The sequence below is a fragment of the Aythya fuligula genome, chromosome 11 (assembly GCF_009819795.1).
Source record: "Aythya fuligula isolate bAytFul2 chromosome 11, bAytFul2.pri, whole genome shotgun sequence".
Taxonomy (NCBI): Eukaryota; Metazoa; Chordata; class Aves; order Anseriformes; family Anatidae; genus Aythya; species Aythya fuligula.
The window spans coordinates 12,625,876-12,747,771 of NC_045569.1; the positions used below are offsets into that span (position 1 = coordinate 12,625,876).

At 37.7% G+C, this 121,896-nt stretch overlaps 1 long non-coding RNA gene across 3 annotated transcripts; it reads left to right on the plus strand.

Annotated features, from left to right (window-relative positions):
• Nucleotides 1-59,775: 59,775 nt before the first annotated feature.
• On the plus strand, nucleotides 59,776-121,520 carry LOC116493704. Of its 3 annotated transcripts, none has more exons than XR_004253782.1 (9): nucleotides 59,776-60,027; nucleotides 84,298-84,374; nucleotides 89,525-89,697; nucleotides 105,455-105,558; nucleotides 106,223-106,309; nucleotides 115,212-115,375; nucleotides 116,765-116,964; nucleotides 117,319-117,573; nucleotides 120,085-121,520. It is a non-coding gene; the product is annotated as an uncharacterized LOC116493704 (long non-coding RNA). The 3 variants fall into 3 exon arrangements; XR_004253781.1 differs by lacking the exon at nucleotides 59,776-60,027 and adding an exon at nucleotides 84,078-84,206; XR_004253783.1 differs by lacking the exon at nucleotides 59,776-60,027 and adding an exon at nucleotides 84,078-84,206 and having other exon boundaries at nucleotides 105,458-105,558.
• Nucleotides 121,521-121,896: the final 376 nt, after the last annotated feature.

The following is a 121,896-nucleotide window of genomic DNA, read 5'->3' on the forward strand; positions in this document are numbered from 1 at the left end:
AATGTTCTCTGTACGTGGTTTGGGTCTATTGTCACAAAAAAAAACAAACAACAAAATAAAAAACAGACAAAGAGAAAAGGGGAGGGTAGGGCAGAGGGAGCCCTAAACCCCCACTTTATGTACTTTTGTGTCTTGAAGTCTGTTTATGCTCCACATTTTTTTTTGTTTGTTTGTTTTGAGGAAAACCTGCAGAATAGCATAACTGACTCATGTTCATCTTGGAGATCCCCTGCAAGGATTCTGAATTTTAATCCATCTTCCAAAGTTTTGGCATTCTTGCTCCACTTTGTGATATTTGCATTTAATAGTGCATTCTTCCATCAGCAAATAATTAGTGATGATTTTGAGGGGAATGGCATCTAGATGGTGCTTCGTGCAACCTTTTGGCATAATCTCTCCTCTTTGACAATGTGTGGGTCACTAAGTTGCAGCCATAATTTTGCTTCTGTTATACAGGTGTTTGAAAGAGTAAACTTCCCTGGTTTGCATAGGAGGACATGATGGCAGCATTAGATGCCTTAAGTCAGAGATTTTTATTTTGTTTTAGAAAGAAATTAGACTGGTTTTGATGTAATTTGCTTTGGACAAATCCATGTTGGCTGCTCATAATCTCCTTGTTGTATTCCAGGTGGTTACAAATGGTTTATTTGTTCCAGACTTTTTCCAGGAAACTGCAGTTAAGCTGCCTAACCTATAATTTTCTTCTCCTCAATTTATATATTTTTTGATACTACGCATTAACTTTTTATTTCTCTGCTTTTCAGTGGCCTTGCCTGTCTCCTACAAGTTCTCAGAGATAACTGCTAATCATTTTTCCATGCAATTGTTTAGGTAAAAAAGGGATGTGGGATATCCGTAGTACATCAGAAAAACAAATAATAAATCTGACTCTAAATTAATTTATTGGAAGGAAAAAAGCCCCCCAAACCCTGACAATTGTCTGTATGCGTGGGCCTAGGCATTTTGCAATTCTTAATTTAGCAATCCTGGAAGTGGAGTGCAGTAGTGTAAGAAGTAGGGGAGAGAGCACAGTCTTCCCGGTGAATAAATTGCCTTCTTCCTTTGTCTCCTGCAGACCATCTTGTTGTCTTTAATAGCTTGCCTCGTATTTCAGTAGTTGCCATGGCAGCTAATAATTTATTATTGAGCTAAGTAATAATTGCTTTATAATTATAAATCCAAGCAACTTGCTGGCACATCTATCTGAAAACTTATGCACTAATTCTTTTCATATCGATCTTCCTCCCCACTTGATCTTTTTGCATTGGTGAATTATGTTTTATCTCACCTGTTAACACCAAGGAAAATCAAACTAAAGCTTTTGTGTTTAAATTTTTTTTTTTTTTTTTTTTTTTTTTTTTTTTTTAATTCAGGTGCTAGAAAGCCTCTCTGACCAGCACAGAACTAGGTTACCTCTTTGGATGCCTTGATATAAATCAAGCAAAAAAGAAAGTTGGTTTAAGCCATTCCTATGTGCTTCTACTGAAATATTTTCTCTGCTTTGTCTTAAAAATGTATATATTTTGATAATATTAATAATTGCGTTTTGATTTTTTATATGTATAAAATTAAACATTAATGTTAAAGATGCACATGGGCAAGAATTTTCATGCATTAAGGTGGAAATTTCCAATGGGAACCATCCTTTGCTTGGATACTGGCAAAAATTGGACATTGATTTGGTTGCTGATAGCTTGTCTTATTGCATCCTTAAGTTGCTTGCTAGTCTGTATGATCTGTTGCATCTTGTTTGTAGCTTAGGTTTGAGCTATTTAGCAAAAGTATCTCAACAGGTTGAGATAATTATGAGTACAGTAGGGAACCGATGTGGCTGAAAATGGAATTATACAGTATGTGTAAATGACATAAATACTCTTTTTTCAGCAGAATAATATTTTCAGATAAACTAAGTTGTAGATAAATGCATGTTTTTCTATTTGGGAGCTGCATTTCTCATGACAAAACTGAGAGCCATTTTTATTTAGTAGCATTTCTAAGCAGCCTGTGCAAAGTTTTAGTGGTATCGCAACAAATCCAAGTCTTGTTACATCATGCAGTCCTCACAAGCTAGATGACTTTAATCCTCACAAAGTCCCTGTCTTGCAGCATTACTAGGTAAACAGGCACAACATACATTTCATGATGAATGCATCTGCCTTGGATGTGGTACAGACCACAGCAAATGCCCAATGTGCAAAATGCATGTGAACTGCTCTCCTACGGACACTGTGATACTATACACACGCTTGATCCCTGTGTTCACTTATTTGAAGATTAATCTTGATTTAGGAGACATTGTACTTTGCTTGGCAGTGTGTCAGTTCTATGGAGGCACTGTAATAGGCTGAAGTATTTAGTGAAAGAGGAAGCAAAAGCAGTTTAGTCAACAGTTCAGTAGTTATAAATCTAGACGTAGAGCAAAAACAGTGAATATAGGCTTCAGCTTTTTCTAAATGGATGTTTCTTTCATACCTGCAGTAAGACAGAGGACAAGGATTGTGTACTGCATTTCTAGTTTAAGATCTTCACAGTATTTTCACTGAAGGCATTTGTGACGGTTCTGCAGCTAAATAACATTAAACCTCGGTGAGTAATTTTCACTGCTGCATGGTAGAGGATGTAAGCAAATATTTCCAGGTAGGTGATAGCATGGAGATATCCTTCAAGAAGGAGGCTTTGAATTTCAAAAGGTATATGAAAGCTGTATCACTTGCTGTGTACTTGTTTTGTAAGACAAACTGTTTTCAGATGCATTTTCATCCTGATTTATTTTTATCTTCATTGATAACCAAAGAACCCTTGAGCATTAGGCATTTACTTGCTTTTGCATCTAATAAGCAGGCCCAAGTATCAAAGGTACCATTGGGCAGTAAGTGTACTGTTAAGCAGTACTACTATATTAGCATCATGGTTTATGTTTAGTCCACAGTTTACAGAAAGCTTTGCAAACCTCACTGGATTCTTTTCTTCAGTTTTACTGAAAATATCTAAGCTACCTTAAAGTCAAGTTATATATGGAGGATGCTACCAAGGCCACTCTTCCCTACAAGGTCTGCCTACCTAAACCTGGCACTTGGGAACAGTGTAACACATATGTGGTTTATGTGTGGATGCTGCTCAGCTGTGTTGCTGGGACTTTGTCCTCTCGGTGAAGCTCTGCTCAGCCTTGGCACTGCATGCCTGCAGTTGTGCCGATTCCAGGTCCAGCCCAGGCTTCTGGTGATGGCCAGCCTGGGGAGCCTTTGTGAATACAGGCATGTCTGGGAGCCCATACCATAGCCTCAGCAGTGAACATGCACCTTTCACAGCACCATGCTGTTTAGTTTTTGCTGTAGTTTCCAGTAACCAGTTGATTATAATATATACATGTACGTATACATATGGCATTAAAAGCCTTAAAGGTCTCATGCTGAAAAAGTGTAGTCACGCTGAACTGACAGATGAAGTAGTTCAGCCAAATAACAGCCTGCAAACTTGCTTTCCAGGTTAATTTGGACCACTTAAATGCACAGAATGTTGCTTTTTTGTTTGTTTGTTTGTTTTTGAGGTTGAGATGAGGGATTGGGAAGAACTTTAAGTGCCCAAATGATGTTTAAAACCCAGCAATTATTTAGAATTGCTCAGACTTGCCCATGAACTAAAATATGTACCTTAAAAACAAGAAGGCAAATACATCTGGGTGGTAAGTAATGATCAAACCCCTGTCTATTTACTGTTAATGCATGTGGTCCTATCTTCTGGGGGTCAAAGAAATCAGCTCTGGTAGTGAAAAACTGCTGCTACCTAGGGAGAAGTCGTGACTGACCACTACAGGGTCCTTTCCACGTGGTTGGGTGCAGCAGCTATGAGCTGTTCTGCCCATGGCCAACCTCAGTGCTGAGTCCGAGGGATTCTGGGGGGCAGCATCCATGTCAGGGTGAGCTCAAGGACAAAGTCCAGCAGGATTTTGAGCTGTGAGTGTGTGGACTTCCTGATACCACAACGGTGATTTTTATTTTTATTTTATTTTTATTTTTAAAGCTGCTTTGTGATTGTTGCAGTTCTGTTACAGAATTGATCCAGAGCTCTACTCTGTCTTTGACCCTGTTCTTTGTTGCAAGTGACTGGGGAATACTGTCAGGCAGGCCCATTGCTCCCTTCCTGTGTCTGTAGCTGTTTATACTGGTCACTGCTTTCTGTTTCAGTATGTTGATGTTTCATTTACCACTAGCGCTTGCCTTCTTCCACTGCTTTTTTTCTCTACTGACTATAAGGGATCGTTTACTCATGTTATGTTTTAATTTTGCTGTTAACGTGCTTGATTGGAAAAATGTTCTTGTAACAGTTATAAAAAAGTGTGTGCAAGACAGCACAAATGACATGTAAGCTTATGCTGTGAGGTTTGGTTAATTGAAGATAAACAAATTTATTATCTTGCAATTAGTGTGGCTTGTATATGTAAATGGCTTCCTAGCAAGTTCAACAACTTGATTCAACATGCTGCTTTTGACTTGGCACCAGGTTTCATTTTAACTTAAAAGCTTCTTGGAAGGGTTTTCCTTTTGGTTCTCTTGGCTCCTTGATATATAGACAAGATACCGTATCACGCTCTTTCAAATTCTTCTACAGAAAACTTGGTGATGGTGGGGAATTATAAGCTTTCTGGAAAATGCACTTTTTAGTTGTATATTTTTGCAACATCCTTCACAGTTGATCAGTGATACAGGGGCTGTTAGACACTTCAGCAATACAAATATGAATGTGAGCAAGCACAATACAGACGTAAAATGTTTTTCTTTTCTAATTTCAGAGTATAATCCAGCTCTATGAGATGATTCCTAATTGATAGGAGTGATTAGCTTTCTTTTATTGTTATTGTTTTCATAAGAGAAGAGGCATACAGAATAGGAGAAATTAGTAGTTTGGGATCATGGGAAGGAGTGCTGTTGAAATGTGAAACTGTTGTTGGAGCTAGGCAGACTCATTCTGCCATAATTACCCCATTGACCCACAGATGAACTTTACTTTTCAAAGAAACAATTTTGGAATGTTTCCTGGGGAACATTTTGCTGTTGATGTGTGAGCGTACAGTGCAAGATGCTAAAGATATATCAAAACTTGTGGCTACGTATTAGCATAATGATGAATGCAGCTGCCTAGCACTGCTCTACAGTCAGTTTATAGCTCATCATAACTTTTGTAGGATTGCTTTGTGTCCTTGTGAACAACTGTCCATGGAGCTGTGTGATGCTCAAAGATGCCATTATTTCTACATGTTCAAAGTGCATTGTTTTGAGTGAGTATGGAAAGCTTGGGGCCTGATGCTAGATAGTGCTAGACAGGGGGACTTGGCACCTTGTGAACAGGACCAGAAGTATTTAAAAAAAAAAAAAAGAAAAAAAAAAAGCATAGAGGGTTTGTCTTAATTCAATCACATAGCTTCTCCTTCTCCCATTTAAAGGTATGGATCTGGTTGCCTTTCCTTGTGCTTGGTCAGAAACCAGCAGACACATCTATTCTGTATTAGCCAGCTTCTTTTCTTCCACCTGTGTGCAGTGCAAGGAGCTGTGAACCAGGCTTTGATCACTCGAGATATCTGTAGACTAAGAAATGTGTTATAGCAAGGAGCTAAACATGCTGGAGAATGAACTTTCTGATTAGAGTAAAATCTAATTCTTTTAATGAAATAGCTGTTTCTGAAGAGCAGGTTTGCTGTGGTTACTCAGATTTCCATTTATGTTATCAATGAAGTCTTTCGAAACAAATCCCTGGTAAAAGAATAATCCTGACAATTCAAGGATGAGTTGTAGCTGATTAATAAGTTAAATCATAATATAATGTAAAATGGTCTAACACACTGAAAGTTAATTGAATAGACAAAATTCTTAACATACTGATGACCCAATTCTGGAATTGATCCATAAGCCTTTGCCTTTGTAACAATAACGAGTTTTTTTTTTAATTCTTTGACATGGTTTTAATAAGGTAGCTGTGGAAATTCTTAATGCTTATAATGGCATTTTTTCACTGAACTAATTTGTGGAACTCATAAATATGAATATCACTATTAGATTATATTGTGTGGAAGTGAAAAAAGCAAAAGTGTTTCTGAATTATCAAAAGTTCACCTTGAAAACACTTCTGAGCTTTTCATTTATTAATTGTATTTTCCTCAGAGGTAAAAAGTCTGTTTCCACAGACAAATAGTCCCCTTATTCTTCAGAAGATGCAGCTCTCAGGTACCTTTCATTCCAAATCCTTGCCTGCATAATTAAAACACAAACTCGAGACCTTTTTCTCAGCATTTCCATCGTCTATTTCTCATTATGCTTCTTGATGAGATTTTTAGGCTTCACAGAACACCGTCTAGGCAGCTAATCCGATGCAGTGCTAAGATCACAGCACTTCTTGTGTAATTCTTATTAGGTTAATCAAGAAACTTACTGAAGCAGGAGGTTTTTTAAGGCCTGCCAAGTCTGAAACCATAGATCAAAGTTCATAGCCCTCTGACCCTTTTGCCCTAACTTGCCTCAGCAAAGTCTACATGAATGGCCTTATTGTGGTTATGGCAATGTCCGAGAGTCTGTACATTTGCAATTGTTTAGGCTTAAGAGAGGCATTGTGTTGTGAGTGATGAAATGCATTTTCTTCTCTTTCCAAAGTGTAGAGGTTTCCACCTCCATTGCCTATACAAGTGCACCGGTGATCACAATAGCGCTTAGGTGATCCTTGTTCCTGTCGGACTGAGCACCCAGCTTTATGACAGGGTGTAATTAAATGCCTCAGAAGGCAATGTTAGGAAAACAGCGGTGAGGAACAGGGGAAAAGCTTAATTTCCATATGGTCAGCCAAGCAAGAACAAGACCAGCATTGTGATCTGGAGTAGACAGTTTAAGCATTATTAAAGAGATGTCTATTCTTTACGTTGTCTCTTGAATGGCCCTGCACTTCTTTGATTGCACTTCTTCGTGCTCAAAACCTCTTCCTAAACCAAATGCTTTTTGCATGGTGTGACTTCTTTGGTCATTACTATTAATATAGTAGCAAGGATTATTTATAATAACACTGATCTTAAGAATGGAAGTGAAATAGTTTAATTAAATGAAGTTTGACCCAGAAAAGATTAGGGAATTTTACTAAGGTTCCCCTAATAACATTTTGATTTATGTCCTTTTTCAGGATGAAGTTACAAAAGCAAGATCCAAGTAGTGTTGGTTCTCTTAGGGAGCATGGGTAGAAATGCTAACTGTGCTTCCAAAGGGGATCTGAAGTTCTTTGGGCACATTAGATTGTATTCAGTTTTCTTAAACTTCCTGAGTTAACTTCTCTAAAAGATAACCAGTGGCTCTCTGGAGCTAGCAATTAGCAAAAAAGTTTTCGCTCTTGTATATTCTGTGTTATGAGAGTGAGAGCTACTTAAGTACTCAAATGTAAAACTGACATCTTGATTTTAGATGTGCATGTTATCACACAGCTGCTGTGATGTTGGGGTGATCTCGTGTCGCATCTGACAATGTTGGCCCCACAGCCTGTGGGAATTTGGGTGTTTTGGGCATGAGCTGTGGCTTTAAGAAATTCATCTAAACAGGGTCTGTGTTCTCTCGTGGTCAAAAGAGCATAGGGAAAAGTATGCAACTTCCACAGTGTAGAAATTAAGGGATCAGGGGGCCGACATGGGTATTTTTTTTCTTGATATGATTGATTAAATTTCAAGTAAATGTTTAAGAACAACATAACACTGTTTCTGGAGGAGCTAGCTTGAAAGTCAATACTTGTATAACAATAAAATCTGGCATTTCTGAGCACACCCGTATGTATGTAGCAAAGCATAGGAACGTGGTACCAGACACTGCAGGAGTTTATTAAGAGAAAGCAAGAGATGTTCAGATCACAAATTTACTAATTAAAGAGGAGTGTCGATTGATTAAAGCAGGATGTTCATTTACAAAACAAAGCAAACAAAGTGGTTCTGGCAATTACGGCCCTCCCTCTTATTGCAGGAAAACATTTGAAAGTTTGACAGGCAGTTGTTTACTTAGTGTGTGCATTCAGTTCTCCTCTGATCTTCAAATCTATAGAAAATCGCTATCACCTGCAGGAAGTTCTCAAGATAAATACCCAATGGCACATCTTGTGCAGTCAGGCTGCTGCCTTTCAAACAGGAACAGTGAAAGGCAGAAGCAATAAAAAGGATGTCTTTGAGGGGTCTAAATTTTTTCTGCTCAACCCCATCTTGATTACAGCTTAATATTAAAATGCATCCTTTTGCCTGCTGCAGCCAAGCCGCTTTCAACTCTGTGTAAAACAGAAGTGTCGGTTTTGTTCGATGCTTAGATACTGAACATTCAGATGCATTAGGATTAGAGGAGGCAAAGTTTATTTTGGTAGATTGATACCAACAGCAGTATGACAGATATGATACAACCACACACTGCATCACCTTGGGAAGGAGCGTATGGGCAGAAGAGAATATTTTCATCACCATAAGCAAACTAATATGCAGTATTACCTTATTTATGGCTTGAAAAAGTGACAGAGACAGTTAAATCTTTGTGTCAGTCAAGTCCTGATTTAAAGTTCCAGCTGTCAGTGTTCAAGAATTCAAGAACTCAATTATATTATGACCTTTCACCTTTTTCCACTTTATGGCCCAGGCTCCTCTTTTTCTTTTTCTATTTTTTTTTTTCTCTTTTCCCCTTGTGCTCTTTTCTTAAAATAAAAGCAGGGGTTGAAAAATCTTTTCCCACAACTGTTTTTTTTTTTTTTTTTTTCTCTTACATAATTATCGTTTTCACAGTTGTAATTCTATGGCATTTCTTCCTGGCGTATTCTCACTCACAGAGCTAAATGGGATTTACCAATTCACTTCTGGAAACGAAATGGCCTAATGTTCCTCTGTGGTTATCTACCCTTTCAGCTGGTGGGATATATGCTCTGCCTTCTGCCTGCTTAGTGCCCTGTAGATAAATTTGTACAGAATTTCTTTAGCTGTCAGGGTGATGGATGGGCGGTACAGTGGAGCCTGCTCAGCCAGAGCAAGTGGCTCCCTTTGCCATCCATCACTCTTCTGCTGTCAGCCCCCTGATTGGGACTTCAGAGCAGGTCCAGATTTCGTCTAGGTCACAGTGCCACAGAAAAACAATTAGTTTGTCAAGGATATACATATTTTAGCATGAGGATATTTGACATCTGAAATGCTGCTGTGTCCAGTATTCAATAAATCAGATTTTTGTTCTAAGTAGGGACTGTGTGCAGAGGAGAGAGAGGAGTGTGTCACACTGGGCATTGCTGTAGCTATGATTGTGGATGGGGGAGGTGGGAAGGGGGGAAAAGTGTGTAGCAAGTTAGAAAAAAAAAGAAAATGGAAAAGAAGCGTTTGATACCTGAGCACTTGAAGCAGATGTACATTTTAACAGGGATGTTAAAAAACAGCTCTGGCCTTTTTAAGGATTTAGGTTTTCTTTCCTACAAGTAATTTTTAGTAACTCTGGTTGTCTTTGGGTTTTAGATCATTCTCTGGCTTGATTTGTTGGCTCCTTTGACTCACCAACTATTTGCAAAATAGAGAGAAAAGTACCAAAATAAATTGAAGTATTTCTTCCCATTTGTGTTATATTTCACTAAGATGGGTTTTTCTCTGTCGTTACATTTCATGCGTTTAGCTGGTAATTTAAGTTGCTGCTCATAAACACCAGTCAGGATTTTTAATTCAGGGTTGTCCTTAGCTCTTGCTTATGAACTTAATGGGACACCACCACCCCCCCCCCCCCCCCCCCCCCCCCAATTTAAAGCTGTTGGAGAGAAGAAATGGGATACCTAGATGGACAATTCATTTACTTTGCAGTGAAATGGGGTTAACTGTGTGTTGATTATCATCCAGTGGTTTTACTGTTCTGTGAGGGGTTCCTCCACCATTCATGTACCTCCTCAGCTTCTGGTGGGGCCAGCCCACCACCACAGGCATGCTACCAGTGGCTAAATGTGTCTTCCCTTCGGAGGGTGCTGACTCTCATGGCCTGCTGGAGAATACCTGAAGCATGAAGTCATGCTGAGAAGGAGAACTACTTTGGTTATGAAGAAGGCTATAAGGTGTTATAAACCTGCTTTCCGGGCATGAATTGCTTCAATGAAGGATGGAAAACCCCAGGTTTGAGGTTGTCAAAGTGGTAACATATGTACACTACTACTCTTGAGCATGCCGTGGGGTAAGAGAACAGATTACACGTGCTTTGTAACGCTATGCAGGCTAACAGCAGTCAACCACGTGGTGACTTGAGCAGGGTTTCCATACTGGCTGTGTGCACCCATTGAGCCTGATGCAGCACTAGCATCCTGAATCTGTATGCAAGTCTTCGTTGTTGGGTCCCAGCAGCTCTCTTTTGGGAACAGACATGGCAACAGTGACTACTTTCAATCTGAACAATCTACTTTGTTTGTATGTATAAACCAATTAGCTATAAAGTGTGCTGTGGTACTAGAGTACCAATGATATTTTCTGAAAGTAAATTGGTTGTATTTAGCATTTCAATGCCTGAAGAAGGTGTTGCAGCATTTTGCAAATTAAATGGCTTTGCAAATAACTATAATGTTCTGTGCTTAAGTGGAGAAGATGCTTAAAATCATAGTCTTCTTTCTTTGAAACTTGTGTGGCATGCTTCAAGCCTCTGGAGACAGAATAGCTGTGTTGTGGATGTGCTGAGCAAGCGCAGCAGTAAGTCAGCTCCTTGTTTGCTTATATTCCCGTTATCTGTTACCATCCGCTCTGTGTCAGTCTGAGCAACTATGGTTACAGGACTGTTTTCTTAGAAGACTGCTACATATTTATATTTGAGCAGGGAAGATTTCTGCTTGGAGCTGTTACCAGTGGATCAGCAGGGAAAATAAATCTTCACTAAATTTGCATTTTTACATTTTCAAGTGATCAATTACATTTATCAAGTTTCTGGATAAACACAGATTATCTCTTCAGCTCAGTAAAATTAAAATGTTTCTTCTCCATATGCAGAGCAGAAGCTCTTGCTGTATGGATGCTGTGCAGACAGCCTCCTTGATGGCTGTGAGACAGATGATATAATTAAGTCTATGTTGACATATTTAGAGGGAATTACGCCCTCTCCACACATCTGTATTTTAAGGATGTGGACTTTTCAGCATGTTTGCACAGTGGAACAAATCAGGAATAGCCACTGTAGCTGAAAGCAATGGAGACTTTAACTCTAGTACTAGTATTTCTTTCCCAGTCCTCTTCCAAACTTTTTTTTAGACAACTGTTTGTTGTATTATTGTATTCAAACCTGTCCTTCCTTTTTGGGAAGAATTTAAACTTAATCCTGGTTTATTGAGATAGAAAATAAGTCTAGAAAATTAATAAATAAAAATTATCATAGTGGGGAATAGTTATTGGCTTCTTGTTTCTGAGAGTTAACAGAAGTTCATGGAAGCAATATGCCCACAGAATGATTCTGAACATGGTATAAGTGGAGTGTTTTCATCCTAACTTCTCTTTCTCTCAAATAAATAGAGAACCGGGGCTTTGGCAGATGGATAGCCAAGAGTACAGGAGTACTGTAACTGCCACAGGAGCTGCAAGACAAGCACCAGGCTGAGGGGTCACAACAGAGATGGTAAATATCTAAATGCATTTTGAAATGAGTGCCTCTGATTTTTAAAGCCTTTTAACATCTTATACAGTATTTGGACAGAATAATGATTCTTGTGCTTCACTCATCTTGAAAAATATCAAGTGACAGTTCAGCTGGCTGCTATTTTATGCTGCTATGTCTGCTTATTTGCATCGCAGGTGGCTGCAAATTCAGTTTTTTGGGGAAACTAAGGGTAATATTTTTGAATACCTGTAAGATCATCATTTGTGGCTCTAAAGTACCATTGCAGGTAGTGTGATGTGTGTTCATGTGGGCATCAAGGAATTGTCCATCTAGTTTCGGTGGTCACAAAGCTCCATATAAATATAGTGACTGAGGTCTGATGTGGCCAAAGGAAGGAGAATGAATAGTTTTAAGCAGTAAATGACAGACTATTGAAGAAGGAACAAAATGGTAAGTTTGTTTAGGAGATAAGTATTCAATACAGTGAGGGCAAAGTATGCATAATATAGTATCTTGGGGTTTGACTAGTTACCTGTAACAAGACCCTGAGACTGTGCAGTTGGAATCATTGGGTGTTCAGTATGTGGAACTGAATTTTCCATCTGAATATCACTTTGGTGTTTTAAAGCTGGAAGAGACCACTACAGCCACCCCTTTGTTTTATCAAAGAGTACTTGTATATTCAATCCAAAATCCATTTAATTTTATTTTCTGTACCTGTTGTTCTTTGTAAGTCCTTGGGTGAAGCCCTGTAGTTATCAGTGCATTGTCATTTGAGGTGAGATACCTAAATAATGCAACTGATGTGTCCTATGAGTACTGACATTTAGTGACTCCCACAGTTCCACAAGAGCTGCTTTTTCTCCAGGGCTCTGGTATGAACATGACCTTCTATAATGCTAAATATTAAAACAACTGTTTTAAGCTTCATGTTTTAGTTCTAAAAGCAAAGGAACAAAGTCACAGTGGAAGCCAGCTGGCAGACTTGCATAGCAATGTGCAAATCTTTCCCCTTTAGAAATACCAGAATTTAGATTTGCACTTAAATCACAAGTCAATATGAATTTGAACTATCCAAGAACTCATTTATGCACATCACAAAGCCAGCCCACAAATTGGTACAGTACTTTTCACTTGGCAGTCATTCCTCCAGAGATATCCAGGACAGAAATAGCAAGGGTAGTGCAGGCCAGATATATGCTGGCAGAGCTGCTGATGGTAGAAAACTTGCTCAGCACCTGCCTGGTTGTGCCGTGCCTGGCTGCCATCACCTCCGTTAGACTTCTGCATTTACAATGACTGCGATTGTCTGTCTTATTTAAGAGTAATGGTGTATGTTTTTTTTATTGTTTAACCTGAGCTAAAATTTTAAATGCTATTGAAGCGCACAAGAAGATTGGAGAGCACAGCAGGGCTGAGCAGAATCAGTGTTCAGAAAATTGTCACTTCTTGGGACTCAGGCTTGCAATTGGCTGTGTCTAGGCAAGCACTTGTTCTTCTTCCCTGCTGTGCAAAGCTCTGTCAGGGCTGACAGTTCTCCACGTGGGTGTGGAGATCTCTGGCTTTAACAACTCATTTTACCTTAGTATTTAGAAACTGAAATTGGTGTAATTGTTAATCAGCCTATTTACTTCTGTTTGCTGGAGTTAATGTCTGATGGTAATCCCAATGACTTTCAAGTGAACTGTGTAACATCAGGAATAAATGTGGATCATTAATTTAAAAAAAAAAAAAAAAAAAAAAAAAGAATTGAAAGAATTGGAGCTTAGGTCAGGATGATCTTAAATCCTCTCAAGGCCACGTAGTCAGCACTGGAAGACAGATCTGCGTAGCCTCATGAAAGAAATCTTCAACCCAAGTTGTTTTTGAGAGACCCTGAAGAAAGAGGTTCCCTGCACAACATGAAAACACCATGGCAGTCTTACTTCATATGAAATATAAAACTGTGCTTATGGTGCCTGCAAAGTCAGTGGCACTGCAAAGAATGCAGAAAAGAAAAACAGGTTTTACCTGGGGATTTTTGCTAAACGTTAACCTATCACTGAATCCTGCCTGGATAATTCATGAGATGGCTAAGAGTCTCCTCTTATACGCATGCTGTCTCCAGCACCCTGGCGTGCTTTACCTTCTGGAGAACGAGAAAAGCTGGCAGGGATTCCTCTTGCTGGCACTGACAGCAACATGTTCGCTGGCAGAAGTATAAAGCTCCACTCTGCAGAATTGCTTTTAACGAGTGTAGGATATCTTGGAAGTGCAGAAGACTGCAGCCAGCATTGATTGCTGTCCCAGCTAAATTCCTTCTATGCGCTGTGCGTGGGACCTGCTGTATCCAAGTTGCAACCCTTTAATTCTTAGTTTGTTTTGTATCTCTGCAAAACTACCCTTGCAAAGTCTGACCAAAATGATGAAAAATTCTTTATCTTACTTTTGCTGTGTAGTTTTTAAACAGTTTGTGTTAAAAAAAAAAAAAAAAAAAAAAAAAAAAAGTGAAGCCTGATCTATTTCAGAGAAATAATAATATCAATATTTTTTTTTAATGTCTTCCTTTGAAACTTTCCTGAAATATTTGATAAACATTTAAAATTATTAAGAACCTGGGAAAGAAATGACAGGCACTAACTAAAGCAGTAACTATCCTGAGAACCCCTCTTTCCTCATGGGGATGCCAAAATTGTGGTGTACTCAGTGCAGAACCCTTGTTGTGGCAAAAAATAGCAGCTTGTGTGGACCTAACTGTGCTGTTCCCTGGGAGCGAACCACAGGTTCCCTCAGAAGGGCTTTGCTTTCGATGGGATCGCTTTGATCCAATTCTGTTAATCTGTGTTAGTCTGTCTGCTCTAATTAGCCCAAGCTTTTAATGGCAGTGATAAGTGGAGTTAGTGCTCATTATCTTAGTTGGGAATGACTGCAGTAGTAGCCCATTCCAGCAAGACTGGAAGATTTTAATTATAATTCCTTCATGAAAGGCCATCATTTATAAAAGACAATGCCTCACAGCTGGAAGACACCCCTGCTGGACACCTCCCACCTACTCTGGGTGCATCCTGCCCTACAGCCTCTGGCTGGTTTGCAGTTCCTGAGGTTGAAATGTGGGAAAGATGGGTACTTCAGTTTCTCCTTCTTGCTTGCAGGTCACAGGCTGGCTGTTCATTTTCCTGAAAATGGGACCTCATTGCCCAAATTTTCTTTTCTGGATCATGAACTGTCTTTTGATATGCAGCTAGCTGTCTTCTTAGCTTTGCCTCTGGTCTGCTCTGCCTGTCCTCAGTGGCTGAGTGGAGAGCCTACCTTTACAATTTAAAGTTCACTTTTAGTAAGCTGCTCCTGCACCAGCAAAAGTCAATGAAAACTGCTCGATCATTTCACAGGGAGTGGATCATGGCCTTGCTCTATAGATGATGTTTGGTAGAAATACCTTCTGAATTATGGACTACAAATCTTGTAATTTTTATTCATGTGGTCTTTGTGGATGAACTGCTAGATTAAGGGCTTCTGTTTGCTTTATCCTCATTTATATAATTATTTGTTTTCTGAACGAGAAGATATTTCAGTAGAAGTGTTTGGAGGGAACATTGTATTAAATATCTGGCTTTTTGTCAGAGAAATATTTTTCAAAAGCAGCAACAATGTCTTATGAGACTTTCACATAGCTGTAGTGTGATAGGATGGTGATTGTTATAGTAAATCTTCAAAGAATCTCTATCTCTGATTCATGTAGATGGATATCTTACTGAAACACTCTTCTAGCATGTGAAAGCAGATGAATAATTCTTGCTTTGTTTCCTTAGTTATAAAGGGAAATGATTTCTCTTAACAGTAAATGATTGCAAGAATCTTATTCATGCCATGGTTTGAGAAAGTATGTGGAAAATATGGCCATGGCAGAATTGCAGTTTGGCCTTAATCCCAAGTTCACACGGGTACAGGGTTCACCTGAAAGACTCTATAGTACAAGAATTGTAAACAAAAAAAGAGAGCTAAGGAAATGAATGTAGCATATATAGGACTTGCAGACCTGGATGCTACCCAGCAAAATAGACATGCATTGGGTGGAGAGAGACCAGAGGTGAGCAAGAAGGATGGTGAAAGAAAACACAAGCTATGAAGGCAAACTGAAAGAATTTGGTTTGTTTAGTCTAGAGGTTAAGCAAAGAAAACAGAGAAGATGTAGGCAAAAAGCTGCTGTTTGAAGGAAGAGAACGATCTGTTTTTCATGTCCGCTGGGGACAGAACAAGAATTGATGAGCTTAAATTAAAGCAAAAAGAGATTAGAAGTTAGATATGAGGGGAAACTTTGCAGTTGTAAGGATAATTAGTCACTGGAATAGATTGCTTAGGGCTGCTACGGAATCACTTCAGCTCTGTAAGAACAGGCTTAGCAAACACCTGCCATAGGCAGCGATGCCGGTGCCTGGGAGCAGCAGGGTAAATGAGGGATGGTTGGGGCACCTTCCTGTCCTTCATCTCCCAGTTTCTTTGATGTGCTGGTTGTATTTTTCATTCTCACACTGCTGCTTTTTGGCACCCCATCCACCTGAAAAATCTTGGGTAAAATGGAAGATGTTTCTTTGCCTACTTCCATCGATTGTCAGGAAAACAAATATAGTGTAAAAGTGTAAACATTTGTGACTAAAGAAGAGTTAGCCTGTAGCTGATTTTGCTCGGGAGCCCAGCTCTAGGGCTACCACAACTCCTGCAACATCTGCTTCACTGTGGGGTAGCAGGAAACAGCTTGTATTACGCTTTATCAGCAAAAAGTCAGATCCAAAAGTGACAGGGCAAGCTCAAAAGGAAAAACAGCTGTTGATGAGACTGGTGACTGTGCTGTGGGCCTCAGCAAAATAAAACTTGGTGGGAAGGAAAAGCAAAGTATCCCTTCATTCAGCTTGAAGAAAAATTTCCATGGTCACAGATTAGCAAATGGATTTATTCAGCAGTTTGCACAACCTGTTATTCACACTGTTGCATTGCACATTACTGACAGCTGTCTCAGTGACCCTGGCAGTGCCTTCCCCAAGGTCCCAGCAAACGGGCTGCTTTTAATGTAACAGCCGGGGTGGTTCGACTGAGGAAACAAAGTGGGGATTGCAGTTGCATAGGTCATTTCTGTTGGATAAAAGAAAATGGTGGATACGTTCAGTTCTGTAATTGTACAGGATTCATTAGAGCACTAGGCTACAAGAAAGGAAAAGAGGGAGAGAGGACTGAGGTATAATTCAGGAGTGCATAACATCAAAATTGCCAGCACTTAAATATTGAGTGGTCTGTAGTACTGAGAAGACATAAGCTATCACCTTCTTAGATTATTTTCTTTCAAATTTAGGTCTAACCATCGACTTTGAAACAGAATTTAGCCATAAAATCAAGTAAAAGCTTTATTGTACTAAATAAAGTCAGGGTAAAGCATCCTAGTTCCTTATTTGTCTTTTCAGAAAGCACTTTAAAAACTGGTTGTTATTTAGAAAGAAAAGCTGGAATTCTTGCTACAAGCTAGGCATTTATTGTCAGTGGTATCTACAAGGGGCATTAGAAAGAGAGAGTGTCGTAATGTCCACTCCTTTAAATTCCTTCTTTCATCTTTGGTTCAAACCTTTTATTTAATAATGAAATATTGTTTGGATAGAAAGACATAATTAAAAGCAGAGGTGTTAAACTGTTCAAAGTGTGTGTCTGTGTGTATATCCATCCATATAGTTACAAACCTGTATTGCATAAATGCAAAAAAATACCCCAAATTTGGTGAGGTGTCTGTATGTGTGTAGCTGTTAATGAGCTAAGAGAGCTGAAAACCAAACAGGATGTGCCTCATTTCCCTTGATGAGCTTTTCTGAGCAGGATCCTGGAATTTGCCTTCAGGTGAAATGTCAGGGATTGCACTTTCCTTTGGGAGAGCCAATTCTAATTAAGCAGCATACAGTCAAAATCATCTCTTTGTTCTGCCTTTATTGAGAAGCACTTGAATACCAATTTTGTCAGCACACTAATGCTGAGATCCTCACAGTTGCAGGCTACCTGAATGTATCTGAGTACTGTGGTGTTACAGTGGAGTGTAGAAGCAAGTATAAAAGTGATGGTGCCTACAAAACCTGCTAAGTGGAAGGAGCAATAGCTGATCCTTGTTATACCAGCTTTGTTTTCAATTTAGACACGGTGCAAGTAATGAAAACTTGTTAATTAAATAGTGTTTTGTTGGATTTATTTAACCTGGTGACATAAATGGCACACTTAAAACAATGAAAGCTATTCTAGCAAAACACTATAGGATATGGAAAACCTACCCAAACAATACGGAGAGACCATAGTTTATGCAGGAGAGGAAATTAGAGGAAATTATTTTAATTAAATGGGAGTTGTATCTGTTTAACCTGAATTTTATACTGCTTTTTTTTCCTAAGCATTCCAGATGATGGTATTTCACAGTGTGGTACAGAAAAACCTTTGTATGATTTTGTATGTTGGTATATGGACTCAAGATAGGGTAAAGATATAAAAACAGATTTCCTATGCACGTTTGTGCTTCTGGAGTACAAGAACATTCAATGTGTGGTTTTTAAGCACATTAGAAAAGCACAATCAAATGTGGGTGTACATCTGGCTTTAAATTTTTTAATTTCCTTTCAGTTTTCATCCATTTTGGTTGAGATGAGCTTTTATTAGTAAAGGGACTGATTTACTACCCATAGCTGTGTGTTAGTTGTGTAATAAGCCTGATCTGCTCAGAGCACATCTCAAGATAAGCCTGTGAGATATTGGACAGTGACACCTTCTTTTTCAAAAACATTGTAGGCGCTGGGCAAATCCCATGGAAGAGGCATTAAAGTGAGATTTTCTGATTCATGGGTTACATTCTGTCCTGTCTTCAGTGGTATGCTTAAGGCAATGATTCACTGTATTAATGTTCAAAAAAAAAAAAAAAAAAAAAGTAAATCTGAACAATCTGAACCACGTTGGCTTATGCTGAACTTGGCCATGTTATTTCTCAGAGATGTTTTGAAACTTCCTGGGGGTTGGTACTTGAGTGGATTTACATTCCTTCAGTTTTTGGAGCAGGTTACAACTCAAATAATTCTCTAGATTCTAACATGTAAATTATTCAGACTTGTCAAATTTCACCCATTTTTATTTACTCAAAGTTGCCAAATTCTGTGTAGTCTGTATAAGATTTTCAGCTGACTTCACTAACTTGCAGATGAGCCTTTGCACATGTAGTGAAATCCTTAACCTTGTGAGAATTGTACATTCTGTGTTTTTGTACTTTCCTAAGAAGAGTTCTTCTGAGCTGCTTTGATTTGAGACTTGTATTTTACTAATGGACATTTTGCTTTTACACTATGTGGAATCAATTGGATGTGATTATAAATGAGTGTGATTATGACAGTGAAAAAAGATTATTAGAAGCATCTATTAGTATTTAGTTGTCCAGCTTTTGGTATATATTAAAAGACTGTGATTTCAAAGGGAATTGAGATCTGTTTCTGAAAATGGGATTTATCTAGAACCTCACATATTCATCATTATTACTAAAAGTTCTCCACTAAGAAATAACACGTTGTTCAATTTAAATGTGAAAATGGGGTGACTGCTTTTGGCACTAATTACTCAAGAAATTTTGTTCTTGACCTTAAGAAATTTTCCTTGAGAAATCCTGTAATCACAGCTGGTGAGGAAAGTTGGGTGTATTTAACAATTAGGAAGTGGCCATCAGATAGCATAAAACTGAAGGTCACTATCTTGAAATGTTAAATATGTCAACCCTCTGCCAGGCCTGCAGACTTCCTGATCTTCCGTATTATGGCTGTTACTGTATTTAGCAATCCAGATGTCTTCTTTGCGCAGGTTGTGGTGGGTTGTGATGCAAAAAGTGCAGGAGCTGTGTTCCCCAGGGATCATTGTGCAAGTTGCAAGGCCTCTTTAAAATACTCCCAGAAATGACATACCACGTGCAGCTGAGGCAGAGCAAGATGCTAATTTGGTGAGCGTGCCTCCTTTTGGCTTGAGCAAAATGGCTTCTTGCCATGTATGTGCTTCAGCCTCTGTTTACTTTTATTTTTCTATTGTCAGACATATAGTAATGCCAATGAAGAACCGTAAAGCCACTTGGATTGGTATTGGCTACTGTGATGCTAGCATAGTTAGGCATCACAACTGTTCTGCTGGCAAGGAACATTTTTCTTTCTTCATTTTATTTCCTATTAAGCTTCACTCCCTTTGAGAAACAACCTGAGGTATCACTGCAGGAATCAAACAAGCGTACATACAGGAGAGATGTTAACGGTCTGGCTCAGGCATATGCCACTTACATTAGTGAAGAGCTTCCTGGTGGTTTTTGTAATGTTTGTTTTCCAATACATTTTCTTTTTGAACATACCTGAGCATAGCAAACACTTCCTAATCTGTTTTGGTTCTCCCAGAATACTATTTCTGTACCTTACTGTAACTCAGCATTCTTGACATATTGTGGTGTGAACACTTAAGGTTGCTTTTTTAGTTTAGTAACTCAGCTTCTGATGCATGGATGTTGTTATAAGTGAGGCTGTGAGAGTTAATTAAGCTTCATGGTGGAATGCTTTATTGATTCAACAGATTATTCACTCTGGAAAACTGAAAACATTTGTATGCATGATGTAGTACCATAAGGAAGTTTGGTAAACATTTTGAACGGATATCTTTTAACCTGGAAGATTTATAGGCTCTTCATGAGCCTTTAAGTTACATTAGGGGAAAAACAAAAACAACACACACAGAGGATGAAAAATAAAAAATAAAAATGACACCATGACTGATGGGATTAAAGAACTTCAAGGTATTTTTTGGCTTTATTCCACATTTGTGGGATATGACTAATATAGTTAAAATAAATGTAGGGGAGTTAATAGTGATTGCCACTTGGCTAAAATCAGGGCTTGCTCAGGTTTAAGGTAATATTGATTGCTAGAGGAAAACACATGTGCATTGTCAGCTTCATTCCTGAGATAATCAGGAGTTAGTCTGAATTCAAATGAATTAGAAAGTTGGTTTTGTTGGTTAGAGAGGAAAGAACCTGATGGAGGTTTGTCTGTCTTGTACGGCAAACAAAACTCGAGGCAAGAGTGAGTGTTGGTAAAACAGAAGGTCCTGGGTGGGACCTGTCTGAGGTGTAAGTGTTGATTCAGTGCAAACAAGATAAAACTAAACTTGTCCCAGAAGTCTTCAATGTTGGAGCTTATTTACTGTGTTACTGTTTTGCTTTACTTATTTTCTATGTTGCTGCAGCTGGCTGTCAGCACAATGTGAGTGGATCAAGAGATCTATTCCTCATGCCATAGATGTCTGGGCATACAGCTCCAGTTCTCACCAGTGCTGGGAAAGCGGCGAGTTTGTTTAGGTGGTACAGGAGCAACAGCAAAACTCCTTAAATAATTGTTTAGATAATATTACTCATTTGAGATTGTATTCACTACTACTAATTAAATTGTTGGCCTAACAAGCAAAGAGGTAAATTCTGGCACCATACTAAACCACAATAATTATTAATGTAATTAAGCTTAGTTATCTGGGTAGATTAGCAGAATGGGGCATTTAGTACGGCATAAGCATGTAGCTTAAGCTGTGTTGTGTAATGGGGCATAACTTAGGAAAAATCCTTCATTTTTTCCCTTGAGCAAAACAGCAGTAAGAGGATGCCTCAAAGGTACACTTTGCAGAGTTAGAACAGAATTGCTGATTGATAACAGAGGAAATTTAATATTCTTATTCTTTGAATAACTTTGTAGTAAAGCCAAGCTCTTAGAAACAGTTGATTATAGTTTCAGTAAAAATATTTAGATGACAGCTGTAAGCCTTCATTTCTACACATATGTTATAGAGCTCTTTTGTTGTTTCAGTATGTGTAAAGGAAGAAGTCAAGACGAACAAGTAAGAACACATCTGACATCCTTAAAGTTATTAGCAGCAAAAGCACTGAAAAGACAAGGCAGGTCATTTGCTCCCACCCCCCGAGTTTAACTAAACATGGTGTGAATTATTGATGGATGGGGTTTGCGCCTCAGTCAGCATTTCCCTGCCAGGCTGCACATGCCACGTAGCGTGAAGGGATCTGTGGGGTAGGTAGTAGTTGGGACACGCTGAAGAGAAGGGAAAAATCTCTTCTTGCCTACCTATTAACAAAATCTCATTATCAGCCAAGGTTTGAAATCTGTTTAGACTATTGGTTCTGTGTGAGAATATTGAGGCTTTTTCTTCCCTCTCTAAAGGTGATGGATTTATGAGAATTTCCCATTCTTGGTATTGAAGTCCTTAATAGTTTGCTGCCGTGTTGTGTGGCCAACACGTTGCTACAAACCCTATTGAATCAGCTAGCTGAAGTGAGCTAGGCATTGTCAGCATCCTGGTTGTGCTTTATTGATCCTGGAATCAGACTTCTTCTGTATCGCTTCTCAGGTAGCTTCTCCACTGATGCATGTTGGTACTTGCTGTGCTACTGATGGGGTTGGCTGCAGTCAGAAACAGCTGGCGAGGATTACCTTCCTCTAGGCTGTCATGCTGGCTTTTACAACTGATTTTTTGGCAGGGTAAGGAGCTGAGCTGCATTCTGCAGCCGTGGAAGATGCTGACATGGCTAATTCCTGTCCTTTTGTGGCTTTGCAAACTCGCTGCCAAATGGCTGCAGTTCTGAAGAGCTGCACTGTATGCAGAGGAAATGATTCTTTTCAAGCCTATGGGTTGCTGGAAATTTTAAAGAGAATCCTTTTCCAGGGATCACAGACTTTTATTGAGCAGTGTTTGAAGACAGGTTCTGTTTTGGACTTATGGTTTCATGTATTTATTTTCATGAGAAATGTTAGTAACAGATGTTCCTTTGGGAAAAGAGACCTGTCCCTTGACAGTATTTTTTTTTTTTTTTAATTTCTTGATCTCATGTGTTTATAATCAAGGCATTTTCTGCCCCACCAAAAATACTGTTTTGGCAGTGCTCTTGTATTGTGCACTTTATTAACAGTGAAGCAATCATGCACTGTAAACAGTTTCAAGCAAGCTGAAAAGCAGGACAATGCCATCCACATGTGCTGTATAATGAAAAATCCTGAAGCAGGAATTGGAGGAACTTCCTATGGAAGTGACAGTGCATTCTCAACAAGTCCCTTCACGTCAAGTATTCCATATGCGGACTGAGAGGTGATGTTTACATGCACTCAGCTGCTGATTTATTCATAATACTTTGAGCCATTTGTCCTTGTCTTAATATACACTGTAGTTTTCTGGTATTTTTATAAAGAATGTAAGAAAAATCTGATACCTAGAAAAGTATGTTTTGACTGCGTTCACTCCGTTTAACTGTTCCTTTTGTTTTCTTCCTGAAAATTATTTTTGCTTAAATATTTTGATGTGGGAAGGTCTTGACAGGGCTGTTTACTTTGACAACAAATTCAAGTGTCATATAATAGACTTATTTATGGCAGTGGATTTGAAATGTGTAGCTGTGAATGTCAAGAATGGAGAAGAAGGTTCTTGTCATGCTCTGAAGGATTTCCTAACATCCCAAGTACCTGAGAGTCCACCCAGACTAGCTGGGAATTTGAATACTTAGTACTGCAATGCACTGTTGGAAAGGATTAATCGTGGAATGGTTCAAGAGTAATATTTAATCATGCCTTTCATTCTACCTGTGTGAATAGGAAAACAAATCTCAGTGCAGATCTTGCTTAGGCTATGCCAAGTTTTGACTGGTTAGCCTTGTAGGCAAAACAGAGCTGACAATATCTGTGTATTAACGCATGGAGAACAAATGCTTGTGAGGAAACCTCTATGTGGAAACTTCTAGCAGTGTGCAAGCCTGTTTTGTGTGGTGAGATAAAAAAGAAAACAAGCACTAGAAGAGATCTCTGTCATGATCTGCTGTAGCTGGTCTTGATCCAAGCTCTCAGTTGACCTTTATCTAATAACATGTCAGGAAAAGAGCTGTAACACTTTTCTTTTGAAGTGTTTGGTAAAACTTTCCACCAAACTAGCCTAATGGGAAGATACTCCACTCCAAGTGGAGTGTTTATTTTATGCCCCTGTAAAAAGGTCTGTCTGCTTGTTCCCAAGCTACACCAGAACCCCTTGGTTTGGAAAACAAAGTTGGTGTCCTGTCCCAATTGCACAAGTAGCTTCACCCTTGCAGGGGGAATGTGGTGGCAGCAGATTCCAGGAAAAAAAAAAAAAGCATCCAGGCACTTTCCCTAAATTATCATTTACCTCCTAGACTCTTACCATCAAATTCTGAAAGGTATTCAATTTGACTTGGAATCCAAATCAGACCTTAAAATTAAACAAGCACCCAGACACCAACTGCAGAGCTAGTAGTAAACTTAGCGCCCCAAAAGTGAGAGGCAGGGAGCTGCTGAAATGCAAGGTCATGTCCAAAGCAGGATACAGGCTCTGGGAGCTCATCTGAGCTGTGGTGGTGTCTGTGTGTGTGTGCACACGTGAGACATTTGTGCCTGAGGCTGCTGGGTGATGCCTCCAGCAAGGGGAGCCCGAGGAAGGAAGGAAGAGAGGAGGGAGCGGGAATGTGGATGGAACAGCAAACCACAAAAACATCTCTTTGATCTCTGGGGGGAAGAAAGGAGCACTTAGAGTGAAAGGCTGAGAGTCAGGAAAGCTGCACCACTGAAGTAATTGTAAGATAAATCTGGACCCTCAAAAAGCACCCATATTAGTCAAGGTGGTTCATAGTATAATAGCTGCATTACAGAGTTAGTTAACATACTATGATCGATTTCACATTTTTCTGTGAACTTCCAAACTGCCCTCACGTAATACTTCACCTTCCTACTGTTTTATTAGTTAGCCAATGCAATGTATTCAGAGAAATTTCAACAAAACGGTTGCACAACTAAAGTTGATTGGGTGTTTTTGTGGTCTTGGATAACATAGCTCATGATGCATCATAACCTGTTTTTTTTTCAAAGAAGCTTTGATATTCTTTGATCATTTCTAGCCATTTTTCAGAAGAGGTCCCTCACCCATTTTTTTGGATTCTTTGTGGTTACAGTGTGTGAGCTGAGCCGTGCATAACAGCACATATGGTGCGTTGGGACTGCCATAATTCCAGGGCCATGCCAACATGTGGTACATAGAAAGGGAATGAGAGATGAGCATATTGTTTATTGCCAAAGAAAGTAAGTCTGAGTTCCTTCCTGAAAGCTGTAGTTCCTGATGTGTAGGCACTTCTTGAGAGCTCAAAAAGGTGAGATAAAGCAGTGGGTCTTACAGGGAAGGGAGTGCAGCATACATCCTCTGGGGGCATCAGAAAGCCCAGGAAAGCTCTGAGCTTTGCGTTCCTTCATGCCCTCCTCCCTTTCTCGTCTCTCATTTCTCCACTTCTGCAAATGTTCTCCTTTCTGGCAGCCATATGAAGAGTGTGACTTTTATTTTAACTGCTGGGCTTCAGTCTGAGATTGAGATCTGTTGTGTGCGTGCAATGGCAAGAAACTGGCAGGGAGGCTGCCTCCTCCTTCCCATTCCTCTCCCCTGTCCTTGGCAGGCCGAGAAGTGTGTGAGGGATGTAGGCTGGCAGCTGCTTGGCTGTGCTTCCTCCTATGAAGCCTTCAGACCCGAGCACTGTGTCTGTGTGTGAAAGAAAGTGAGGGGAAAAGGAGTCCTTGGGATAATACTCCAAAGAGGTTGTACCTGGAGTGAAAGGGCAGGAGGGAATGTGGGTGAGCAGGAGGGCAGACAGCTGGGACTGGGGGACAGGCTGGCCATGCTGAGGTAGCACAAAGATGAGGTCCCAGTTCCTGGGAGCCCTCTCAGGGCATTGCAGGCACTTGCATGCACACGGGGTGCCTTGGAAGTCCTGCACGTGTCTGTGTAACAGCTAGTGGATGGGTAGACTTGTATCTGGACTCTCCAAGTGCTGTGGATGTGAGTGGAACGGCAGTGCATACAGTGATGCAAATCGTAAGCCTTGTCTGAGATCCTGCTTGCAGACTTGCTTGCTGTTATTTGACTGGCAGTACAAGATTTTCTGGCTTTTGAGGTTATTAAAGTATACTTGTATTTCCAAAGAGAGAAAAAAAAACAGCAGTCGCTGTAGATCAGCTTTTCAGTTGATTTTTTTTTTTTTTTTATATTCACTTAAGAAAAGGTTGACTTAAATAATGGTATAAACAGAATCCATATGAAAGTTCTCGTTCTTCCTTCTTTTGTTTTCTGTATGTTGTATTGCTGTGACAGCATCAAGGAGATTACCCTTTGCAGGAGTGCAAGACACCAAATCCTTCACAGTTCTGTGCAAAATATTGCCCTGTAGCATTTCAGCACAACAATGCAGCTTGTTGCCATTAAACTGGTTTTCGTTCCATGTTGCTATCTAAATGTGCCTCCTTCTTCCTGGAAAATTAAATGGTTTAAACCCTAATGGGAGGGTGTGCAGACTGTAATGTTCCTTCATGTGTTCTCAGATGGGCTTGTCTGATTTTTCTCCTTACGCTGCAGGAAGAAGTTGATACTTACAGGCTTTTTACCTTTTAGAAGAGTATAGAATTGGGGGATGGATATTTTTTATTCACTTTTTAGAGGCAGAAAAATCAAATCATCATTGTAACAATTTTTCACTTTTTGATTACCATAACCACAAAGTGCCTAAGTGTAAGTTGTCCTAATGTAATGACTAAAAGGATGTTGGAACTCTTGAACGCAAAGATTTTTTGCATGGATGCAGAGATTTGCACCACACCAAGCTATTTGCTAGAGTTGCATCTGTTGCTTGGTTCTGCCCTACTATTTTGTTCTAGAGTTGAAATTCTAACCATGCTGACATGGGGGCAGGCATGAGAGTGCACTGTGTTCCCTAACAGAGCCATCCTCCTGCAAAGCCTCAGACCTTTTCTCATCTGAAAGGACTGGCCTACACCTTTCTCATTGTTTAAATAACAACAAACTGATTGCTTTAGGGAAGCCATAGCAGCTCTCAGTGTAACTTCTTTGAGCCTCTTTGTACCTAGGATTTTTGTGGCCATTGTGCCAAGAAGCCCTGTCTTTTTACAGCCAAAGATAAACTTGTTTCTTAGATTTATTTTGGTATAAAAGTGGATTTGCATAAATGTGATTTGTTTTTCTGGTGCTAGCAAGCCTGTCAACTTCAAATGGAAATCTTGTTGGTTCTACTGGTGCCCATTCTTGGCAGTACAAATGTATATATGAAGAGATGATGCAAAAAAAAAAAAAGGGGGGGGGGGGTGGAGGGCAGAACTTATTAGATTACATCCAACTCTGTAACTGCTAGGTGTTTTTTTAAAGCTTTCTGGAAAAAAAAAAAAAAAAAAAAAAAAAAAGCTTATTAGAAAAAAAGCTACCACACTGAGGAGAAGAATCAGGGCTATTTCAAGCATATTATTTCACTGTTTCTTGCCAGTGGGAGACTCAGGGAGGGGGCTGGGGGTTTACAGTGGCTAGACAGACCATTAAATTGGTATTAAACACTTTTCCATATGAAGGAAGTCCCCTTCTGACAAATATCCAGGAGCAGGGGGATTGGTTTCAATGCAAGTACTGCTGGGATGGGGCTAGATAAACTTTGAAATATTAAGAGGTCACTGGGGTCAGGGTGCAGGCTTCAGAGCCCGTCTGGCTGGCTTCCTTGTAGACTCTTGGAGAGCTGGCACACCGAAGCAGCATGACGTCCTGCATAAACATCTGATCCTCCTGACCAGTTTTTTCCATGGTATTAACTTTCTTAACGCAGGGGGGAGGGGGAATAAAAAAATGACCAAAGCTGTTTTATATCAATTTTTACCACGCTGAGCCACAGCAAGATTCCTATGCTGTCCCAAACAATAGAGAGGGCAAAAGGAGAAAAAGCAGGTTGCCAAGCTGCTTTTAAAGATTCACAAACTTTGGTCTAGTTCCTAAAATAGCAGCACAACACAACAGAGGGCTCCTCTGAAATTATGATAAAATGCACTGCTATTGATTTTTCAGCTGGTTAATCAAATGGAAAAGATAAATAATGTAAACCCTGCAAATCTGGAAAGATGCAGAAGAATGCTAAAACTACAGATAAGTAAGTGGTAAGAGGACTGGCTAAATCCCCAAAGCAAAGAGAACCCAAATGGAGCAACACCGTCAGGATGGAGGCTGGGAGAGAGATCCCAGGTTATGCAGGCAGTTGGCACTGACTGCATGGCAGAGGGCACAGATGTACCTTCATGTTGCTGGTCTGTGCCCCTTTGGGGCTACAAGTTGGTGCCACAGCAGCTTGTGCAGTTCCAGGCTGCTGAAGCTGCATGTTGTCCTCTGCAAAGGTCTCTGGAAACTAGTTCATCCCACGGGACTACTATGCGCAACACAGTCGTGCTTTCTGTTTGGAAACCAAGACAGCTAAGGGGTAGCAATGTCCTGGATAAATTGAGTAAGGTGGGGCTGAAGCCTTGGCTAGCTAGATATGTTTCACTTTCCCGGAGACTAGAGCCAAAAAGAATCAAGGATTTGGCCCATAAATTCTATTATTAAGAACATCTCTTCTTCCCAGCTTGGCTTTTGTTCACTGAAAAGCAATCTTTCGACTTCAAAATACTGATCTCAGTTCAGTAAAAACAAGAAAGCAGAAAATCTCTGCTGTGTTATTGTAAACTTCCCTTTTATATGCTGGAGTTCTGCTTGGTTGTGCTTTAATACAGACTCTAGATTCTGGAAATAAACTAATATGTTTCCTCTTCTGAGCTTGACCATGAGAAAGTTCATTAATGATCCCATATACAGCACAGTACAAACTTAGACAGCACTCTACATGGGAATCCAATGGTGCAGAGCTTGGTGGAGGCAGCTCTGCTCATTTCCTGTGGAATTTGCTTGGTATCTCTGTACTAGCAGATGGTATTGTAGTAGCAGAGCTTTACTCAGAATGTGGAGCCATTAAGTAGTCAGTGAAGCAGCTCAGGAGTCTGCATTGTCAATACAGAAGCATGATGGTTTGTTAAATCTGCTGGTTGCTTGTGTAAAGGAAATAGTTGCTTTCTATTTTAAATCTGGAAATTTCATAAACATAGCTCCATTTGCTGTTTTGCTGTTTCTGTAAGCAGTGGTGCCTGCCCTCCTGCCTACAGCCATATAAACTTTTCTGGAAGGGCCCCTCAAGGGCCAGATGCTACAACCCTGTGCCTATAACATGGCCAGAGAGCAGAGCAATTTGATAATAACAGGCATGTATATACATGTACAAGTGCTATAGGACTTACTCTATGGTTCATACCTTGCACATGATCAAAATGCACTTTGTGGGTGATAGGTTTGCATCCAAAGCATATGCATTCTTGCCATAAGGCCAGAAGAAAATCTGCTGTATATTGGGAGTGTTTGTTTTCTATTGCATACAACATCCAAATCTGTTCATCTGAATAAAGAGGGACATGCCAGGTTACACTCTGAGATATTGCGATGGCTAATCAGTCAGCCATGAAGGCAGAGACTCTAATGACACAGAAGACCAGTGAGTGTAGCTTGTGGGGGGGGGGGGAGCAGGAACAGATGAAATGGCAAAGGCAACCAGAAAAGATGGAGTATGTTGCACTAAAAGCTGAAAATAACTCAGGGAGATGAGAAACACTGTTGTATAGGGTGTGGGGGGGAAACCAGAGCTTAAAGAAGAGAGCAGTGAAGACCACAGCAATGACTGTAGTCCATTTTTATTTTAACCACTTACAGGAAGGTGGTGGTGAGTCACCTCTTCCAGAGCTCTTTGATTTATTAGTGAGGTGAGTTTCCTGCTATGGAAATCAGAGCCAGGAGAACTGCCAAAGAAGGAGGAAGAGTGTGCACAGATATCTTCGTAAGCTCTGCAAGGAGAGGAGGAGGAGGCAACCATTAGGCTGGGGAGAGGAACATATCAGAGACACAGAAGTCAGAGAGCAAGAGTTATGTTAGCCCTCATAAAGGTGAAAAATATAAAAATATTGTCAGAATTTCAGATGAACAAATGCACACCAATAAATGAAGCATTCTGACTTTTATTTTTATGGATCGGTGAGTGCAGAAAAATTCAGTCTTGAAACTATAATACTCCAGTAGGTCATTGCAAGGTCATCTGTCCAATAAGTTACAGAGCTATGTTAATTTGTTCCACATTGGGCTTGAAGCCTACAATGAGGTGAAACAGAATTTTATGGAAATGTTTTTACTGAAGGAAAGCTCGGATTTTCAGGTCCTGTCATTTGTGTGCTTTCTGGACCTGACTAGCAGTCCTGCTGGAGAGCTTGGGAACCTTTTGGTAGTATGACGTTGAAATGTGTATTCTTTTTATGATTTTGATTTTAACAGATTCTTTTTAATTCAAATTTTTCCACTTGAAAATGTTCTGAGAAGTTATAATAGACAATAAAGCCCATCAATACAGTAAAACACTTCTGACAAAAAATGCAACATGCTGGACTGCATGTCTGCATCACCTGTATGCTGCTTGCTTCTCCTTGGAAGGAGGACAGGTTGCTTAGAGCTGACCTTAGCTTCACCTTTCAGCTTCTTCCTTAGCTGAAGTGCTCATGGATTTGAACTGAAGCATGTGTATATGTAGATGTGTGGGTATTGCTAAAATATTAGCACTGGGCACTAGCAGAAAATAGGATAAATCTGTTTAAAATGCTCTTAAGTAATTAGGCAGCTATAAATAAAAATGAATATGTGCTGTGTGTTCACTCACCCACCTTGTCAAGGATCTTTTTTAACTGTAGAAATTCACAACATCTGAAGCTGATCTTCACAGAAAACCAACTTGTACTTTTTTTTTTTTTTTTTTTTTTTTTTTTTTTTATTAGAGCTTGACTGGGGTTCAGGCTACTGCCATGTGTTCAAATACCTTGGTTTCCATCAAGGTGGTTTCCTTTTGGAGCTTTGCAGTTCAGGCCAAATTATAGGCCGGGTGCTATTTATCCTCACTAGTTTAGATAAAATATTAATCATCATCATGTTAATATTTGTTATGTGGATTCATTTTATGTTTTTTTTTTTTTTTTTTCAATTTCTTCTACCTCTTCAATAACTCCTCAATTTCTTGCTAACCTTAATGTGAAACTAAGTTTATTATTTCGACTTCCAAAGATGATTATTCGGCATTAAGTAAACAACCTTGGCAATGTACTTGCTCACATTCGTCCATAATAACTCCCTGCCCCTATTTTATCGTTTATGGAATTGCTTTCTAATCCTTTTCATGGTTCTTTTAAAAATAGCTTTCTTATATAATAGATAATAACAAATGTTATAAAATGAAAGTAAAACCAATTAAATCTGCCTTATTGTACTTACAAAAGATTGATGTGTGTAAAGTCTAACAGCTTATTTGGGGATTTTAATCTAAAAGTGCCCTGCAATAACATTCTGTTGTGTTCTGGGAACTAGCTGTAATAGAGAAGCCACTGCCTGCAGAGATGCTGAACTAAATTAAAGTATTGTGTGCTGGTATTCTAGCATCTGCCTCCTACGTTAATCTGTGGAAAACGCCTGAAAATACCCTAAAGTAGCAGCCATTTCTTTGTTTAAGTTTGAAAGCTTTTTGTATCTGTTCTCATTAATGCTGCACTGCAGAAGATTCACTGTTCAGTAAATGAATTGAACAGAAGCTTCTGCAAACCAAGACCAGGCTGCAGTTTTCCCATTTCTGTCTCCATTTTATTTTTGTTGTTTGTAAAAGGTTTCAATTTGAGCTCTAGGGACCTAAGCTTTACTATGCTTGCTTCAACATATGTATTTCCTGCTAGGAAGAAGCAAACTAGTTAAAACAGAATGAATGCTTCAAAAATTTAAATAGTATACTATTTGAATGATTGAGGATTTCTTGATCTACCTTAGTCTTTCTCTTGAGTTATATTTGCATATATGAGACTGTAAGTGTATACTTTCTCTGAAAGGTGCATTCTGAAAACGCTTCATCTTCATTGTAAAGTCTCTTATTTTGCTCCTCCTTTATAACACTTTCATTCATCCAGTGCTGGATGAGAAACTACGGCATGTGATTTACGACTGTATATGATATAAATAGCTGAAACTCTAAGAGCAGCAAGTAGTAAACAGACTGTAGGCAGTAATATATTTGTAGTATTTTTATGCATGAATAATCCATGAGTTTATTAAAAAAGTCTGTTTATAGATAACTTAGTAATAGAAGAATGCTTTAATTCTTGAAATAAGTTATCTTCTCCAGCTTCAAAAATAATTCTGTGAAATGAAAAATAAATAATATAGAAAATAACTATGATGTATAGACTTGTCAAACTTAGCAGTTGCTATTTCAGAAAATAAAATATACGTTCACTGGGACAAGGGCTGCAGAGTATGCATCTCTGAGGGTGCTCCCCCAGCTGCTGATCTCTGCTATCGTACCTAAGCTGTAGGTGAACATCCTTGAGCATCGTCCTTTGGCTGCAGCTGTACTGGTTGAAAAAGTTCCTGCTTCCAGCTGTTTGTCCCTGTCCCATGCCTGGATGTTATCACCCCCCTTTAGAGCAGGCAAAATGATGCTGTTTAAATTGTTTTAGGAGTTTCTATACACCTCATTGTCTCTGGGCCAGTGAATAGGTTCAGTATTGTCATGCCAAGCACTGTCCTAGCATGCACCATAGCCCTGCTTGGAGTGCCTGGGGCTATCAGGGCAAAGAAGGCCTTCTTCTATACAAGACAGACCAACCGATTTGTAAATCTGGCCTGAAAGAATACCCATGCTTTATAAATAATGATTATGGCGTTTTTGAGCCCTTCCCTTCATTGTTTCCTTTAGCCAAAGATATCTGTTGAATTTGAACCAAATTACATCCATAGGTTATGACTGATTTGAAAATTATTTTTATAGCTGAAAAACTCATTTCCTTCTCCAGAACAACAACAACAAAAATCCATCAATTCTTTTCCCATCTGAGCTCTTTTCTGCTTCTGATTTAAGTTACTTTTATGGGTTGTAACAAGCTCTGTATGCCTTTCACCTCAGGTCTCACATACTTAAAAACTGATAACTGATAATAAATAAACTGATATCTTAGAGTGCTTGCAGTATGAAAGGTTGCTTACTAATATTAAGTAGGAATAGTAAATACTAGTTTTAAAATGGTTACAAAGGCAACAGTTTGAAATTGGAAATCAGAAAAAGACTGAAGAGAAAATAATGAAGGCATTAGGAGAGTGTCGTAGTGCTTCAAACTGACATTCCTAATATGTATTTAATTAAGAGCCAATAAAGTGGAATTTAAATGTACATAAACTCTACACAGTAGAAACTTGTTAATTTGCACTCTAATAATTTGCAGACTTTATAATTCATGAAAAGAAAAAAAAAAAAAAGCTTTCTTCTGCCTCTCAGCAATGATTTAAACTAGAGACAACAGTGAACTAGCCTGTTATTAATGTTTAATTTCTTTGGCAAGTATGTGAGGAAGCAGTGTGTGTATGTATGTGAAGCAGTGTGTATGACCATATTGTAAGGTATTAACTACTGGATCAGAGTTAATGAAATGAAGCCCAATTTACAGTGCATTATCTTTGTATTCCCCCCCCTTTCAGACAGCACCCAGTGCAACTCCAGGATTTTCACTGATTCAGAGTTGATCATAACAGAGCACTTTTCACAAAGGCACAAATGCAGCAATTCGCAGTAACTCTCAGGCATTGAAACCACAACTCACTACCACCAATGGCCCAAAAGCCTGATCACAGAGGCTTATGAAGGTACACATGGAAATTCCATGGAATTGTTCAAGTTCTCTTCCAGGAGGTTTGACTGAGTTGTGGTGGTGGCAGGAGGTCAGCTCTATTGCTGGTGTGCAGTTCAGTGTCTGTTGGCAAGCTCCCAGTCTTCACATGTTATTCTCAACTCCTTTGCCTTAAACAAGCTTTTAGGTTGATATGAAGTTTTTGGTGGTGAATCCCTATAGGTCAGTTCCTGTCCATTACTGGCTGTTGTTCATAATATAGCTCTGATTTCCTTGCCTGCTCTGACTTGTGCAATATATCCAGATCGTGTTGTTTGGTGATGCAGTTTTACTCTCTCTTCCTATAGGCATATTTACTTAGAGGGAAAATTGAATTTGATGCTATTCTGTGACACTAGAGATGGTACTAAATTAATATTTGACTATCATTTTCAGCCACTTCCAACCTGTTATTCTCATGTTGTGTTTGATATTTTCAGCTTTAATGGGTGAGAGTTCTTAGTCTAAAAATATTAATCAAACCTAGGGAAACTCTAAGCATATTCACTTAATTCATTTTGTAATTAGATTGAGTTATTAAATAGATTTTTATTTCTAAACTCATGTTTACTTGAATGAATTATGAATCATTGTTGATTACCACCACAGTATTTATAGTATTTTCCTTTGAATTCCAGGTGTGTGAAATGACCTTGATGTACTGCACCAGCTTCACACTCAATCAGTGGAGAAAAAATAAAAATAAAAAAAAAATAGTGTGAATGTGTCAGATAAAGATGTTCCAATCTGCTTTAATTCTGACTCCAGTTACCCAGAAACTGTCTATCCAGTTGTATGTGAAAACCTGGAGTAACGGCTATTGAGCCAAATTTCATCATCTGCCAGGTAATTATAGCTCATGTTATCTTCAGCTGGGAGTTACCCATGTAGAGGTACGTGCAGAGTAGGACCCGTTTGTATTTGTTCTTCTGTGGTGTATTTGTTTAAACAAACATACTTAGCAGCAGCTTTCATTTTGCAGCTAGAAGGCCTGTAGCAAAGTAGAGGGGCTGGCATTTGCATTGAGATTCCAATTAAGTTGAAATTAGCATGAACTTCTGTTCAGTAGCTGATGTTTAATGTATGGCAGATGAAATGGTACTTTGATAAACTGACTCCAAGGATTGTTATGACATTTCTTGTCTGCTTCCTACAACGTGATTAGACTGCCATACTACCATGTGCTTAATAGTTAGTGCTATCTTGTGCCATACCTTTCTGGCACAAGAACTATCCAGATCAGTGTGTAAGATAAAGCTTGCTTGTACAAACAAATCCCTCAAAACCTGACATACACACCACACTACACTTAAAAATAAAATAAAATAAATAAATAAGCCCCCTGGATAATTGAAAAACCTGTCTTAACTGTTATGGCAAAAGCAAGGATTAGAACCATTTTTAAATAGCATAGTAAATTACTTTTCTGTTTTATTTTATTTTGCAGTTTCATTTAAATAGGTGGTCTCTTAGAAATAGAGCACTTCAGAAATGCTTGCATTACTTTCTCTTGAGAAAAAAAAATAAATCAGTACTTCAGCCATGACATGTGTTGCAGAGGTTGACCAGCTCCAGTTTCTTCATAAAAGAATTGGTTTTTAGTATCATTTTTTTGAGGAAATGTGGGTTACTAAAGTTCCATTAAATCTACAGTACTGAGGCACTAACAAGAAATCAATGTGCCCTGGTGACTTAAACACTTCCTTTTAGGTGGTCTGTGTTTCTAGAACATATCTCACATTATGAATTTGCCAAGTCTCATTTAAGCAGAAATTTGTTCACTCCTGTAGTAAGAGTGTTTTCCCCCAGAACAAAAGGGATCAGTTCATCTTGTGCTGCTTCTGTTGCAAATGGTACTGTTTCTCTTCACCACTTTGCTCTGTTTTTTTCCTCCCATTAAGCAAGGAAGGCTGCTCAGGCCAAGAGGCATCAGGAAGCTGTTGACAATGGAGAGAGGCCCCAAGACAGGCCATAATAGCACAAGCCAAGTGCTAGGAATTTAGCAGCTGAGAGAAGATGAGCAACAAGACAAAAATGTTATCCTGGCAAGGAAGTGCTCAAGGATGTAATTAACAATGTTAAGGGAAGAGAAGAACAGGTATGGAAGTGTGAAATTATCAGAACTAAGTATGCAAACCTACTCTTGTTGCTCAATGTTAATGATTTTTAAAGAAAGTATGGCTGGGGAGCATCAGCTTAATTTGATTTAACTACTGATCCATGTGGAAAATACCATTACTTCTGTTCTCAAAAAATGTGATTTCGCAGGGTGGCACAGAAAAGCGTGCGGCTTTCCTGTCCCATGGTGCCTGTCTTGTGGAAGTTCAGCCTTCACAGTTCCTGGGGAAGTTGTGTCACAGCTGAGAGCCAAGTCTCTGCAAGGGCAAACCATGCCACATGGGCAGCGATTTTCTAGTGCTCCCTTTCTAAAGCTGAGGCCACCTTCATGCTTTATTTTTAAAGCATGGCTGACAAGATAATTTATCTCATGTTTTTACTAGTGCAGTTTTTCAGCCTTTTTTTTTTTTTTTTTTATTGCAAGTTATAATTTAATTTGTGTATCTCTGAAAAAAATGTTTTGTATTCCTCTTGGTAGTCAAGATCTTTTTCAGTATATTTTTTAACCATTTTTCAATTGTATTGCTTCTTTGGTAAATATCAGTAATTTAATATTTATGGATTTTGTTCTTTTACATATAAATGTTTCTCCTAGGATTAAGCTTGAAATAAATTGCTTCATGTTGTTACCCATTACTTGTATTCACGGGTAAATTAAAGTGTCTGGTTCCCTGTCGCTGATTTTTTCAAACGTTAGTAATTAAAACTGTAGAAGCATTTTTAGTGCCAAAGATTAAACAGATGTTGGTGGACACACCAGCTTCAGACACAAATTTGGCAGGTAAAATTGAAAGCAAGAATGGTTGATTTTATATTCCTCTTTAATTTTAATTTTTCTGACCTTCCAGGTGTGCTTAAAATGAAAAAATGGATTATGAAAGAGTTTGCCGCAGTTTATTGGCTTACATCCATAAAATGATAATGTGTGAGATGAGAAACTCTTTCTAGGGAGAGATGTATACAATGGTTGATATCAAAAGTTGTTCACCCATTCTCTGTGAACTTAACCTGAGAGCTCTTATTTGGTTCATTGTAGCAGCTGAAATGACTCTTGCTATAATCTGACCACTTTGGGTTCTGTATGTACGAACTCTGAAGCTCATTCCTTATGCTGAAGAATGTCTTGCTTCATATGGTCCTGAAACTCACTGTTGTTCTCAATGTCTCTCCCTGCTTCCCTGCTGTTGTTACCTTGTGATTTCTCATGATTACAGCACATTTTTGTGAAGCCACATTGCGTCTTCTGTACTGCCAGACACAGTCCTCTGTGTCTTAGTAGGTGGGGGGCAGCCAGAGACGATTTTGCAGCTGCCTTCTGAAAATCCCAGTGGCTGAAACCTCAGTGCTGTTAGGATATACACACATGTCCAGATTTTCAGAACTCATGCAGGGCCCTTTCTGAGCCTCAAAATGTTCCGAAATTTCTCCAATAGGTGCACCCTGTCTGCTTCACTGTACTGCACTGTACTAGTTTAATGTCTATTCTTTCTCCAGAGCACAGATATATATGTATATATATACATGAGTATAGATGGAAAAAATGGTTATAAGCCACTTTATACTTGTCTAAATACAGGCCAAACCTCACTGTAGCATAAAAACCAGAGATGATTAAAAACTACTCTACTGTATTTCTAGATGTTGGAGTGTTCAAGTGCTGACTCTTGCCATACTCTCCTGTACCAACAGCCCACCAAGGATTAGCAGATTGCTGATCTATACCATGACATGTGAGGGTTTCTCCACCTGTGGGGGATTCTCCCAGCAGACTAGAAGCTCATCTGAAGACTGTTTTGCACTACTGGGAGAGTTTAAAGGAGCTGCTTCCCATCAGCAAGGGGAGCCTGTTGTGTCTAACAGATAATTGTGCTCCTGTCTCAGAGCTGGGTGAATTCACATCTGAGCCTTATCCTGACCAAGTATGTTTGAGCAGGGTCCTTTTACTTATGCCATTTGTGGGTCCACCCAATTTAATTTGCCAGTTTGTCTGCCAATGTTGAGGTTTAGAGCCTTAGGGTTTAGGGGATTTTGGGGAGAGCTTTTATGTTAGCTTCCCAAGTTCAGCTTTTGCTGCCTGAAAGTGGGCAACTGCTCCAGCTGGTGCCTGGATGGGCTGGTGTCTGGCAGGGTGTGGCTCTATTTGGGTATGGGGCCCCATGTCAGACTTTTTCAGTAACAGGAGAATTTTGCTCTCTGATGTGGTCCTTTAGTGCTTTCTTACTGAACATGCATTTAATTTTCCTTTGAACTGTCTGGTACATTTAGTAGTTGGAAACAGCTTTCTTTCGTTCCACCAAGTCCGATCAAAGATGGCATCCGTCTTGTATTCCAAGTGTTATTACCTTTACAGGAAGTTCACATACCTTTTGAAACAGTGCATTAGGCTCGTGGCTCTATTTCTACATGTTCATATGATTGGCTCAGTCAAAAGAAAAAAATCTCATTATGTTTGTGAGGACATTTGCTTTCCTAAATCATTTGAAGCTAACTTTATCAGACCATTTCCCCAGAAGGTTTGTGATCTCATCTTTTATTAAACTCTGACCTTACCTTGTCAACAAAGGTCAGATGGATTAGTTTATAGCTCCCTAGCTTCATTTTGCCCAAGTGGCACCCACTTTGCTATTTCTCTCTTATTCAGAGAGCTACTTTTCTTCCAGATGCACTGCAACTTCTTAAGGAAGGTAGGCTGAAAATGATTCATCTCTGGAGTTCAGCTTTTCTCACTGTTAGTATATGGGCATGGTTTGCGCTGGGCTGTTTGTTGTTGCCTTAGTTTTCCCCTTTCCCCTTTTCTAAGCATGTAGCCTGACCACCCACTTCCAGCCTCCAGCCATGCCAGTTAAAAGGGTTTGTCTGCAACTTTATTTTACATAGAAAATCATAGATGTGCCCTAGCTGCTCAGAAAGCTACATAAACCTTCCTGAAATCAGTGCTGAATCCAAGTCTTGGTGATGGTGGTCTCTGGATACTAATTTCACCAGCTCAGTGTGATTCAAAGACCCTGTCTCTCATCCCTGCAGTGCCAAGGGGTAGCTGTCTGTCCTCAGCTCCCAGTCCTTTCTGTTGGATGGGGCATTTCTCACTTCCATCCGTAAACCGTTCTGCTGAGCTGCTGAACATTGTACAAGAGTTACAGGACTGCCTCAGAGGTGGGAGCTTCGGTAGTTTATGTGTTGAGGTTTGCTTGTGAGTCATGGAAAACTGGGAAAGTTGGAACTGAATTTGTTTTTCATTACAATTTTACTTTGGATCAAAGTGTTAGTTTTTTTTTGTGTGTGTGTATATTATTTTTTTTTTTAACTTGCTTAATCGAAGCAAATTTTTCATCTTTGAAATGAGTGTGAATAAGTGTCATGTGTCTGTCTTCAGCTGGGCTTTAGCTCTAGGAAAGAGAATCTTCTCCATGCTTCACTGCCTCTCTCATGCCAAGCGAGTCCATGTCTAACCAGGAATGTAAATGTCTGGTTGTTGCTTCAGCCTAATTTCTGACAAGTTTAGAAAGTAATTTTATTCTTGTTGAGAATTAAGAATGTATCATTTCTTAAGCTAAAACAACATCTGCAACAATATAAATCAGAGTTTCCACAGCATTTCTGTTTCTTCTCCTGGAAGATATAGTCCAATTTTGGGAATCAGTTGTCTGTTCATCCCTGTTGATATTGGGGCATAATATTAATTTATCATGTCTGTGAATTCTGTGTGTGTTGTCGGTAATATACTCATGCAGCTGTTCATTGAACCTCATCTGATCCCCGAGCCCATTCATCCTGGAAATGTGTGTTAGTGTGTCACTGTTGTTGAATGAAATTTTCCATTTTTACAGTCTGTGCCTCCATGTATTTATCACTTGTATTGTCTCGGATTAACTCTGTAGTCCTTACTGGCACCTTTTCTACCTTTCTGTCTTTTTACCTGTTAGGTACATCCTGTTCTGGCTACCTCCTTCACTTTGCCTGTTGATGTATTTCTTGATGAATGGCTCATTTCACCCCAGGCCACATAATCAGTACTCCTCTTCTTCCCTTGTTGAAGATTTGAAAAATGTACTTGCAGAAATCTGTACAGGTAGGACATTTTGTGCATTCAGACTAAATTAGAGACACAGATCCCATTAACTTTAAGGTACACATTTAATATATTGTGCATCTCTTTGAAAATTTATGCTCTTGCCTTTGTTTCTTATTTAGGTCACAAATTATCCATGATTGTATTATGGTTACCACTGCATCATTTTTTGTTTGTTTGTTTTGTTTTATCTCACCACCATCCCCCTTTTTTAAAAACATTTCCTATCCTCTGTCTTGCAGGTAAGCTATTTAATGGTTTTATTATTTAATTCAGTGGTGAAATCTTCACTGCCTCCAGCATGCACAGGATCAATCCTTACAGTTTTCCGTCTGAAGTCTTATTTCTCCTCTTAGGCTGGAGAGATGTGTGTATTGTGCACTGCAATGGGTGGGGTATGGGCATGCTTGCAGTTTCTGGAAACATTGCCAAGGCAATTGTCACATGCTGTTACTAAATATTGTGTTTCTTTGGGCTCAGAAAAGCAAAATAGGCCTCTTCCCTAGTCTCACAACATGAGTTAGACATAGAAATAATATCAATGTCTCCTTTATAAGGCATGGTATAGAAATACAATGGGAACAGAAGTCCAAATCTGTGGAAAAAAAAATCCACGATGTATATTCTTTGCATTTTTCTTGTAGGTTTGCATTATTCTTTATCAAATCTGTGTGGTCACCTCCTTATCTTGCCTCTAGATTTTAGCATCTCAAATGGCTTCCCAATTTGTACTTATTTCACTGCCTAAGTTCGTTATCAAGCAAAGCAACACTGTAGGTTGTTAAGGTATGCTTTAAGTTTGTATACAGTGAGAATCACTTCTCGCTCTGAGTACTGCAATAAGCTAATGCTTTTGTTCCTTACTGAAAAGCTTAGTGAAAAAATGTGTTCTAAGTTATTGTGGATGATGATCAGCATGTCAGATGAAATTACTGCTATTTCATGCTGCTGCTGAGTGAGTAAAGGAGGTGGCCCAGGTTTTAAAACATGACTGTCAGGTTTGGGGTTTTGTGCTGGTTTTTGGTACCACATTTGAGGTCACACAACCTAACTAACAAAATATGTTGTTTTATCTTGAATGTAACAATTGGTTCTGGGGAATAACATTCAAACCTTGCTTTCAGCGGTTTGGAGCTGCTGTTAACTGATAACTGACTGCTAAAGGGAGGAGGAATGGTCCACTGAATTTACCCAACTTTTTTCTACCTGTTCCTTTGCTATAGTTAAGTGCTTTAGTTTCTAGAGATGCAGTAAGCAAAGTAACCTCCTAAATGAGAGGACAAATCTTGTTTCTGAGATGAGTGCTGTCCATGATATCCTTTCCTGTTTTTCTCCCTTCCCAAACACCTTTGCCTCCTCATCTGACAAGCTGCACAAACCTGTAGTGTCTTTCCTAGCGTGTATTTCCATAGGGCATGGAGATGACTTTTATTTTGGGATCATCACAACTCCTGTTGGATGAACACTGGAGAAAGAGGAGATGAATGATGTGGGAAGCTTTGGATAGTTCAAGTCCTTGGGTGACATAAGATAGGTGAGATACAGTGAACAAGGGGGAGGATAGCAGGATAGGCTGAGTGGCCCTGTGATCCTAAACTTGAGGTGGTTCCCAGCAGCTTGCAGGTGCTGTATATTTATGGAAAATTTAAAGAAAACAGCTGGCCAGAGTCCTACTCCTGCATGATCCTTCAACTTTGTGTGGCCCTACATCCCCCTAAACTCCTGAGAGAAGAGGTTTCAAGTACCTCCTGTAGTTTTTCAGCTTTGGCCTGAAGCAGAGGATAAAGGATTAATGTTGTCACTCAAAACCATTTGGAAAAGCTTTTTGTGGCACTGCTATGCCATTTCAATGACCATGAAACAGTGGGAGTATGAGAATTTTCCAGTGCTGCTATATTTCCATGCCCTGCTTTTGCTGTCCATTAGTTACTGTTAGTTTAAAAAGCATTTGAGAGTCTGCTGAGGTTACTGTTTGCCCTTTCTGCTCTGAAGGCCATGAAGGTAAAAATGTTTGCCGTTCTTTTTTTTTTTTTGTCATTTTTTTATCTCTTGGTGTTTCAATAAGATTATTTGCTTTACTCCTGAGATCAAAACAAGAAATAAAACTGTTCAATAAGAACTGTGATGGGGATGCAACCTACTCCAAGAAAAGAAAAAAAAAATATCCTACATTTCACAATCTTCACATGATTATTCATGTAATCAGGAGCAGCCTGTCCCCCCAGCAACACACTACAGGTTGTGACCAGGTTGTCTTCATCTCCTATTTCCAGATCTTTTTTCTTTCTTGCCTCCACAAATGATAATGTATGCCATTTGTATGGATGTAACATGCTCAGATCACCATCTCTCATCATTCTGAGATCTGTGTCTGAGCTGTAACACTAATTTTTGTCACACTAGTATCTCAAAGACTAAATTATGGGGTTGCTTGTAATTCTGCAATGTATCAGACAGTCTGATCTTAATTAGATTACTGACTGCAGTGAAGACCACAGACATCAGATTCTAGCCAATATGCCTACATTATTTCTGTATGGTATGTTCTATTTTCATTTTTGTTGACTTCATTGCAGCTTTATAATTAAAATCTCTCCATGATATCCTGGGAAAAAAAAAAAAAAACGCCCTGTCGTCATGACCAGTTGGATGTTCTCATTTATTAGAAAGTGTTGTTGCAATGATAGCTATTGCACGTTGCTTCTGCCTTTCATTATAAATTGTGGTGTTTTAGGGATCTTTAATACTTTTGATCCAATTGAGTGAAGTTCCTGTTCTATTTATGAATTTTAATTTTAGGATTATTGGTTTGTTTACATTCAACAGTTCTTTCTGTCAAGACAATCAAGCTTTTAAGATTTTTCTGCTTTATTTGTGTGTTATGACCTAATTCTTATACATTTAGAAAAATAATAAAAAACACGCGTAGATTGTACAGCAGTCATACAGTAAACCCTTGTACTGGAGTCTTATACATTTAAATGCTTAAAAATAAAGGTGTACAAAGGCTATTGCATGTAAAGTCAGTTATTCAATATTTAGAATACATCAAGATTAAAACTCTTGCACGTGGACAGGCATTTACAAGGTTTTTCAGAAGGGTCTAACAAAATAAAGCATTGAGTTTCTGTTGAAATTTTTCAAATTCTGGGTCTAAACCATTATACTTTTTGAAAAACCATATGGGTGCTGCTTGGATATCTGTATAATTTTGAAAATAGGTTGTATGTATTTCACTGGAAGTCAGGGAGACTTAGCCACTGATGTTTTTGTATCAGTATTAAATACTATATACATATCAAAAGAGTCATTCTGAAGTGCTAGACCACTTCTCAGAAAAGTGGATTTTGTTTAGATGTTTAGGGGATTTTCTCTAGAATGCACACCTGAAAAACTTAATTGAAGCAACTCAAAGAATGTAAAATCTAAGTTCTTCACAGAAGCGAGGCATGTGAATGCAAAACTACCAGACATATAAAGTTCTTTAGAACAGAAAAGGCAGGTGCTCTTTGCTTTTGAATGATTAATCTAAATCCAAAACTATTTTATTTTTTTCAGGCTAAGCATGAATTTCCTTCATTTTTCAGTCCTGAGCCAAGTCTTTACTCTTTGAAGATGTCATTAAAACCACCTCAAAGTCTCTCTGCCTCACGCTGTTATTTTCAGGAATTGCTTAAAGGTAAACAGTAATATAACTTGGTGTTATAAAGTGAATAATTAAGAAATGAGAAGAAAGATGAATTAATGTGCTATCCATGAAAGTATCTTGCTGATAATTATATGGTTTGCAATTATACCTAGTTTAATCTGACAGTAACAGTGAGGAGCTGTGGTTTTTTAAACCATCCTTTGTTTGGGGGAAAAACTCTAATTTGTTTGACATGATTAATTTGTGTCTTTGCTTTCCTAAGTGTTTTTTTTTTGTTGTTGTTGTTGTTATGCTTTGAGCTATTCACTTGCACAAATTGATGCATTAAAATGGAAGATAACATCCATTTTAAAAGGAAGAATGGAGGACCAAGCTGAACATTTGTTGTTGGAACTAAAAATATTAATCTTTATGTTGCTGGATATTTCTTTCTGTCTATAAATTGAGGAAAGGATCATTTTCAGAATGAACTCAAAATTTAAAACTTCAAATTACAATATTTCTGCTTATGCAGTTAATGCCTTCCCTTAGAGGCCTCTGTTGTGCATAAATTAAAATAGTACTACCCAAAAGAGTTAAGCTAATATTGCTTGATAAGATAAGGTAGATGAACACAATCAGTCCACTTGGGAAATGGAATGGAAAGCTGTCCTATTGTTTTAGGTATCTTTCAGGTGTTTTCTCTTGTCCTTTCAAGTGTGATCTTTCTGTATGTGTATATAAAATGTCTGTCTCTTCATATATGCAATTTCATTTTGTTAAAGGCTGTTTTTCTATTAATCTCATTTTAAATCATGTTTGTTTTCCATTATTACAAAAACAAAACAAAACAATAAAAAAGCATCATTTTTAGATAGTTACTGTTTGTAATCATAGGGCAAAAACATTTAAAAGTTAATGATGGAAAATGGAACATCCCCCTGGGTTTATTGCATTGTTCAGAAAGCCTCACTGCAGTTTTGGCCTCTGCTACAGTGGATATTTAGTGTTGCAAGAGAAGAAGACACTAATCACTATTATCTTTATTAAAACTTTCACAGAATCTTGTATGCATGATGCAGGAGTGAGTGATGAATACGGTGGATAACATAACCATCATTGCACAATGAAGCTTTTGGCTTGTACAATTTATAGTTCTGTTGATCCAATTCGCTGCAGATATTTTTTCACTCACCAAACTAATATTTGGGTTCAAATGTTCACTCTAATGTCAGGGTCTGATATTTTTACCTCTCAATTTCTCTTAATTTTATTGATTCTCTAAGCCAAGCATTCCATAAGTTAGTTATAGTAGAAGGCTTATTGTGGAATGTGATATAATTGGCAACTGATTGTTGATGTAGGAGATTTATGTTGGCCTTATAGTAATAGTTTCTTATAATTGAAAACATATGTGATTTCTAGTGTCTAGACTTGGGAACTTTCCCAGGAAGGAGTTCCAGGTGGTTATCTAAGCAGAATAGGCCAAATGGCTACCACTTAAAGTCTGCAGACATGGGAAATATGCAAATGCTGCTGGCAAATATAATTATTTCATAAATCTATGTTTTAAAATTGTAATATATCCATTTACATCTAATGGTTTGACCAGCTGATTTGTTTTATAGATTAATTTGCAAGCTGGTTTTAAAACTTGAAATTTGCTTTCCCTTGATTGCTCCTGAAACTGAAATAATGCAAAATGTTGAGGTGTAAAGTTCTTGATATGCCTGGATGTCAAAAAATTTTAACTCTACTATGTGCCTGATTTAGTTGGATTGATATATGAGTGTTTATCTTGAAGTATCAAGTAGTTACACTGCAATATTTATTAAATTAATTCTGTGAAATTTTGTTTAGTATAAGTAAGTTACATGGCACCTTGAGTTTTCATTTGCTAATTGACTAATTTATGGAAGGGTCTCAGAAAGGAAAAGTGTCTGGAAGCTGTACAGCCTAGTAAAACGTGGTGATTTGATATTGTCCTGATCCAGTTTGCTTCGAACATGCTCTGCACGTTAAAATATCCCCAGAGAAGGAAAGCACAGTTGGCTATCCCAGCATGAATACTCTGCAAATATTGTTCTGGGACCCGCACAGCCTGTGACTCACAATGAATATTTTCAGCTCTGGTTCTTACTATACAATAGGAAATACAAAAGAAAATAAGTAATTTACAGGGGCCTAACACAGTATGACTTGATCTTTGTGCTTCTAAAAGAGAACACAGAAGAGCTGCGTTAGGAGAAGTGAAAAGTCCTCTCAACTCAGGTTTCAGATGCCAGATGGCTGTTTCTTGTTGTTGTTTTGTTGTTGTTGTTGTTGTTTTCTCCTTTCTTTTTCTTTTTTCCTACCTGTTAAGATAGCAAAGAATGACATACGTTATCTGGCTCTGCAGCCAAGTGTGTGGTCCAAATTATTTTCACAGAATGCCTGACAAAGTCTGCTTGCTTGCCTGCCCGCCTCAATCATTTTTCCCAACTAATTAGAAAAGTCTGCCAAACATTGTTGGGCTAAGGCACTAATTATTCTCAAACAAATGTTTCAATTTTGCAGAAGTGTCTCTGTTTTAAATGACTACATGCCAAGATGCCAGAGTAGTCAATCCAGTTTCATTTATCAATATGTCCGGAGGTCCTGGGGGACTAGGGGATAAAACTTTAAAGCACCATTTTGAAGCAAATGGAGGTCTCTGGAATTTGGTGCTTTTTAAGGAAGTAATAGTGTAATACTTATTTTGTATATGCCAGTTTAAATGAGAAGTAAAAGGTCTCTCTTCCTTCTGGAAATGCTGTTTGTTTGTTATTGTTTGTTTGTTTGTTTTTGTTTGTTTGTTTTGTGTGTGATATTTGTAACTGTATTGGTCCTTGGATTCTATTGTTTCTGACATGGAATAAAAGGAAGTTTTGTTAGTCATGCAAGACTGGTCTATCTAAACCTGTCTCAGGTTTTATAGACCACTCGTTATCACCCTATCTGAGTGTTACAGAAGATGGTCTCTGATGGCAAGAGCATTGGAAAGCCTTTCTTTGTAAAACTTCAAGTTGACTTTGGCAATCTGAAGAAACTTGAATGGTTTAAAGCAAGCTTGAAGCTTGTTTTCTGAGCAATGGACCTGAATCTGGACTCTGTGCTTTCCTACTTGGAAGCGGTCAGCTTCCAGAATGGTCTCATCCAACCTCAGATCTGGAAATATTTAAAAATACTGATTTATCTGGGACGAGGTTTGTAGTCTAATGGTTTGGTGTGTCACTAATGAGATAAATGCTTCTGATCAGCTGTATGTGTACTGGTATGTAATACTTCTGCCATCTGTCTCTCATACTGTTTGCCCTCATCCCCAAAATTGCTCTGTACAAAGCAGATAGATTGCCATACTTGAGCCTCTTTAGCTTCTGTTGGATCTGCCCATGTATAATCAACAAAACAGAGTTTCCAAGAACAGCCTTCTTCCATTTCTTGAAAGTGGGGGGATGCGTTCTTTTCCAGAGAAAAATGTTTATTTTATGATATAAGATGACAAGAAATTCAACAGTTTATTTCACAGGGATAATTGGAGTGGTTTACTCATGAGCCAACTCTAGTTTGTTTTGTAGATGTCTTAGCTCAAAGTTGCTGGATTATTTTTTTTTTTTTTAATTGTATATTAAGGGGGTGTGGAAAATGAAAGAATTAAACCATCAGAATAGCAGAAGAACTTGGAGCATTTTATTACTTGATTAGCTTCCAGCAGCCACCTGTGCCAAGGAAGAAAATGTGCCTAAATGTTATGGTACTTGTATCTCCTTGAACAGTTATTCGCATTAGGGTAAATGGGCAGTCATAATTTGTATTTGAATAACATTTTTAATGTGTTTTTCTTTTAAATGCTTCCCCTTCCTTCTTTTAGGGGAAAATATTGAACCTGGTGCCTGATTACTTTGTATCATTAATTACTTTTTGCCCTGATCTGCACCCACTGGCTTCATTGCCATCTGTCTGTCTAATGTGTTTGGTGTGATGTTTTTCAAGAATTTTGAGAAATTATTTTTAAAGAGGAGATAGACACTGAAAAATGTTGTCTCTGTACAGTGCTGGCAGCTCCTAGAACTGGCTGCATTGCAGGGGTACATGAAGACAGATGATCTCAAGTGAAGACATTGCAAATAAAACATTCCTGGTTCTCAAGTATGATGTAAAGCAACAAAAGACAAATGAGATGTGATTCCCAGGGTGTTCCTCAAAGTTCAATCCATTGTCATCTCTCACACAGTGAGGAAGGTTTTAAGAGAATGGTGTTACATGTTTAAAAAAAAAATAAATAAATTTTTCTATTTTGTTCCTCTTTTCCTTCTTGTCCATTCAGTGCATTGTTATTTGCTAATTACCCCTGCTGGTTTCAAGGTACTGACTGCCCTTTGTGAGGACATCAATCTTCCTTGTAACATGAATTACCTGCTTTAAAACTGGTTATAAACACTGAATGTATTAGATAATAGGTAACTCTTATTTGCATTTTTGACAGCTGGATATCTGCAGATTCAGCCCTCTTCTGAGGGGTAGGGCAACATGGGGGAGCCTATGGATAAGGTGGCGGCTCCTCCCCAAGACCGGTAAGGACCTGGGGGCAGCAAAAATATCAGGTTAGCTAGTTATGCAAAGGTTAGTGATGAATTAAGTCTTACAGGTCCTACGAGGAGCAGCTGAGGGATCTGGGCTTGTTCAGCCTGGAGAAGAGAAGGCTCAGGGGTTATTGCTCTCTACAGGTACCTTAAAGGAGGCTGTAGCAAGGTGGGGGTTGGTCTGTTCTCCCACGTGCCTGGTGATAGGATGAGGGGGAATGGGCTTAAGTTGCACCAGGGGAGGTTTAGATTGGATGTTAGGAAGAACTTCTTTACCGAAAGGGTTGTGAGGCATTGGAACAGGCTGTCCAGGGAAATGGTTGAGTCACCATCCATGGAGGTCTTTAAAAGACATTTAGATGTAGATCTTAGTGATATGGTTTAGCGGAGGACTTGTTAGTGTTATGTCAGAGGTTGGACTCGATGATCTTGAGGTCTCTTCCAACCTAGAAATTCTGTGAATTCAGGATCCTCAATATTTCTATGCCAGGAGGATCCCACTGTAGCTATATAAACTTCTCAGGTCCTCCTTCTCCATTTGAAAGATGTTTTATACATAAAAACACTGCAAGCATTGTTAGTATGGCAGAGGATCCCATTCCCGTACATCAGGTTTTCTTCAAGTTGTATTCTTCAAATATGATTTATGTATCCTCTGTTTGCTTTTTAGAATTGATAAAGGCACAAAAGGAGCAGGCTAAATATTAATGTATAGCCTGTTATGAGTTGTTTTTGTAAGATAACAGAATGAGTACCCTGAAATCAGCCCCAGTTACAAATGAAATATTAGGTGGAGCCTATTATATTCCTTCAGAAACAAAAGAATATTTTGGGGGGAACAGGTTCCAGTTTCATTGACACTTGGTAAATTTTGGGTAATTCCAACAGTAACTAACGTTGTTGGAGGCCAGAATTTAGCACAAGTGCTTCCCTTTTCATGAAAATGTTCATAAATGACTTAACTCTCATTTTTTTGCGTAAAAAAAAAAAAAAAAAAAAAAAAAATTATGGATGTCCTTAGAACATGGTAAGTTCAGCTATGTGTTTTTATGCTATATAATCCTTTGTACATTGAAGGCTTTGAGTTTTATGAGAAACCACAGTTGTTTCCAATGTAAAGCTATACTTTGTCTGAGAACACTTCCTATTTTGTATATCTGCTCATGTGAGTTCACAAAAGTGCAATGGAAATACGGTGGGAGTAGTATCCCATTGTAGTTACATGACCGTGATGTGAGTTTAAATCAAGCAATTTAATGGTATAAAACCTGTTGCTTTTCTTTCTCATAATGCATTGCTACAATTAAACTTGATTCAGTAGAGGTCTGGTTGTACTTTATTTTTTAATTTGCTCTTTTTAGAAGAATCCCTTTGGAACTGTTTTCTGATATCTTTATTTTATTTTATTTTATTTTATTTTATTTTATTTTATTTTATTTTATTTTATTTTATTTTATTTTATTTTATTTTATTTTATTTTATTTTATTTTATTTTATTTTATTTTATTTTTCTTCACAAAAAGCATTAAAATGTGTACAATTGAAATAATTGGGAGGAAATTTCCAAGTTTGCAAATTTTTCTTCAAATGGAGGTAGCTGAACGCTCTCTCAGCAGCTTGGTAGTTTCCCCATTTGCACATATTATGTAACTAAAACCAAATTTCATCTGTGAACTGATTTAATATGCCTTATCATTTGTACCTGACCTTCTTGTTTCCTTAATGCAAACTAAAGGACATCCTGATTGAAAGCAAGAGGCTGGGCCCTTGGCTTGTTTTATTCCGAGGAGGAAATGTGTCAGCACTGTCCAAGAAACCAGTAAATTGCTCTTTCTGTGGTGTTTGGGCGAGCGATGAATTGTTCTCTCAAGGGTGTCACTAACTCTTAGGTTGTTTCTCAGCGCATCGGTGAAGTCTGTGTATTGCATAAAGTAATTTCTGCATGAGAGAAGAGCATTGTCTTATGAAGGTTAACTGTAAACTCACCCTAAGGGGCACGGAGTACAATGAAAGAGAGTTTGAAGTTGTCAGGTACATGATTGCACATAATACTATTCTAATCACACCTCACGATGGAAAAAATAAATAAATAAATAAAAATGACAGAAATGGAGGAGATTCACTGTTCCAGAGAGAGACACTGGCACTGGACAAGCAGCAGGGATAAATCTTTCTGTTCTCTGATATATTGGTGTGGTTGCTGTTTTGCTTGGCAGAAAGCATTTAACCTAAAATGTTGTAAAGTTTATAGCTTTTCACACTGTGTCACCGTGTTATGGAACCCAGCAGGGCACAGCTACGGAAAGAGATTTCTTGAAAATCTTGTCAATATATTTTGTCATTTCATGATTGATTGAACTGCAAGCATAAGCTGTATATTTTAAGACAACACTTTTTTTGTTACACAATTACAGCACGGAAGCTAAAATCTGCTGTTTTGCTATAGGTGCATCATCCTAATCCAGCAGTAGTCCTTCCTTCCTTTTTAGTAGGAATGTCTCCATGTCCCAGACTACAAGAAAGAGGCAGAATGATGCAGGAGTTTTCAGCTCAGAATGCATTTGGTTGCAATATATAATTGAGCACTGGAGTAAGAGAGTTTTTAAATTATGGAGTTGATTTTAAAAGTTGACATTGGCATTAAACGTTCTATATTTGGAGCTCCTGCCTAAGAGGTTAAAATGGACATTTATAGATAGAAATAGTGATCTGAATTCCCCTCGTGGGTTTGGCAGATAGGTTTGAAAGTTGTTTCATTTTTGTGTGCAATTTTCTTTTGGCAAGAATGTCTGCAGGGTGGTGGAGGAGAGGTCAATTTGTCTATGTTTATAGGTGCTGACAAGTTGTCTGAGATTTATTTTTAATTCAGCTTGTTTAAAAATTGCATAGAAGTGTGTTTTTTAAAATACACTGTTGCCAAAAATATTCGTGTTAACTTGAATGTGTATACCATTGCTTTTGTGACAGAAATTGGCTTCATCAATGCATAGTGCATTAGTTAGAAAATAGCTAGTTAAATCTGAGCTTCCAAAAGTAAAGAAAAAGAATTATATATTTTTTTAAAAGTAGTGATGACTGAAAAGTTATGCATTCTGTGGTTTTCAAAACTAGCTTATGCTTTTACTAATTAATCCAGTTAGTAAGGTAAATGCTTTTTGGATGTTTTTTCTCTGATGTGCATTAATTTCAGTGTGAAATTAATGTTTAATGGTAGTTTATATATATGTTTTCCAGGTATTTGAAAAACAGCTGCTTTCGAGGTTGGCAACATTATCACAAGAGCTCTGGTTATTTCCAAATAAAATCAAATTTACCTGGTTTGAAAGAAATTACGAAATAATTTGATTAAAATCTGAAGTAAAGAGCTAACCTGTAAATGTTGTGGTTAGTTCATGTGTTTTCAGCCCACATGGATTATAACTGGCATGGCTTTATTTGCCACACGGGTCCTTGGGGAGGGCGAGTGAAGGAGCAGCTCACCCAGACCAGAGTGATCAGGATCAGAGCCTCCTTCCCCACAGACTGGCTGAGTGTGTTTTTGCCAACCCTGGGGGGGTGCTGGAGCCTTCTGCTGCATGCAGTGGTAACTTTCAAGCATAGTGTTGATGAAGTGAATTGCTGCAGTACTGTGTTACCAGCCAGATCTTCTCTCAACAGTACTGCATTGATACTGAAATGATATAAAATAATTGTCAGAGAGTGAGCCAAGACCTGTACAGCAATCCCTGCCGTTTTCACAAAGGCATTCTCTTCCTTAGCATGGCAATTTCAAAAGACTGTGGGCCAAGCATTGCAACCTAGAGAAGATGTATAATGAAATTCAGTTAGATATTTTTGTCTAATTTAAAACAGCCCAGGATGTGAATCGGTTAACACTTCTGTAGATATAATTATCCATAGCAGTCTTCACTTAGGTAGCTTTAGCCTCAAATCTTTGGTGCACCTTCTCTTTCTGAAGCAGTGACTCTTCATCCAGAATTTGATGCATCATTTGACCATGGACTGATCTAAAATGAAAACTTATATTAAGAACAGTGTCAGTAGTAGTAAATGGTTACGTTGCAGGAATCATAGCCAGTTAAAAATTGGAATTTCTGAAAGGGGGGCTGGAGTCTTAATCTCAAACAGCTCTGGAAAAATTGCAGCTCTGGTCTCCACGGGGAAGGAGAAGGGGGAAACATTAATTCAGAAAACATGTGCAGCGCTCCACTGTATAAATCTGGATTTCAAAAATAAACTTTTTTTAGCATGCTTGAAAGTTATTGCTGACTACTGCCAACTAGAAGATTTAATAAAGAGTTTAACTTTGTGCAGCCCAAGCCAGCTCTGCAAACACATGCTTTCCCGCTGAGATCAGAATGAATATCTAGTGCAGTGTGCAAGAGCCAGACTGTACGAGCAGGCCTGTCTACATGCATCTCTCATCTGACTTCAGTTATTGTTATGGTGGGCACAGTTCCATGGCTGTAATCATTGCAAAGAGTGTGTGTCCAAAGCATTGCTGCAAACTCTATCATGCTGCTTACATTTTTCAATTATTTTAGTAAGGTCATTTCATCTGCAAGCTTAGGTTGTTTGGTAAATGGACACATTTACCTTTTCAGCTGTAAATCTCTTTATAGAAGATATCTTGTGCTCTCCTTACATATCTTCCAGCATAGGATTTTATACTTCTTGGAGCTTAGCCCTGGCCGTTTTAGAAAAGTCTTGTAATATAAAGAAAGCAAATTAATAGGTGGTGTAGAAAGTCACATTTTTTGATAGTTCTTTTTAAGGTGCATTTTCAAATCTAAATTTAAGCTTAAATATACTTCAGTCAGTATCTTTATAGGGTAGATATGGGGATGGAGCTGAAAACAAACTTTCGTTTTCAGCCAGGAATTCAGCATTTGTCTAGGAATGTGTGCCGGTAAGAGTGCTTGGGAGAGCAGCTCATCAGACTGTGTCAGAGTTTGTGTTTTCAGCCTAGACCTTCAGTCTTCTCTGAGAAGGGCCTCAGAGTACTGAGCAATTAGTTTGCTGTGCTTGTTCTGGAAGGGATGAGACTTCTGTAGTGTTAAGGTGCACTGATTCAGAGGAAACTTATCAAGACATGTCCAAAATCTGTTTAGCTGGATATGTTGTGACTGGGAGAAGTCAATAAATAAAGGCAGGAAACTTTTATACCCATGGTCACATGATCAATCACTTCAGAAGATACCCTCTCTGGTTCTATTCCTTCACATAAACACCCCTTTCCAGAATGACTTATAGGAGGAATATGTTTTGTTTGTCAAAAGGTAAAAGGATTGAAACATTGCCAAGCTGTCAAGAAAAATTAAGGGAAAAGAATGTGCCTTCCTGATATTTGGGTATAATGGGACCAGGGGTCTTAGGGAATAGCAAGGAGAAGGATAGTTCCTTTGACTCCTCTGAAAAGCAGATTGAAAAAGAATACTTCAAAATGAGAAGCTATCGGTGGTGGGATAAGACATGGGATAGGAATACAATTGTGCACTAAATCCAAGTTCTGCAGTGGCAAGCTCCCTGACTCCTGCTTTGACTAGGTTAGTCTTCTTTTCATCCTTTTCCTGTCATTCTTTGATTACCAGGTAGATATAAACACTTTGTATTTTCTTGTGAAGATACAAGAACTAATATAAAATTAGTCGATAAAATTTTGCAAGCAAATGCATTCTAGAATATTGTGTGACTATAGAGAAACAGGTGAAATTAGGTTCCCCTTGCTTAGAAACGGAGTCTTTTCCTTCTTGGAGACTTCATCTGAAGCCTTACGTGAACGTTGCTGTTTGTGGTTTCACTCCCTTCGTTTGGTTTATTTTGGTTTACAGTCATGATGAAAAAAATGAAATGAAAATAAAAATGAAACAAGCACTAACCAGAGCCAATTGGTCTCTGCATATTTGTGTGAGAGAGAATATTGAGGTTTGGTTTTATTGTGTCAGTCTCAGGCTGGTTCAAGGAAACAGTTGGCAATAACTGTTCTGCTAACAACTAAGCAATTGCATTAAAGTAACACTAGAAGACTGAGAAACCAAGAAAAGAAATGAAATTCAAATGTAAGAACTGTGCAATGTTCAGGAAAAAAAAAAAAAAAAAAAAAAACAGTTTACAGATGTTGGTGGCTTTGCTGCTTATTCTTGGAGCTCCAACTGTGTGTTGCTGGAGAAAAAAAACAAAACAAAACAAAAAAAAAACTTGCCATGAGGAAGTGTTTTGGATGTGAACTAGAGTGTTTTGAAATGCCCATCTTGTAAAAGTTTATAGGGACAGCAGGGAAACCTGATAGCTGAAGTTTCAATGAATTGCCCCATTTGGCAATTATTCCCAACAGAAACCAATGCCCCAGGAATTTTGCTTGGCACAGCCTACTACAATTCTTGTATGGCCTGACTTTAGCTGTGTAAAATTTACCTAGGAAAAAGTGGTTTTAAGATTTTAGCTATTGGCTGTAGGGTTTGAGGGTACTGGGGTGGAGGGAGTCTGGCTTAGATTTTTAGCTGCTTATCTGTTTTCATCTAACCCCAGACTGTTTTGTCCTAGAAATACGAATTCCCAGAGTCATCTCACTTAACTGAGATGTTAAATTTAGTATTGTAAATGTCCTAGATTCTCAATATAGTCAAAGAGATATGAGTATCTCCAAAGGGTAATTTGACCCCTCCAATAGCTGAATCTGCCCCTGAAGGTAACTCTTCTTTGCCTTTACGATTGCGAGAAGTCCTTAATACTTCACAATTTATGTGCCTAATTTATGTAGCTATGCATGCGAGGATTGTACCTGAGCAAGTATGTCTTACCTAGCTTTTCTTCTTTAGGCAAAATGCCTTGTGGTATTTTGATACACAAAAACTTGTCCTAAAATGCCTGAAAAGAGATTGCTTCTGAAGCAGAAATTCTGGCTTCAGCTGCTAAGCTAAGGCAGAGTGGGGCAGGATATAGGAAGGTGGCAATAAACGTTTTCCAGCAAATATTATCCAGCACATAAACGTGGAAGGTGCACAAACCTTGGAGATGGGGAAAGATGTCATAAGTCCTCCAGTTCTTCAGAGAGATGGGGAAGGGAAGTTGCTGAGTAGGCGAGGTCAAAAGAAATTAGAGAGACAGAGAAAGATGTGATGCTGTCAGAGCACAGGTAAAGGGATGATAGAAATGATGTCCTCAGTGCTGAGGACAGAACACACAGATCCTAGAGAGATAGTGTGCCTATTGAGTATGGGGTAAAGAGGTATGCTGTAAAAAGAGTTAAGGGTTATGAATGATGTTCTTAGTGTTTTCCCCTGTGAGAATAAAATCAATGGTGCTGCCTCATTTTAAATGCTTTGTGCAACTCCAGCTGTCCCATCTAAAGAATGGTGTGATGGAAGTTGTAAAAGTGCAAGAGAAGGTGACATGATCAGAGGGATGCGATGGCTTCTGTGCAAGGGAGGTTTCAGTAACCTAGTTTTTTGTTTTGTTTTTTACAGTTTCAAGGAAAGGTGACTAATCAGAGGAAGCAAGATATATTAGAGCTACGTAAAGTCAAAGTGATATATAGAAAGTGAAAATATAGTGATTATTTATTATTTCTCACTATACAAATCCCAAGTGAAATGATCAGACAGTACATAATTAAATTAAGGAAGCTATTGCTACAGGATGTTGCAGATGCCAAAATAGAAATGGTTTCTTAAAGTGATTAGATAAATTCATGGAAGAATAGTTCATAAAGAGCCATTAAAGACACTGATGTGGGGCCAGCCTCCAGCTCAGGAAGTTTCTAAACTGCAGGTTTGCTTAGAATTGGCAGGGCATGCCTTATGCTTGCCCTGTATTCATACCCTTTCTGTAAGTATCCGTTTTGGCTGTTATCAGAGACAGGATACCAGGCTAAATGAATCTTTGGTGTAACCCTCTGTATGGCTTTCTTCTTGCTAAACCACAAAATGAAGGTCTGCATTAAGTATCTGCAGACCGGATGCAATTTAGCTCTGAGAATTCTAACTTCTGCATATGATATTATTCTTTCATTTATAGTGTTACTTAAGCACTCGCATAAAAAACAATCTAGAGGACTAAATCCAGTGGTACAATTATGTGTCTTAGTTCCCAGTGTGCTTTTCTGCATTGTGTTCTACATATGCTACATCGCTACTGGCCCATATTATGTGTATGTTAATCTGGTCTATGCAAATTATCTTTCTGCATTTCTCTGTAGCTGTTTAATAAGAATACTGACCTAGGTCAATTACCTTTAATTATCTAGGAGGTTTCTTTTTAGTGTTAGTATAACCTTGGAAAATTATTAACTAATATGTAGACCCTTGTGTATAGGTCTCATTGAAGGCTGTTTCTACTAACAATTAAGAAGTGAAATGTAATGGAATTGCTACTATGTTTTTGGAATTATTAGTCACATCACTCAAAGTAGTTTTCACTCTGGCCCTCATTGCTCTAACTTCTTTAGAACAGCAATGTTTGTAGTTTCCTGCTGAAGTAGTGCCAAGAGAGCCAGAACTGAGCAGCAAGCACAGTGGGATGCTGTATGTCTTCTGTAGCTTTTCTAGGGTTTGCCCTAAGAAGAATTTCATACCCATGTGACAGTTGCTAGCAGGACAAGAAGCTTTTGTTTAATATTCAGCATGCAAACTGATCTCTAGCTTAAAGTTTGGGTGGCATTTCCTTTCAATGTAATTTGTTGGGGAGTATCTGCCTTTCCCTATGTATGTTTAGTATATGTGGGTTAGTAGTCCCACTGATGCAAATTAAATGATTTCTGTCAGTACCCATTTAAAGTTTTATTTGTAGTAGACCCAGTGAATCCTTGTGGAAAATTGCTCATACAATCTTGGAGTTATACAGGTGTATTTACTGGTGCATTTAATGGGTTGTTTACAAGCAACTTGGATGAAATATGCAAAATTTGACCCTCCTGCTGAGGTAGAGGGGGATTCCAAAGTCTTAAAAATACAAGCAATAAAAGTATGAATATTTTACTTTCTGTTAAAGTAACAGTTAAGTATTATGACTTCCTGGGCTCTTTAGCTTCCCATGATGCTAGCTGTGTGTTCCAGGAGTCTGGAAAACATGCGAATCCTTGAGGAATCAATGTAGTAATAACCTTTTGTTGGTGTGAGTGAACCTCATATTGACCTGAAACTCTCAGAACACCCAGCTTCCAGGTGTTTGGACCAAAAACTATAGGATCTGTAAGTGTAGTGCTGTTTCCACGATAGGGTGATCGTGGAGTTTCAGGCCATTGGAACCTAAGCCTTTGCAGCACCTTAGAGAGGTAGCCTGAGAGGAAATCAGGTACTCTTTCTTTAGTGTTCTCATTCCTGTCATTCTGTTAAAGTGGGGATGACCACTTTTATGGGCCCTCTACACAGGATAAGGATTGTGCATTGTGTGGAAACATATTTTCTCTTTTTTATTAGTTTTATTTATTTTTGTTACGGGTGTGTATCATCCTCTCATCCTTCCCACCCCAACCTCTGGAAGGGTGGAAGGGTCCTATCTAGAGATTATTTACTAGTCACATTTAGCATTCGCTTTTGAAAATCTTGGAAAGCTGCCAAGCCAAAGAAAACACTTCTTGTACAGTCTTTTCTGAACATGTAAGGAAACCTTGCAGAGTCTTTAAACCTGCAAAGTGTTGGAAAAATCAGGGACATTTGTAGTATTTGTATAGTGCTACAAATGTGGTGAGATATGAAAAGCTGTGATGGGGGGGAAAAAATCTCTGCATTTGTCCTATTCTAGAGAGAGTGCTGTGACAAACATGAAGAGAGCAACTGCTGCCCAGAGAACGGAAGTGGGTTACAGCTTGGAGGCAATTTGCAGGGGAAAGAGAACATGAGGTTTGATCAAATGCCAAATTAATTTGTTGCAAGTTCATTTGTGTAAATAGACATCATCTAAGACCTCCTAGTGTGTCATTAGAAGGGTAATATCAGTCATGTCTTACAGATGGGAAAACTGACGAACGGAAAGATTAAGTGACTTTCCTATGGTGTAAAAACAGGTCACTGACAAAGCTGAGAGAACTGAAGCTTCTGGAATCCCGTATTTTTCCGCTGTTGGACCATGTTAGCTCAATTACAGGGATGAGAACACTAAGAAAACCACGCCTGGGGTGCTCTTTGCCTCCAACCTCATTGCATTGGTTGCATGCTATTCTTCTAAGAGAACTACTTCAAGGATTGCAGCAAAAGAATGTGCTTCTAAGAGCCATTTTGATGAAATCCCAAAACTAGCAGCAGCAAGCAAACCTTTCTCACTTCATAGCTTGATAATAAACCTCACCAGTTGACAGTTTATTTTCTATCCAACAATCAAGTCTTGACTGAAAGAGCACTTGATTCTTGAGTAGGCAATAACAAGCGTAGGCATGGAGTTGTTGCCACTTGTGCTTTCATTTCAACAGAAAAGTAGAAAACCAGATTTGCTGAAAATGAATTGAAATGTTTCCCTTAGCCCTCTTCTCCATGTATATCTATTTTCTGTTCAGTTTTCTTAAATGGCATTCACAGAAGCTGACAAAGATCCTCACTTAGATTTTTGTCTTTTTCTTTTGGCTTTTCACGTTAGGCTTATATAACAAGGTAAAAGACTTGTCTTTCTTTCCAGCTTTTATAATGAGGTAAAAGACTTGATTTTCAGTCCAGTTATGGAGGTGGTGAACAGAAGTGAATATTAAATAGAAGTGTTAAATTGAAGATGTATGGTTCACACAACCTGACTATATGCAGTGAACTCAAATGAGCTGGAGGTCAGTGAGCAAAGCATAAAAACATGCCCTTGGAAAATTTGGTTAAATCAGGGGATGTATCACCTTGCTTGTGTGTTTATAGTATCTAGAGGAGGAGATAACAAAGAAATTGAGGATTTGAATGATGTATTTGTTTTGAAGGCAAAATAGGACTGCTGTGGGGCACCTTTCCATTCCTATTCCATGCAACGTTAGCCCATTCCCAGAGCTATGCTTCAGGAAAGACTAGGACATAGGTATGCTTGCTTAGCTTGGAGCTCTAGGGGGTAGAAATTGTTAGTTTTATACAAAGACTGGAGCACTGAAGCACTGACCTTGATTTGCATCCTGAGGGGTTACCATATAGAAGTGTTCAGTGTGTAAAGGAATAGGATTATAGAATTACTGCAAAATGTTCCCATGCACAACACCATAGAAACTACTATGAAGAAAATTAACTGTATCCCAGCCAAAACCAGTATAGAGTGTCATGCCCAGGGAGACATCTGGTATGTTCCCATTCATCGGAGTAAGATAAAGCCATTGCAGCTACCTCACAAAGCTTTCTTTCTTAAAACTACATATTGTATTTCATAGGTTAGCTAAAGGAAACTTTTTTTCTCAATTAGTATAAATCACCATGGCTTCATTAATTCCTTAATAAGGTTCCTTTGCATCAGGTGTTGCTAACACCCCAGAATTTCTGTACTGTTTGAGTAGAGAGAGAACCTTTAAATCCCATTCTTCGTTAGAGTAAAGCTCTTTTTTTCTTTGTTACCCTGCATAACAGCTGGTAATACAAGAAAGTGGTCTACCATCCCCCCCAAATTCTTTGAATTCTGCTTCTAAAGCTCTTCTCTGAATCATATTTTCTAACATCTCTTGGTGCTTTGTGGAAAAAAAAAAATAAAAAAAATCATTCTCTTCAGCATTACACAGACATTGACTGGGAAATCTCTTTATCAGTGGTTTAAATCAAAAGTAATTTTTTTTTTTTTCTCCAGAATCCATTTTAGTCTCCTGTACTGCTGTTTCTCAGTGTGAAAGAATCTATTTAACTGCCTGCTTTTTGGATGGCTTTTAATGTTGTTTTTAGATTTATACAAGGGGTATTTTGCCAATGAGTCTCTTCATCTTTACCACTAGAATGATTTTTAATGGACATCCAGTAGTTTCATACTAAGTAGTTTCTTTCAGCTTTATTCTCCCTAGGGAGGAATGCACTGAATGGCTGGAAATGTCAGCAGCTGCATTAGTCGAAGCAGTTTAGCTGCTGCCACCTCCTAGATAAATCTTGCCCTTTTTCGTTTCTGTGTTTCTGACTGTTTCCCTCAAAGTAAGAGAGCCAAAAAAACTTCCTGTCTGGTATAATACAGATTAGGAACTAAATTAGCTGCTATTATAGATGGGCATTTTTCTATTGATTTCAGGGTGAAATCCATTAAAACTGGCAGAAAAGTTGGCTGCATTTCTGTAGAGTCAATGAAATCAAATAGAAATATGAAGCTGAGAAAAAGGAAGGAATGTGTGCGGCTGTGTGAAGTAGAGTCCAGCTCAGCCATTGCAAAGTGGAATGAGGACCTTGCCTGCCTGTCAGAAAAGGTAGGTACAGCATGGGCACCGCCACTCCTCTTGGCTATCGCTTGACACGCAGATGAGATTTAACAAGGAAGCAAATTAACCAGGGTACTCATCCTATCCTTCAGAGCATCTGATCATGGGCCTGGCTGGAGGCTGGAAATGAATTCAGTGAACCTTTGGTACTGTGCAGCCAGGCATTGCCTGTCTTGCCCTGTTCATAAGCTGGTGAAGTTGGCACTGCAGTTGCTGATGTTTTAGTCGCGTATTTTGTCTGAAAATGAGTAGAGCCAAGTCTTCTCCCAGAAGTAAATGTTGCTGATAATAATTCTTTTACTTGTGTTTATTCATATACATGTTGCAATGATTAAAAATAGCGGCTAGATGGCTGGAGAAATTCTCCATATAATAAAACACATCTGCCAATGTATTTTGCAAGTTGGCCTGTCAGGTAAAGTCCATGGTCTTAAATATGCTTGCTTTTTTTTCACATTAAATGATCAATAAATTCAGAGTTCTGGCTGTATAATTCATTATGTTACCTGGAGGCATCACAGGCTTTGCCTCAGAGTATAGCTGTGGATCTGTCCTACTTCCAAGTTCCTCAAAGAAAGGAGAGATTGTGCTTTAGACCAGTAGAATTACTTTGAATGTATAGATAGCTGCTTGATTACAACTCTGATCTTGTGTTAAATGTTCATGATACTTAATACCGGAGTCAGCATATCCCACAGCTGTGCAGTTGTTCGCAGTGCTAAAAATCAGGATTTTAGGAAAGTGATTGTATGTCTTGAGTCATCAGCATGGATTAGACCCCAGAAATATTTTTTTAGTGTAATGGCTTATCAAACTTTATGGTTGCTTTCAGAATGTGTGTTTTTACTGCTTCCTGTAAAAAAAAAAAAAAAAAAGTAATTTAAAACTATTTTTTTGAACTGCTAAGGCAAAGTGACCACCTAATTGACAGGGTGTTGTTAATAAGAACACTGGAAGGCTTTTCGAAAATCCATTGTAACTGTTTCTGAGTTAGTCAAGCAGCCAGCCTGACAAGTTTGTTCCAGTTGGGAGAATTTGATGTTGGAGACAAAAGTCTTTCATGAAATCCTGTTTACTTATAGAGATGTGCCAAGCACCTTTTCCTTGAGCATAGGAGGATCAAACAACAGGAGATTGTTTTCAGCTGGTACTCAGACCCAAAAGCTCTGTCTAGGATTTTCTCAGTGCCGCATCCCACATTTGCCCAGCCTGCATCTGGATATCCTTTATAAAAATCTGTTTGTCTGTGGTGTTTCTGCTGTCCTCTTAGTCACACCCACGCACCAGTCAGACAAATCTTCTTTTGCATAATTCAAATTCCTGCTTTGGCTTGTGACAAGCTGTATGGTAGGATCAAGGCTGTTTAGATATTTTTTAATAAAGGAATTCGACTATGAATTGTTTTTTAAAGGAAATGTATTGTTTTTTGGTTATAATAGCAGCTCCCATAGTCTATTCTATATGGATATTCCATTTTTTAAGCAATGATAAAATATTGTGTGGACAAGCCCTAAGCAAGCACCTCTCTTTCACAGGGAGGGTTCTAAAAGTAGGACGCTCCCTGTGGTGTGGTTTTCTGTGAACACTAGGAGAATTGTCATGTGAATTGCTTGTTTAGCAATTTTTGAGTTCAACATCTGTATTCATCATTGTCTTAGAGTGCATGGGTGTTTCTTAGCTTTGAGAAACCACTCTGCTGTTCATCCCATCAGTGTGTGAAATATTAAATGCAAACAGGGAGGCTCTGACTCCAGGTCAAGGTCCAGAAATACTTTGAGTCTGAGAAGTGTCTCTGACAGAAGTCTTACCCTCCTGTCACCTTGCTTCTGGGAACAGTAGTTGATCACTGGACAATACAGCAAGTGTCTGGGCTGTGAGGAGAGTGAGAACTGAGGCTTGCTGACCTCCTCCTGTGGAAAGGAGGAGATGTTCAGGAGCAGGGATGTTCCTCCTGGGAGGAGATGGCTTTGCAGCAGTGTGGATGGAAATCCAGGTCATTTACCACCATTCCTGTTTTCCTTCACTTACAGTTTCTACATACCATCTAGGTTAGTTTGCCATTGTTTAGTACTGATATTGTTAAATAGTATTCCCCTGGTTTGTACTACCTGTGAACACTTTTCGTCAATCTACTTCTTGGGGAATAGAGTCGCCCTGTGGATGGTCAGACTGAGAAAGATGTTTGGAACATAGAGCAAACACCTAAGGCTATGGTTACCTGCCAAGTCATTGTAGAGGACCAGGAATGTGTATATTCTTGCTTGAGTGTTCATTTCAGAGGTAAATTTTAGTGAACTTTCTCTTTTCAGCACTCAAGCTACAAAACAAATGAGCCAGAATTTTTAAAGGGATGATGATAATACTAATATATTGTCTAGAAACTAGCTGCTTCAGGTTGTGCTTCATTATTTAGAAATCCCAGGTATATTTTAATACAATTTGTACAAGCAGCATAGTGTACTTTTATCATGTTCATTTCCTGGACCGTCTTTCCTCCTTATCTAAGTGTCCCCAGATTCTTTCATCTCTCTCTGGGAAGCAATCAGATAGTTATGGAAATCCAGCAGGCAGGACAAGTCTGTCAGTGGTGCTTGTGACTCTGAAGACAGGATTCTATCTGGCATAGAGCAGCCCTTGGGCAAACTAAAAGACCACCCATTTGCAGGACCAGAATTCAAGTTTCACATTGCTTTTTCTCGGCACCCTTAAGCAGAAACAGACAAGGCACAGGGCTGAATTTGCTGCTTCCATACATACTTATGGATAACTTACTTTTGGAATATCAGATTTGCAATAACCTAAAGCCATTAGGAATGGTTCATGAACATTCAGGCATGCATATATAATTCATGCTAACTGAATACATTTATGTGCACGCTTGTAAAACGAAACAGGTTGCAACTTATTAGTGGAATAAATGGAATTGCTTCTTTATAGCATGTTTTATGCTTCTCTCTAATTTAAAGCTAGATCATTGAATATAAAATTGGCTGATAATTACAATAAATATTCCTACAATGTTTCTACTTTGCAGCTTATAAATAATCTTTGTTTCATTTTTAAGCATTTTTTTCTCTTTTGGATTGTTCAATATATACTTTGAGGTTTTCAAATCTATACTTGTGGGTAAATAGCTTCTAAATGAAGGCTTGTGGGAAAATGTCAAGTTTTACCTGAGTTAAATTATTTTTACTGGAGATTGAGTGAAAGGACTGAATCCACTTCAAAACAGCTGTTGCTCTTAGCTAAATTCCTCCTATATTATTAGATCGCTTTACCAATATTATGTTACTGGAGTGTGTTGGGGAGGGATGAAACAAAACAAACAAACAAAAAAGCATTTTCTCATGTTGTATTGAGTAAGAAAAAGAGTTGAAATGGGAGGTTATGTCTTGTGTAAAAATATCCTGTATTTTATGATCTAAATCCTGAAACGGAATAACTCTCAGCTGTACTTTTTGATGTTCATTAAACAATGGAACAGATCATGCACAGTATGTCATTAGATTCATAAGGCTGATTGGTTTGAGGAAGTATGTGCATCCACAGCTCTACTAAGAGAAACATACAGGCTTTTTTAATACTGTTTCTTTATAGTGTTTAAGAATAACATTTTTGTGTGGCTGTGTTTCTGAGCTATATTGCAGTCAAAATAATTATCCCTATACTCAAGAATTAATGTGGATCTCAGTGCTTGAATTTTTAGCAGACTAATAGCCAGGCATGTAAGTGAATCATTATCAGCACCTCTACAGGACAAGATGGGTGTGTAACTGAACATTTGCAAAGGTCTTAGCTGGTATCTGAGACTTATGGCCACAATTTAAGATCTTAGTTTAAACTTTTATTTATAGTTAATTGAAAGAAATAAAAAAACACAGACATTTCTGATTTAATTCTGAGAGTAAAGAAATCATAATGATTTCTTTATTCTTATTTCAAGAAAAAAGTTCAGGTATGACACGTTCATTATTTGTTCTTGATAAGTTAACTATTATATTTTGTGATTAAAAACCACGTGGAGGAGTGCATTTGCAAAACCACAGCTTTTGCACAGAGAGCTAGCTAAAGTTAGAGCAATTGGAATGACTTCTATTGATCTATTTTTTATTGTTTTTCCTCAATGTGAAACAATTATAAATATTAAATCTGTAAATATTGATATAAAATATAATACTGTTCTTATATTTAAAGGAATGAATGCATGAAGTTTTTTATCTGCCCTTATTTTAATTAGTTGAAACACCAATGGAAAAAAAGAAGCAGAGGAGAAACTTCTGTGGATTTTTTGAGATTCTGTCAGATGGAGCTTTGCCTTTTCTTTGTGCCAGGCTTCATTTTCAGTATTTCTCTTTCCTCCTTGGAATGAAAACGTTAACTAACACTTCCTCCCTTACCTAGTCCAGCTTTATCAAAGTCAACACCCAAAGTTCTGTACTACACAGCTCTCCTTTTTAGAAATGTTCCAAAACATTCTGTTGGTATTTTCGTCTGACAGAAATCTATGTCTTACAAATGCTTTCTTGTGTTGTATTAATGAAGTCAGCTAACGTGGCTACTGTGTGGTTATGGTGGACAGGAGACGTGAACATTTACAGACGTGCTGAACTTTGAAGGCTGGCTGTGTCATACTACCTAGCAAGTAATCATTGCAATAATCACCCTAGTTTTTCTATGTTAAATTGGTTAATAACAACACAGGATTACATGGCTGTGAGACTAATGTCTAGGTCAGACTACCCAGAATGGTTAGAATTTTAAATCCCTTACATTAATCCTTTTGGTGTATGTCATGAAAGTATAGCCTGTAGCTGTCAAATTACATATGCACTGTGAGTGTAGTCTGTTTAAGTTCAGGACTTAGCATCATGTATTCCAATTCAATTTATTTTTATATCTCATCTTTCACACAGAGGGTCTGAAAATGCTCAACAGTGAGAGACAGAATAATGAGATAATGCTTTACAGAACTGTGTAAAGTGTCTTGCATATAGATAGCAAGCAAGGCAGAGGTTGGATTTCAGTGAGAGAAGACAGTTGCAAATTAAAAGCAGTGGTAGTATAAATGCAGAGCAATTCTGATAGATGAGACTTTGAAGGGTGTATGTTACTTATGGGAGGAATAATATAAGGATGGAAAGGTAAAAATAGCATGATAACCTCTGCCTGATGATGAACAGAGAAAGTTGCTGAGGGGCTTTGAAAAGACATCAGGATTCAGCTGTGAACAAATGTAAAAATGAAAAAAATAGATGTCAAGGGTCGCTTTAGACAGAATTAATCTTGGTCTGAGCAAGAGTCACAGTGATGTTATAGAAATAGAGGGAGGCAGGGGGGGAGGGTAGGGGATGGAATCAATATATAGGAGTGTGATGAGATGATTAGGTATCTTGGATTGAGTGTTTACTCCCAGATTGTTTCACATCTAGGACATGATACTTGTTCCATTGATCTCAATATGCAATATTCAGAATTGTAAAAGCAAAGTGAGAATTTCCCATTGTGGGATTGAATTTTTTTTTCCTTTAAGATGCTGCCTTTCCTAGACCGTCTTATGAACTGTAGTAAGGACATTAAACCGAGTTCTTATCTGAAGGCAGTAGCAGTAGAATCGGGGAGAATATTCTACCTTTGAATTGCTCTACAGGAAAGTCAATGTACTTTAGATTCACATTCCTGTACTACCTTAGTTAACTTGTACAAATCTTCTAATGTAGACCAAATTTGAGTTGAGGACTACAAACACATTTACACTAATTGCATAAAATTGATGGGCCAGGCTGAAAGAAGCATAGACCAGGAAAACAAACAAACAAACAAACAAACAAATATATATAGTTAAAAGCATAGAGCCTTAAGCAGTAAAGAATGGAGATGATACAAAACCAGAAAGTAGAAAAAAGCTTCAAATGTTTTTTGTTCTTTGAGGACAGCATCAAAGACAGATTGTTGGAAGGTTTGGGAAGGACAGACTAAACAGCCAGTGATGCCTTAGGAGAAGAGAGAATAATCTATGTCCAATAATAAATAATTAAAAGAAAAGGTAGGGATTCAAAGTGAGGGGGACGGTATTTGGGAAGAGGATATCATCTAATCTCAGTTTAATTTTCAGATAAATAGTCAATGAGAAATGAAATGGTGATTAGGTAGTTAAGGCCTTTTAAGGTTGTGAGTGGAAAGAGCCAGTGAAGAAAATTTTGAAAAGTGAGGAATGGAGAGAATGGAATGAGAACGGGATGATACAATGGAGAAGAGATTGAGATTTAAGAGGATTCAGTGCTACCTACTGTAGTTTAATTATATTATACCATAATTATATTAATTGCTTTTCCACTTCATGTTTTTAGGTAAGATGTTATGCTAATTCTAGAAGAAAAAAAATAAAAATTAAGTTGTCCCTCTCGAATAAACAGAATTTTTAGAAGGAGACTGAGGTTTCTGAAGAGATGCTATCAAGCCATTGTGAGCAATGAGTAAGTGCAATGAAGTGTCTCTGAAGAGAGGCTGGATGCAGCTCTGGGCAGCCTGCTCTAGTGGTTGGCAACCCTGCCCAGAGCAGGGGGGTTGAAACTAGATGATCTTTAAGTTCCTTTTCAACCCAGGCAATTCTATGGTTCTGTGAAGGGGAGGGAAGTCCTGTTCCAAATTCTGCCAACTGACTGGTTGGTCTTTGCTGACCTTCACTCAGCTTCTGGAAAGACTTGGCTCTTTAGAACATAACCTCAGTCTGATTTGATGAGATGTGTAACATCTGTACATAGTTTTCTGCAAATTTTTGATACACACCTTAACGTGTTATAAGATTGTATAGTATGCTGTAAGATTGAATTATAGCAGTTGTTTTATTCCTAAAGAACCTTTTATATAAGTGAACTGGCTGGAAAACGTAGACAATTGTGATTATTTTTTTTTTCCAGAGATGAATTTATCATAGGACTACAATATGACTAGTTATTAAACATTGTTAATATATTATCTACTAATAAAAAAGTCAAACTGTTTAATGTCATTATGATTAAAAAAAAAAAAAAAAAAAAAAAAAAGACCCTTAACATAAGTCCTGACACAAATTATAATTGTTTACTCAGCCCTCCCAGCAGTCTACTAAATGCAGCTTGCCACTCAGAGTTTTATAGCTGTTCTGCTTGAGACAAACTATTCTTTTACATGTAGTACTGGGCTGTAATGCAAATTATCACTATAACAGGACATAAATTAATCCTGTTTTCTGCTTCTTCTAATTATATTGTGTATGTTATAAAAATAGAAAATACTTGAAAAGTTACCATCTCACATGAACTGGGAAATCTTTCGTCTTTTCTTTATCTCTTTTATCAATAGTTTTCCCCTAGTTATTGTAAAATATTAGCGTGATATGAAAGGTTTCATATTTAAAAGATTTCATCACCTTTAAATGACATTAAATGGCTGAGCTTAGTTGAACATATGCACTTTCTGCTCAGTGGGGTAGTTAATAAAATATGAGCTTAGCACACAGTCTAATATTGATTTCTCTGGGAAAGACCGGATTGGTATTAGGTAACGTTGTTTCATATGGACAGCAAATGACTTAAAAGACCTTCTCAGCTTTTTGATATTCACACTGTACTTTCAGCACGTTCTGCAAATATACCTGTACATTCTCTGTCTAACCAAAAGTGGTGTACCTGATACATGTCAAAATGTTGGTCAGCGTTTGCTTTGTCTCTCTTTGAAATGCTTAAAGTCATTTTTTGTGATTTAGGGACTTGGTTACAAAAAGCTGCAATATAGCCTCTGATACTCAAATAAGAATGCCCTCAAACAACACAGCCATGACTTTCTTATCTTCCGGAAAGAGAGTTTGAGAATGTTTGGTCTGTCTTCTGGGGAATGCAAAACCTTAGCTTTCTGTTCCCTTGCATTGCTAGTCCAAGATCTAAGCTGTATTTCTATAAAAACATGAACAGATTCAGGGAAGTGTGAGGGATTACTTAAAATTTCATTGATGTTAGGGCATGAGAGGGAAGTTAGAAGATTTATGTTAACTTCCAGAGAATGATGGGTCAGTTTTTCAGTATCCATTAATACTGAGTTTTTCCTAAGCAATTCTGTGTTTAAACCATCTAGTTAAAGGACCAACTATAAACAATTCTTCTTTGTTAATGTCATCTCTTTATTGAGACTGTAAGTATGCTGTGTAGGGAAAGGGACCATATAAATGAGAATTTCTATTATTTTTGGAGCCTCACAGTTTTGCAGTGAACCTCAGCCACTATTAGGGTAATGTGGTCATACAAAAGAAATGTTTTACCAGTGGATATGATACTGGATAATGAAAGCCTAGCAGGACAAACAGGATGGAAATGTGAGAGTTTGGAGATATGCTCAGAGGTGAGTGGACTATATGGGGATATAGTTAAGATGGGGATAAATTTTGGCATTAGGGGTACCTGTAATTTTGTGAATAGTGGGCTGAATAACTTCCCTCAGTAAAGTCTGGGCATCATTATAAGCAAGCTATTAGAGCTGAAATGATGGAACAGATCTAGTAGTAATTGAAAGAGAATCTGTAGTTTGTGTTCGATAGCTATTAGACAAGATCCTTTCTGACTTCAAAACATTTGACTCTTCATTTCCCAAAGGGTCTGCTTCATAAGCTGAAAAACTCCGGTATTTTTGTTTTCTTTGTCATGTAGATGAGCATGTTTGGAGTCCACTTATATGAGATTCTTAAAAATATGAAAAGATTTTCAAAACACCTAAAAATGAAACAAATACAAACAAACAAACACAAAAGGCCTAGATTTCCCCCCGCTGCACACACACACACAGCTGGAGGCCATTGTGGAAATATAAGGAGTGCAGAACCACATTTTTTTCTTGGTTATATCCTCATTGATTTTTTTCATTGTACTTGTATTTACTCTATATTTAATATATATCTGCAGTGCATAATGTAATGCAGAGTTTCTTTTGCCCAGATGCAGGTGTAGTTAGAGCCCCCAGGTAACATTTATCTGATCAGAACTTTGCTGAACCCAAACCTTTGCTGAACTTGATTATTTTCCCTCCAAACTGAATGAAGTAAACATGCTAAATTTTTTAAGCTCCTTTTCCTTAAAGACTCAGGACTTAAATCACGTTCATCAGGCTTGTTGCTTTACACATGAAAATAAGGATAGGAGTTACTTTGAATACGAAAAACCTATGGATAAAAAGCTGACATATTGGAATTGGTTTAACGATTGGCAGAATTATGTAGGTAGTAACTTGGTCCATGATACTTAAATCCTTGAGACCACCTTGTATGTTAAAATAAATAACCATGTGCATTTCCAGCTGCACATTTGCCTTGTAAGTGGTGGATGTGTTTTGAGTGTTTTCATAGTTCTTTCTGAAAAGTGAGTTATTTAATTATTACATATTTAGAATAGTCTGAACAGTGTTTTCTGAGACTCTTTTTGAAAAATAGGTTGATTTTATTGTCCTTTCATGGTCAAATATGGATATAAATCATGTCACAAAGGATAAGTTAGAATTGAATCCGCTAAGGGAGGTATTAACTCCTACAGAAAAGTTGTGACAAAACATTATTTTTACTGACTGTCTAATTCAGAAAGTCTTGAAGATTTCAAAGTGGTCACATACTCCAGAAGGCATGTGACAGTATTGTCCTCGTTTGAACATGAACTGCAGATGTCTCCTGCTTGAGAAACTCAACCTTTTTGCTGTTTGTAGCATCAGGTTGTGCAAGCCATGAAATTTCTTACACTGTGGAAATGTCAGGTGGAAATTTGATGGGCTGCAACTACCAAAAGGGAAACTTGAAGAGGATACTATGATTAACACTAATATTCTAGAAAAGACAGTTTGGGATCTTTGACCTTGTGCAATTAAAGGTCTCACTTTAGTATCCGTTTCATCATTTAATGTCCCCAGTGCCTAATAACATGCTGGTGCTTTGTTTCAGTACCAACTTCAAGGGAAGAGTGCCACCTACTGAACTACCAGTTCCGTTTTCTGCAACATCTATATTTACATTTTTTCACCCAAAATACTAAACAAATCCTGTCTTGTGTATTGTAAGAATTGTGAGAGGATCAAGGCCATTACGTGGCATGGGCACATGTAATGTTTTTAATCTGGATGAGACTACTACAGGGTAATAATGCACCCTGCATATGCAAATGCAGGGTGGCATTCACAAATTTTTATTTTTTTTTTCATGTGTGGACATTGGAACTTGTATTTTAACATGCCAATTATAAGAGACTGCAATAAAAATGAAGTTAATAGCAACCCATATAACATTACTATTATCTGACCCTGATTTGAACTCTTCACTGCTATAAGTGCTAAAGTATACTGCTAATGATTTCTTCAGAAATATGCTCATAATTGATGCAATATTTCAGTCTGCATCTCATAAAAACTAGAAATGTCCTTTAAAGGAATTAAAGTAAAAACTTTTTGCTTCCTGTTAGATGCTCAAAAGCATATCATTGAAGTCTCTCATGCAAAAATTTTCAATTATTCTTCCATAAATATGGATGGAATAAAATATATATTTATTCCATAAACTCTTCATTCCAGCATGACTGCAATTGCAGATCTTTCTATGCTTTTTCCTACTAAAATCTTTCTTTTGGCAAAGCAGAAGGGAAAAAAAAAAATCCATCTTTGGACGTGTGTATTTTCATTTCCAAAGAAAAAGAGGACAACTTCAGTTTTGTAGAAAAACTGAATCTTGTGGAATGAGTATTCTGAATGTTTTTCAGTGAGAACTTGTAAGTTTTTGTTCAAAGTTGGTAGTTTGGATTCCCATGTATCATTTGGATTTAGAGGATGACTATAATAACAGCATAAAACTAGCCCAAGTGATAGAATAGAAGGCTGTTTTATATGTCTCTGTTTGAAAAAGAGATACTGAAATAGAGATTAAAATAGGAATAGTGAGTCTTTCTGTTGGGGTGAAGCAGTTTGAGAATTCTTTACAATTTTTTTGCTAATATTTGTATCACAATCCCTTTGTTGACCTCATATGAACAAGTTTCTGCATCCAGTAACTTAAGGTCTTTCCTTTAGGGAGTTGCTGGACTATTTGTAGGATTAAGATGGCTCATAGTTCCTGTTGATTCATCAAAATCTTCTACAGACATTCCCTCAAAATCTGACAGAAAAGACAAAAATAGGCATAAAAGGGAGTAGGGGGAGAACAGGGGGGAAAAAAATGCAGAAATATGAAATGCAGAAATAGAAAATTCACATCTGCTTTGTGTGTGTGTTTGTTTTGTTTTCCCATTGACAGGATTCTGCTGTCACTTTGCGAAGTAGATTATGCTGTCCCATGAATCCAGTCCGTCAGAAAGTTATCTCCAAGTAAAGGCAGCAAGATGTTGTTTGTTCCCCACTCCTCCACACCCCCTCTTTTAATATTTGTGTTCCTCTTTATTGTGTAGCCGTAAAGCCCTAAAAGTTTGCAATCAGTATGCTTGAAGTAGATGCACAATTTGTTCCAGGTGGCAGGTGGTTCTGGATGTTCCACTCACTGGACAAAGCAGGTTATAACGCGGCCATAACAGAACCTACCTCTATTTCTTCATCTCATTTTTTTGCATTTAATTAAAAGAATTAGCTAATGGATCCACTCTTGTTCCCCTCAGGCAATCAGAGCCATGGCTGTAGAGCTGTACTTTGAGGAGGGTGCAGATGATACCATGGTGCAAATTAGCCAATATGTTCACCCCAAGTTCAGCAGTCTTAGATAACTTCAAATCTGTGTTCTTGTCAAGCCCTGTTTTAGCTCGACTTCATCAGAACAGCTTTTAGGCATACTGAATGGTTATTTTGTTTTGGAAAAACAAACAAACAAACAAAACAGTTGACATAACCATTCTTATTTTGTGATGAAGCAGAAAATTTGGTAGAAACAAGCTGTTATAATGTGCTTTTAAGCCTTTTTCTTTGTCCTCCTCCATAGTTTCCATCCTTGGGTTCTTTTCAGGTGAGTTCTTCAATGCATGAAAGCTGACAGGTTCCAAAGGCTGTTCAGATAGCTGCTTCTAACAAAAAGGTTGCCTTTCCTGGCATGCATTGGCTTCAGATGCACCAAAAATTAACCATCTTCGAGAGGGATCAAGACCTCAATTCTGGAAAACAGTAAGGCATCCATACACGTGTAACCACAGTGAGATTATTCATGGTCTTAAAGTGCTTAGTACTTGGCTGATTCATGGTTTAACAGGAGGCTCTTTTTACTGTAAAGAAAATTAGTAAGACATTTGATTCTATCACTCGTTAGGTGAAGTTCACTGGTAAAGCCCTTATCCCCAAACAGCCCATATTTAGAGGGTGATTATATTCACAGAAGAAATTCAGTGATGAGGAGGAAGATTTTTATGCATGTTTTTTCTTTTATTTCCTTGTATTATTTTTTTGGAGATGTATCTGTTCTGATTATCATAAATACGTAGGTTGCTAGAAGTGTTTTTATATGTCATGCTTCTTATTGTATGCAAGAACAAACTGATGCTTTATCCTTTTTGCAGCAAGATGTTGCTGAGTATAGATGGTGCAGAGCATCGGGTTTCATGTGTTTTCTTTGTTTCTTTGCAGAAAAATGAAGTGACAGGTGCTTAGCCTCATTTTTCATGCTAGCTTTGCCATGCCATTTTCACCAATAATGAAGGCAGCTGCCAGAGCTTGAGGAAATCAGGCGAAAAATTCAGCTGGCAGGTAGACCCAGTCACTTTAAGAAATGTAATCTTATGTTAGCAGATGGTAATTAAAAGGCAGAAGAAATAAAATTTTGTCTCAGTTTTCTGCACTGTTGCATCAATTAAATCTGCAACAGAAATGCAAGCAGAAAATATAATTTATTGTCATGTGGCTACACAGTATGATTGTATGCAAATCTAATGATTTGTTTTACAAAGACAATTGCAATTTTTTAAATCTAAGTAGAATAACCAATCATTTCCAGAGTGTATGTGTACGCAGTAAATCTTCAGTTTTCAGTATGCCTAATGTAATGAAAAGCATCTCCTTGTTTTCTATTCATTATTAAACCTCAAACTAGGGTTCCACTGTCTATGTGCTTCCAGCTTTCAGTAACACCAATTTTAATTCTAAGAGTTCAGTAAATCTTAATGTGGAGAGTTAATCTAGCTCAGGCCTCAGCAGGAGTGCATCCTACTAAGAGAATATCAAAAAAGTGCAAGATGGAACCTGGTAAGAATTATGATCTAGCAGGAAAATGATGTTAAGTCTGTGACGAGATTCCTAAGGATTTTCTGTTGTTCCTTCTACTTAAAGACATCTAGTTCTGAGAGCAGAGCCTCATCAGTCTTCATATGTTACTTCTTATAGCTGCTAGGATCATGAACATGTGCAAATCTGTTGAAGTGTGAAATAATTAAAGCTCATTATGGTAGTGACGAAACTGAAATGCTACTGCAGCTACGTCAGTGTTTCCATAGCTAGCTTTGATTTGCAGGGGTTTTATGAGTCATGCATAAAAATTCACCCAATTTTATAACCATTCACCCAATTCTGAACATTATGGTATAGTCAGACTTTGAATGATATTTTACTAGATGTGATTATTTTTAAGACAGGGAGTTGCTTAGTTTAAAATTGATTGAACAACTAGATGCTTATTTTGTAATTCTGCAAATCCAAGCACATTTGGTTTGTGATACTAAAACTGTATGTCCATTCTTAACTGTCTTACACAGTCTTCATTAAAGACAATGAGAAATAACTAAGATATGTTACTTAAATGTGCTATCTCTGGTTCTTCTGTCTTGTTGACTGATTGCTGATACCTCTAAGCGTAATGGAAATTTTATTGCTGTAGCTCCAATCTAGTGAGACTGGTATAACAAGCAAAGCTTTTTAAAATAGATTTTAAGTGCTCATTCAAATAGAAATGCAAACAGTCTGTAGAGCTGATCAAACAGATTACTTCAGATCCACCAGTTAACTCCAGCTGAGTCTGATAACATAACTACTTGTGTGTGTGTGTGTGTATATGTATGTATATATATATATATATATAAAGATATGTATATATAAAGATCATATAACGATATAAGATTTTTAATTTTTCATGGGTAAGAATGAGTATTAGTTTTGAATCACTTTCATGGACTTGCATTTATTTTGTGTTTGCCTGTGGAATATCTCTAAACTTTTGCATTCAAGAAAACCATATTTCATTGAGGAATTTGTTTAGTGACTGCTTATGAGAGAAGAAAAACAGGAGGGGAAAAAAAGGCATCTAATGTATGGGGAGACAACCATACTGCTCTGTTGGGTTTTTCTGTTTTTCATCCTGGATCTCAACATTTGCCTTGTGGTGACTGGTGATGAGCATTCATGTCCACAGTTTGTTACCATCCCTTGGTATCCTGGATGCTAGCTTGGCAGGGTGAGGAAAAAGTGAATTTCAGTTTTTCTGGAGCCTAGGTGGTGACTTTTATATCCACAACAGGTAATAAATCTGTTGGTAAATCACTGAAAGAGCTGGAGCTGGAGCTGTGGGCAAGCAGAGTACTGGAGAAACCAGCAAACTCCACTGGAAAACCCTCTGCTCGTGGTGCCTGAGCAGCAGCAGCTAGCTGGGCCTGTGGCTGAAGATGTCCTCTAAAACTCCCAACACATACTATTTGCTCTTACCACCATCCTCACCCATGAAGCTCTTGTTACACAGTTCCTGAGCTCTTTTTCCCACCCAGGAGTACTTCTATTGCCATGTGGTGTGGTACTCTGAAAAGTGTGTGTGTCCAGAGAGACCAGAAATACATTTTCCCTAGCAACCTAAGCCAGGTCTAATTCTTGGACTTTGTTGAAAGTCCCAAGTATCAAGTTTTAATTTCCTACTTTTTGTCACTTATGCCATACCACATTTCTGAGTCTTAAACCTTTTTGAGTATCAGAGATTACAACAGGACAAATGAATGAAAGAATTAGTAAAGTACAAGTGGATGAAACTTTCTCTGCCTGCTGCTTGTTAAACACTTGATATTATTGCTTCATATTTCTCCTTTTTTAAACAACTTTATAATTGTACTTTGGCAACAAGGAAGGTTCTCCAAAACTGTTAAACCTCTTGCTTTCTCTAGACACTGACATTTAACCTCTAAGTTGCTCAGCCCCAGGTTTTAGATCTGGGAGCTGTGTTTGTACTTGCCTTTGCTACACACAGCAAGTCTGTAGTAGGTTATGAATTCCTGGGGTATCTGGGGGTGTTCATTATTGTCCAAAAAGCCAATGCTTCAGCTTTTGAAATTTTGTGTGTCCTCTGAAAAAGGATTATTATTATTTTATATCCAAAAGGATAAAAGCCTTTCAGCAAAGGCCTTCAGATAAATAAATAAATAAATAAATAAATAAATGCTGTATTTCTCCTGATGGGACTTTGTGTTCAAGAAGGAAACTGATGCTTCATTGGTTTCTACTTTCACACAAAAATCAATGAGGATGGTAATATAAAGTCAAGATTCAGAAAATGTGTGAAGCAAAACCGATGTGCTTATACTAGGTATTTTCTAAAATACTGAAATGTGAATAGGGATTTTCTGGCCTTAGTCTTTAAGGGCTCAGTTAGGGGGACCTAATGGTCTTATAAAGCTGAAACACTTCTCTTGACAAGCTGGGGTTTCTGTGTACTTCACACCTTTCGCAGAAAGCACTGATAAATAAATAAATCTTGCCTCCAATATTAATTCCCTGTCCCTTACGACCCTTCTAACCAGCTTCCTCTTCCATTTGCAAAACTAAAAGATGGTTGGGTTGGGCCAGTTTGGAAATGGCAGGGGTGTTGGGGCTGGGACAGGCTGTGGTCTAAAAACTGAGTCAGGGGTTAATCAAGTTGTTAAAAAGAGAGGAGATATGGGAGAATAAGAAAATAGTTTGGATTCAGTTTGACATTTTCTTTTATGCTTGCCCTCAGTCAGCTCATGCAGCAGTAGTAATTTCTCAGCGCAGTGTCAGGTATATAAAGAAATGTGACAGCCTTGCCTGCTAACCTAGGCCGCCTGCTAGAAATTATCATTCGTTATCATTATTATTATAGCTAACTAACTTCGAGTCTGATCCCACTTCACTTGTACAGAAATGGCAAAAATCCCAGTCATGTCAACAGTGTAGGCTCAGGCCTGAAGCTCTATTATTTAAAGAAATCCAGTGGTGATTAGTGACCATAGTTCTGTTATTGTGCCTGGGATTTATGTTCTGTTTCTTAATGGAGTGTGCTAAATGAGGAGCTGTAAAATAGTAGCTACTATGAGAAAAATAGCTTAATGTGATTTTAGAGTTTTGATCTAATGTGTTACCAGATGTGGCCTCTCAATCAGTAAAACAACTTTTCTTGGACAACATTCTGCTCCAGCAGATAAACTTTAGTAATTACCCTGCCACCACAATTAAAAAATAAAAATAAAAATAAAAGTCTTATCTAGACTTCTCATTTGTTCAAGCTGATGAGAAACTGATAAGATGGAGTTTCAGTGCCTGTGACATGTTGTTATCACTTGGCAGCATTCAAATGCAGAGTATTTTAAAATTAAATCTGTAAGTCTGTGCATTACTTTGAGGAAATGTGTCAACAAAATGCTGTCAGCTCTTTGCCTCTTGACAAGCTGTATGGATTTCAGACTACTCTGAACTGTAGCTTGTCCATCAAATCAGCAGATGTCCTTTTTTGGCACTATCGGTAGTGTCGTTAGGTTGCTTGGTGGCTTTTTTCTTGTTTATAAAGAGCAGAAAGAGAATCTGATTGTAAATGAGGTCTCAAATCTGGTCTTGATGGAGTAAAGATGAGCAAGTGAAGGTTTTTTTCTGATGAATTGGCAATGAGAAGAAGGGAAGCCCTGAAGACTTTCATGCTTTGCTCATTTGATTTCAAATAGGACTGAGTGTCCTGAATGGCAAGAATGGCTAATTGGAAGCTGCTTCAGCCCTACAAAAGGAAATAAACTCCTGGAGCATTTGTTCAAACTGTCAAATGTCACATCTTGAGGATTCTTACTCTCGTCATTGTAGTGTATAATTTTCTTTCCTCTTTAAAAGGATCAGCATTGAAATAGCACCTATTTTCCATTCTGAGAAAATCCTGTTTGTGAGGTACTTCTGGTTGCTGTTATCTCCACATCTCGTGAATTGGCGTGGCTGGAGAGGTTCAGCTGTTTCTAGTTTGCACTGAAAGAGAATATAATACACAGTTTCAGTAGGTTTAATATTTTACCTGCCAACTTAATGGATTGTTAGATTGAAGCATCTTGTCATGAGTTGAAAGATGGTAGAGTGCCTTTCTAGGTTAACTGTCGATTTACTTGTGCACAAGTGTTTTATGTGCATCTGTGTACTGTGCTTATGTAGTGCCTTCTTGACTCCATAAGCTGCTTTTATTTCTTAAGATCAATGTGCATGTGCTTCTCAAATAATACAAAACTAAAGAATATTGTATAAGGGTTTGTGGAAAGGAAAGCTGATCTTTTCTATCCTATGCATTTTTAAGTTTTGTTGCAAAACTTAGGCTGGCTGAAGTTCCTTCATACGGTTACACTTTCAAGTATATTTACTTAAAATTTGTGCACTTTTACTCTATCCTTTGTTTGTAAATTAAATCTGATTTTCTTGCATTCTGTAATAGCCTGCAAGTTTTATTTTTCCTGGCATAAAAGCACTTTCCGTATGTCCTTCAGTTAGTCAAAGGTAGAAGTCTCTCCCTGAGAGAGAGGATTAGTTTGTCTCATTGGAATTTCGTATTGCAGGATGACAGTCTTCTCTGGCACAGAGTAAGCTCACCAGCATCTACAGTATACATGAAATCATAATCAAAGACAGATGCTTTTCCCTGTTATAAATAATCACTGCTGCTTGTATAGGCCAGGAAAAATCCTTGTTTAGACTGGTCTTACTTTCTTTCTTGGACCTCTGTATTTCCCGTGGCCTTCCCTTTTTTCATCTTTTCTGTCTCTAATTCTAGATAGTTGCCTAAGGAAATAAAAGGAATGGGGAAAGTAGATCTTGGCACACTCTGAATTCTCAGAGGTTTACCCTATGGAGTGAAATTAAATACACATGACATATAAAAGGGAATGGCCTTTTAATTTATAGCAAAAATCCCAGTTCACAATAAATCCGTTCTTTCCTGTTTGTTCTTGTGCATGATGAGAACATGTCATATGCTTCTGCGAAGCTGATATAAAAGCTCTTTGTTCTATGTAGGATTATTTTTTTTGAATTGCTGAACGTTTTTTATGTAAATATCAAATAACAATTTTGGATACACTTTTAAATTGGAATTTACTTGCTTTTCAGCAAAACCCAGTACAGTACCATCTATTTAAACAGCTTCTTACAAAGGCCCAGTCCTTCAAACTATACATTTTCTTCAAGTAGTCGTGAGATATCTGAGATGTCAGGACTTCAATATGAAAGCCTCTTATGGGTAGTATTTTCAGATATCTTGTGGAAAAATGCAGTTCAGGGTAGATGGCAGTAAGAATTTTTAACCTTGGGCAGTGCACAAAACACTTTGAGCTTTTCAGCTGCAGTCACTACCCTACCAACATGCATCTTATTTAGATTTTCTTCACTGTTTTCTGACTAAACTGTGTGTGAATGTTTGGCTGTAGTGTTTTGCATTCTAGGCTTCCAAATTCTTGTGCTATTTTCTTTCAAATATATGTAGTGTGCCAAGGCAAGGACTGTGAAGAGAGCATTGCATGATTGACTGGTTGCTGCTGCACAATCGACATTGAGTTCTAATCCTTTAAAAATCTAAGCACTACTGAGGTCAGTTTTTTGCCATGTTCTGTGTTCTTACAGGAGTTTGGCAAGAGCCTGCCATTAAGAAATGAAAACATCATTTTGCTTTGCAAAGAGGCTCAATCCATGTGCTTGAGGTATCAGTTTTACTCCATTAGATTATATTGCTGCAGAAATATGCTTGCAAAGTGCCCTGGAGTCTGATCTCAGTAAGACTGAAACTGGTAGCACAGCAGATCGTGATCGTTCTTACACCATTCATCAGCAAAACCTTCTAATGTGGAAAGTAATTTAAAAAATATCTGACTAGGGTGGACCCCATTATGATGGAACAGCAGAATTTTCTTTTTAAAATCCTAGTAGATTACCATTAAGAAAAAAAAAAAAAAAAAGAAAACTGCCAGTGGGTGTGATAAAATTATGTGCTGGTCTCCTACAAGAGACCATTTTCTCCTACAAGAGACAATTTTCTCTTCAAAAGTCATTCTTACTTGGGATAGCATGGGGGCTGAGAAGCAGGTTTTTTCTTCCAAAACATATGGGCCAATTGCACTCTTGACCACTAAAACTCTGTTTTCTTTGCCTGCTAAAAAATAAATAAATAAATAAAATAAAAATGCAATGGTGGTTTTCCTGTTAGTATTTATAGTTTTCTCCTTTACCTAACATGTTCCTCTTCTTCACAAGACCAGAAGTACATTAGGGGGGCAAAGGAAGGTCTGATCTGTTTGCCCTTGAAACATGCACTTGAGTTTGTTGACATTAGTCACATTAATTAATCATTTTATAGACTCCAGGTTTCCTAGCAGAAGGATCATCTGATTCAAGCAATTAATCCACTCATCTGATAAACACCCACTCCTGGTATTAAGGTGACTTATATCTGTTGCCACCAAAGGGGGAAAAAAACAAAAACAAAACAAACAAACAAACAAAAAAAAACACCTTAGCAGACAGGCCAAATGCAGCTAAACTGGCCCTTAGATTTCAGTGCATGGCAGCGAATGTTTGCCCATCATAATTTTTCTGTGTTTTCTGCTTCTCCAGGAATCATTTACGAATATAATGACCCAAATCTAAGGAAATGAAATCCCTCAGCTTGGTACAATTTTGGTTTTTACCTACCACAGTGAGAAGGATCTGACATTCAGCCACTTGTATTTCCTTCTCGTTGAATAGACAGATGGTTAGATGTGTAGGACGTGGACAAGAAAAAGCACAAGTCAGTCTGTGCTTGCAGACTGACTGTTTCTTAGCATGTTAAACCTTGACACCATTCTCTGATTATAAGAGTCTGGGCAGTGAAAGTCCTATGCAAGCTATGTGCTCAAACTATCGTCAAAATTCCTGCTCTATCTGGAATGCTGTGGAGTCTTTCTGAAGCCTTTGTATTAGAAAGTAGTATGTTTCCTGATAGCTGATACTTTGAATTTTGGGATAAAGCCGTGTCATAAATGTCACCGTGAAGAATTACCCAGTGGATATTTACACTCAGTCATCCACTGGAGAAGCAAGGCACTCACCGCTAGTGAAATGAATGTTGTGTGTTGACTTTCCAGCTCTACTGGATGTAGCTTAGTCTTATGTCTAAGTTAATCAAACCAAAACTTTAACTGTGCTCTATGTTCTGTAAGAGGTTTCTTTTTCCCCCTCTTTCCCTCTCCCCATATTGCTCAATATCTGATAAAATGGCAAGTTAGAATGGAAGCCAGTTAAATCACTTCACTAGGGAGTGGTGAATCATCCTGTCTGTGGGTGAGAGCCACAAACAATAGCCTGATGTCCCTAAGCTTGAATTTCACTGCACTTTTGCTTAAAATCTGTAAGTCAACCCAACCCGTTTAAATATTTGTTCTTGAAGGTGTGATAAACTCAGCGGATAAATACTTTAGGCTAAATAATGCAATGACTAGATAAAGGTAAATTGCTAAAGGAAGTTTTGCTATAGTTTGTGCTTCTGTGATTGGCCAGCCCAGGCTGCTTACCTGTAAACTGGCTGTTAACACAGTCTGCACCTCCAGCCTTTTGAGGTTCTCTTCCACCAAAACTGGGCAAGGTAACAGTATCCTTTGTGGTGCACTCTGTGCCTAAATAAGATTTTTGTTCCTAAAGCTATCCATCAGACTGACTTTGTGAGCATAGGAAAAGTATACGCACTTGCTTTTCAGTTAGTAAGTGTACAGTTGACCCAGTGCACTGTTTGCAGTCCTCTTGGCTGATGTCACTTGAAAGTAAGTCTCTTTGTTTCCTCCTTCCCTTCAACCCGTGCATGATAAATGTAAACCAAAAACCAAGTAACTGTGATTTCATCCTGTTACACTACTGAGAAGCCTAGCGTAACATTGCTAGGAAGTAGCCAGATTGTCTGTATAGAAACAGTAAACAAAGAAAATCATTCAAAATTTGTGCATGGGGGGACTTAGGTAGGAAAACTTGAAAAAAAATAAAGCTCATTATGAAAAATAATTTATGAGGTATCTTAGAAAATTTCATTCTCAAGCATGAGTTGTTAGCCTCTAATAACTGCTATACTCATCAAAGCTAGGGTGTTTAGCACTATTTGCTATTTAAGCCTGGTTTGGTTTCTATGATGTGCACAAGCCCATGTCACAAACTCAGTTTGAACAAAGTGGTCTTGGGGGCAAGCGAGAGTCAGCACATAGAAGCAAGTTGGGTGGTTGGCATTGCAGAGCTCTGTTTTCTGAGGTGTGTGTGAGTGTGTGCCTGTGTGTCTGTGCTTCAAAGGCAGGTGTGGCTAAATGGGAATGGCCAAGAGCAGGGACAAAGGCAATACCAGACTGAGGAGGAACAAAGATGGAAGGCAACTTGGGGGGACAGATTGGAAACAAAATGACTCAGAGCTGGAAATGGGCCAGCCTCTTGTAGTTTGCTGGGGGAATTAATTCTCTCCAGCACGTTTAAATTCACATCCTCTGCCTTACCTTTCCATTCAAGACATCCAGAAAATATCTGTTTTAGGTATTAAAATGGCCCTTCTTACTTGTTCCTTATCTTGGCAGTTTTCAGCAGTGCTGCCAGGAAAGCAAAACAGTTGTCTTTAATCTTTGAAAGTGTCATCAGGGAACTAAGAGGCCAGGATTAGGTTTGCTAGTAAATGTGTGCAAGGGGGCTCCTCTGGGGCTTTCTGCTTTTCTAACTGTTTGCTTTAAGGATGATGAGTTTATGCCTTCCCCCTGTGAGACAGTTGGAGTTTGCCTGTTGTTTCCTCCAGTCTGTTGTGGAGGGGAAGAGAAATAACCCAATCAGTCTGCTCTTTGAGTTCCTGAAAGATCTCTTTTTCAAGCTTTTTGGCTATAGAAATTCTGTGCTTTCCAAGGGTATTACTGAGATACTCACCATCCCCCAAAGATCTGTCATCAGTGCTATCTGGTTCCTCCAGGGAATAGCAGCAGGGATCGTAGCTCTGTCAAATTAATGTGGGTTAAGGTCACCATCCCTTGGGCTAGCTGGCTGGCTTGCCTTGGAGAACAGGCACAAGGTTCTCTAGGTAAACAAAAATCCCTGTGTGATAGTGAGCTGACGTTCACACATATTAAGAATCCTTATTTGAAGCTGCTTTAGGCTGTGTGGGAACACGTCTCAACGTATCTTTGCCCAATCTTGGCCAGTGTGCTGCAAAATGAGCAGACACTTGATCAGGTCTGGAATTTCCACCTGGGGAGGGAGGAGAAGCACACCAGCCCATCAGGCAGCATGTTGGTCTCTGTCAAAACCAGGCAAATGGATTCAGGCTGCTCAATGACTTTGTGCTGGCTGCAGTCACTAGTTACTCTGAACCCATTCATAAATTATGGTTTAAACAAGTTTTTTCAAGAGCTTGAAACAATTAGGTGCATAGATCTAAAATAGTGCACTGCCACAGTAATTTTTGTTGTGTGTCTTGAGTATACAATACTCAGTCTTTGGTGGAAGCCTCCATCTGTGCAAACATTATTACTGACACTGTTCTGAACGCAATTTGAGTGGCAGAAGAGAAATAAGTTATTAATTACTTGGCTGCACAGATGGATACGTAGTCCCTAGCCAGATGAATTTAGACATTTTTATATAAGCAATAAGGTAGATCTTCAGATATCCAGTTACAGGCGTCCACTATAAAATTAATATCATCACAATCCCATCTTGAATGTCTTCCCCCCCCCCCCCCCTTTTTTTAAGACATCCCTCTCCTCCTCTTGTGTTTCAGCTTTTTCCTTTTCAGTTCAGTAACAATCACTTCAGCAGAGACCCTTTAGATTGCTTTGATAAAAGCATTCAGAAAGATCAAAGAGAAAGTGCAACTCAGCTGGTGGCCTTTCCCTTCAGAGCGCTGGATTTTAGGCCATGTCTCAGCTACAGATGTTTGCTGGCAGGGCTGTGTCAAGCCACGTTTGATAAGGAGTTTGATCCCTGTCAGGAAGATTTGTGCTAGGAGAAGCCCTGAGAGCAGATGCAGTTTTTCTGGCTATGCTGTATGTACTTGTTGGGCAGGAGTGAGCAATAAACAGGACCAGAATAAGCTTCATGGTGCGAGTTTTGTCAGTACAAAATGCGTTCGCAGATGCTCAACGCTCCTACTGCAGTAGCATTCACCTGTCTGCAGTGCCATTTCTAACACAACCTCAGCACATCCTAAAAGTTTTTGCCAAAATAACTGTGCTGCACAGGAGGTAAAGAAACTGGGCTTAGAATGAATATAGCTCTATGGGTAAAGACTCTGGAGGAAAAAAATGGTAAAATATTGCTGTAGTGTTGAATTATCTTTTGTTTTAGCAACTAGTTTAGCCTATACTGGAACAGACACTCATACTGATACAAGTTGTTGTTTTTTGTTTTGTTTGTTTGATTTTTACAGCTGGAATGAGTTTATATTACAGTTGAATTCTATCTCATTTGCTGGAAAACCTTTATATAAAAGCAAGGCATTAGATTCTTCCAGGTAGCTGGGTTTTTAGTGGATAGAAATTCTGCTGTGAAGATCAAGGGAGAGGAGATGGACCTCTAAAAGGTGACTGGCCTTGGAGGCCTTTCCATTTTTGGTGAAAATGCAGCTCTTCATTGTTTGCCAGAATGGATCATAATTCTATTCTTCTAATGAACATTTCCTCTTGGTAATGACTCAAGCATGTGAGTAATTTATGTACTTAAGAAAAACAGAATTCCTTCCATTTTCAGGATGTTGTGTTTTTAGTGCCAAGGAGATGCATTTTGGGGAGAGCATCTTCCAGCTTAAATGCTGAAATACTGCAATAGAATTATGGGCTGCTGAGAGTGTGTTTGACAGTGGTGCAAGGTCAGGGTGGACATCAGAGGCTATTACTGTGATTCAGAGCTTCACCTTCTCGAGCAGAAGTGGCTCTCATTTTTGCAATGAGAGCTGCTCTCTGCTTGCCGATTTCAAATCAAATGTAGGGTGTGACATTTCTCTCCTGCCACACTCAAGACAAAATAGTTTTCCTTAAAATTTGTATCTTATTGCATTTGTTTTAACTTGTATAGGTGCAAAAGACGGTCCAGAATGTTGATTTCATGCTAACTTTAATGGTTATTACTGAACTCCACTGCTGTGAAATCAGGTAAGTGCTCTTTAAGTGCAGGGTTGGTTTGTTTGTTTGTTTTAATAAGAGCACTTACCTTTACTGAATAGCAAGTGTTTGTGAATGCTATTACCTAATACCTGCATCTGTTTGAATGAATGTGAAGTTTACTCCTTTCCTAATCACCCTGGATTTTTCTGGCTTTTATTTTACATGAGGTTTTTTGCAAAGGTTTCCAATGTTGGTAGTCTTACAGGGCTTCCAGTAAATGATTTTTTTTTTTTGTTTTTATTTCAAATAGTGATCTGATTAACTTTCTTTTTCTTGTTATATTTTTAGGTTTTTTTGTGTTTTTTTTTTTTTTTTTTTCTTCCAAAAAGTACACTCTTCAATCACACTTCTGCAACAACCTACTCACTTGGGAGACTGATCCAAAGCTCTTTGAAATCAGTGGAAAGCCTCCAGCAGGTTTCATGAGATTTGGCTAAGGCCTTTTTTCAGAGCATGAAAATGGAAGCTTTTTTGTTTCTTACTGTTGCATTCTTAAATCTAAATAAGTAGAAATGTGTATTTATAAATCATAGTGAATCTACAATAACAAAGAACTTGTAGATCTCTACTCTAAAATTTGGCAAGATGTAGAGCAGGTAAATCTTACAATGTGAATAATGTAGATAACTGGAATTAAATGCAACCAAATGTACCCTGGATCCAAGGTTGTAATTTATAATATGGTCAAGAATGTACTGCAGACTCCTCAATCGATAAGCTAACGAGAAAAAGCTCTGCAATTAATTACAAATCAACTGGGTCAATATCCTGTAAACGAAAGATATGAAATTGCTAACATTTGGGTGAAATGTCTTTGCCAAGTCTATTTATAAACCTTGTATAAAATATGATATTTATAAAAAGAATAAAAGCTCCTTTCACTGTTCAAAGGCAGCACCCTGAATGCTGATTTCTTTTGCTCTGAAAATTCAACTGAACTGACTTTATTTCATCAGCTTTTTGTCTGTGTGTAAAAGAACTGAAGACATTTTTTACCTTTAATTTGAGACCTTACAATGAAGCAAAAGAGCTATAAATAGGGCTCCCAGTGTGATGCTACCCGTGACTTAATGGTCAAACATCTGAAATAGAGTTTGTGGCCAGATGATTCTCTTAGTAGATGGCAGGACTTGAAATGTTCTAATCAGCAATCTTGGGAATCTAACATCTTGTCACATTTATAGAAATAGTCCCAAAAAGGGCAGCTGGGGAGTGAGGTGGTAGGCTAATGCTTGTATTTGAAAGCAGCTTGTCATCTGCATGGCTCTCCAACTTCAAACAGCTCTATGCCTTTATAACTTGCAAAACTGGGAGTGATACTTACCCGTAATCCTTTTCATCTGGCAGTGATGATTTTTTTCATATATATTTTATAATGTTTCTGCTTTTTATTAAAAAGACAGAGGATGATCATTTCCAAGCAGGAAATAATAATATTAAAAGTGAATCTCTCATTTTCTGTAAGATATGTTTGTTTTATTACCTTGCTATGTAATTTTACTCCCCTTTTTTTCGGGGGCAAGGGAAATCTGAGGATTGTATTGTAATTATATACAACAATAACGAGAGTTTAACTGAACAATAACTGTTCTTGAACTGTAACACATTCATTGATATCAGTGAATTCCTTTTAAGCAGGTGGACAAAATGCCCTTAAAGATATTGACAAGAAAGGTCAGGACTTCATTACCTAGTTTTCCCCCATACGTTCTCTGTAAAGACTCTGCTGGTTTTAATTTCGGGGTTCATAGGATTTTACAGAGGTTGCATTATTATTGGTGTATTGGTATTTCCAACATAATGCTGCTAGGCTACCCAGGTTGTCTGAGGTTCCTAGGGGTGCTTGTTTGTGTTAAAAATGTACTAGTCCTGTTTGTTGTTGCAAAGAGGAACAATTTTGAGGAACAATTTTTCATTCGATACATAAACAAGGAAAGCAAACCCTTCCCACACAATGTTCCTGGTTTCACCATGGAAATCAAAACCATAGTAGCCATGGGAGTTGCTGAGACATGAAGAGCTTGCTGTGAACAGTGTCCCTTTGTTTTCTTCATCTCTCAGGGTAGACCGAGGCTGTGCTTCTTAAGTCAGTGAAAGGAAATCTGAAAATCTGGAGAGAGGATCTGAGATAGAATAAGGAAAGCAGTGAGTACTGACCAACTGAAGGGGAGTCTTTTCTCTACAGGGGGCAAATGTCTGGAATGATCCTTAGCAGGGAAGTGCAGGAGTAAGGGTGTTTACAAGCTTTTTTAGGCTTTCTGAATTCAAAAGTACTTAGATCAATTCTGCTTTGCCATTGTTTTATTATTATTAAAAAAGCCATGGTGTAAAGCCCCTGGAGACCCTTTTTATTTAATGTTAAAATACTAATAAATCAAGGCCTTTTCATTTATGTTAAAAAGCTGGTATTTATAAAGTTGACTGTTTCAAACAAATATTTCATCTAGCACACCAATTGATCATTGACTATAGGGTTAAAATACCAGAACATTTGATACAAAAACATGCTAAGCCTTCGACTTTTCTCATGTATTAGGAAGGATACATAATAATAAATACAACTAAAGTACAAAGTGTTATATGATTTTAGAGAAAAATATCTGGCTGACAGCTTACATCATCAGAAGTGACAATGATATTGGATTACTATCATCAGCTTAATTGCAGCTCTACTTTCATGTTTTTTTCTGTCTGACTTCAGTGTAACTGCCTCCACACCTGAATTCAAGCATTTCGTGCAAATATTTGTGGAACATTGAGTTGCATTACCTATTTGGTTTTCTGCCTATTTTGTAGTGCTCAGGAGGCTTAAAGTTTAAAATTTTTTCCTTATTTCCAGATTGTCATGTTTAAGAGGTGTTCCCAAAATCCATATCTGTAGACCCACAAGGACAGCAGTGAAGGAAGTCTTTCTGGAGTCTTGGCTGCTTTATGAGTTTCATGAGATTTCCATAAAACTGAAATTTCCTTTTCAATCTGGGCTGTGGTTTTCTTTTCAAGAAGGATGTTGCTGAGGTAAACTAGCTCTGTTGAGGTTAGAAGAGTTAAATCACCAACAGCTTTCCAGGGCATTATAGATGTGAGGCTGGTCTGTCTCCACATGAATGATATACTTAGCACACAAAAAACTTTTGTAACTTTTTTTTTTTTTTTTTTTTTTAACTTGGAACAAGAATGAGGTCCTTTTACAGTCCTCTTTGTTCTTTCTTTTACCGCATCTTTTCTCAGCATTTTACAACATTTTGTTAGCGGTGTTATAGTATTATAGTACATTAAAATATTATTATTTTATTATATATTTTCTACCATTAGACTAATGGCTGTAAAAGGACCATAATGAAGGTTCATGATTCCATTGATGAAAACTTTTTTTGGTGTGGAAAATGTGTGGTGATGGTTGTGTGTTAAAGCAGCATGTAGAACTTCCTATGTCATTTAACTTTTTCAGTATGTTTTATATGCGGCTTCAAAGTTATCTTGCCATTTATTTTTCTCATCAAGGCATGTGCCTTCAGGCTTTTAGTATGTCTGTCTTGGTTTCATTCTAAAGACTCAGCTCTGATCTGAGTTGCTATTTCTCACCTGCAGTGACAGTGAGAAATATTAGTATTTACTTGCCTCCTCTGAAAGAGGGATTTATTGTACAAATGTATAAAATAAAATAAAGGGGGGGAGGGGGGAGGATGTGCACAACAGAAAATTAAATAAAACATTCCCAGTGAATACTGGGAATGACTTCAATCAACAATGAATAAATCAACTACTGATTCTGTTTTAATAGGGTATAATTTTAATGCAATGTTGAGAAATATTATTGTATCACCAGCAGTGATGTCATTAACATGTAGACTAAAACAGACAGCTGCAAAAATACTATAGAAAATGCCTACATTTCACATGTGTACTGTGAAGCTAGAACTCTTCCCATTTCTAAACCACTCCACCTCCTCAGGAAGTTGCATATAGATTAGAAATGTCTAGGAAATTTGTCCAGAAAGAACATTTGTTACAGTAACATTAGCTGGTTTCCATTCAACCTGGAGAAGCACAATCATTGTTTTGTCTGTATTTTCCTTATTAGACATTCAAATGAAATTTAAGCACATGAAATCTGCATTACTATGAATATATTTTTTCATTAAGCTAGAGAAACTAATTAGCACTGAAATTAGATTTCAAATACAATTCGTGATATAAAGTCTCTTGAAAAAAAAAATAAAAAACAAACAACAATAAAAAACAGCCAAAACCTGCTATCAGTTTTACATCTGCATTCTTATCTGCATTTTTAGTCTGGTCATCTTACAGATGGTGTCTCCACAACTCCATTATAGACCACTTTTCATCTGACTTTCTCTTCAGTGAATCACTTGGTTTCCTAAGTAAAAATGCATTATGTCAATAATCAGGTTTTAATTTAAATGCATTCCTTTGTTTATCGAGTTGATCAGTCTTCCTTCCTTTCTTCTGATGTGTTTTTTGGGGGGGAGGAAATTGTAAAGTGTAACATCACTGTTGTTTTTTTTTTTTCTGTATTTGTCATTGTTTAATCTATTCTGAGCAGACTGTAAACTTCTTATAGTCATTAACTTAATGAGTCTATTGGCATTCATTGTTCTAATGGTGTGAGGTTGTGGGAGAAGAAAAGGGTCGTCCCCTTCATAACGAATTTGTAAGTGGTGCAGCACAGATGAGTTGAGAGAACTGTGAGATGGAGATGTCTTGAAATATGCATCTAGAGGTAATTTCTTGTCTTACACTTTGTACTGCTATTTTAAGAGTTGCTTAGGAGAACCTGCAAAACAAGTAGTCCTAGAACAATATTTGAGAGTGAACAGCAGTAGCAGTGTTCAGCTATGAAAACAAAACAACCACAAAACAACTACAAAACTTATCTAGATTTTACAGGCTGTACATATTTTTTGTTTTCAGGACAAAAATTGAGACATACTATAATGGACAATTAATAATTAAACAAATGACAAAACAGAAAAACAGAGCAACCTGTTTCAGATTATCTTCCACCACACCAACATGTTCTTACATCTCAATTGCAAAGACAATAAAACATTCTCTTCTTTTAAATAAAGAACTGTGGTTTATAATGTTTTCTTCTGTTGCATATTCATTATTTTCAGGAAGGAAGATGGCTTTTAAGTTTGCAGATGACACTAAACAACAAGTAGAGCTCTGGACAACAACAAGCCTTTCTCTCCAAGAAACATCTGCTCAATGAAGAAGGCATGCAGTGAAAAGTGTGTCTCATATGTTCTGCTTATATCCAGTGGGCTTAGTTAAAATAATTAGCTAGGTAAGATTTCTCACTTTGATTTCCAAGTCTCCTGTTACTTTGTTCCATCACCTTGGTCAATTCAATTCAGTTTACCTGGTTGTAAAATGTGTTCCATAATATTTATTTGATTTTACTGTGATTAAATCTTCTGTTGTTAGTTTAGGTCTCCTTTGTTCTAGTTATTGTATACATATATAAGTATTCAAAGTCCTGCTTCAGGGAAGGTATTGCATTCACAAATAATGTAGGTACAGTTAGCAAAAAATTCTAGGTTTTATTAGGGGAAGCCAAGCAGCTAGGATCACAGCTAAATAACAAATTTTATTTTATTTGGGGGGGGTGGGGGTGGGAAGGGAGGAATAGTCAGGAAGTGTTGGATATTGAACCAATGAATTTATGAATGTGTTACCTGCTCTTCTAAAAGGGCTAACTTATTTTTTTGACAATTTGTTAAGAGAATTTTCTGAAATCCTTAAACCCTTCCAAAAAATAATGATATATACCCGACTAAAATCATATATATTGGGATTTTTTGACCTGTATGAAGTAAAGTATATAAAAAGATTTTCTGATAGGACTTAGCTTTTTTTAAAACATACTTTTACTGATTTAACAATTTTTAAAATTAAAACAACAGCCTATTTGTAGTGAATTTTAACATGAACTAACTTTTGCAATTGCTTCCTTAAATCTCACATAATTTCTGGAATTTGTTTTGTCAACCATGTAGATTTATTTAAATGGCTTATATGGAGTCAAATGCTCTTTCTGATTTAGCTTTCAAGTTAAAATTACACATGTTCATGATTCATACTCAAGGCAGCCTATAACAAAGCTCAACTTAGTTGTTCAGTTCTTACCAGGCCAATATTACAATATTATATATGGGATGCTTGAAAATAATTGCATAAACATATGCTGTATAGAGCACCCTCCTTGATAGTTTTTTTTTTCAGATGTATTTTAGTGTCCTGACACAGTGTCTCTTTGGTTTAAACAATAAATACAAATCAAGTCCATCCCCAGCCTGTTCTGTGAAATTATGGCACTACATTTTGAGGTTTTGCCAGTTTAAGATACAAGCAGAAGTGCTGTTGGCTCTGGCTTGCTACTGTAAATGTAAAATGTTAAAATGGTGAGTAATGAAAAATGGACGTAATTCAATCCTGCCCAGGAAATTCAAGGACAGAACAGGGAAAGAAGGTAGAAATATGTATTGGAGCCTGATTTGCTTTCTTGAAACTTGATTCTTCTCTGCCTGGGGTCTGCTGGAAGTTACAGAAGATCAATAGCAGCTGATTGCATGCCCTAGAAAGCAGGGATTGCTAGGTGGTGTTAACCACTGGTAATTTGGTTTTGGTGCTGTATTTCTGTCTCCCATCCCCCTTCTCTTCACTTAGCTGCCAAATTCACTTTACATTGGTATCGGTTGGTCTGTGACCTTTTTATCTAACTTGCTTCTGGGGTTTGCTATTTTCCTTCATTACCCTCCTCATCTAACCTGTGTGCTTGTCACCATTTACACATCCTTCTCCAAAGGTAGGGATCATCGTTCAAATAGAGAACAAGCTTGTCCAGCATTAAGAGCTAATCATCAGCTAGTAGGTTAAAAGTAAGTAGACTGAAGAGTTAATCAGCTGCAGCTTTTCTCCTTTCTTGAACATGGGCAACAGGCAGCTTGGAGAGTCCTAATATCCAAGGGAGGTTTGAGAAAGAAGAGATGTTTGCTGAGACTTTCCCTGTGCTGTCTGAAAAGCTCTGCTTGTTCTTACCCTTTCCTGGTATATATTTTATCCTTCTTCTAAATGTTTCTGTTGCTGCCTCCTCAAGACTCTCACACTTCTTGGTTATTTCCTTATTTAAATACTACTACTACTACTACTACTACTACTACTAATGACCTAATCTTGGGTGATTTTAAGGCTATTAATTCATCTTTATCATCCTTACCTTCCTCAGCTGTACAGTAGCAATAGATGTATGCCTAGCTGCTGCTATTCCATTCAGTGCATAAAGTATGAGGTATTATTAGTCATATTATTATTTAGAGAAATATAGATATTTTGTTAGCCTAGCAAGTTTTCACTCTAGACATTCATTTTAATTGCTCTATAAACTTATTCTTCAGAAATCCTCTTCTCCTCTGTAGTTTGGAAACATAAATAGATTTGAGTGACACACGAGTCAAACCTGACTCAGGACATGTCGATACAGGTAGAAGTAAAAGTGGCACATTCCTTAATGCTGTATGTATGTGACAAGTGAATTCAAGAGAACAGCAGAGAATAGCCGTGTCACTTAAGCAGAAGATTTGTCAAGAGATTCTCCACTGGCACTACTAGAAATACAGATGACTTCATTCTGATCCCATCCAGGTAACTTAGCTCTTCAGTAGCTGGTGGTACTTGTTTTGTGCTTGTGCTACAGTTGTGCAAAAACATTGAAAAGAAATAAGTAACATAACTGGGGTGAACTTCATTAAGTTGAAGTGTGTCATTTTGTTTAAAAAGTGAACATGGCAACAGATTTTGAAAGTGTGTTAATTAATAGATACAAATTACCATAATCACATCAAGATACAAATTACTGTAATCACGTCCGCTTAAATCTTTCAGTGATTATAATGCCATCATTTCAATGCCATGTTCCTAACAAGATACTAATTTCTTGTTGTGAGTAATTTTAGGATTGTTATAACTGCATTTTGATGACCATTGCACTTGGGGGAGACAAATAGCACTGTGAGTGGAGAAAAAAAAAGCTTGAAAACAAGGAGAGTTAATGTAGATAGGCATGCTAATAAGGATATTTATATCTAAGAAATCACTCTGATGACTGTGAGTCCATATTAGCTAACTGCCAGTGTGCCATGCCATTGCTTTTTTTTTTTTTTTTTTTTTTAAATGATGGTGGTGACTTCACAGAGAAACTAAAATCCAAGAAGGCATCCAGTGGGGGACAATAAGTGATAAGTTTTCAAAAGAGGAGATCTGTGGTATATAAAATAAAGAGAGCATTGAAGCAATGTGATTCCAAGGGTTTTAAATAGCCGTTTTTTCTGCTGTTATATGAAATTCAGCAGGGCACTACACGCACAGTGCACGGATCCTCCTTAGAGAAACACATGCATGCTACCCTGAACGTTTACAGTGATTTGAGAAGATTGCCATGGCAGTGAAAAGGGCTGCTATTTTCCATAAATTTAAGGGCCAGCTGCTGTGCTATTTAGTTCCTGTTTCCATCAAAAATAGAGTAACATTTGTGAGCCAAAACAAGAGAGGAGTCTGGTTTGTAACATTTTTCTGGGTGTCATTTTTTTTGGTGTGGGTAAGGGAGGGGGAACTGCTTGCACTGGAAGCTTTGGCATTGTAGGCAAAGGAGGGAGTTCACAAGTTACAGATATTTACTGCATCAGGGTTTTTTTTCCATTCTTGTTTTTTTTATATATATTTTTGCTGGTTTTTTGTTAGTTTTTTTAAGTGAAATGTGCTTTGCAGGGTCTAAATTGATTTCCAAGCTTCTGATTTGCTTAGTCAACTCCTTCTTTGACAGCATATTTAACCACATATAACTTAAATAATTGTACTTGTGAGAAATGTATTTATTGTCCAGTGTCCAATCTTTTTTGTTTGTTTGTTTGTTTGTTTTTTTTGTTTCCTCTTAATGACTGGCTCTGTTCATTGGGAAATATGTAAATAAAGTTACAGCCAAGGAGGAGAGCTAATAGATTTTAATGGCTTAAGTTCTGTAAATGATGCCCATGAGGAACTCCTTACACAGACAGTCCTGGGGAGTTCAGTGGTACTTCTCACACAATAGATTTACTCACACAAGTAAGTGTTTGAGAGTAAAGCTGTTAGTGTTCCTCTCCAGCATTCCTCTTATTCTTACTCCATTACAAAAGCAAGCCAGCACATGAACACCAGAGGGCATTTTTTAGTCTAATGCGGCCCAAATAAGGATTTAATCTAGACTAAACAACAGTTTTGAATATTTGCTGTAACTATTAATTATTGAAAATGTTTTGAAATTTTCTACTTATTTCCTAGCTTTTAGTTCTTGATTTAAATCATCTGTAATGTTCCTACTTAGTGTGTTTAATTTATATTTAATGTTTAATATATCTGTTTGCTACAGTTTAACAACCTTTACAGTTAGCTGCATTTTACTTAAAATGAATTTATTACTCTAAAAAGGTTCTGGAATGAGTTATTTATCAAAGAAGCAAAAATAGCTCAATCTTATGTACTGCTAACAAGGCGCTGAAGATTTGTGTAATTGTAAATGCATATTCAAAGCATAAGCAATAAGTTGTACTATACTTATCAAAGACATGTTGTCTGTAAAAAGCTGTCACGTTTGCCTGATATGAGGTTCCTTCAAAGTCACGATTTCCCCTGCAGGTATTGCATGTTTTCCAATTACACTCCTTATTTATCTATTGCAATTAGTGCATTCCTGCTACAGATGTTTCATGAATACATGTTTTAATTAATTGATAAAACTACTATTTTTCTCAACCAGTTAGTAAAACTGTTCACAATATACACGTGAGTTTCTGGAAGTCAGTATGTAAAATTGCCCATTGATTTTTCTGGAGGGGATGATGGTGATTGATTGTCCAGGCTTTTTTTTTTTTTTTCCCATTTCCTTTTTTCTTTTCTTTTCCTTTTTTTTTTTTTTTTTAGTCCATTGTGTTATCCTTTATCCTAAAAGCAAATTACAAACAAACTGCATTTTAATTTAGGCTTATTTGGAGTCAACTATTATCTGATCTGTAACTGCTGAGAAAGCTGACTGATTCACCCTGTAATTAGGTCTCTGCAGCACCTTCCTCCCACATAAATGGACAGATGGAGTCCTGGTTGTTTTCCTGTGGTCACCAATGCAACTGAGGGACACATCTAAGTGACAGGCACTTAGATTCATTTGGAATTTTTAATCACGGATTAACACTTGTCAGCTTCAAAGTATACACTGTTGGGAAATTAGTGTCACATGAGATACAGCAGTTGTAAGTCTGCAAAGAAAACAGATTTTTTTTTTCTCTCCTCCCCCCCTGTCCCCCCCCCCAATGGCTAAGGTTAACTGTCTGGACAGCTGTGAGTCAAGCCTTCAAGACACGCTGCTTTATCTGATTGGTCTCAGTCTTGATCTGGCACATGAAAGGAAATGTGAGGAAGTTTCAAGCAGAGATCATTTTGCAAGTCCAAAGCCGAGGGTGAGGTCAAGTTTGCTGGCATTTTCGGAGTATCACATTACAAACATAAAACAAAGTACCATGCAGACAATCTGAGGTTTAGTGGAGCAATGGTTTCAGCTTCAGATCTCCATTGCTGGAGTATTTTTTTGTTTTGTTTACTAGCATAAATGAAAAATACCGCAGTAAAGAATCAGCAGTTATATATATATTTTAAAGGTGACTCTTCCTTCCAGGCATATGGTGACTTTTTCTGAGTTTTGATGTTTAACTTCCGCAGGTACTGCCAACATCTCATGGGGCTGCAGGGTAAAGTTAGCATATAGTTAAAGAGCAAGTTGTTATTATTCATGTTACATTAACTTAGCCCATAATGTTACTGCAAATGCTTTCCTCCTGCGGCAAACTACTTCTTTTTGTGTGCATTCAGAGCTATGGAGATTACTGTGGGGTGGCAAAAGCAGATTTTTTTAACAGTGTACTTTATGGTTTTTGTAAGCTTTGGAGTGTTAGTCTGCAAGGTGGAAGGAGCCACCTTTGCACCATGAAACTCACCAAAACCACTCCCCAAGATACAGACAAGTGTTGCCTTACAAAGCTAATCCTACCAACTGCCTGCCTTCTCGACAAGCTCTGTTCTAGTCTCAGGGCTAGCTCTTCAGTTTGTAAAAAATAAATAATAATAAATTTTCTTAGTTCCACCAAGGATTTACTGAAATTTCCCCATCAGACATTTTTCTGAAGATGTTTAAGTCTTAAAAATATGCATTGTTATGCTACCAAGTTTTACAGATAGAGGTAATGAGTTTTTTTCTTTTTGATTAGCTGTACATTTCAGTAAAAACACAATGTTTAACATTTTGTTATCTGTTGTAACATGCAGTAAGCTCTGTGGTTAATGGAAGAGTATATTGAGTAAGACCCTGTGTGCTCTTCAGCTTAGTTGTGTAAAGTGTTATTTTGTATGCTATGTGTGAGGAATGGGTCTGACGCTTGTGACTGTTGCAGTATGAATGTTATATTTCTCAACATCTACCACAGAGAAGGTGAAGTTGAGAGGTTTTTCCCTCCAAAAGTAGAAATGCAGTAGAGATATGAGCAGATGTTGCTATTGGTTACATTTGAGCAACTTCCAGGGGGTCACTGGGCATCAGCATTTTTGCACTTTGCATGTTCAGGTAAGCATGGGGAGCTTCTGTATGCAGCCGAGGTAGATTCTTAATGTGATACCTAGCCAGGGAAAGCACTTCGTTTCCTTAAGTATTATCACACTTCTAGCTTTTATTAACAGCTATTAAATTTTGGAATATAGGTGATGCAGTCATGCGATGGAGGTTTTTTCTGAGGCCTTTAGCTGAACTTTTGAAAAATAATGCTCCCCCCAAAGTAAAAATCTGGGTGATAAAATACATCACTCCTTCATGAAGGCACTAATTATAAATGCCATTAAAATGTGAGATTATAAATTACTTGTAGAATATCTTAATAGCTTGTATGCAAATTTTTATTACACATTATGTAAATGACCATAATAATAGGCCCCTTTCCAAGCCCTTTTGCAATCTTTGTTCAGAAAGGTAACTACAATTGTACTATTTCTAATGTAGAAGTGAAGTGAGTGATGTGTTGCTAGACAAAACTTGAAAAGATAGACATTGATCTGTTAGCAATCATCTATATTTTTTATTTTGAAATTGTAACTTCTCTTTATTGTCTGGGATTGCAGGATGGGGCATGTCTTATTTTTATCTTCAGACAAGCATGTTTTATAATCAAAAGGGCACAGTTCTCTCATCACTTGTATACTTGTCAGAGAGAGCTCTGCACAAGCTGGAACTAAATTTAAACCTCAGTACAAATCCCTGTGGTGCCCTGAGATGAGGATAATACAAAAAGGAGCATGACATGGCCTTGAATCTCCCTTGCCTTAACAAGAGCAGGAAGAATTTCATGGGGGAATAACGATACCTGCATCTTCAGCTATCCTATAGAAATCAATACGGAAGTGTGCTCCCGTTAGGGGGCAAAAAGGCTCAAGGGCTAAACATTTTAGACCAATTCCAGCACAATTTTTATCATTTCCTTTAGAAGTCATTACTAGCACTGAGTCTCAGAGTATTCCTCAGCTTTTCTGTGCTGTTTTCACTGTTTTATCTAATACCAGGAAACCACATTTAACTTGGTGTAGCAATTTCTTCCAGGCAGAGCTGATCACCACGCAAATTTATCCTGATCAGTCTGTGTCCAATCTGTTACTGGCTTGATCAGATAGAAAAGGATGAGATCAGTGAAACTGGCATATTGCTCCTAACCCTTCCTTGTATATTCGGTACTTGAAATACCAATACTTGAAATACCAAAGGTCTAATTTAAAGAAAGGTCTGTAAAATCATCATACCCTTTCTCAGAAGAAGGAGCAATTCCCTATAATACATATCTTCTCTCTCCAGAAGTCTCAGTTCAAAATCACTTTTGCTACTGTTTGGTCTTTATTCCCATTTAACATCCAAGATGTGTTATATTTCACCAAAACATATCCATAGCTTTCAACTTTTTCTCGTTATTTTGCAGGGCTTTATGAACAAAAGTAAGGAGTGTCTGCCTTTAAGCAGACCTGTTTTTCCTTTCCAAAGCAGTGTCTTTCATCATTAACTTTCAAATAGCAAATCAATCATACTAAACTGCCACAATACTTTTCCTAATTATTTTTCCATTTGGTGTGTTTCTTTTTCCACATGTGCTTTAATATGATTTTGGTCTTCTCCCTTTTTAAAGTACAATATCAATACTTATGCCCCTTTGATTTCCAGCTTTATTAAAGCATTATTGACTCTCATCTTTGTCACTGTTTGCCCTTGAAATTTCAACTTTTGTGATAAATATGCACTTCCGCTGTTATCATTATCTATAAGTTAATTAATTAAGCTCATATTCAGCTTCCAATTCTCCTTGGGAGAGAGTAAAGCATCCTTCTGCTCCTATCCAGCCCTGCACCCGAGGATCTGGGAACCAAACTTCAACATTTTAAGATCTGCACCTCAGTATGTCATTGTTTATAGTCAAGAACATCTCCTCCTTTTCTTGCTTTCTTAGCTAATGAAAAACCTTTGGATATTTCTGATAGCATATGTACTGTCTGTGCTGAAATACTGAGCACAGTGGTATTATAATCCTGACTCATAACTGTAGTCTCTTTTTTTTTTTTGGTGGGTGATACTACCTTTTTTTGTAGCGGATCATATACTTAATCTATGAAATCAGACTCTCCTCTGTTGTCGTGACTGTGCATGAAGGGAATAGCTGTCCAGTAATATAACCCATTTCAGTGGAACATGCTTGTGACTTGGCTAATTTTGAGGTGCAATTACTCACTACAAGAAAAATCTGGCAAGATACAGGTTCTTATTTTGGTCCTTGGGTTAAATGTCAAGTCGGCTGTATGCATGTGGTAGACCCTATGAAAGACAATATTGCTTGTGTTTCTCTGACAAATGTGCATTTCTAGCTTCTTCTGTCAACTGCTTGAGTTTGAAAAGCAAAGACAAAAGTCAAAATAAAAATTTGGAGACAAGAGACAATCTCTGGTACTAGTCCAGAAAATTTCAGGGGAGGCATGGGTTAGTTGTAAGGAGAAAACATGAAGACAGAAGTTAAATTCTAACAAGATACCCCTCCTTAATAAGAATTTGTTTTAGGAATTCTGTACAGTCTGATGTGGCTTTGTAGTTGGCATCATGTAGATGCACATGCAGATGTTTCTTAATTGAGTAACATACGTTGTTTAGGTGTCCTGGTAAAGTCCCTTTGTACAGCTCGTATGGTAGCTTTACCTCACTGCAAAGGTGTAATTTAGCCTTTTTGTTCACTTCCTCTCAAGTTTATGTGAATTCCTTGTGTGTTGCCATTTATGCCAACAGTGTATACTTCTCTAAGGTCTTACACTAACACTAGCTTCTTTTCACTGGACCAGAGGAGATGGTCTAGGTAGCAACTGCTCTGGAAGATGTTCTAAAAGATGCTGAATAAGATTTTTCTAGTCCAAGGGAGAGGGTACAGCATTATCAAGTGATCCTAGAATATTTTATTTCTGTTCTAAAGGACATGTTAGACTCAAATACATTGGCAATTTGCATATTAATTAGCTTCTATAGGGTCAGTTGTTACAGGCATTGCACCGTATAGGCTGGTACTCTTCCTAAACATTGACATCAGAGGGAGAAGAACCAGCTGAGCTTGCTGATACAAACTGTACAGCAGAGAGGGGTTTCTCCTGATCCCACCTGTCCATCACCACTGAATGTACCCCCTTAACACGGAACGTGTACGATATGTGGCAAGCCCTCTGTGATGGAATGTGTCAAAATACCACATCGGATTTAACAGAGAAAAGCAAAAAACAGTGCAATTACTCTGCTTCCTAGCTAGAAAGAGAATTAAACACTGTGGGTGGGTGTGGCTTTTTAGCTTATTAAGCTGCACTGTGAAATTCATTGCATCTCTTGAGCCCTCAAAGGACCCTTCTCTTCATCTTTCTGACTGCTTCTCGTCTTGGTGGGTTGGGCAGCTCAGCAATCTCTGTGAGTTTCTGTCATTCTGGTCATGTGTGTGTTTGCTGCCAGCGCAGTCACAAACTGAGCCCAACAAAGAAATAACATGGTGAGGCTTACCTGTGACGGGTGGGATGGAGGGGAGGGCTTCAGCATGTGGGGTGAGGCTATTGCAAGCTGAAGGCACTTGTGTAAATGTTGGTGACCAAACATGTCCCTTGAGCTGTGCTTGAGCTGCCACAGCACCTGGTCCCTTGGGCCTCCAGCCCTGCCTATGTTTTCTCCCTTTATTCTGCTGGTTCTCTCACAAAACAAGTATAACAAGGGACTATTTCTAACATGCTTCACTGTTTTTTTTTCCTCTTTGTCTTGGATTTATTCCGAATGTACCTTAAACCCTAGTGCCCTCTTCTGATCCTGAAATAGGTGTCAGTTCTCAGCACACCTGTCCCTGCAGCTCCAGATAGCAGACGGGCAGCCAATTGTTTGAAGGTAGGCAAGCATCTGGGGACAGAGATATTTTAATTTGTAATCAGCTTTAAAATTTTCAACTCTTGCTCTGTTCAGAAACAGGAGCTTAGGCATAAATTTGTCTTTCCTACTTATAAAAAACATTTTTCTCCCCTGGCAGGAGCCATAGGTTTGAACTGAAGTCCACTGATGTAAAGGGATAAACCCTTATCAGCTCTGGTCCAGCCCTTAGCATAGCAAGTTCTTTAGCCAGTAGAGAGTCATTTAGGCTGGAGGAAGCATACTATTACAAGATATTCAAATGATAAATACTAATTAAGAATAATCCTGTAGAAAATATTGCTTCTTTGGACGTTTATCTTGGAAAATACTGAGAAGTGATAACTCTAAAATTCCTTACTTTTGGGACTCTTTCCAATGTTACTAAACCAAACTCAGCTTGTGTACGTATATCTAGACAGATGTACGTAATGCATATTAGATCTCTCTTACACTCAGATAGCTACAGACTGTATGAATAAGTTCATTCATCATTTATAGGCTGCCACCTCTGGGATGGAAGGCAGCAGCTGTCAAGCAACACACAGCAGTGCTTCACAGTAGTCTCAGGGCATATTCAGCAGTTCTGCATACAGTTAATATTGTCGTGTGATTCTGTGTGACTGGACAGAGAATCCTCTTTCTGAGTTAAGAAAAATAAGTATATTTGTTTTTCTAAAATCTTGATCATATTTTTTTGAGTACCATTTAAAAACAATTCAAATAAAATGTTTGCCTTTAAGGCACTAACATTTAACAGACTTTGGGAACATTACTAGATCTTGTAACATTAAACTTACTTCAAAATAAGGTTATGAATTAATCTTCTCAGCACTGGATTTTATAGTCTGTGGCTGTTTGCTTATGTTTTAAGCAGCTAATATTCTGCAAATTGGGAGTTGTGTAACTGCAAATAAACATTTTGTACTAACAAAATTATTTGTTGATAATTTTAGATGAGAATTACTGAGACACTGATGGGCAGATTAATACCAGAGGCCTCTCTAGCAAGAGGTTTATCAACACATTAAGCAACAAAAGAGATATTTATAGTACTCTCCCAGAACACGCTTTTTCCAGCTCTCTATTGCCATCTTGAGTCTCTTACCTTCAAGAGAAAATCTGAGTTGGGGCATATACAGAGACAAAGTGAAAATAGCTGGCCAATTCTGTTTACTGTACATGTCTCTAGTCATCAGTTGGAAGTCATCAAATATATATTTAAAAAAAAGTTATTTAGTTTGAGATTTGCTATAGTTTGTCATGAGTCGTATAAGATTTAAAGCAGAATTGTGGAATGTTTTGATTGTAGTGGGAACATGTAAGGTGCTGCAGAATAAGGTTCTTAGAAAGAAGCCGAGCTCAGGTGTGGAGTGCTTGGATACATGCATTGTGCAGACAGTGCTGGCAGTGGCTGTCAGATGCTAATGAGATTTTAGGATATATTTGCAGGGGGATAGGGGAATATTGGAAGCTATAAGTCACTAGTTATGCAGATATTTTAATACCATAAACGTTTTTCCTATAATTGACATTATAAATTTATCACCTTCCTCTGAAAATCAGAAACATGTATTGTGGTTCATATTATTCTAAGTATATACAAAGAAAAATCAACGTTTTTCAAAGTCCCATGAGAAAGCTGACATACAGAGCAGAATGCTGAGGTCTTCTCACATAGGCATTTCTCCAACTGCTGCTGCTTTATCCTTCATCATGTGCAGACTTCTTTCTGTAGGTTAATAACTTTTACAAGTCTTTCTCTTATTATTCCCCATTCTTTTCCATTGTTTCATTATTTCACGCTTGGTGACAGTACTTTCAGTCATTATTCACAACTCGGTATTTTATGAGTAACCAGTGTCTCAGGCAGCAGCAACATGACTGAGAGATCATTGTTACTAATTGAATATTTAATGGGAGAACTCTTCCCCTCTAATGAGTGCTTGATATGAACTAAAAATAAGTTCCTACAGTTTGATTCTAATAAAACCTATTGTCCAAAGCCTGTTTTTATACTCTGAGCATATTTGGGCATACTCTTAGGAATTCTCTTCCAAACAGAAGACACTGTTTTAAGCCTATGTGTACACTCCTTTCTAATAAATCTCACAGTGGTAGCTGACAATAACACAGCTTAAGCTGTGCTAGCACAGGGTTAAATAAAACCCTGATGAAAACAGCCTGAGCTGTTTTTTCCACACAGCTTTCTGCTGCTGCTCTAGTGCAGCAAATATTGGCCCTTCTTCATTGCTTGTAGACAGGGGATTTCTGCATTGTGTGCCAAGCCAACACGACTAGATTCTAGACCCTCGTGACTGGTGCAGGGGGTGTGCTGTGTTGAGGTATTGAATTGGTTTATCAACTCCCCAATGAAAGTACACCTTTGAAATTGTTAGACCTCAATACCATTACCCTATCACATACTGGCACAAAGGAAAAACATGTTTTATGCCCCCTGCAGCTGACCAAATAGTTGTCTTCTCAGTTTTCTGGAAACTAAGTCATTATTTATTTGTGGTTGTGTATTCAACTCAGTACTTGTGATGCCTTTCCAAGAACTGGATATTTCTTCAGATACTGGTTATGTATCAACTCTGTCATTTCTTCATTAGTATGGCCTAATTTATCAGATTCTTCCTTCTGTAATCTGAATGCCAGTGATGGTCTTCCAAAGAAGTACTACAGTACCTGCTAGACTTACCCTTTCTAAGCTTTTGGAATTCGTAAAGGTGATTCTTTTTCATACCGTTCTCAGGAATATTCTTTGGATGATGTGTATTTACATTTCAAGTCACAGCACTGTTTTATTTTCCTTTCTTCAGTGCTCCTTTTTATGTGTTTCCTGCAAGTGCCACGTTAAATGATCATGGGATTCTTGGAAAAGCAGCAGGAAATGATATAATAGTGCCCGCAAGTTCTGTATATTGACTTTTCCACAGACTTGCTGGTCTTTGAGACTAAGAGTTGCTGGTAAAACCAAGATATTTGATCTTATTCTCTTTTTCTTGATTCTTGTTTATGTGCTTGAAGCCCTGACCTTTTGCTCCTTTATTAAGGGAAAAGAGAGAGGTGAGTTAAAAAATATATAATAAGAATGGAGATTATTGCGGTTTTGATAATAGGGATACTCGTTTATTTTAGTTGCTTTGTATTCCTAAGTAACTGTTAGCAGGCCACGCTGTTATCTACTTACAGCTTGATTTGAGATAGAGCAGAAAAGTCTGTATAATAGAGTCATAGCTCCACTATAAAATTTGTATGATATGCAAATAAGTAATCGCCATTTAAATCTACATAAGTACATTGAAACTGTAGAGGATAACCTGAAGAGAAAAAAAAAAAAAAAAAAAAAAAAAAAAAAACAAATAAAGGGAAAAATTGTCTGTGTCATTGTTCCTCAGTAGCTTTACTGGGGTTGTGTGCCATGGAGGACAGGGCAAAGATTTCAGTGGAAAATTACAGAGAATCACCCAGTGCCAGTGTTACAGAAACAGAAGGAATACCTGGAAGATATGTGCTTTTGGACATGTTTAAGGAGATCTAGAAGTGCTTTTTTGTAAGATGATGAACATTTATAGCTGGGAATTTTAAAATTGTATCCCTTTGTTGGCCCACAAATAGCTTTGCTTTTGAGATGACTCTTCGTGGTTTATTGTGGTGAGTTTACCAAATAACTTTCCCCTCTTACGGGTTTAGTTTCCATCTGAGGGATAATTTATCCCCTAGATGCTAACAAGAGTAATTACATTGTTTAGAGCCTTCCAGCCTCATTTGGATGATCCCTTCAGTAAATTCCCTCCTCATCTGTGATGATTCCTCAATAAATTCCCCAGGCCAAGCTGGGTTTTCACCACATTCCTTCAGAATCTTGTCACTGGTTGAGTCCCGTTAGATGTATTACTTTAGCAAAGTGTCAGGATGGTGAAACTGTGCATCCTTGCCTGCCAGGCATAGTGCTGTTCGCTCATGCAGCACCATTGAAAGTAGTTTGCTAGGAGCCTATAGTGGTGATCCTGCCCTGTGCATTCCCCGTATGTGTTACTGTAGGAGGTATGAATACACTTTTTAAGCTGATGGTCACAAAGCCAAGGAAATGAAAAAAGCAGTATGTCTTCACAGAAACCTGCAATGAAATTCTTCACTGTGTTAAAATCACTCTGGTACCAGAAACAGCCTTCTCTTACCAGCTTGAGGTCAAAATGTGCTATTTTACTCTAAACTGTACTGAAGCAGTAGATGAAATTAATCTCTCCTGATCGCTCCATTGCAACTGCTGGACAGCTTCCAAGACTCAAGCAGGCCTGTGTAACGTTAACTTAAGTAATTCAGGATTCCTGCCGTCTGAAAAAAGACATATCCTATAAATGCCATTTTAGTCCTTCATTCGTGGCGCTCAGTAATGAGGCAAAGGATAGAACATGATGGTAGACCTTGGGGACTGTGTTTTCTGAGCCTTTTAGAAGGACACCAACCAAGTGCAGTTGTCCCGCTTTTTATAGATTATTTATAGTCCTAGACTTTTCCCTCTCTCAAGCAGAAACACTGTCATCCTACAATATTAAGCACTTTCATATTAATAAAAAAAAAAAAGAGGAGGGGAAAAGAAAAAAAAAAAAAAAAAAAACACAGAAAAGCAACAGCAAAGCACAGTAGTCTCACCCCAGCTATTTTTGTAAGGGATACCAGCCCTAGCCCACAAACTTTTTTTTTTTTTTTTTTTTTTCCCTTAGAAAAATCTAGGCTGACTCTCCCCTTTACTCCTTACCACCTTTTTTCCCCTTGAGAATTGTCCTATTGATGTAACTTTAACTGATTACATGAAGGTCAGCCTGGCTTACTGCTGTTATGCATATAAAGCAGGAAGAGTAACAGCAGGTTCACAATTCACTGCAGAATTTTTCCCAAGCCTGGGCGTGGTTTTTTTTTGTTTTTTTTTTTTTTTAAATAATTTCAGTTGTAGTGAATTTTGTTGTTCACATATTTTGGGGGAATGCAGGTGTCAATCACACGGTTTAGCTGCTTACCATAAATATTATTATATTATTTTCCTTGTCTGATTCGTATCATACTCTTTTGAAGAAAAACAAATTCATACAAGGCTTTTTAAAGCACTTTAACTTGACATATGTGAGATTTTCAGACTCACTGTGACTCCTGAATTTCCTACTTCACAAGTAATTGAAAGGGCACATGGATTTGTGTTTTCTGAATGAGAACAGTTCCTCTTCAGCTTTTATTTTAAGACAGAATACATGCAACATAAATTCTGATTAAAATTGACATCAGCTCGATGTAGTAAAATACTGAACAGAAATTTTACTGAAAGTTCTTTATTTTTTCCTGTCCAGCATTAAAATTTTGTATTACTGTGCCACATAAGCTCTTTGCTGTCTGCTGTTTGGGAATTTAGACAGTTTGTGAACTGAAAGGAAAGTATTGGAAACTTCTACTGAATTTATTGAGGGAGGAAAGATCACTCTTGTTTAGTTATTCACTTAAATCTTTTTTCCCACAGCAGATTTCTGTAGCCATATTATGGTATGCAGAAGAAAAGACTTGGTTTAGCTGAGGAGGTAAATGAGACCAGAGTGTTCCGTCATGATTGAAAATGAAGAAAAAGTAAGCCTCTTTCCATTGTAAATACCTGTTGAGTAGTGCAAAACTTTGCTTTGGGATAAGTGTTTATAGTGATCATTCTTTTAGTAGTCGTACTGTTATGAATGTTGTTGCTAAAGTTTATTCTTCCTTTGTTTTCTGATAGGCTGTATGAACTGTCAGGTAACACATTTTTTTCAGAGCATAAAACAGTGTGCTGTTTATCTGTTTTGATCAATGTTAAATTATTTCATTCACTGTCCAATTACATTTCTGAATATGCTCATTTTAATAGGCTTGGTATTTTCCTAATTTATCTGCTAACCACTAGAAGCACATTGGCCTCAGCTCAGAGACTGTTGTGTCCTAAATTTCAGGCTGGAATTAACACAGCACTAGCAAATCTAATGTGTAATGAAATTAGAGCATTTTTTGCACACACACGGGTGAGAACTAGGGCTGATCCTTTGTATGCTCAGGGTTGTGTTTACTCATTTAAGTTTGCACCCACAAAGGGGTCAGTAATTTTGCTGGTTAATGCAACTTCCTCAGCAGGTTTTAAGTACCAGAAATAGCAGTGCATGCAATGACATAAGTCTGTTTACCATGTAATTAAATTGGTCTTGCACTGTTTTAGAGAGATTTTTTTTGTGACCTGGATGAATAATTGTATATACTTTCTTCACAGTGACAGTACTCAAAATGGATTCATGCCTCTTGCCTGGAATGAAACGTGGTCTTCTGAAAATGTGACACCTGGTAGGAATCAGAAAAGGTGAGATTAGCTTCCAGCACTATCACAAAATTGTTTAGCACAAATATGCAAATTTTATATGTAAGTCTAGGATGACTTTAGGAACCCTCCCTTCACCTCAGTTAAATACCTGAAAAACATTGTTTATCTCTTATCTAACTGAAAATAATCTTTATTATTTGTTTATGGAAATTATTATAATTATCGATTTTGACACTATCATCTATAATAATTAAATGTTTTTAGAAATAAGCCTGAGCAATATAATCTGGTGTTTTGTAGCTCACCAAAATTTGATCATGTTTTATCTTGGTCTTGTCATGAAAATACTACTAAGAAAGGGTTCTCATAAGCATGAGAGCATTCTGCTAAATGGAAACTGACCTCAAAACTAATCTGTTTTAAAACATGATTAGGAGATTTCATAAAACTCTGAGTCTTAATTCCTCTACAAATGGTAGTGCTTGGACATGATATAATGTTCTGTTTCCTGTTCATCTATTCTTAGAGCTAGGGAACCAAGCTTCCCAGACTTCCCCGGAAATAGGTTTATTCCCAAAAAGAAAAGCTGACAACAAGAATTATTAATGTCCCCAAAATCCAACTTCTACTTTGCAAGATAAATAGAAATAGTTCAACCATCTGGAGTAATGTTAGTAGAGTTAGAAAACTTATATCTAGAGTCAAGAAGGAAAGATAAGGAAATAATTAAAAGTCATCCTATGGGCAAAGTAAATCTTTTTGTCAGCTACAATGTTTAGGAAATTATATGTAGACTAAACATAGTTTTGGTTTCACTCCAAGACACCTACAAGAGAAATTACATAATTTTAACAGAACTCCTTTAACTGAGATGAAATGTCTGGTTTGATCCCCTCTTGGAGAACCGTATTCCAGGATGATGTACTTGATGTTGTTAGCTTTTTTCTTCCCTTTTTTTTTTTTTCCTCCTTAGTTATGCAGTGAGAGTTGACTGACAAACAGCAAATGTCATTTGCCTCCTCCTCTCCCTGTAACCAGAAGGTTGGGGTTAAAAGTGGGAGGGAAGAACGGGAGATGAATAAATGAGAGCACTAGAAATTTGGCAGCGTCTGAAGTCTCTCTATACAGTAAAGTGCTGAATGACGCATTAAGGTGGCACACCTCAATTGTGAATTAAATGTGGTAAATTATGAGATAAAAGTATTTTAGAAACTAAATCCATATTGGTATGTTGTATTATCCTGAAGTGACCTGGGGCAGCCAAATGTTCTTGCAGTCTGTCCTTGGCTCTTTTTGCATTATACAGGTTCCTAAGCCAAATTTGCTAAGTTTAACGTCTGAGCTGTAAATAAAGATCCCCAAAGCCTACTGTGTTTTCCTTGTTCTACGAGTCCCTTCACAGTATGGCCCCAATTCAACTAAGTACTTAATATGTACTTAAATCCCACTTAAATCAATGGGATTTAAGCATTTGCTTAAATGCTTTGCTGAATCTGGCCTATTAAACTGTCTGTGTTGGAGATCAAAATGTAATTTATATTGCTGTGATTTCTTTTCTGGTGTTATATACAAGACCCCAAACTACATTTTACTGTAGCCTTGCTTTAACCAAAGCTGGAATTGTTTAGAGGGAATGTGTTCAAGACCTGTATTCATCATGTGCAAGAGATAGGTTTTTAATTATTTTGGACATCAGCTATTGTAAACTTGTGTTCGTGATAAATGAAGTCAAACTCAGTGGAGAAGACTGATTGTTTTTCATGCACCATGAAATCTTCATTTTGAAGTCTAGTAATACGATTTTTTTCCTTTTTCAGCAATATTTGCAATCCTTAGTATACATGGAAACATCAAAATTTTGCAGTAGAATGTAGATACATTAAAGCATTTGAGGAGGAGGAGAGTTGCAAGTTTTTTCTTCTTTGACTGCTTTTTTTTTTTTTTCCCCCACAATCTCAGCAGCAGCAAAGGAAGACAGAATTTTATAGCAAAGGGGATGGCAAGAAAAAAAAGTCACCAAAACAGACATCAAGAATACCCAAGTCATTTGATGTGTAGGGAAAGTATGTCAAATATACTGCAACTGCATCTATGACACTAAAATTTTTTGATGTTTGTGATATCTCCCCCTATGTCTGGGGTGCCAAAGAGATTACGTTGGCCTTATCACTTCCTTTTTGTAGAGGAGTGAAGATGGATGGTGGGAAAGTGAGGACTCTTCTTGACTTCTGTAATGCAAGCTCCCTGCTTGTAGTGGAAATCAGCCAAAAGACAGCTCATATGCCAAGAAAGCCCAAGTTAAGAGATGAGTAGAAAATACCAGATGCTTAAATTTCTTGTGGATTTTCTCAAAGCTGCTAATACTAGTTTATTTCTTAATTAGCCAAATAAGGGATGGACAGTATTTCATGTATAGATCTTTCTTTAATCATACAAGAATGTTAGCCACTTCCAGGACACCTCTGTCCATGTATGGGAAGAGCTAGATCATGGCTTCTTAGTTAAAAAACATTAATAGGAGATAATTGGTGTAAAGCAATTATCCTCACACTCAAACCATACTCCTCCTCACACTCAGAACACAGTTACCCTGCTAGAATTTCCTAGGGAAGGGATTCTTAAGACTGCTTTGTCTGGAAGATTATTTAGGCCTCTGTCCCAGGAAGAAATTACTGTCTGTGGTCATATTTCCCCAACTAGATAAGGTTTACTTGAAGTTGAAGCGTCTCTTTTGTTCACCATTTTGTTCACCTTTAAGCAACTAGGCTTTTCTCAAGATACCTCAATATTTTGTCTTTCACCTCAGGGGTATGGAAGGGGAAATAAATTTGTCTCTCTTGGGCATTAAGTAACCTTTCTGTAAGGGAAGTTGCTGATGGCTATCTGTAATGCTCTTCAGCTTTTCTGTGCCTCCTGAAACGTGTGAATAAGTCAACTATCTGTGGAGGTTGTTTAAACATGCAGAATCATTGGAACATATGGAAGGGCATTAGCAGTAAAGAAAACCAGCAGAGTAAAAAAGCAAACGTTCTGGAGAGGAGTAGGTGGGAACAAGAAAATCATCAATATTAGATGCTGTAAGACCATTTGAAGTATACTTGGTGTCACTTGTTTTGTTGCAAAATTAAGAAGCCTACAGTACTTGATTAGTCTAGCCATTATATCTGATATGGCCTTTTCATACAGTCTGAACACAAATAATTTCATAGTAGTTTTATTATTCCATTTACTTCCAGAACTTGATAAATACCATTTATATTCATCTGTTTGCCATCTACAGAAAAATGAAACACATTCAGAAAAGATTTTGACTTAAAACAAATGGATATGAAGGTCATATTCCGAATGTAGTTTAATAATTATTTAATACTATTTTTTTCCAAAGGATGATGCATGAATTTTAATACTACTTCAGAATGTGACATATTCAAAAAAAAAAATAAGGTTCATATCTGATTGACAGTTATATTGTGTATTATTTGGTATATATTATAAAAGTGTTTCTTGCCAGGATTTTTTTTTTTTTTTAACATCTCCAATGTGGCTGAGCCAGTATAGGATTTCTGTGAAAGGTAGAAAATAGTAATTTGAATAGGGGAAGTAACTCTATTTTCATAATACATCTTGAGGATACAAGTTCTTGAACTTTGTGTGTTCATTGAAGAAACTTTCTTTTGCAACTTTCTTTGTTCCCAAGTCTGGATGAAATGTATCATTTCTCTATAAAACCTTTAGAATATTTCAGTATGCTTTGTTTCACCTCAAAGACTATGATTTGTGATTTGTGCATGAAAGGGTTTCATGTTTTCATGTTGTTTCTTGAAGATTTCACATTTTCCCAAACATTTTTTTACTACTTATCCTTTTCTTACAACTGTGATGTGTAGCTATAAAATGATGCCCCTTGCCATTTCCACAGATTCCTTATCACATATTGTATTAAATAAGAAGGGAACATGGAAAAGAAATTAATGGAAATTAAAGAAATTAATTTATTTTCCATTATTTTCAAATTGTTACTTTTCAAATAATCATAATTTGATTTAATTATAAAACAAATATTAATACAATATTTTTTCTTAGTGAGAAATTACATTAATGGAACAGCTTTCCATGTTAAAAGGAACAAAGTGCTTAACTGTCCTTTCTGCTTTTGATAATGAGATGTCTAAAATACATAGTTTTGACTGGTTCAGTATTTATCTCTGTACTTATGCACAGGTCTAGGACCTGGCATATTATGAACTTTGTTTTGTGATATATAATTCTCACTCTTTTTAGAAGTTGTAAATTAATTGCATCTAATTTCAGTGATATAATGACTGAAAGTATTTTTGAAGAACATGCAAGATATTTCTAAATGCAAATTCTCATGAAAAGCTTCAGAGATTCAAAATTACATAATTTTAATGTACTCATATGGTTGTTTTCAGTTTAAAAATAAGATAAAATAAAATAAACTCCAGAAAAGTCCCCCTAATTAAATGAGGTTTCTGCAATGTTGAAATTAATCAGCTCTTTGATAAGAGCCAAGCCTCAAATCCTCAAGCATGAAACAACAGCTAGTAATGACTATATACATTGATTTCAGAAGGTTATATGTGCACATTCAGGGTTTGGAGAACAAAGTCTTATGGTCTTATCCAAATGGATATCTGCGTGACTCACATTACTTTACATACCCTGTAATCATGAAAATTAAGGGCCTGGGTTTAGATGAGGCCATGAAGTTTGATTTTTGTTGAGAAGTTGTTTTTTTTTTCCTGATGAACTAGGTCCATGGAGGTCTGATGCTGAATAATTTTGTTTGTTGCTGGGGCAGGAAGAGGGATTTAAAACCAAACGCATTAAGTATTTTTGTAAGTGCAGAGTTTTTGGTTGATGTTTGGGCACATTTAAAGGGCGAAAATGAGGGTTGCTTGTTAGACCTAGATGGAAACCAAGGTCAGCAAGAGTAGCTGGCTCCACAATGAGGTTGTTGCTGAAGCTGGCATCAGCAATTTGACTAAGCTTCAAAGAACCGATCTGAAAAATGGGTGCCTAAGAAGGACATGTGAATCCATAAGTAATCAGGCCTGAAGTCTGACAGAGTTGAATTAGACAGGCTTTGCTTCAATGTTTAGACAAAAGGTTGCTCCACTACAGGGGTATGACATAGATTTGAGTAAGTACAAGAATTCTGATCAGCAAAGAAAACTTATAAGACCTAGATTTCAACCAGGGACAGGATAGAAATTCATCTGGGAGTAGTCTTCTGTAGGCTTTCTTTGTGGGACTTTCCAAACTAAGGCTGCAATTAGTTATGGACTAAATATCCTCATGGACTATGAGGATATTTAATATCTGTTTCAGATGATGTTCCCAGGCTAAAATCAATGTTGTGTCCTTCAGACCTCAGAAAGTTAGAGCTGTGTGAGGGCATGTAGATCTCCCTGGTTTAAAGCTGTTGCAGTGCCTGTGCTAAAACTGTTGCAGGTAGAATGAGGCAGAATTTGGATTGCAGCTGTTCACATTAAGACAGATTGAGTACATATCCCTGGCTTAGATTTCTGTTTAGATTGTGTTGATGTTCTTTTGTCAGGGCAAAGTTTCCAGGGTGAGGTGATGGGCCAAGCTTTTCATACCCAAGCTTATGTCTGGATTTTTGCTTGTGTTGCTTGGCTGAATCAGAACTTAAGACCCACAGCCAGTGACAAGCCAGTGTGGAATGGCTAATTATCAAAAAATCTAAGCTGGGAAGGGACAGGAGGTATACTGACAGCATGTAGTGAACAGTAATAGGAACAGCTGAATGACAGCCAAACATGGGTAAGAAAGCATGTTTGACAATCAGTGTAATGTAACAGAAAAGGTCTATTTGCAGAAGACAGAAATGCAATGTTTTCAAAAGGTCTTTAAGGAAAAAATAATAATAATAAAAAATAAAAAAATAAAAATAAAAAGCAGTGCTGATGATTTGGATCATGCGCTTATGCAGCATATAATAACCAAAAGCTGTGAAGAACTATATGAACACAGGGATCAGAAAAACACCTCAAAAAATGAGAAATGTTTCACTTAAATCTTACATATTTTTTCATGAAGTTTTGAAAAATATTGTGGGTATTTGCATTTTTGAAAGGTGCAGCTTTCTGTAGTGCCCATGTGCACTTGAAATACTCTGAGTATCTTGCCTTTGGATTGAGATGCCACAGCTTCATTTATGATGCTGCAGTCTCTGCAGCCATCTCGCGGGGAGTCTGTGCAAGTCTGCTGAGGCAGAGCCAGCAGGGACTCGTGCAGTAAGCAGCATGTAGCCTTGCTGGTAACATCCATTGAAGCTTTACTTCCACACCTCTGTGAATTTTTACTGGGTCAGACTGAATAGAGTCCTATGGCATATGTCAGTGAGTAGCGTCTGTAGGTAGCAGTAGACAATTTCTCCTTTATTTTAAATGTCCCCCCCTTTTCCCCCCTAAATCACCACAGACTTACTAGCAGGGCTGAGGAAGGCTTTAGGTCTTTTTCCACTCTGTTAATCCCCTCTGTGGCTACCTGATCTTAGTGTGCAAAACCCCACTGAGCTCACAGGCTTTTTCCAGCCCCTGGGAGCTCACTTGTGAGGTACATTAAATGTTCTGCTAAATCTGCTGAACCCAAGCAGCCTGTCCAAAGTAAAGCCGTGTTACTGCCCAGCTCCTGGGGCTGCATGCTGCTGCCAGGCACGAGGGCCTGACTCTGCCTCCCGAGCTGCCACAGGCTGACAGGAGGGTGAATGCAGAGTTTGGGGTGCTGGCTGCAGAGCTGAAGGCCCCCTGTCACAATGAAGCTTTAGCTTCATAAGAAATTACATCTATTGGGTTCTGGCACAGCAATTGTCAGAGTTGCTGCTAACTTCCCTAAGGAGTTTTGGAAGGATTAGCTGTTTGACAGCACTACAGACAGGCTGAAAGGCTGAACAGGCCATGTCTGTTTTATCCTTCCGTCAACTAGATGCCTTCTATTTTCCCACTCTCTCTGATTATACCCTTACTGTTCTTATCCTGCCAACTCAACCAGTTGAATTTGTCTTGGGGACGGCATTTCCTTTCTTTTCATAACTGCCTTACTGTCCTCCCCTCTTGGCACTTTGCTCTGCAAACCAGCAAAACAAAGGATGCTCACTGCAGTAGAAATAGCATTCATTTCCCTGAGGGTTTTGTGGATTCGGTTCATAGGAAAACAGAGACCAAGCAAGTTTCCTTTGGAAACAGATTTGTACTGACTGACAGGATCAATCATGAAGGTACAGGCCATTCAGTTCATGAATTCGCCTCTAAGAACTATTGTATATTGTATCATTTTTCTTTGAATTCCTTAGTGGAACTTGCTCAAGCTCTCTAGCAAGCTGCCCTACTACCATTCTCCCCTCCTGACTTGTGTTGGCCATGTTTAACCATCCAATTATTGATAGGAGGATTTCAGCCCTCAGGGATGTCTCCTAGTAAACTTATTTCCTCGTATAGTGGGCAGCATGGAAATGGCTTCTTGGTGATGGCTTATGTCCTTGTTCTAAACTTATTCCTGGTTTATCATGGGGAAATTTATGCACTGGAAATCAAGGTTATCTGTGCACCATTTGGGGAGGCCATGGCAAAAGGCTGCCACAAGAATCTTGTGACCAGATCTTCATGGAGAACTGAACAGCTGGAGAGGCTGTGGCCTTTGCTTCCTCCTCAGGTTCCTCCTCGCTTTGGTCCACTGTTGAGGGTAGCTCTGTTGGATATACTTGAGAAATATGTACATAGAGAAGGATTAAAACAAAATAAATTTGCTTGCTGTTTGATCAGGAAATTGCAGTTTATTGTACTCCTTATTTAAATGCTCACTGATAATTAACCCCAACAGACAATCTCACAATGAAAAGAATTAAACAGCGAAGCCATCCACGTTTTGCTTTTGTCTTTTAAAAAAGACCTAAATTGATTAAGCAGTTGTCAACAGGGTCTGAGATGTGGGTTAAGATTTGAGAGCTGAATCAAGGTGTAGTTATCAAGAATGTAATCAATATTGACATGTTTATCTGGGTTTGGACAGATGTTTATTACAAAGAGATTATCCTTAAGCATCCCCATGATTTCTCTGTAACTTCTATTCCTAGCAATCTCTTAAGATTGTCCTAATTAATAATTCATCGTCATATTTGCTGAAACATTGATGGTTCATGATCAGCGAAACTCATTGCTATAATTGAGCTTTTAGATATTCTGAGATCTGAACTTTGTGTCACATTTAGAGATGACAAAATGCTGTTTATTGTACCAGTCTCATGAAGGAATTCCTTTTGGATTGGTTTGGATATATGGTAAGAGTGATGGCATCCTAAATAACTGAGCTTTAGTTCTTCCTGTTGGTGCCTGGTAGATGATGCATTGCTACATATCCCACTTTCATAAAATTGTATCTTGCAGATGCTATCCCTAATCCAGGGGACAAAGACTTTAGGCATTGCTCTTATGCCTTTTTTTTTTTTTCCATTCCTGAAACAACTGTTTGCTCCTGCACTGGCCAGGGTGAGAATATATTGCCAGTGCATAAGAATTTTCATCTTTTGAAGCAGGGATTTGTGAGCCAGTGAATTGAACTTTTCTTTTTCAGGTGTTCTTGGTGCCTAATTGATATGTAGCAAATCAAATTAATATTAAATGTTCCAGGAAATGATTGCATCTCAAATGATGGAATCTTGTTTTGCTACATTCATCTCAGATTCCAGTTGTTTTGTCTCTGTGTATGTCTGTGGATTATTCTATTGGCTTATTTCCTTAGAGAAGTGTAGGTTCCTAATCTCATTGATCTTGTTTCTTCATATTAGGTCATGTTACAAATTCCAAATCAGATTAAAACAAAATCTGATTAGTTTCTTGTTCTTAAACAGAACAGCTTAAATGTCTGGGCCTGGTACTTACAAATTTATTTTTTATAGAATTTGTCTACTTCAGGTGTGCAGGAGGAAAAGAACACTTGATATTGGATACATCGCCCCCTTTTCAAGAATCTTTTCTAGTGTATGTAAACAACGAATTAACCTGAAAAAGTAGTTTTCAGAAAAATGCTCTGGCCGTCAATACGTCCAGTGTTGTTCCCAATGTAAGTTTCATTTACCTTCCTCAAAATCTTATATGAAAGTGACAAAAAATGTGGTCTGCACACCAGGTTTGTTTTATGTTCTGGCATGTACAGTATTTATTATTCATCGTTATGAGAATAAAGACAGACAGTAGAGTCATGTTACATATTTTTAGGAAATGTGGTATATGTACCAGTCATCTGAATCAGACACCTCTTTTAGTTTCAAAAACATCTCGTTTATTATGATAGCATCACCTTTCCACAGAGGATGCTGCTTTTGTAAATGGATGAGTTTGTTCTATGTAAGAGGGCATGGGATTAGACTTTGAAGAAAACTTTGTTGCATTGCTACCTTTTTTGCTGCTCCAAACTGGGAAATTAGTAAATGGTGGTAATATTATCAAGGTCTTTATGGCTGGAATCCTTGGTGTCCTGCTAGAGCATTTTAAAGGCCTTAGAACACACCGGGGGGGGGAATAAATAAATAAAAATAGTAATTGTTAAAAACAAACAAACAAACAAACAAAAAAACTTCAATAAGGTTTTGAATCAGAGCTTAAATGAGAGCCTAAATGTCTACTCACTCATCCTTACTTATCTCTATAGCCATCTACAGATATTGAACATTTTAATAGGGCATTGAATATTTATGCTTCACTGAAGAAGTAGTGCTTAAAAAGCTTACTAAGGAGTTCAGCAGAAAGGGTGAAGTAAAAACATTCTAAATGTTTCAAATATTAAAAGTAAAGGAAAATAAACAAGAGAAAGAGATGCACCCCATATATCTCAGTGAGGAAACAAGAAGTATATATAGTAAATAAAATACATTAAAATAACTGAAATAAATGTATCTTATATGTTACATTGGCTATCTTTTTATTCATAGTTTACTGTTCACCATTTCTTATTAAAGAATCTGAAGAATATATTTTTTCGGTTTTAAATGCTGATTTGGATTTCATATAAGGATTTAATTGTTTCTGGACTTTCACATTAATTTTCTGTGATTTTAGTATTCCTTGTTGTGCCTGAGCTTCCCAGTGCCATCTCTTGCTCTTGTTGTACAACTAGATCTGGAGTGTACAACTGGGTCTGGAGTAGTTTATGAGCTAGAAATGTCTTGTCACAGGTGTACTACAAGAAAAAAAAAAGGGGGGGGGAGCAGGGAGAATAATATCAGTAAAGTTTGTATGAATCCTGATGATTGCTATTTGAATAGACTGTACATCTACAGTGTCCATTGTACCAATTATTAGTTCAGAGACTGTAGTTGTCATAGTGTTCTAGTCAAATGGCCAAGGAAAATGTTTTAAGTATTCCAAGCAAAATTGTGATAACTGAAATAATATGTCAGAATATGTCTTAATAAACTATCCACCTGTTTTTTTGTTTTTTGTTTTTGTTTAGCTGAAAAAATCTGTTCAGTCTGTTGTTTTTTCCCAAGAGCTAATCTAAATATTAGTAGGGGATAAAACACTTCAAAGGGAAACCATCGTCTCTGGTAACAAGCAACTTAAAAGGAAGCAACTTCACCACATGGTGGAGCTTTCTGCTCTCTTCGCAAGAAAAAACGTGCTGATTGCCAGAATCCTCCAGCAGAGAATGAGGTACCAAGATGTTCCCCCTAGAAATGCCATTCCTTATGTGGGGAATTATCCTTATATGTGTAACGAGAAGTGTGGATGGATGGTTTTCATCTCTGGAAACTACATCTAATTGTGAAATTAATTACCAATTCAATCAGACCGGCAAATTCCAGTTTATTTCCAGCATTATGGTTGTATTTAGCCTTTTGTCACAGGCAGATGAAGAGGTCCTTGGCCTATTTTTCATGCCTAGATGCATCAAGTTCTGATATACACAGTTATGTTTACAAATAAATACAGCATATCGTTTGCACCCTGTTTCTTCTCTGGACTACTGCCTGTAAGAAGCTCATTATATACTTTGTTTTCTTCCAGGCTCACTTCTTATAGCACTTGACTTGTACCACATTGAAGGGAAAGGCTCAGGACCAGCAGCAGATGCAGGAGCATTACTTAATAAATTGCTAATCTGTCCTCATTAACAATGAAGTCCTTCCAGAGTGGATATTAAGACAAAGAGCTTCTGGCATTTGTGCAGACTTAAGGGAACATCTGTGTCTGTGATGGCAGAAGATTCATTGTGTGATAATGGAAATGAAACCTCAAAGGAAAATCCTTTTGCTGATAAAAGTAAGACTTTTTGTTTTTTTTTTTTTAATAAGAGCTCTCACTGATTATTTTTTTCCCTACAGATTTTATTTTTGTTATCCTTTCTTACCTATTGGTAGTCATGGCATCCCCTTGGAGCTGGGTGCACATTGTGAAGGAGCTAATCAGATCATAGATTAGTACTTTCAGTGGGTGTGTTCTCTGACTCTTTCATGTGCTTTAAATTAAAATGTAAATGTAAAGGTCTGTATGTACAAATTGCAGAGGCTGAATTAAATAACATCTTAATGTAGAGTTGGTTCAGTTTAATTCTTTAGGTATTTAAACCAGTTACCTGATTTTAGTTACCAATTAAATCAGTATTAGTTACAGCTAAGACGATTTAGAAGTATATAAGAGGTGGCACTGACTTAACTAAACATGAAAAAATTTTGCTTTACTTCCATTGATGCAATTTATGTGGTTAATTTTCTTCTTGGGTATATTTTTAAATTATGAAGAGAACTGGGTATCTTAAAACCTTGAAAAGAACAGGGTTTTTTGTTTGTTTTTGTTTTTTAAAGTGTGAAAATTATTTTTTGTGGGTACAGGAGAACTGTATAATCACACGATACGCAGGAAAAAAGAAAGGGGAGCAAAACATGAAGCTGATCAGTCTAATTTTGCTGTACAACAATAATGAAAAAATATTAATGATAAGTTGTGATGCACAATCCTTTTACCAAGGCTTAAACTGGTTTGCATGAACTGAGCCTTAGGGTCTGCCCAGATGCATCTTCAAAACACATAACAAATCTTAGACAAGTTAATTTAGCTAAGCCCATACTGTCTATTTCTCAAAACATTCCACCTACTAAGCATATAAAAATACCATGAGACCAATGAACATAATAGAGACACTTAAGAAAAACAGCATGTGTTTTGTGCATGCTGGCAGGAAAAAAAGAAATCACTACCACAGTGTCTGAGAAAGTCTCTATGCTACTTGTATAATTTTTTTTCTGACTTTTGGGGCTCAAAACTCCACCTAAATAATCTGGTTGATAAAAATTCAGTAGCAGAGTAAGGTTTAGGTATTTGCATCATGAAGCCCTTGGATGAAAGGATTATTTGAAATGCAGAGATATTACAATTTTGTAATTATTTCCTTAGTGTTTTAAACTATATTTTGCTTTCTTTGCACTGTTTTTATAATTCTTTTGTGTGGAGGATAGTGCAAACAAAATCCCACCAAAACCAAACAAGCAAAAACCCAAGATCTTTACCCTGTTAAAATAGGTTAAGAAAGAATATCCCCTAGAAAACGTGATGGTGTTCCATGCTCCCCTCTAGAAAGTAGTCTACGAACATCTAATGCAAAGGATGTGGGTCTGACTTATCATCCACTGCAGTTAAGGGCAAGAATGTGATTTTATTCATCATTGCAGTGTTCTTCTGTTCGGCTCAATAGCATGAGTTAAGCATACTCTAAAGCTCTACAGCTGTCTTTTCCTTTTGAGAATAAAAAGCTATTATGAGAAAAATTATGTTGAAAAAGTGAGGGTGCTAATGGATTATTAAATGTCTGGGTTAACCTTACTAGAAATGTTTTCATTGGGATAACTTAATTTAATACAATATAATAGAATTTGCTAGTATATGTTAAAGTCCAAATAGAGATGTGTAAAAGCAAAGAATGAGAGTCCCTTTGAAAAATCTGCTTGAATTCTGATTGTTTGAAATTGCCATAACCTTATAACTCTTTATTCCTGTGATGAGATAATGATATCATTCCAAAGTGGGTGGCTTAGTGATATACGTTGCATTCAGATTCTTTCTATCAGGTGACATTTATTGAAAGCTGACAGTTCAACTGTGTTCCATGCCTTGTGCTATCTATCTCCTTGGAACTGTTGGACACTGTAATTACATTTTGCTTCATTTCCTGTATAATTTATGTGAAAATCCTTCCATGGTCGGAAAGTACAAAGTCCAGATAATGAGAACATGACAATGTATATGATTTAGGATGGTTGTTTAGATGGCAGCTAGAATTGCCCGTGACTCAGGCACTTTCAAGGTCATCCAATACAAGAAGAGCTCAGGCAACAGGGCACTTCAGAAACTGCATAAAACAAAAACATTTTGAAACTTCTAATAAACATCAATCTTAACATCATTATTCCTAGAAGCTGAGGTGTATCTTATGGGTAGAATAAGAAAGAATGACAAATCTTACTGAATTATTGTGGCATTTAGCACATTGTTTTTGCATGAAGATATTAAGAATGGTTTTGTGCCAGTGTATAATGTTTTGAAGTTGCCAAAGCTTTGGTATTTTGTTTTATTATATTTTCAAAGTTTTCCCCTTGGCAGTTTCTTGATGGTGCTAGATGTATTTATATTTCTTACATATATTTTATATATATACATATAAATATATTTACATTCATTTATATATATTTATGTATATTAAATATATACTATATATATTTAATGTGCTTTTTAATGTTTAATGTGTTTTGTAATGTCAAATATGTTTTTTTCCCTTAGAAAACTCTTCTAACTGAATCATTATGCTACCAGTTTCTCTCATCACCAGCCTGGTCAAAATTACACCTAGAGACAGTCAGCTTGATTCCTTTTCTAGGCAAAGGATATTATATATCTTCATCATGCATGGTTGACTCTGATGGTTTGTGGATTTTGTCTAGGTAGAGCTTTTGAATCCTAATTTAATATTGCAAACTCTGTATATGCTTGACTGTCTTTCATAGTATTTTTACTGTGTGCTTCATGTGCTAAGAAACAGAAATGGACCACAAGACCACTTCCAATGAGCACGTTAGTGGCTGAAAGCTGGATTTCATTTGCTCTGCCTCCTTGGTCTAAAGAAAGAAAGTTTGTGCTGGCTAAAGGAATTTGGGACCGAATACGGAAATAAGAATACAACCTTAAGCGGCGAATTGGGTACATTTCCAAGAGAGGAAGGAGGAAGGGACTATCCAGAGCTTTTAAGGTAATATTCAACAAGAGAGGCACAAACTGTGAAAGAACTAGTGCAAGTGGATTTTGTGGGCCTTAAAAATTCTTGGGTACTTACACCATTCTTTTGACATACCTCCATACAACTGTTTAAAGGGATGAGCCTACCCGACTTGATGTATCCTCCTTGGTTCATTTCCTCCACCTCTCCTGCAGTTGCAGTAGGGATTATGCTGCTGAATGGCAGCTGAATCAAAGAACTGAGCTGCTAAAACCTACTCTGGGATGGGATAGCTGAAAGTACTGTGAAGAGGTGCTGAATTCAGATGATCACATAACCGCAGGCTGGTGCACCTGGCTTTTCTGAGTAATTGTGTTGTTGGGATATCCTGGAAAACAAGTGGAACAAGCTCGTGTCTTTGCAGACAATACTTTTAATAGCTGTGCTCGGGATTTTTCCTTGGACAAAAGATGATTATTTGCTGATGAGATGACTATAGTGTATCTGAAGTGTCTTCCTATGCCATACAATAGTAGAATTAATAACATTCCTTATGCAGTAAATTAAGTAGATCTGGATTTTGTGTTCCCATTTTTCATGAATTGTGATCTCAGAGAGGTCAAAAGGAAGTTCAGAGGCTTGTCTGCTGGGGCACAGAAGTCCTTGCCTTTGCTGGAAAAAAATGCTGACCACACTGTTTCAATTCTCCTTAGCTAAGAACTTCATGCCATGCATTTCAAAACATTGCAAAACTAAAGTTGTGTTTTTAGTGAGTATTAGAAATGGTGCAAAACTGTGTTCTAATGTTTGGAGGACAGTGAAAAACAAGTTGAATTGAAACAACCATTCTGTGTTTCAAAACATTGACAGCTCTTCATGACCTCATCCTGAGCCAAAATGAGACTTTCTAATGGACAAATAAGTTCCCCAAAGACTATTAGAAGCAATTGTGCAAAGGTTTTAATCTCATCCAAAAAATATATATATTAAAAAAAAGGGGGGGGGGGGGAAGAGGGATTCTGATTACTTGGTTACTTTTTGCCATTGTGAAATTCCTTGATCTTCTTTTCCTCTTTTTTTTTTTTTTTTTTTTTTTTTTTTTCCTAAAATGCGAAAATTCTCTCTCTCTCTCCCCCCTATCTCTTTTCTCTTTTAATGTTATAAAATTGTCTTCTGCATTTTCAATGACTCCTAGGTCTGGTTTACAATGACTCACGTAAGCCTGGAAAATAATTCAGTTACAGTGCTTTCAGAAAGGTCTCTGGTGAAATGAATATGTCTGTAGGATGCACGTCATACTGCTGGATAGACAAAGCTGCACAAAACACAGATTCCCTTGTAGAAGTAGTAGCTACAGCCTATGGCAATTGAAAAGCAAG